Below are 144,179 nucleotides of genomic sequence, written 5' to 3'. Positions count from 1 at the left end.
AGTAGGAATCACGTGGGAATAACGTGTCAATCACGTGGGAATCATGCGGGAATCACATGTCACTCACGAGGGAATCACGTAGGAATCACGTGTCAATCACGTGGGCATCACATGGGTATCACACGGGAATCATTTGGGAATCACGTGTCAATCACGTTGGAATCACGTGGGAATCACTTTTGAATCACGTGGGAATCACGTGTCAATCACGAGGGAATCACTTGGGAATCACGTTGGAATCATGTGTCAATCACTTGGGAATAACGTGGGAATCACGTGGGAAGCACGTGGGAATCACGTGTCAATCTCTTGGGAATCATATGGGAATCACGTGATAATCACGTGGGAATCACGTGTCAATCACGTGGGAATTACGTGAGAATCACGTGGGAATCACGTGGGAATCACGTGTCAATCACGTGGGAATCACGTGGGAATCACGCGTCAATCACGTGGGAAACACGTGGGAATTACGTGTCAATCACGTGGGAATCACGTGGGAATTACGTCGGAATCTCGTGCCAATCACGTGGGAATCACGTGGGAATCACGTGTCAATCACGTGGGAGTCACGTGGGAATTACGTGTCAATCACGTGGGAATCACGTGGGAAGTACGTCGGAATCTCGTGCCAATCACGTGGGAATCACGTGGGAATCACGTGGGAGTCACGTGTAAATCACGTGTGAATCACGTGTCAATCACGTGTGAATCACGTGTCAATCACGTGGGAATCACGTGGGAATCACGTGTCAATCATGTTGGAATCACGTGGGAATCATATGGGAATCACGAGTCAATCATGTGGGAATCACATAGGAATCACATGTCAGTTACGTGGGAATCACGTTGTTGTCACGTGGGAATCACGTGGGAATCACGTGTCTATCACGTGGGAATCACGTGGGAGTCACGTGGTAATCACATGGGAATCCCGCGCCAATCACGTGGGAATCACGCTGGAATCACGTTTCAATCACGTGGGAATCATGTGGGAATCACGTGTCAATCACGTGGGCATCACGTGGACATCACGTGGGAATCATTTGGGAATCACGTGGGAATCATGTGGGAATCACGTGGGAATCACGTGCCAATCACGTGTGAATCACGTGGGAATGACATATCAATCACGTGGGAATCACGTGGGAATCACGAGTCAATCCCGTGGGAATCACGTGGGAATAAGGTGGGAATCACGTGTCAATCACGTGGGAATCACGTGGGAATCACGTGGGAATCACGTGGGAATCATGCGTAAATCACGTGGGAATCACATGGGAGTCACGTGGGAATAACGTGGGAATCACGTAATCACGTAGGAATCACGAGGGAATAACGTGTCAATCACGTGGGAATCATGTGGGAATCACGTGTCAATCACGTGGGCATCACATGGGTATCACAAGGGAATCATTTGGGAATCACGTGTCAATCATATTGGAATCACGTGGGAATCACTTTTGAATCACGTGGGAATCACGTTTCAATCACGTGGGAAACACGTTTCAATCCCGTGGGAATCAGGTGGGAATCATGATGGAATCACGTGGGAATCAAGTGGGAATCAGGTTCGAATCACGTGTCAATAACGTGGGAATCATGTGGGAATCACGTGTCAATCACGATGGAATTACGTGTGAATCACGTGTGAATCACGTGGGAATCACGTGGGAATCACGTGACAATCATTTGGGAATCCCCTGGGAATCACGTGTTAATCACGTGGGAATCACATGGGAATCACGTGGGAATCATATGGGAATCACGTGGTAATCACGTGGGAATCAGGTTCGAATCACGTGTCAATAACGTGGGAATCATGTGGGAATCACGTGTCAATCACGATGGAATTACGTGTGAATCACGTGTGTATCACGTGGGAATCACGTGGGAATCACGTGACAATCATTTGGGAATCCCCTGGGAATCACGTGTTAATCACGTGGGAATCACATGGGAATCACGTGGAAATGACGTGTCAATCACGTAGGAATCACGTGGGAATCACGTGTCAATCACGTGGGTATCACGTGTCAATCACGTGGGAATCACTTGGGAATCACGTTGGAATCATGTGTCAATCACTTGGGAATAACGTGGGAATCACGTGGGAAGCACGTGGGAATCACGTGTCAATCACTTGGGAATCACATGGGAATCACGTTATAATCACGTTGGAATCACGTTGGAATCACGTGGGAATCACGAGGGAATCATGCGTCAATCACGTGGGAATCACGTGGGAGTCACGTGGGAATCACGTGGGAATTAAGTGGGAATCACGTGGGAATCAAGTGGGAATCACATGTCAATGACGTGGGAGTCATGTGGGAATCACGTGTCAATCACGATGGAATCACGTGGGAATCAAGTGGTGATCATAAGTCTATCACTTGGGAATCACGTGTCAATCACGTGGGAATCACATGGGAATCATGCATCAATCACGTGTGAATCACATGGGAGTCACGTGGGAATAATGTGGGTGTCACGTGGTAATCACGTGGGAATCAAGTGGGAATCACGTGTCAATCACGTGGGAATCATGTGGGAATCACGTGTCAATCACGAGGAATTCACGTGGTAATCACATTGGAATCACGTGTCAATCACTAGGGAACCACTTGGGAATCACGTAGGAATCACGTATCATTCACGTGGGAATGACGTGGGAATCACGTGGGATTTACATGTCAATCACAATGGAATCACGTGGGAATCACGTGTCAATCACGTGGGAATCACGTGGGAATCACGTGGGAATCACGTGTGAACCACGAGGGAATCACGTGGGAATCACATGGGAATCATGCGTCAATCATGTGGGAATCACATTGCAGTCACTTGGCAATCTCGTGGAAATCAGGTGGTAATCACATGGGAATCACGTGGAAATCACGTGTCAATCACGGGGGAATCACGTGGGAATCACGTGAGAATCTCCTGTCATTCACGTGAGATTCACGTGTCAATCACGTTGGAATCACGTCGGAATCACGTGGGTATCATGGGTCAATCACGTGGAAACACGTGGGAATCACGTGGGAATCACGTGTCAATCACATGGGAATCACGTGGGAATCACGTGTTAAACACGTGGGAATCACATGGAAATCATGCGCCAATCACGTGGGAATCACGTGGGAGTCACGTGGGAATCACGTGTCAATCCCAGAGGAATCACGTGGGAATCACGTGGGAATCACGTGTCAATCACGTGGGAATCACGTGGGAATCATGCGCCAATCACGTGGGAATCACGTGGGAGTCACGTGGGAATCACGTGTCAATCACGTGGGAATCGCGTGGGAATCATGCGTCAATCACGTGGGAAGCACGTGGGAATTACGTGTCAATCACTTGGGAACCACGTGGGAATTACGTCGGAATCTCGTGCCAATCACGTGGGAATCACGTGGGAATCACGTGGCAATCACGTGGGAATCACGTGTCAATCACGTGGGAGTCACGTGGGAATTACGTGTCAATCACGTGGGAATCACATGGGAATTACGTCGGAATCTCGTGCCAATCATGTGGGAATCTCGTGCCAATCACGTGGGAATCACGTGGGAATCACTTGGGAATCACGTATCAATCACGTGGGAATATCGTTGGAATCACATTTAATCACGTGGAAATCACATGGGAATCTCGTGTCAATCAAGTTGGAATCACGTGGGAATGACGTGTCAAACACGTTGGCATCACGTGGGAATCATTTGGGAATCACGTGTCATTCACGTTGGAATCATATGGGAATCACGTGGGAATACCGTGGGAATCACGTGTCAATCCCATAGGAATCCCGTGGGAATCACGTGGGAATCACGTGTCAATCACGTAGGAATCACGTGTAAATCACGTGGGAATCATGTGGGAATCACATGTCAATCACGTGGGAATCATGTGGGAGTCACGTGTTAATCACGTGGGAATCACGTGACAATCATTTGGGAATCATGTGGGAATCACGTGTCAATCCCATAGGAATCACGTGGGAATCACGTGGGAATCACGTGTCAATCACGGGGCAATCACGTGGTAATCACGTGGGAATCAGGTTCGAATCACGTGTCAATAATGTGGGAATCATGTGGGAATCACGTGTCAATCACGATGGAATTACGTGTGAATCACGTGTGAATCACGTGGGAATCACGTGGGAATCACGTGACAATCATTTGGGAATCACCCAGTAATCACGTGTTAATCACATGGGAATCACATGGGAATCACGTGGGAATGACGTGTCAATCACGTAGGAATCACGTGGGAATCACGTGTCAATCACGTGGGAATCACGTGTCAATCACGTGGGAATCACTTGGGAATCACGTTGGAATCATGTGTCAATCACTTGGGAATAACGTGGGAATCACGTGGGAAGCACGTGGGAATCACGTGTCAATCACTTGGGAATCACATGGGAATCACGTGATAATCACGTGGGAATCACGTGTCAATCACTTGGGAATTACGTGAGAATCACGTTGGAATCACGTGTCAATAACGTGGGAATCATGTGGGAATCATGCGTCAATCACGTGGGAATCACGTGGGAATTACGTGTCAATCACGTGGGAATCACGTGGGAATCAGGTGGGAATCACGTGAGAATCACGTGGGAATCACGTGGGAATCACGTGGGAATCACGTGGGAATCACGTGGGAATCACGTGAGAATCACGTGGGAATCACGTGGGAATCACGTCGGAATCTCGTGCCAATCACGTGGGAATCTCATGCCAATCACGTGGGAATCACGTGGGAATCACGTGGGAATCTCGTGGGAATCACGAGGGATTTACGTGGGAATCACATGTCAATCAAGTTTGAATCACGTGGCAATCACGTGGGAAAGACATTTCAATCCCTTGGGACTCACGTGGGAATAAGGTGGGAATCACGTGTCAATCACGTGGGAATCACATGGGAATCACGTGGGATTCACGTGGGAATCACGTGTCAATCACGTGTCAGTCATGTGAGAGTCAAGTGGGAATCACGTGGACATCACGTGTCAATCAAGTGGGAATCACGTGGGAATCATGAGTCAATCCCGTGGGAGTCACGTGGGAATAAGGTGGGAATCACGTGTCAATCACGTGGGAATCACGTAGGAATCACTTGGGAATCACGTGGAAATCATGCATCAATCACGTGGGAATCACATGGGAGTCACGTGGGAATAATGTGGGAATCACGTGGTAATCAAGTAGGAATCACGTGGGAATAACGTGTCAATCACGTGGGAATCATGTTGGAATCACGTGTCAATCACGAGGGAATCACGTAGGAATCACGTGTCAATCACGTGGGCCTCACATGGCTTTCACACGGGAATCATTTCGAAATCACGTGTCAATCACGTTGGAATCACGTGGGAATCACTTTTGAATCACGTGGGAATCACGTGTCAATCACGAGGGAATCACTTGGGAATCACGTTGGAATCATGTGTCAATCACTTGGGAATAACGTGGGAATCACGTGGGAAGCACGTGGGAATCACGTGTCAATCTCTTGGGAATCACATAGGAATCACGTGATAATCACGTGGGAATCACGTGTCAATCACGTGGGAATTACGTGAGAATCACGTGGGAATCTCGTGGGAATCACGTGTCAATCACGTGGGAATCACGTGGGAATCATGCGTCAATCACGTGGGAAACACGTTGGTATTACGTGTCAATCACGTGGGAATCACGTGGGAATTACGTTGGAATCTCGTGCCAATCACTTGGGAATCACGTGGGAATCACGTGGGAATCACGTGTCAATCACGTGGGAGTCACGTGGGAATTACGTGTCAATCACGTGGGAATCACGTGGGAATTACCTCGGAATCTTGTGCCAATCATGTGGGAATCTCGTGCCAATCACGGGGGAATCACGTGGGAATCACGTGGGAATCTCGTGGGAATCACGTGGGAATTACGTGGGAATCACTTGTCAATCACGTGGGAAACACATGTCAATCAAGTTTGAATCACGTGGCAATCACGTGGGAATGACATTTCAATCCCTTGGGAATCACGTGGGAATAAGGTGGGAATCACGTGTCAATCACGTGGGAATCACATGGGAATCACGTGGGATTCACGTGGGAATCATGTGTCAATCACGTGTCAATCATGTGAGAATCAAGTGGGAATCACGTGGATATCACGTGTCAATCACGTGGGAATCACGTGGCAATCACGTTGGAATCACGTGGGAATCATATGGGAATCAGGAGTCAATCACGTGGGAATCACGTGGGAATCACATGACAATTACGTGGGAATCAAGTTGGAGTCACGTGGGAATCATGTGTCAATCAGGTGGGAATCACGTGGGAATCAAGTGTCAATCCCGTGGGAATCACGTGGGAATCACTTGGGAATCACGTGGGAATCATGCGTCAATCACGTGGGAGTCACGTGGGAATCATGCGTCAATCACGTGGGAATCACATGGGAGTCACTTGGGAATAACGTGGGAATCACGTGGTAATCACGTAGGAATCACGTGGGAATAACGTGCCAATCACAAGGGAATCACGTAGGAATCACGTGTCAGTCAGGTGGGCATCACATGGGTATCACACGGGAATCATTTGGGAATCACTTGTAAATCACGTTGGAATCACGTCGGAATCACTTTTGAATCACGTGGGAATCACGTGTAAATCACGTGTGAATCACGTGTCAATCACGTGGGAATCACGTGTCAATCACGTGGGAATCACGTTTGAATCACGTATCAATCATGTTGGAATCACGTGGGAATCATATGGGAATCACGAGTCAATCACGTGGGAATCACGTAGGAATCACATGTCAATTACTTGGGAATCACGTTGTTGTCAGGTGGGAATCACGTGGGAATCACGCGCCAATCACGTGGGAATCACGCTGGAATCACGTTTCAATCACGTGGGAATCATGTGGGAATCACGTGTCAATCACGTGGGCATCACGTGGACATCACGTGGGAATCATTTGGGAATCACGTGGGAATCATGTGGGAATCACGTGTCAATCACGGGGGAATCACGTGGGAATGACATATCAATCACGTGGGAATCACGTGGGAATCACGTGTCTATCACGTGGGAATCACGTGGGAGTCACGTGGGAATCACATGGGAATCACGCGCCAATCACGTGGGAATCACGCTGGAATCACGTTTCAATCACGTGGGAATCATGTGGGAATCACGTGTCTATCACGTGGGCATCACGTGGACATCACGTGGGAATCATTTGAGAATCACTTCTAAATCACGTTGGAATCACGTCGGAATCACTTTTGAATCACGTGGGAATCACGTGTCAATCACGTGTGAATCACGTGTCAATCACGTGGGAATCACGTGTCAATCATGTGGGAATCACGTGGGAATCACGTGGCTATCACGTGGGAATCACGTGGGAGTCACGTGGGAATCACATGGGAATCACGCGCCAATCACGTGGGAATCACGCTGGAATCATGTTTCAATCACGTGGGTATCATGTGGGAATCACGTGTCAATCACGTGGGCATCACGTGGACATCACGTGGGAATCATTTGGGAATCACGTGGGAATCATGTGGGAATCACGTGGGAATCACGTGTCAATCACGTGGGAATCACGTGGGAATGACATATCAATCACGTGGGAATCACGTGGGAATCACGAGTCAATCCCGTGGGAATCACGTGGGAATAAGGTGGGAATCACGTGTCAATCACGTGGGAATCACGTGGGAATCACGTGGGAATCATGCGTAAATCACGTGGGAATCACATGGGAGTCACGTGGGAATCACGTGGGAATCACGTCAAAATCACGTGTCAATCACGTGGGAATCACTTGAGAATCACGTGTCAATCAGTTGGGAATCTCGTGGAAGTCAGGTGGGAATCACTTGTCAATCACGTGGAAATCACGTGGGAATCACTTGGGAATCACTAGAGAATCACGTGGCAATCACGTGGGATTCACGAGAGAATCACGTGGGAATCACGTGTCAATCACGAGTGATTCACGTGGGAATCATGTGTCAATCACATGGGAATCACGTGGGAATCACTTTTGTATCACGTGTCAATCACGTGGGAATCAGGAGGGAATCACGTGTCAATCACTGGGAATCTCATGGGAATCACGTCAGAATCACGTGTCAATCACTTGGGAATCATGTGGGAATCAAGTGTCAATCACGTGAGAATCTCGTGGGAGTCAGGTGGGAATCACTTGTCAATCACGTGGGATTCACGTGGGAATCACATGGGAATCACGAGAGAATCATGTGGCAATCACGTGGGAATCACGAGAGAATCACATGGCAATCACGTGGGAATCACGTGGGAATCACATGGGAATCACGAGAGAATCACATGGGAATCACGTGGGAATCACATGTCAATCACGTGGGAATCATGTGGGAATCACGTGACAATCACGAGTGAATCACGTGGGAATCACGTTTTTATCACGTGTCAATCACTTGGGAATCACGTGGGAATCAAGTGTCAATAACGTGAGAATCTCGTGGGAGTCAGGTGGGAATCTCTTGTCAATCACGTGGGATTCACTTGGGAATCACATGGCAATCACGAGAGAATCACGTGGCAATCACGTGGGAATCACGAGAGAATCACGTGGCAATCACGTGGGAATCTCGTGGGAATCACATGGGAATCACGAGAGAATCACATGGGAATCACGTGGGAATCACATGTCAATCACGTGGGAATCATGTGGGAATCACGTGACAATCACGAGTGAATCACGTGGGAATCACGTGTCAATTACGTGGGAATCACGTGGGAATCACGTTTATATCACGTGTCAATCATGTGGGAATCACGAGGGAATCACGTGTCAATCACTGGGAATCACGTGGGAATCACGTGGAAATCAGGTGTCAATCACGTGGGAATCACGTGGGAATCACGTGTCAATCACGTGGGAATCACGTGTCAATCACGTGGAATCACATGGGAATCACGTGGGAATCACGTGTCAATCACGTGGGAATCACGTGGGAATCACGTGTCAATCACGTGGGAATCACGTGTCAATCACGAGGGAATCACGTGGGAATCACATGGGAATCATGTTCCAATCACGTGGGAATCACGTGGAAATCATTTGTCAATCACGTGGGAATCACGTGGGAATCACGTGGAAATCATGTGTCAATCACGTGGGAATCACCTGGGAATCACTTGTAAATCACGTGGTAATCACGTGGGAATCACATGTCTATCACGTAGGAATCGCGTGGGAATCACGTGGGAATCACGTGTCATTCACGTGTGAGTCATGTCTCAATCACGTGGGAATCAAGTGGGAATCACGTGGAAATCATTTGTCAATCACGTGGGAATCACGTGGGAATCACGTGGAAATCATGTGTCAATCACGTGAGAATCACGTGGGAATCACTTGTAAATCACGTGGTAATCACGTGTGTATCACGTGTCAATCACGTGGGAGTCACGGGGGAATCACGTGATAATCACGTGGGAATCACGTGTGAGTCATGTCTCAATCACGTGGGAATCAAGTGGGAATCACGTGTCAATCACGTGGGGATCACGTGGGAATCAGTTGGGAATCACCTGTCAAACACGTGGGAATCACGTGGGAATCACGTGTCAATCACGTGTCAATCACGTGGGAATCACGTGGGAATCACGTGTCAATCACGTGGGAATCACATGTCAATCACGTGGGAATCACGTGGGAATCACGTGGGAATCACTTGTCATTCACGTGGGAATCACGTGGGCATCACGTGGGGATCACTTGGAAATCACGAGGGATTCACGTGGGAATCAGGTGTCAATCACGTGGGAATCACGTGAGAATCATGTGGTAATCACGTTGGAATCACGTGGGGATCACGTGGGAATCAAGTGTCAATCACGTGGGAATCACGTGTCAATCACGTGGGAATCACGTGGGTATCACGTGTCAATCACGTTGGAGTCACGGGGGAATCACGTGATAATCACGTGGGAATCACGTGTCAATCACGTGTCAATCACGTGGGAATCACGTGGGAATCACGTGTCAATCACGTGGGAATCACGTGGGTATCACGTGTCAATCACGTTGGAGTCACGGGGGAATCAACTGATAATCACGTGGGAATCACGTGTCAATCACGTGTCAATCACGTGGGAATCACGTGGGAATCACGTGTCAATCACGTGGGAATCACGTGTCAATCACGTGGGAATCACGTGTCAATCACATGGGAATCACGTGGGAATCACATGGGAATCACGTGGGAGTCACGGGGGAATCACGTGATAATCACGTGGGAATCACTTGTCAATCACGTGGGAATTACGTGGGAATCACGTGTCAATCACGTGGGAATCACGTGGGAATCGGGTGGGAATCACCTCTCAATCACATGGGAATCACGTGTCAATCACGTGGGAATCACGTGGGAATCACGTGGGAATCACGTGTCATTCACGAGGGAATCACTTCGGCATCACGTGGGGATCACGTGGAAATCACGAGGGATTCACGTGGGAATCAGGTTTCAATCTCGTGGGAATCACGTGGGAATCACGTGAGAATCACGTGGTAATCATGTGTCAAACACGTGGGAATCACGTGGGAATCACGTCTCAATCACCTGGGAATCACGTGGGAATCACGTGGGAATCACGTGTCATTCACGTGGGAATCACGTGGGTATCACGTGTCAATCACGTGGGAATCACGGGGGAAGCACATGATAATTACGTGGGAATCACGAGTCAATCACGTGTCAATCACGTGGGAATCACGTGTCAATCACGTTGTAATCACTTGGGAATCACATGGTAATCACGTGTCAATCACGTGGGAATCACGTGGGAATCACGTGTCAATCACGTGGGAATCACTTGTCAATCACGTGGGAATCACATGGGAATCACGTGGGAATCATGTTTCAATCACGTGGGAATCACGTGGGATTCACGTGTCAATCACGAGGGAAACACGACGGAGTCACATGGGAATCACGTGGGATTCACGTGGGTATCACATGGGAATCACGTGTCAATCACGTGGGAATCACGTGGGAATCACATGGTAATCACGTGTCAGTCACGTGGGAATCACGTGGCAATCACGTGGGATTCACGAGGGAATCACTTGGGGATCACGTGTCAATCACGAGTGATTCACGTGGGAATCATGTGTCAATCACGTGGGAATCACGTGGGAATCACTTTTGTATCACGTGTCAATCACGTGGGAATCAGGATGGATTCACGTGTCAATCACTGGGAATCACGTGGGAATCACGTCAGAATCACGTGTCAATCACTTGGGAATCACGTGGGAATCAAGTGTCAATCACGTGAGAATCTCGTGGGAGTCAGGTGGGAATCACTTGTCAATCACGTGGGATTCACGTGGGAATCACATGGGAATCACGAGAGAATCACGTGGCAATCACGTGGGAATCACATGTCAAACACGTGGGAATCATGTGGGAATCACGTGACAATCACGAGTGAATCACGTGGGAATCACGTGTCAATCACGTGGGAATCGCTTGGGAATCACGTGGAAATCACCTGTCAATCACATGGGAATCACGTGGGAATCACATGGAATCACGTGTCAATCACGTGGGAATCACGTGTCATTCACGTGGTAATCACGTGGTAATCACGTGTCAATCACGTGGGAATCACGTGGGAATCACGTGTCAATCACGTGGGAATCACCTGTCAGTCTCGTGGGAATCACGTGGGAATCACGTGGGAATCACGTGTCAATCGCGTGGGAATCACGTGGGAATCAGTTGGGAATCACATGTCAATCACGTGGGAATCACGTGGGAATCACTTGAGAATCACATGGGAATCACGTGTCATTCACGAGGGAATCACATTGTAATCACGTGGGAATCACGTGGGAATCAGGTGTCATTCACGTGGGAATCACGTGGTAATCACTTGGGAATCACGTGGGAATCACGTGTCAGTCACGTGGGAATCACATGGTAATCACGTTTGAATCACGTGTCAATCACGTGGGAATCACTTGGGAATCACGTTTGTATCAAGCCTCCATCACGTGGGAATCTCTAGGGAATCACCTGTCAATCACGTGGGATTCACGTGGGTATCACATGGGAATCATGTGTCAATCACGTGGGAATCACGTGGGAATCACATGGTAATCACGTGTCAATCACGTGGGAATCATGTGGGAATCACGTGTCATTCACGTGGGAATCACGTGGGGATCACGTGTCAATCACGTGGGAATCACGGGGGAATCACGTGTCAATCACCTGGGAATCACGTGGGAATCACGTCAAAATCACGTGTCAATCACGTGGGAATCACGTGGGAATCACGTGTCAATCAGTTGGGAATCTCGTGGGAGTCAGGTGGGAATCACTTGTCAATCACGTGGGAATCACGTGGGAATCACTTGGGAATCACGAGAGAATCACGTGGCAATCACGTGGGATTCACGAGAGAATCACGTGGGAATCACGTGTCAATCACGAGTGATTCACGTGGGAATCATGTGTCAATCACTGGGAATCACGTGGGAATCACGTCAGAATCACGTGTCAATCACTTGGGAATCACGTGGGAATCAAGTGTCAATCACGTGAGAATCTCGTGGGAGTCAGGTGGGAATCACTTGTCAATCACGTGGGATTCACGTGGGAATCACATGGGAATCACGAGAGAATCACGTGGCAATCACGTGGGAATCACATGTCAAACACGTGGGAATCATGTGGGAATCACGTGACAATCACGAGTGAATCACGTGGGAATCACGTGTCAATTACGTGGGAATCACGCAGGAATCACGTTTTTATCACGTGTCAATCACTTGGGAATCACGTGGGAATCAAGTGTCAATCACGTGAGAATCTCGAGGGAGTCAGGTGGGAATCACTTGTCAATCACGTGGGATTCACGTGGGAATCACATGGGAATCACGAGAGAATCATGTGGCAATCACGAGGGAATCACGAGAGAATCACGTGGCAATCACGTGGGAATCACGAGGGAATCACATAGGAATCACGATAGAATCACATGGGAATCACGTGGGAATCACATGTCAATCACGTGGGAATCATGTGGGAATCACGTGACAATCACGAGTGAATCACGTGGGAATCACGTGTCAATTACGTGGGAATCACGTGGGAATCACGTTTTTATCACGTGGCAATCATGTGGGAATCACGAGGGAATCACGTGTCAATCACTGGGAATCACGTGGGAATCACGTGGAAATCAGGTGTCAATCACGTGGGAATCACGTGGGAATCACGTGTCAATCACGTGGTAATCACGTGGGAATCACGTGTCAATCACGTGGGAATCACGTGGGAATCACGTGGGAATCACGTGTCAATCACGTGGGAATCACGTGGGAATCACGTGTCAATCAAGTGGGAATCACGTGTCAATCACGTGGGAATCACGTGGGAATCACATGGGAATCACGTGGGAATCATGTTCCAATCACGTGGGAATCACGTGGGACTCACGTGTCAATCACCTGGGAATCACCTGGAATTCACCTGTAAATCACGGGGGAATCACGTGGGAGTCGGGTGAGAATCACGTGTCAATCACGTGGGAATCACGTGGGAATCACTTGTCATTCACGTGGGAATCACGTGGGAATCTCGTGTCAAACACGTGGGAATCACGTGGGAATCACGTGTCATTCACGTGGGAATCACGTGGGAATCTCGTGTCAATCACGTAGGAATCACGTGGGTATCACGTGTCAATCACGTGGGAGTCACGGGGGAATCACGTGATAGTCACGTGGGAATCACATGTCAGTCATGTCTCAATCAGGTGGGAATCAAGTGGGAGTCATGTGTCAATCACGTGGGAATCACGTGGGAATCAGTTGGGAATCACCTGTCAAACATGTGGGAATCGCGTGGGAATCACGTGTCAATCACGTGTCAATCACGTGGGAATCACGTGGGAATCACGTGTCAATCACGTGGGAATCACATGTCAATCACGTGGGAATCACGTGGGAATCACGTGGGAATCACTTGTCATTCACGTGGGAATCACGTGGGCATCACGTGGGGATCACGTGGAAATCACGAGGGATTCACGTGGCAATCAGGTGTCAATCACGTGGGAATCACGTGAGAATCATGTGGTAATCACGTTGGAATCACTTGGGGATCACGTGGGAATCACGTATCAATCACATGGGAATCACGTGGGAATCACTTGGGAATCACGTGTCATTCACGTGGGAATCACGTGGGTATCATGTGTCAATCACGTTGGAGTCACGGGGGAATCACGTGATAATCACGTGGGAATCACGTGTCAATCACGTGTCAATCATGTGGGAATCACGTGGGAATCACGTGTCAATCACGTGGGAATCATGTGGTAATCACGTGACAATCACGAGTGAATCACGTGGGAATCACGTGTCAATCACTTGGGAATCACGTGGGAATCTCGTTTTTATCACGTGTCAATCATGTGGGAATCACGAGGGAATCACGTGTCAATCACTGGGAATCACGTAGGATTCACGTGGAAATCAGGTGTCAATCACGTGGGAATCACGTGGGAATCACGTGTCAATCACGTGGGAATCACGTGTCAATCACGTGGGAATCACATGGGAATCACATGTCAATCACGTGGGAATCTCGTGGGAATCACGTGACAATCACGTGGGAAACACGACGGAGTCACATGGGAATCACGTGGGAATCACTTGGAAATCACGTGGGAATCACGTGGGAATCACATGGGAATCACGTGTCAATCACGTGGGAATTACGTGGGAATCACGTGTCATTCACGTGGGAATCACGTGGGAATCACGTGTCAATCACGTGGGAATCACGTGGGAATCACGTGTCAATCACGTAGGAATCACCTGTCAGTCTCGTAGGAATCACGTCAAAATCACGTGGAAATCATTTGTCAATCACGTGGGAATCATATGGGAATCACGTGGAAATCATGTGTCAATCACGTGGGAATCACGTGGGAATCACGTGTAAATCACGTGGGAGAGTCGGGGGAATCACGTGATAATCACGTGGGAATCACGTGTGAGTCATGTCTCAATCACGTGGGAATCACGTGGGAATCACGTGTCAATCACGTGGGGATCACGTGGGAATCAGTTGGGAATCACCTGACAAACACGTGGGAATCACGTGTCAATCACGTGTCAATCACGTGGGAATCACGTGGGAATCACGTGTCAATAACGTGGGAATCACATGTCAATCACGTGGGAATCACGTGGGAATCACGTGGGAATCACTTGTCATTCACGTGGGAATCACGTGGGCATCACGTGGGGATCACTTGGAAATCACGAGGGATTCACGTGGGAATCACGTGTCAATCACGTGTCAATCATGTGGGAATCACGTGGGGATCACGTGTCAATCACGTGGGAATCACGGGGGAATCACGTGTCATTCACGTGGGAATCACGTGGATATCACGTGTCAATCACGTTGGAGTCACGGGGGAATCACGTGATAATCACGTGGGAATCACGTGTCAATCACGTGTCAATCATGTGAAAATCACGTGGGAATCACGTGTCAATCACTTGGGAATCACGTGGGAATCACGTGTCAATCACGTGGGAATCACGTGTCAATCACGTGGGAATCACGTGGGAATCACATGGGTATCACGTGGGAGTCACGGGGGAATCACGTGATAATCACGTGGGAATCACATGTCAATCACGTGGGAATCAAGGGGGAATCACGTGTCAATCACGTGGGAATCACGTGGGAATCACGTGGGAATCACGTGTCATTCACGTGGGAATCACTTCAGCATCACGTGGGGATCACGTGGAAATCACGAGGGATTCACGTGGGAATCAGGTGTCAATCACGTGGGAATCACGTGAGAATCATGTGGTAATCACGTTGGAATCACGTGGGGATCACGTGGGAATCAAGTGTCAATCACGTGGGAATCACGTGGGCATCACATGGGAATCACGTGTCATTCACGTGGGAATCACGTGGATATCACGTGTCAATCACGTTGGAGTCACGGGGGAATCACGTGATAATCACGTGGGAATCACGTGTCAATCACGTGTCAATCATGTGGGAATCACGTGGGAATCACGTGTCAATCACGTGGGAATCACGTGTCAATCACGTGGGAATCACGTGTCAATCACGTGGGAATCACGTGGGAATCACATGGGTATCACGTGGGAGTCACGGGGGAATCACGTGATAATCACGTGGGAATCACGTGTCAATCACGTGGGAATCACGGGGGAATCACGTGTCAATCACGTGGGAATCACGTGGGAATCACGTGGGAATCACGTGTCATTCACGTGGGAATCACTTCGGCATCACGTGGGGATCACGTGGAAATCACGAGGAATTCACGTGGGAATCAGGTTTCAATCACGTGGGAATCACGTGGGAATCACGTGGGAATAACGTGTCATTCACGTGGCAATCACGTGGGTATCACGTGTCAATCACGTGGGAGTCACGGGGGAATCACGTGATAATCACGTGGGAATCACGAGTCAATCACGTGTCAATCACGTGGGAATCACGTGTCAATCACGTTGGAATCACTTGGGAATCACATGGTAATCACGTGTCAATCACGTGGGAATCACGTGGGAATCATGTGTCAATCACGTGGGATTCACGTGTCAAAAACGTGGGAATCACGTGGGAATCACATGGGAATCACGTGGGAATCATGTTTCAATCACGTGGGAATCACGTGGGACTCACGTGTCAATCACCTGGGAATCACCTTGGATTCACGTGTAAATGACGAGGGAATCACGTGTGAATCACGTGTCAATCACGTGGGAAACACGACAGAGTCACATGGGAATCACGTGGGAATCACTTGGAAATCACGTGGGAATCATGTGTCAATCACGTGTGAATTACATGGGAATCACGTGTCAATCACGTGGGAATCGCTTGGGAATCACGTGGAAATCACCTGTCAATCACGTGGGAATCACGTGGGAATCACATGGAATCACGTGTCAATCACGTGGGAATCACGTGTCATTCACGTGGTAATCACGTGGTAATCACGTGTCAATCAGGTCGGAATCATGTGGGAATCACGTGTCAATCACGTGGGAATCACCTGTCAGTCTCTTGGGAATCACGTGGGAATCATGTGGGAATCACGTGTCAATCGCATGGGAATCACGTGGGAATCAGTTGGGAATCACATGTCAATCACGTGGGAATCACATGGTAATCACGTTTGAATCACGTGTCAATCACGTGGGAATCACTTGGGAATCACGTGGGTATCACGTGTCATTCACGAGGGAATCACATTGGAATCACGTGGGAATCACGTGGGAATCAGGTGTCATTCACGTGGGAATCACGTGGTAATCACTTGGGAATCACGTGGGAATCACTTGTCAGTCACGTGGGAATCACATGGTAATCACGTTTGAATCACGTGTCAATCACGTGGGAATCACTTGGGAATCACGTTTGTATCAAGTCTCCATCACGTGGGAATCTCTTGGGAATCACCTGTCAATCACGTGGGATTCACGTGGGTATCACATGGGAATCACGTGTCAATCACGTGGGAATCACGTGGGAATCACGTGGGAATCACATGGTAATCACGTGTCAATCACGTGGGAATCATGTGGGAATCACGTGGGAATCACATGGTAATCACGTGTCAATCACGTGGGAATCATGTGGGAATCACGTGTCATTCACGTGGGAATCACGTGGGGATCACGTGTCAATCACGTGGGAATCACGGGGGAATCACGTGTCAATCACGTGGGAATCACGTGGGAATCACATGGTAATCACGTGTCAATCACGTGGGAATCATATGGGAATCACGTGTCATTCACGTGGGAATCACGTGGGGATCACGTGTCAATCACGTGGGAATCACGTGGGAATCACGTGTCATTCACGTGGGAATCACGTGGGAATCACGTGTCAATCACGTGGGAATCACGTGATAATCACGTGGGAATCACGTGTCAATCACGTGTCAATCACGTGGGAATCACGGGGGAATCACGTGTCAATCACGTGGGAATCACGTGGGAATCACGTGGGAATCACGTGTCATTCACGTGGGAATCACTTCGGCATCACGTGGGGATCACGTGGAAATCACGAGGAATTCACGTGGGAATCAGGTTTCAATCTCGTGGGAATCACGTGGGAATCACGTGAGAATCACGTGGTAATCACGTGTCAATCACGTGGGAATCACGTGGGAATCACGTCTCAATCACGTGGGAATCACGTGGGAATCACGTGGGAATCACGTGTCATTCACGTGGCAATCACGTGGGTATCACGTGTCAATCACGTGGGAGTCACGGGGGAATCACGTGATAATCACGTGGGAATCACGAGTCAATCACGTGTCAATCACGTGGGAATCACGTGTCAATCACGTTGGAATCACTTGGGAATCACATGGTAATCACGTGTCAATCACGTGGGAATCACGTGGGAATCGTGTCAATCACGTGGGAATCACGTGTCAAAAACGTGAGAATCACGTGGGAATCACATGGGAATCACGTGGGAATCATGTTTCAATCACGTGGGAATCACGTGGGACTCACGTGTCAATCACCTGGGAATCACCTTGGATTCACGTGTAAATGACGAGGGTATCACGTGTGAATCACGTGTCAATCACGTGGGAAATACGACAGAGTCACATGGGAATCACGTGGGAATCACTTGGAAATCACGTGGGAATCATGTGTCAATCACGTGTGAATTAAATGGGAATCACGTGTCAATCACGTGGGAATCGCTTGGGAATCACGTGGAAATCACCTGTCAATCACGTGGGAATCACGTGGGAATCACATGGAATCACGTGTCAATCACGTGGGAATCACGTGTCATTCACGTGGTAATCACGTGGTAATCACGTGTCAATCACGTCGGAATCACGTGGGAATCACGTGTCAATCACGTGGGAATCACCTGTCAGTCTCTTGGGAATCACGTGGGAATCACGTGGGAATCACGTGTCAATCGCGTGGGAATCACGTGGGAATCAGTTGGGAATCACATGTCAATCACGTGGGAATCACATGGTAATCACGTTTGAATCACGTGTCAATCACGTGGGAATCACTTGGGAATCACGTGGGTATCACGTGTCACTCACGAGGGAATCACATTGGAATCACGTGGGAATCACGTGGGAATCAGGTGTCATTCACGTGGGAATCACGTGGTAATCACTTGGGAATCACGTGGGAACCACTTGTCAGTCACGTGGGAATCACATGGTAATCACGTTTGAATCACGTGTCAATCACGTGGGAATCACTTGGGAATCACGTTTGTATCAAGTCTCCATCACGTGGGAATCTCTTGGGAATCACCTGTCAATCACGTGGGAATCACGTGGGAATCACATGGGTATCACGTGGGAGTCACGGGGGAATCACGTGATAATCACGTGGGAATCACGTGTCAATCACGTGGGAATCACGGGGGAATCACGTGTCAATCACGTGGGAATCACGTGGGAATCACGAGGAATTCACGTGGGAATCAGGTTTCAATCACGTGGGAATCACGTGGGAATGACGTCTCAATCACGTGGGAATCACGTGGGAATCACGTGGGAATCACGTGTCATTCACGTGGCAATCACGTGGGTATCACGTGTCAATCACGTGGGAGTCACGGGGGAATCACGTGATAATCACGTGGGAATCACGAGTCAATCACGTGTCAATCACGTGGGAATCACGTGTCAATCACGTTGGAATCACTTGGGAATCACATGGTAATCACGTGTCAATCACGTGGGAATCACGTGGGAATCATGTGTCAATCACGTGGGATTCACGTGTCAAAAACGTGGGAATCACGTGGGAATCACATGGGAATCACGTGGGAATCATGTTTCAATCACGTGGGAATCACGTGGGACTCATGTGTCAATCACCTGGGAATCACCTTGGATTCACGTGTAAATGACGAGGGAATCACGTGTGAATCACGTGTCAATCACGTGGGAAACACGACAGAGTCACATGGGAATCACGTGGGAATCACTTGGAAATCACGTGGGAATCATGTGTCAATCACGTGTGAATTACATGGGAATCACGTGTCAATCACGTGGGAATCGCTTGGGAATCACGTGGAAATCACCTGTCAATCACGTGGGAATCACGTGGGAATCACATGGAATCACGTGTCAATCACGTGGGAATCACGTGTCATTCACGTGGTAATCACGTGGTAATCACGTGTCAATCAGGTCGGAATCACGTGGGAATCACGTGTCAATCACGTGGGAATCACCTGTCAGTCTCTTGGGAATCACGTGGGAATCATGTGGGAATCACGTGTCAATCGCGTGGGAATCACGTGGGAATCAGTTGGGAATCACATGTCAATCACGTGGGAATCACATGGTAATCACGTTTGAATCACGTGTCAATCACGTGGGAATCACTTGGGAATCACGTGGGTATCACGTGTCATTCACGAGGGAATCACATTGGAATCACGTGGGAATCACGTGGGAATCAGGTGTCATTCACGTGGGAATCACGTGGTAATCACTTGGGAATCACGTGGGAATCACTTGTCAGTCACGTGGGAATCACATGGTAATCACGTTTGAATCACGTGTCAATCACGTGGGAATCACTTGGGAATCACGTTTGTATCAAGTCTCCATCACGTGGGAATCTCTTGGGAATCACCTGTCAATCACGTGGGATTCACGTGGGTATCACATGGGAATCACGTGTCAATCACGTGGGAATCACGTGGGAATCACGTGGGAATCACATGGTAATCACGTGTCAATCACGTGGGAATCATGTGGGAATCACGTGGGAATCACATGGTAATCACGTGTCAATCACGTGGGAATCATGTGGGAATCACGTGTCATTCACGTGGGAATCACGTGGGGATCACGTGTCAATCACGTGGGAATCACGGGGGAATCACGTGTCAATCACGTGGGAATCACGTGGGAATCACATGGTAATCACGTGTCAATCACGTGGGAATCATGTGGGAATCACGTGTCATTCACGTGGGAATCACGTGGGGATCACGTGTCAATCACGTGGGAATCACGTGGGAGTCACGGGGGAATGACGTGGGAATCACGTGGGAATCACGTGGGAATCACATGGTAATCACGTGTCAATCACGTGGGAATCATGTGGGAATCACGTGTCATTCAGGTGGGAATCACGTGGGGATCACGTGTCAATCACGTGGGAATCACGGGGGAATCACGTGTCAATCACTTGGGAATCACGTGGGAATCAAGTGTCAATCACGTGAGAATCTCGTGGGAGTCAGGTGGGAATCACTTGCCATTCACGTGGGATTCACGTGGGAATCACATGGGAATCACGAGAGAATCACGTGGCAATCACGTGGGAATCACGAGACAATCACGTGGCAATCACGTGGGAATCACATGGGAATCACGAGAGAATCACATGGGAATCACGTGGAAATCACATGTCAATCACGTGAAAATCATGTGGGAATCACGTGAAAATCACGAGTGAATCACGTGGGAATCACGTGTCAATTACGTGGGAATCACGTGGGAATCACGTTTTTTTCACGTGTCAATCATGTGGGAATCACGAGGGAATCACGTGTCAATCACTGGGAATCACGTGGGAATCAAGTGTCAATCACGTGGGAATCACGTGTCAATCACGTGGGAATCACGTGGGAATCACATGGGAATCACGTGGGAATCATGTTTCAATCACGTGGGAATCACGTGGGACTCACGTGTCAATCACCTGGGAATCACCTTGGATTCACGTGTAAATCACGAGGGAATGACGTGTGAATCACGTGTCAATCACGTGGGAAACACGACGGAGTCACATGGTAATCACGTGGGATTCACTTGGAAATCACGTGGGAATCATGTGTCAATCACGTGTGAATTACATGGGAATCACGTGTCAATCACGTGGGAATCGCTTTGGAATCACTTGGAAATCACCTGTCAATCACGTGGGAATCACGTGGGAATCACATGGAATCACGTGTCAATCACGTGGGAATCACGTGTCATTCACGTGGTAATCACGTGGTAATCACATGTCAATCACGTGGGAATCACGTGGGAATCACGTGGGAATCACGTGTCATTCACGTGGGAATCACTTCGGCATCACGTGGGGATCAAGTGGAAATCACGAGGGATTCACGTGGGAATCAGGTTTCAATCTCGTGGGAATCACGTGGGAATCACGTGAGAATCACGTGGTAATCACGTGTCAATCACGTGGGAATCACGTGGGAATCACGTCTCAATCACGTGGGAATCACGTGGGAATCACGTGTCATTCACGTGGGAATCACGTGGGTATCACGTGTCAATCACGTGGGAGTCACGGGGGAATCACGTGATAATCACGTGGGAATCACGAGTCAATCACGTGTCAATCACGTGGGAATCACGTGTCAATCACGTTGGAATCACTTGGGAATCACATGGTAATCACGTGTCAATCACGTGGGAATCACGTGGGAATCACGTGTCAATCACGTGGGAATCACGTGGGAATCACTTGGAAATCACGTGGGAATCATGTGTCAATCACGTGTGAATTACATGGGAATCACGTGTCAATCACGTGGGAATCGCTTGGGAATCACCTGGAAATCACCTGTCAATCACGTGGGAATCACGTGGGAATCACATGGAATCACGTGTCAATCACGTGGGAATCACGTGTCATTCACGTGGTAATCACGTGGTAATCACGTGTCAATCACGTCGGAATCACGTGGGAATCACGTGTCAATCACGTGGGAATCACCTGTCAGTCTCTTGGGAATCACGTGGGAATCACGTGGGAATCACGTGGGAATCACGTGGGAATCATTTGGGAATCACATGTCAATCACGTGGGAATCACATGGTAATCACGTTTGAATCACGTGTCAATCACGTGGGAATCACTAGGGAATCACGTGGGTATCACGTGTCATTCACGAGGGAATCACATTGGAATCACGTGGGAATCACGTGGGAATCAGGTGTCATTCACGTGGGAATCACGTGGTAATCACTTGGGAATCACGTGGGAATCAATTGTCAGTCACGTGGGAATCACATGGTAATCACGTTTGAATCACGTGTCAATCACGTGGGAATCACTTGGGAATCACGTTTGTATCAAGTCTCCATCACGTGGGAATCTCTTGGGAATCACCTGTCAATCACGTGGGTATCACATGGGAATCACGTGTCAATCACGTGGGAATCACGTGGGAATCACGTGGGAATCACATGGTAATCACGTGTCAATCACGTGGGAATCATGTGGGAATCACGTGTCATTCACGTGGGAATCACGTGGGGATCACGTGTCAATCACGTGGGAATCACGGGGGAATCACGTGTCAATCACTTGGGAATCACATGGGAATCAAGTGTCAATCACGTGAGAATCTGTGGGAGTCAGGTGGGAATCACGTGTCAATCACGTGGGATTCACGTGGGAATCACATGGGAATCACGAGAGAATCACGTGGCAATCACGTGGGAATCACGAGACAATCACGTGGCAATCACGTGGGAGTCACGTGGGAATCACATGGGAATCACGAGAGAATCAAATGGGAATCACGTGGGAATCACATGTCAATCACGTGGGAATCATGTGGGAATCACGTGACAATCACGAGTGAATCACGTGGGAATCACGTGTCAATTACGTGGGAATCACGTGGGAATCACGTTTTTTTCACGTGTCAATCATGTGGGAATCACGAGGGAATCACGTGTCAATCACTGGGAATGACGTGGGAATCACGTGTCAATTACGTGGGAATCACGTGGGAATCACATGGGAATCACGTGGGAATCATGTTTCAATCACGTGGGAATCACGTGTCAATCACGTGGGAATCACGTGGGAATCACGTGTCAATCACGTGGGAATCACGTGGGAATCACGTGTCATTCACGTGGGAATCACTTCGGCATCACGTGGGGATCACGTGGAAATCACGAGGAATTCACGTGGGAATCAGGTTTCAATCTCGTGGGAATCACGTGGGAATCACGTGAGAATCACGTGGGAATCACGTGTCAATCACGTGGGAATCACCTGTCAGTCTCGTGTGAATCACGTGGGAATCACGTGGGAATCACGTGTCAATCGCGTGGGAATCACGTGGGAATCAGTTGGGAATCACATGTCAATCACGTGGGAATCACGTGGGAATCACTTGAGAATCACGTGGGAATCACGTGTCAATCATGTGGGAATCACTTGGGAATCACGTGGGTATCACGTGTCATTCACGAGGGAATCACATTGGAATCACGTGGGAATCACGTGGGTATCAGGTGTCATTCACGGGGGAATCACGTGGTAATCACTTGGGAATCACGTGGGAATCACGTGTCAGTCACATGGGAATCACATGTTAATCACGTTTGAATCACGTGTCAATCACGTGGGAATCACTTGGGAATCACGTTTGTATCAAGTCTCCATCACGTGGGAATCTCTTGGGAATCACCTGTCAATCACGTGGGATTCACGTGGGTATCACATGGGAATCACGTGTCAATCACGTGGGAATCACGTGAGAATCACGTGTCAATCACGTGGGAATCATGTGGGAATCACGAGTCATTCACGTGGGAATCACGTGGGGATCACGTGTCAATCACGTGGGAATCACGTGGGAATCACGTGTCAATCACGTGGGAATCACGTGGGAATCACGTGTCAATCAGTTGGGAATCTTGTGGGTGTCAGGTGGGAATCAATTGTCAATCACGTGGGAATCAGGTGGGAATCACTTGGGAATCACGAGAGAATCACGTGGCCATCACGTGGGGTTAACGAGAGAATCACGTGGGAATCACGTGTCAATCACGAGTGATTCACGTGGGAATCATGTGTCAATCACGTGGGAATCACGTGGGAATCACTTTTGTATCACGTGTCAATCACGTGGGAATCAGGAGGGAATCACGTGTCAATCACTGGGAATCACGTGGGAGTCACGTCAGAATCACGTGTCAATCACTTGGGAATCACGTGGGAGTCAAGTGTCAATCACGTGAGAATCTCGTGGGAGTCAGGTGGGAATCACTTGTCAATCACGTGGGATTCACGTGGGAATCACATGGGAATCACGAGAGAATCACGTGGCAATCACATGGGAATCACGAGAGAATCACGTGGCAATCACGTGGGAATCCCGTGGGAATCACATGGGAATCACGAGAGAATCACACGGGAATCACGTGGGAATCACATGTCAATCACGTGGAATCATGTGGGGATCACGTGACAATCACGGGTGAATCACGTGGGAATCACGTGTCAATTACGTGGGAATCACGTGGAAATCACCTTTTTTTTCACGTGTCAATCATGCGGGAATCACGAGGGAATCACGTGTCAATCACTGGGAATCACATGGGAATCACGTGGAAATCAGGTGTCAATCACGTGGGAATCACGTGGGAATCACGTGTCAATCACGTGGGAATCACGTGGGAATCACGTGTCAATCACGTGGGAATCACGTGGGAATCACGTGGGAATCACGTGTCAATCACGTGGGAATCACGTGGGAATCACGTGTCAATCACGTGGGAATCACGTGGGAATCACATGGGAATCACGTGGGAATCATGTTCCAATCACGTGGGAATCACGTGGGACTCACGTGTCAATCACCTGGGAATCACCTGGGATTCACTTGTAAATCACGGGGGAATCACGTGGGAGTCGGGTGAGAATCACGTGTCAATCATGTGGGAATCTCGTGGGAATCACGTGTCAATCACGTGGGAATCACGTGGGAATCACGTGGGAATCACGTGTCAATCACGTGGGAATCATGTGGGAATCACGTGTCAATCACGTAGGAATCACCTGTCAGTCTCGTGGCAATCACGTGGAAATCACGTGGAAATCATTTGTCAATCACGTGGGAATCACGTGGGAATCACGTGGAAATCATGTGTCAATCACGTGGGAATCACGTGGGAATCACGTGTCAATCACGTAGGAATCACGTGGGTATCACGTGTCAATCACATGGGAGTCAAGGGGGAATCACGTGAGAGTCACGTGGGAATCACGTGTCAGTCATGTCTCAATCAGGTGGGAATCGCGTGGGAATCACGTGTCAATCACGTGTCAATCACGTGGGAATCACGTGGGAATCACGTGTCAATCACGTGGGAATCACATGTCAATCACGTGGGAATCACGTGGGAATCACGTGGGAATCACTTGTCATTCACGTGGGAATCACGTGGGCATCACGTGGGGATCACGTGGAAATCACGAGGGATTCACGTGGGAATCAAGTGTCAATCACGTGGGAATCACGTGAGAATCATGTGGTAATCACGTTGGAATCACTTGGGGATCACGTGGGAATCACGTGTCAATCACGTGGGAATCACGTGGGAATCACATGGGAATCACGTGTCATTCACGTGGGAATCACGTGGGTATCACGTGTCAATCACGTTGGAGTCACGGGGGAATCACGTGATAATCACGTGGGAATCACGTGTCAATCTCGTGTCAATCATGTGGGAATCACGTGGGAATCACGTGTCAATCACGTGGGAATCACGTGGGAATCACGTGTCAATCACGTGGGAATCACGTGTCAATCACGTGGGAATCACGTGGGAATCACTTGGGAATCTCGTGGGAGTCACGGGGGAATCACGTGATAATCACGTGGGAATCACGTGTCAATCATTTGGGAATCACGTGGGAATCACGTGTCAATCACGTGGGAATCACGTGGGAATCACGTGGGAATCACATGTCATTCATGTGGGAATCATTTCGTCATCACGTGGGGATCACGTGGAAATCACGAGGGATTCACGTGGGAATCAGGTTTCAATCACGTGGGAATCATGTGGGAATCACATGTCAATCACGTATGAATCACGTGGGAATCACGTGGGAATCACCTGGGATTCACGTGTAAATCACGAGGGAATCACGTGTGAATCACGTGTCAATCACGTGGGAAACACGACAGAGTCACATGGGAATCACGTGGGAATCACTTGGAAATCACGTGGGAATCATGTGTCAATCACGTGTGAATTACATGGGAATCACGTGTCAATCACGTGGGAATCTCTTGGGAATCACGTGGAAATCACCTGTCAATCACGTGGGAATCACGTGGGAATCACGTGGAAATCACCTGTCAATCACATGGGAATCACATGGGAATCACGGGGAAATCAGGTGTCAATCACGTGGGTATCACGTGGGAATCACGTGGGAATCACGTGTAAATCACGTGAAAATCACGTGGGAATCACATGTCAATCACGTATGAATCACGTGGGAATCACGTGGGAATCACGTGTCATTCACGTGGGAATCACGTGGGTATCACGTGTCGATCACGTGGGAGTAACGGGGGAATCACGTGATAATCACGTGGGAATCACATGTCAATCACGTCTCAATCACGTGGGGATCAAGTGGGAATCACGTGTCAATCACGTGGGATTCACGTGGGAATCACGTGGGAATCACGGGGGAATCACGTGTCAATCACCTGGGAATCACCTGGGATTCACGTGTAAATCACGGGGGAATCACGTGGGAATCACATGTCAATCACGTGTCAATCACGTGGGAATCACGTGTAAATCACGGGGGAATCACGTGTCAATCACCTGGGAATCACCTGGGATTCACGTGTAAATCACGTGGGAATCACGTGGGAATCACGTGTCAATCACGTGGGAATCATGTGTCAATCACGTGGGAATCACGTGGGAATCACGTGTAAATCACGGGGGAATCACGTGTCAATCACCTGGGAATCACCTGGGATTCACGGGTCAATCACGTGGGAATCACGTTGGAATCACGTGTCAATCACGTGAGAAACACGACGGAGTCACGTGGGAATCACGTGGGAATCACTTGGAAATCACGTGGGAATCATGTGTCAATTACGTGGAAATCACGTGGGAATCACATGGGAATCACGTGTCAATCACTTGGGAATCACGTGGGAATCACGTGTCATTCACGAGGGAATAACGTGGAAATTACATGTCAATCACGTGGGAATCATGTGGGAATCACGTGAGAATCACGTGTCAATCACGTGGGAATCACCTGTCTGTCTCGTGGGAATCACGTGGGAATCACGTGGAAATCATTTGTCAACCACGTTGGAATCACATGGAAATCCCGTGTCAAACACTTGGGAATCACGTGGGAATCACGTGGAAATCAGGTGTCAATCACGTGGGAATCATGTGGGAATCACGAGGGAATCACGAGTCAATCATGTGTCAATCACGTAGGAATCACGTGGGTATCACGTGGGAATCACGTGGGAATCACGTTGGTATCACGTGGGAATCACCTGTCAATCTCGTTTGAATCATGTGGGAATCACGTGTAAATCACGTGTCAATCACGAGGGAATCACGAGGTAATTACGTGAGAATCACGTGTCAATCACGTGGGAATCACGTGGGAATCACGTGTCAATCGCGTGGGAATCACGTGGGAATCAGTTGGGAATCACATGTCAATCACGTGGGAATCACGTGGGAATCACGTGGGAATCAAGTGTCAATCACGTGGAAATCACGTGGGAATCACGTGGGAATCACGTGGGAATCACGTATCAATCACGTGGGAATCACGTGGGAATCACGTGTCAATCACGTGGGAATCACGTGTCAATCACGTGGGAATCACGTGGGAATCAAATGGGAATCCCGTGGGAATCATGTTTCAATCACGTGGGAATCACGTGGGACTCACCTGTCAATCACCTGGGAATCACCTGGGATTCACGTGTAAATCACGGGGGAATCACGTGGGAATCACGTGTCAATCACGTGGGAATCTCGTGGGAATCACGTGTCAATCACGTGGGAATCACGATGGAGTCACATGGGAATCACGTGGGAATCACTTGGAAATCACGTGGGAATCACGTGGGAATCACATGGGAATCACGTGTCAATCACGTGGGAATCACGTGTCATTCACGTGGGAATCACGTGGGAATCACGTGTCAATCACGTGGGAATCACGTGGGAATCACCTATCAATCACGTGAGAATCACGTGGGAATCACGTGTGAATCACGTTTCATTCACGTGGGAATCACGTGGGTATCACGTGTCAATCACGTGGGAGTCACGGGGGAATCACGTGATAATCACGTGGGAATCACGTGTCAGTCATGTCTCAATCACGTGAGAATCTCGTGGGAGTCAGGTGGGAATCACTTGTCAATCACGTGGGATTCACGTGGGAATCACATGGGAATCACGAGAGAATCACGTGGCAATCACGTGGGAATCACGAGACAATCACGTGACAATCACGTGGGAATCACGTGGGAATCACATGGGAATCACGAGAGAATCACATGGGAATCACGTAGGAATCACATGTCAATCACGTGGGAATCATGTGGGAATCACGTGACAATCACGAGTGAATCACGTGGGAATCACGTGTCAATTACGTGGGAATCACGTGGGAATCACGTTTTTTTCACGTGTCAATCATGTGGGAATCACGAGGGAATCACGTGTCAATCACTGGGAATCACGTGGGAATCACGTGTCAATCACGTGGGAATCACGTGTCAATCACGTGGGAATCATGTGGGAATCACATGGGAATCACGTGGGAATCATGTTTCAATCACGTGGGAATCACATGGGACTCACGTGTCAATCACCTGGGAATCACCTTGGATTCACGTGTAAATCACGAGGGAATGACGTGTGAATCACGTGTCAATCACGTGGGAAACACGACGGAGTCACATGGGAATCACGTGGGAATCACTTGGAAATCACGTGGGAATCATGTGTCAATCACGTGTGAATTACATGGGAATCACGTGTCAATCACGTGGGAATCGCTTGGGAATCACGTGGAAATCACCTGTCAATCACGTGGGAATCACGTGGGAATCACATGGAATCACGTGTCAATCATGTGGGAATCACGTGACATTCACGTGGTAATCACGTGGTAATCACGTGTCAATCACGTGGGAATCACGTGGGAATCACGTGTCAATCACGTGGGAATCACCTGTCAGTCTCATGGGAATCACGTGGGAAACACGTGGGAATCACGTGTCAATCGCGTGGGAATCACGTGGGAATCAGTTGGGAATCACATGTCAATCACGTGGGAATCACGTGGGAATCACTTGAGAATCACGTGGGAATCACGTGTCAATCATGTGGGAATCACTTGGGAATCACGTGGGTATCACTTGTCATTCACGAGGGAATCACATTGGAATCACGTGGGAATCACGTGGGAATCAGGTGTCATTCACGTGGGAATCACGTGGTAATCACTTGGGAATCACGTGGGAATCACGTGTCAGTCACGTGGGAATCACACGGTAATCACGTTTGAATCACGTGTCAATCACGTAGGAATCACGTGGGAATCACGTGGGAATCACGTGTCATTCACGTGGGAATCACGTAGGTATCACGTGTCAATCACGTGGGAGTCACAGGGGAAACACGTGATAATCACGTGGGAATCACGTGTCAATCACGTCTCAATCACGTGGGAATCACGTGGGAATCAGGTGGGAATCACCTGTCAATCACGTGGGAATCACGTGGGAATCACGTGTCAATCACGTGTCAATCACGTGGGAATCACGTGTCAATCACGTGGGAATCACGTTTCAGTCACGTGGGAATCACGTGGGAATCACTTGTCATTCACGTGGGAATCACGTGGGCATCACGTGGGGATCACGTGGAAATCACGAGGGATTCACGTGGGAATCAGGTGTCAATCACGTGGGAATCACGTGGGAATCACGTGAGAATCACGTGGAAATCACGTTGGAATCACGTGGGGATCACGTGGGAATCACGTGTCAATCACGTGGGAATCACGTGGGAATCACGTGGGAATCACGTGTCATTCACGTGGGATCACGTGGGTATCACGTGTCAATCACGTTGGAGTCATGTAGGAATCACGTGATAATCACGTGGGAATCACGTGTCAATCACGTGTCAATCACGTGGGAATCACGTGGGAATCACGTGTCAATCACGTGGGAATCTCTTGTGAATCACGTGGAAATCACCTGTCAATCACGTGGCAATCACGTGGGAATCACATAGGAATCACGGGTCAATCACGTGGGAATCACGTGGGAATCACGGGTCATTCACGTGGGAATCACGTGGGAATCACATGTCAATCACGTGGGAATCACGTGGGAATCACGTGTCTATCACGTGGGAATCAAGTGGGAATCACGTGAGAATCACGTGTCAATCACGTGGGAATCACCTGTCAGTCTAGTGGGAATCACGTGGGAATCACGTGAAAATCATTTGTCAATCACGTGGGAATCACGTGGGAATCACGTGGAAATCAGGTGTCAATCACGTGGGAATCACGTGGGAATCACGTGGGAATCAAGTGTCAATCACGTGGAAATCACGTGGGAATCACGTGTCAATCACGTAGGAATCACGTGGGAATCACGTGTCATTCACGTGGGAATCACTTGGGAATCACCTGGAAATCACGTGGGAATCAAGAGTCAATCACGTGGGAATCACGTGGGAGTCACGTGGGAATCACTTGTGAATCATGTGTCAATCATTGGGAATCACGTGGGAATCACTTGGGAAGCACGTGGGATTCACGTGAGAATCACGTGGGAATCATGTTTCAATCACGTGTCAATCACATAGGAATCACGTGGGTATCACGTGGGAATCACGTGTCAATCACGAGGGAATCACGTGCTATCACGTGGGAATCACGTGTCAATCACGTGGGAATCATGTGGGAATCACGTGTGAATCACTTGTCAATCACGAGGGAATCACGAGGAAATTACATGGGAATCCAGTGTCAATCACGTGGGAATCACGTGGGAATCACGTGTCAATCGCGTGGGAATCACGTTGGAATCAGTTGGGAATCACATGTCAATCACGTGGGAATCACGTGGGAATCACGTGGGAATCACTTGAGAATCACGTGGGAATCACGTGTCAATCATGTGGGAATCACTTGGGAATCACGTAGGTATCACGTATCATTCACGAGGAATCACGTTGGAATCACGTGGGAATCACGTGGGAATCAGGTGTCATTCACGTGGGAATCACGTGGGAATCACGTGGGAATCACGTGTCATTCCCGTGGGAATCACGTGGGAATCACGTGCGAATCACGTGTCAATCACGTGGGAATCACGTGGGAATCACATGGGAATCACGTGGGAATCATGTGTCAATCACGTGGCAATCACGTGGGACTCACGTGTCAATCACCTGGGAATCACCTGGGATTCACGTGTAAATCATGGGGGAGTCACGTGGGAATCGGGTGAGGATCACGTGTCAATCACATGGGAATCTCGTGGGAATCACGTGTCAATCACGTGGGAAACACGACGGAGTCACATGGGAAGCACGTGGGAATCACCTGGAAATCACGGGGGAATCATGTGTCAATCACGTGTGAATTACGTGGGAATCACGTGTCAATCACGTGGGAATCTCTTGGGAATCACGTGGAAATCACCTGTCAATCACGTGGGAATCACGTGGGAATCACATGGGAATCACGTGTCAATCACGTGGGAATCACGTGGGAATCACGTGTCATTCACGTGGGAATCACGTGGGAATCACGTGGGAATCACGTGTCAATCACGTGGGAATCACGTGGGAATCACGTGAGAATCACGTGTCAATCACGTGGGAATCACCTGTCAGTCTAGTGGGAATCAGGTGGAAATCATTTGTCAATCACGTGGGAATCACTTGGGAATCACGTGGGAATCAAGTGTCAATCACGTGGAAATCACGTGGGAAACACGTGGGAATCAAGTGTCAATCACGTGGAAATCACGTGGGAATCACGTGTCAATCACGTAGGAATCACGTGGGAATCACGTGTCATTCACGTGGGAATCACTTGGGAATCACGTGTCAATCATTGGGAATCACGTGGGAATCACATGGGAAGCACGTGGGATTCACGTGAGAATCAGGTGGGAATCATGTTTCAATCATGTGTCAATCACATAGGAATCACGTGGGAATCACGTGGGAATCACGCGTAATTCACGTGGGAATCATGTGGGAATCAGGTGGAATCACGTGTCAATCACGTGGGAATCACGTGGGAATCAAGTGTCAATCTTGAGGGAATCACGTGGGAATCACGTGTCAATTACGTGGGAATCACGTGGGAATCACGTATCAATCACGTGGGAATCACGTGGGAATCACGTGGGAATCACATGGGAATCACATGGGAATCACGTGGGAATCATGTTTCAATCACGTGGGAATCACGTGGGAGTCACGTGGGAATCACATCTCAATCACATGGAAATCACGTGTCAATCACCTGGAAATCACCTGAGATTCACGTGTAAATCACGGGGGAATCACGTGGGAATCGGGTGAGAATCACGGGTCAATCACGTGGGAATCCCGTGGGAATCAAGTGTCAATCACGTGTCAATCACATGGGAATCACTTGGGAATCACCTGGAAATCACGTGGGAATCACGAGTCATTCACGTGGGAATCACGTGGGAATCACGTGTCAATCACGTAGGAATAACGTGGGAATCACGTGTCATTCACATGCGAATCACTTGGGAATCACCTGGAAATCACGTGGGAATCACGTGTCATTCACGTGGGAATCACGTGGGAATCACTGTCAATCACGTAGTAATCACGTGGGAATCACGTATCATTCACGTGGGAATCACTTGGGAATCACCTGGAAATCACGTGGGAATCACGAGTCAATCACGTGGGAATCACCTGGGAGTCACGTGGGAAGCACGTGTGAATCATGTGTCAATCATTGGGAATCACGTAGGAATCACGTGGGAAGCACGTGGGATTCACGTGAGAATCACGTGGGAATCACGTTTCAATCACGTGTCAATCACATAGGAATCACGTGGGTATCACGTGGGAATCACGTGTCAATCACGTGGGAATCACGTTGCTATCATGTGGGAATCACGTGTCAATCACGTGGGAAACATGTGGGAATCACGTGTGAATCACGTGTCAATCACGAAGGAATCACGAGGTAATTACGTGGGAATCACATGTCAATCATGTGGAAATCACGTGGTAATCACGTGGGAATCACTTGAGAATCACGTGGGAATCACGTGTCAATCACGTGGGAATCACTTGGGAATCACGTGGGTATCACGTGTCATTCACGAGGGAATCACGTTGGAATCACGTGGGAATCACGTGGGAATCAGGTGTCATTCACGTGGAAATCACGTGGTAATCACTTGGGAATCACGTGGGAATCACGTGTCAGTCACGTGGGAATCACGTGGGAATCACGTTTGAATCACATCTCAATCATGTGGGAATCACATGGGAATCACATTTGTATCAAGTCTCAATCACGTGGGAATCTCTTGGGAATCACCTGTCAATCCCGTGGGACTCACGTGGGTATCACATGGGAATCACGTGTCAATCTCGTGCTAATCACGTGGGAATCACTTGATAATCACGTGGGAATCACGTGTCAATCACTTGTCAATCACGTGGGAATCACATGGGTATCACGTGGGAATCACGTGTCAATCACGTGGAAATCACGTGGGAATCACGTGTCAATCATGTGGGAATCACATGGGCATCACGTGCGAATCACGTGTCAATCACTTGTCAATCACGTGGGAATAACGTGGTAATCACGAGGGAACAACCTGTCAATCACGAGAAAATCACATGGAAATCACGTGTCAATCACTTAGGAGTCACGTGGGAATCACGTGTCAATCACGTGGAAGTCACGTGGGAATCACGTGTCAATCATGTGGGAATCACTTGAGAATCACGTGAGAATCACGTGTCACTCACTTGTCAATCACGTGGGAATCACGTGGGAATCACGTGTCATTCACGAGGGAATCACGTGAGAATCATGTGGGAATCACGTGTCAATCACGTGGGAATCACTTGTCAGTCTCGTGGGAATCATGTGGAAATCATGTGTCAATCACGTGGTAATCACGTGGTAATCACGTGTCAATCACTTGGGAATCACGTGTCAATCATGTGGGAATCACGTGGGAATCACGTGGGAACCACGTGTCATTCACGTGGGAATCACGTGGGCATCACGTGAGAATCACGTGGTAATCAAGTGGGAATCACGTGGGAATCACGTGGGAATCACGTGTCAATCACCTGGGAATCACGAGGAAATCACGTGGGAATCACAATTCATTCACGTGGGAATCACGTGGTTATCACGTGTCAATCACGTGGCAGTCACGGGGGAATCACGTGATAATCACGTGGGAATCACGTGTCAATCACGTGTCAATCACGTGGGAATCATGTGGGAATCACGCGTACATCACGTGGGAATCACGTGGGAATCAGGTGGGAATCACGTGTCAATCACGTGGGAATCACGAGGGAATCAAGTGTCAATCTCGAGGGAATCACGTGGGAATCACGTGTCAATTACCTGGGAATCACGTGGGAATCACGTGTCAATCACGTGGGAATCACGTGGGAATCACATGGGAATCACGTGGGAATCATGTTTCAATCACGTGGAAATCACGTGGGAGTCACGTGGGAATCACATATCAATCACATGGGAATCACGTGTCAATCACCTGGAAATCACCTGAGATTCACGTGTAAATCACGGGGGAATCACGTGGGAATCGGGTGAGAATCACGAGTCAATCACGTGGGAATCACGTGGGAATCACGTGTCAATCACGTGGGAATCATCTGTCAGTCTCGTGGGAATCATGTGGGAATCACGTGGAAATCATTTTTCAATCACGTGGGAATCACGTGGGAATCACGTGGAAATCAGGTGTCAATCACGTGGGAATCACGTGGGAATCACGTGGGAATCACGTGTAAATCACGTGGGAATCACGTGTCAATCACGTAGGAATCACGTGGGAATCACGTGGGAATCACGTGTCATTCACGTGGGAATCACGTAGGTATCACGTGTCAATCACGTGGGAGTCACGGGGGAATCACGTGATAATCACGTGGGAATCACGTGTCAATCACGTCTCAATCACATGGGAATCAAGTGGGAATCACGTGTCAATCACGTGGGAATCACGTGGGAATCAGGTGGGAATCACCTGTCAATCACGTGGGAATCACGTGGGAATCACGTGTCAATCACATGTCAATCACGTGGGAATCACGTGTCAATCACGTGGGAATCACGTGTCAATCACGTGGGAATCACGTGGGAATCACTTGTCATTCACGTGGGAATCACGTGGGCATCACGTGGGGATCACGTGGAAATCACGAGGGATTCACGTGGGAATCAGGTGTCAATCACGTGGGAATCACGTGGGAATCACGTGAGAATCACGTGGAATTACGTTGTAATCACGTGCGGATCACGTGGGAATCACGTGTCAATCACGTGGGAATCACGTGGGAATCACGTGGGAATCACGTGTCATTCACGTGGGAATCACGTGGGTATCACGTGTCAATCACGTGGAAATCACGTGGTAATCACTTGGGAATCACGTGTCATTCACGAGGGAATCACGTTGGAATCACGTGGGAATCACGTGGGAATCAGGTGTCATTCACGTGGAAATCACGTGATAATCACTTGGGAATCACGTGGGAATCACGTGGGAAGCACGTGGGATTCACGTGAGAATCACGTGGGAATCACGTTTCAATCACGTGTCAATCACATAGGAATCACGTGGGTATCACGTGGGAATCACGTGTCAATCACGTGGGAAACATGTGGGAATCACGTGTGAATCACGTGTCAATCACGAAGGAATCACGAGGTAATTACGTGGGAATCACATGTCAATCACGTGGAAATCACGTGGGAATCACGTGGGAATCACTTGAGAATCACGTGGGAATCACGTGTCAATCCCGTGGGAATCACTTGGGAATCACGTGGGTATCACGTGTCATTCACGAGGGAATCACGTTGGAATCACGTGGGAATCACGTGGGAATCAGGTGTCATTCACGTGGAAATCACGTGGTAATCACTTGGGAATCACGTGGGAATCACGTGTCAGTCACGTGGGAATCACGTGGGAATCACGTTTGAATCACATCTCAATCATGTGGGAATCACATGGGAATCACATTTGTATCAAGTCTCAATCACGTTGGAATCTCTTGGGAATCACCTGTCAATCCCGTGGGACTCACATGGGTATCACATGGGAATCACGTGTCAATCACGTGGGAATCACGTGGGAATCACTTGATAATCACGTGGGAATCACGTGTCAATCACTTGTCAATCACGTGGGAATCACATGGGTATCACGTGGGAATCACGTGTCAATCACGTGGAAATCACGTGGGAATCACGTGTCAATCATGTGGGAATCACATGGGAATCACGTGCGAATCACGTGTCAATCACTTGTCAATCACGTGGGAATAACGTGGTAATCACGAGGGAACAACCTGTCAATCACGAGGAAATCACATGGAAATCACGTGTCAATCACTTGGGAGTCACGTGGGAATCACGTGTCAATCACGTGGAAATCACGTGGGAATCACGTGTCAATCATGTGGGAATCACTTGAGAATCACGTGAGAATCACGTGTCACTCACTTGTCAATCACGTGGGAATCACGTGTCATTCACGAGGGAATCACGTGAGAATCATGTGGGAATCACGTGTCAATCACGTGGGAATCACGTGGGAGTCACGTGGGAATCACATCTCAATCACATGGAAATCACGTGTCAATCACCTGGAAATCACCTGAGATTCACGTGTAAATCACGGGGGAATCACGTGGGAATCGGGTGAGAATCACGGGTCAATCACGTGGGAATCCCGTGGGAATCAAGTGTCAATCACGTGTCAATCACATGGGAATCACTTGGGAATCACCTGGAAATCACGTGGGAATCACGAGTCATTCACGTGGGAATCACGTGGGAATCACGTGTCAATCACGTAGGAATAACGTGGGAATCACGTGTCATTCACGTGCGAATCACTTGGGAATCACCTGGAAATCACGTGGGAATCACGTGTCATTCACGTGGGAATCACGTGGGAATCACTGTCAATCACGTAGTAATCACGTGGGAATCACGTATCATTCACGTGGGAATCACTTGGGAATCACCTGGAAATCACGTGGGAATCACGAGTCAATCACGTGGGAATCACGTGGGAGTCACGTGGGAATCACATCTCAATCACATGGAAATCACGTGTCAATCACCTGGAAATCACCTGAGATTCACGTGTAAATCACGGGGGAATCACGTGGGAATCGGGTGAGAATCACGGGTCAATCACGTGGGAATCCCGTGGGAATCAAGTGTCAATCACGTGTCAATCACATGGGAATCACTTGGGAATCACCTGGAAATCACGTGGGAATCACGAGTCATTCACGTGGGAATCACGTGGGAATCACGTGTCAATCACGTAGGAATAACTTGGGAATCACGTGTCATTCACGTGCGAATCACTTGGGAATCACCTGGAAATCACGTGGGAATCACGTGTCATTCACGTGGGAATCACGTGGGAATCACTGTCAATCACGTAGTAATCACGTGGGAATCACGTATCATTCACGTGGGAATCACTTAGGAATCACCTGGAAATCACGTGGGAATCACGAGTCAATCACGTGGGAATCACCTGGGAGTCACGTGGGAAGCACGTGTGAATCATGTGTCAATCATTGGGAATCACGTGGTAATCACCTGGGAGTCACGTGGGAATCACGTATGAATCATGTGTCAATCATTGGGAATCACGTGGGAATCACGTGGGAAGCACGTGGGATTCACGTGAGAATCACGTGGGAATCACGTTTCAATCACGTGTCAATCACATAGGAATCACGTGGGTATCACGTGGGAATCACGTGTCAATCACGTGGGAATCACGTTGCTATCATGTGGGAATCACGTGTCAATCACGTGGGAAACATGTGGGAATCACGTGTGAATCACGTGTCAATCACGAAGGAATCACGAGGTAATTACGTGGGAATCACATGTCAATCATGTGGAAATCACGTGGGAATCACGTGGGAATCACTTGAGAATCACGTGGGAATCACGTGTCAATCACGTGGGAATCACTTGGGAATCACGTGGGTATCACGTGTCATTCACGAGGGAATCACGTTGGAATCACGTGGGAATCACGTGGGAATCAGGTGTCATTCACGTGGAAATCACGTGGTAATCACTTGGGAATCACGTGGGAATCACGTGTCAGTCACGTGGGAATCACGTGGGAATCACGTTTGAATCACATCTCAATCATGTGGGAATCACATGGGAATCACATTTGTATCAAGTCTCAATCACGTGGGAATCTCTTGGGAATCACCTGTCAATCCCGTGGGACTCACGTGGGTATCACATGGGAATCACGTTTCAATCTCGTGCTAATCACGTGGGAATCACTTGATAATCACGTGGGAATCACGTGTCAATCACTTGTCAATCACGTGGGAATCACATGGGTATCACGTGGGAATCACGTGTCAATCACGTGGAAATCACGTGGGAATCACGTGTCAATCATGTGGGAATCACATGGGAATCACGTGCGAATCACGTGTCAATCACTTGTCAATCACGTGGGAATAACGTGGTAATCACGAGGGAACAACCTGTCAATCACGAGAAAATCACATGGAAATCACGTGTCAATCACTTGGGAGTCACGTGGGAATCACGTGTCAATCACGTGGAAGTCACGTGGGAATCACGTGTCAATCATGTGGGAATCACTTGAGAATCACGTGAGAATCACGTGTCACTCACTTGTCAATCACGTGGGAATCACGTGGGAATCACGTGTCATTCACGAGGGAATCACGTGAGAATCACGTGAGAATCACGTGTCACTCACTTGTCAATCACGTGGGAATCACGTGGGAATCACGTGTCATTCACGAGGGAATCACGTGAGAATCATGTGGGAATCACGTGTCAATCACGTGGGAATCACTTGTCAGTCTCGTGGGAATCATGTGGAAATCATGTGTCAATCACGTGGTAATCACGTGGTAATCACGTGTCAATCACTTGGGAATCACGTGTCAATCATGTGGGAATCACGTGGGAATCACGTGGGAACCACGTGTCATTCACGTGGGAATCACGTGGGCATCACGTGAGAATCACGTGGTAATCAAGTGGGAATCACGTGGGAATCACGTGGGAATCACGTGTCAATCACCTGGGAATCACGTGGAAATCACGTGGGAATCACAATTCATTCACGTGGGAATCACGTGGTTATCACGTGTCAATCACGTGGCAGCCACGGGGGAATCACGTGATAATCACGTGGGAATCACGTGTCAATCACGTGTCAATCACGTGGGAATCATGTGGGAATCACGCGTACATCACGTGGGAATCACGTGGGAATCATGTGGGAATCACGTGTCAATCACGTGGGAATCACGAGGGAATCAAGTGTCAATCTCGAGGGAATCACGTGGGAATCACGTGTCAATTACCTGGGAATCACGTGGGAATCACGTGTCAATCACGTGGGAATCACGTGGGAATCACATGGGAATCACGTGGGAATCATGTTTCAATCACGTGGGAATCACGTGGGAGTCACGTGTGAATCACATATCAATCACATGGGAATCACGTGTCAATCACCTGGAAATCACCTGAGATTCACGTGTAAATCACGGGGGAATCACGTGGGAATCGGGTGAGAATCACGAGTCAATCACGTGGGAATCACGTGGGAATCACGTGTCAATCAAGTGGGAAACACGACGGAGTCACGTGGGAATCTCTTGGAAATCACGTGGAAATCATGTGTCAATCACGTGGGAATTAAGTGGGAATCACGTGGGAATCATGTGTCAATCACGTGGGAATCTCTTGGGAATCACTTGGGAATCACCTGTCAATCACTTGGGAATCTCGTGGGAATCACATGGGAATCACGTGTCAGTCACGTGGGAATCACGTGGGAATCACGTAGGAATCACGTGGGAATCACTTGGAAATCACGTGGGAATCATGTGTCAATCAGGTGGGAATCTCGTGGGAGTCAGGTGGGAATCACTTGGAAATCACGTGGGAATCATGTGTCAATCAGGTGGGAATCACGTGGGAATCACGTGTCAATCACGTGGGAATCACACGGGAATCACCTGTCAATCAGGTGGGAATCTCATGGGAGTCAGGTGGGAATCACTTGTCAGTCACGTGGGAATCACGTGGCAATCACATGGGAATAACGAGAGAATCACGTGGCAATCACGTGGGATTCACGAGAGAATCACGTGGGAATCACGTGGGAATCACGTGTCAATCACGAGTGATTCACGTGGGAATCATGTGTCAATCACGTGGGCATCACATGGGAATCACTTTTGTATCACGTGTCAATCACGTGGGAATCACGAGGGAATCACGTGTCAATCACTGGGAATCACGTGGGAATCACGTCAGAATCACGTGTCAATCACTTGGGAATCACGTGGGAATCAAGTGTCAATCACGTGAGAATCTCGTGGGAATCAGGTGGGAATCACTTGTCAATCACGTGGGATTCACGTGGGAATCACATGGGAATCACGAGAGAATCACATGGCAATCACGTGGGAATCACGAGAGAATCACGTGGCAGTCACGTGGGAATCACGTGGGAATCACATGGGAATCACGAGAGAATCACATGGGAATCACGTGGGAATCACATGTCAATCACGTGGGAATCATGTGGGAATCACGTGGCAATCACGAGTGAATCACGTGGGAATGACGGGTCAATCACGTGGGAATCACGTGGGAATCACATTTTTATCACGTGTCAATCATGTGGGAATCACGAGGGAATCACGTGATAATCAGTGGGAATCACGTGGGAATCACGTGGAAATCAGGTGTCAATCACGTGGGAATCACGTGTGAATCACGTGTAAATCACATGTCAATCACGTGGGAATCACGTGGGAATCACGTGTCAATCACGTGGGAATCACGTGTCAATCACGTGGGAATCACGTGGGAATCACATGGGAATCACGTGGGAATCATATTTCAATCACGTGGGAATCACGTGGACTCACGTGTCAATCACCTGGGAATCACCAGGGATTCACGTGTAAATCACGGGGGAGTAACGTGGGAATCGGGTGAGAATCACGTGTCAATCACGTGGGAATCTCGTGGGAATCACGTGTCAATCACGTGGGAAACACGACGGAGTCACATGGGAATCACGTGGGAATCACTTGGAAATCACGTGGGAATCATGTGTCAATCACGTGTGAATTACGTGGGAATCACGTGTCAATCACGTGGGAATCTTTTGGGAATCACGTGGAAATCACCTGTCAATCACGTGGGAATCACGTGGGAATCACATGGGAATCACGTGTCAATCACGTGGGAATCACGTGGGAATCACGTGTCATTCACGTGGGAATCACGTGGGAATCACGTGTCAATCACGTGGGAATCACGTGGGAATCACGTGTCAATCACGTGGGAATCATCTGTCAGTCTCGTGGGAATCACGTGGGAATCACGTGGAAATCATTTTTCAATCACGTGGGAATCACGTGGGAATCACGTGGAAATCAGGTGTCAATCACGTGGGAATCACGTGGGAATCACGTGGGAATAACGTGTAAATCACGTGGAAATCCCGTGGGAATCACGTGTCAATCACGTAGGAATCACGTGGGAATCACGTGGGAATCACGTGTCATTCACGTGGGAATCACGTAGGTATCACATGTCAATCACGTGGGAGTCACGGGGGAATCACGTGATAATCACGTGGGAATCACCTGTCAATCACGTCTCAATCACATGGGAATCAAGTGGGAATCACGTGTCAATCACGTGGGAATCACGTGGGAATCAGGTGGGAATCACGTGTCAATCACGTGGGAATCATCTGTCAGTCTCGTGGGAATCACGTGGGAATCACGTGGAAATCATTTTTCAATCACGTGGGAATCACGTGGGAATCACGTGGAAATCAGGTGTCAATCACGTGGGAATCACGTGGGAATCACGTGGGAATCACGTGTAAATCACGTGGGAATCACGTGTCAATCACGTAGGAATCACGTGGGAATCACGTGGGAATCACGTGTCATTCACGTGGGAATCACGTAGGTATCACGTATCAATCACGTGGGAGTCACGGGGGAATCACGTGATAATCACGTGGGAATCACGTGTCAATCACGTCTCAATCACATGGGAATCAAGTGGGAATCACGTGTCAATCACGTGGGAATCACGTGGGAATCAGGTGGGAATCACCTGTCAATCACGTGGGAATCACGTGGGAATCACGTGTCAATCACATGTCAATCACGTGGGAATCACGTGTCAATCACGTGGGAATCACGTGTCAATCACGTGGGAATCACGTGGGAATCACTTGTCATTCACGTGGGAATCACGTGGGCATCACGTGGGGATCACGTGGAAATCACGAGGGATTCACGTGGGAATCAGGTGTCAATCACGTGGGAATCACGTGGGAATCACGTGAGAATCACGTGGAATTATGTTGTAATCACGTGCGGATCACGTGGGAATCACGTGTCAATCACGTGGGAATCACGTGGGAATCACGTGGGAATCACGTGTCATTCACGTGGGAATCACGTGGGTATCACGTGTTAATCACGTGGAAATCACGTGGTAATCACTTGGGAATCACGTGTCATTCACGAGGGAATCACGTTGGAATCACGTGGGAATCACGTGGGAATCAGGTGTCATTCACGTGGAAATCACGTGATAATCACTTGGGAATCACGTGGGAATCACGTGGGAAGCACGTGGGATTCACGTGAGAATCACGTGGGAATCACGTTTCAATCACGTGTCAATCACATAGGAATCACGTGGGTATCACGTGGGAATCACGTGTCAATCACGTGGGAAACATGTGGGAATCACGTGTGAATCACGTGTCAATCACGAAGGAATCACGAGGTAATTACGTGGGAATCACATGTCAATCACGTGGAAATCACGTGGGAATCACGTGGGAATCACTTGAGAATCACGTGGGAATCACGTGTCAATCCCGTGGGAATCACTTGGGAATCACGTGGGTATCACGTGTCATTCACGAGGGAATCACGTTGGAATCACGTGGGAATCACGTGGGAATCAGGTGTCATTCACGTGGAAATCACGTGGTAATCACTTGGGAATCACGTGGGAATCACGTGTCAGTCACGTGGGAATCACGTGGGAATCACGTTTGAATCACATCTCAATCATGTGGGAATCACATGGGAATCACATTTGTATCAAGTCTCAATCACGTTGGAATCTCTTGGGAATCACCTGTCAATCCCGTGGGACTCACATGGGTATCACATGGGAATCACGTGTCAATCACGTGGGAATCACGTGGGAATCACTTGATAATCACGTGGGAATCACGTGTCAATCACTTGTCAATCACGTGGGAATCACATGGGTATCACGTGGGAATCACGTGTCAATCACGTGGAAATCACGTGGGAATCACGTGTCAATCATGTGGGAATCACATGGGAATCACGTGCGAATCACGTGTCAATCACTTGTCAATCACGTGGGAATAACGTGGTAATCACGAGGGAACAACCTGTCAATCACGAGGAAATCACATGGAAATCACGTGTCAATCACTTGGGAGTCACGTGGGAATCACGTGTCAATCACGTGGAAATCACGTGGGAATCACGTGTCAATCATGTGGGAATCACTTGAGAATCACGTGAGAATCACGTGTCACTCACTTGTCAATCACGTGGGAATCACGTGTCATTCACGAGGGAATCACGTGAGAATCATGTGGGAATCACGTGTCAATCACGTGGGAATCACGTGGGAGTCACGTGGGAATCACATCTCAATCACATGGAAATCACGTGTCAATCACCTGGAAATCACCTGAGATTCACGTGTAAATCACGGGGGAATCACGTGGGAATCGGGTGAGAATCACGGGTCAATCACGTGGGAATCCCGTGGGAATCAAGTGTCAATCACGTGTCAATCACATGGGAATCACTTGGGAATCACCTGGAAATCACGTGGGAATCACGAGTCATTCACGTGGGAATCACGTGGGAATCACGTGTCAATCACGTAGGAATAACGTGGGAATCACGTGTCATTCACGTGCGAATCACTTGGGAATCACCTGGAAATCACGTGGGAATCACGTGTCATTCACGTGGGAATCACGTGGGAATCACTGTCAATCACGTAGTAATCACGTGGGAATCACGTATCATTCACGTGGGAATCACTTGGGAATCACCTGGAAATCACGTGGGAATCACGAGTCAATCACGTGGGAATCACGTGGGAGTCACGTGGGAATCACATCTCAATCACATGGAAATCACGTGTCAATCACCTGGAAATCACCTGAGATTCACGTGTAAATCACGGGGGAATCACGTGGGAATCGGGTGAGAATCACGGGTCAATCACGTGGGAATCCCGTGGGAATCAAGTGTCAATCACGTGTCAATCACATGGGAATCACTTGGGAATCACCTGGAAATCACGTGGGAATCACGAGTCATTCACGTGGGAATCACGTGGGAATCACGTGTCAATCACGTAGGAATAACTTGGGAATCACGTGTCATTCACGTGCGAATCACTTGGGAATCACCTGGAAATCACGTGGGAATCACGTGTCATTCACGTGGGAATCACGTGGGAATCACTGTCAATCACGTAGTAATCACGTGGGAATCACGTATCATTCACGTGGGAATCACTTAGGAATCACCTGGAAATCACGTGGGAATCACGAGTCAATCACGTGGGAATCACCTGGGAGTCACGTGGGAAGCACGTGTGAATCATGTGTCAATCATTGGGAATCACGTGGTAATCACCTGGGAGTCACGTGGGAATCACGTATGAATCATGTGTCAATCATTGGGAATCACGTGGGAATCACGTGGGAAGCACGTGGGATTCACGTGAGAATCACGTGGGAATCACGTTTCAATCACGTGTCAATCACATAGGAATCACGTGGGTATCACGTGGGAATCACGTGTCAATCACGTGGGAATCACGTTGCTATCATGTGGGAATCACGTGTCAATCACATAGGAATCACGTGGGTATCACGTGGGAATCACGTGTCAATCACGTGGGAATCACGTTGCTATCATGTGGGAATCACGTGTCAATCACGTGGGAAACATGTGGGAATCACGTGTGAATCACGTGTCAATCACGAAGGAATCACGAGGTAATTACGTGGGAATCACATGTCAATCACGTGGAAATCACGTGGGAATCACGTGGGAATCACTTGAGAATCACGTGGGAATCACGTGTCAATCACGTGGGAATCACTTGGGAATCACGTGGGTATCACGTGTCATTCACGAGGGAATCACGTTGGAATCACGTGGGAATCACGTGGGAATCAGGTGTCATTCACGTGGAAATCACGTGGTAATCACTTGGGAATCACGTGGGAATCACGTGTCAGTCACGTGGGAATCACGTGGGAATCACGTTTGAATCACATCTCAATCATGTGGGAATCACATGGGAATCACATTTGTATCAAGTCTCAATCACGTGGGAATCTCTTGGGAATCACCTGTCAATCCCGTGGGACTCACGTGGGTATCACATGGGAATCACGTGTCAATCTCGTGCTAATCACGTGGGAATCACTTGATAATCACGTGGGAATCACGTGTCAATCACTTGTCAATCACGTGGGAATCACATGGGTATCACGTGGGAATCACGTGTCAATCACGTGGAAATCACGTGGGAATCACGTGTCAATCATGTGGGAATCACATGGGAATCACGTGCGAATCACGTGTCAATCACTTGTCAATCACGTGGGAATAACGTGGTAATCACGAGGGAACAACCTGTCAATCACGAGAAAATCACATGGAAATCACGTGTCAATCACTTGGGAGTCACGTGGGAATCACGTGTCAATCACGTGGAAGTCACGTGGGAATCACGTGTCAATCATGTGGGAATCACTTGAGAATCACGTGAGAATCACGTGTCACTCACTTGTCAATCACGTGGGAATCACGTGGGAATCACGTGTCATTCACGAGGGAATCACGTGAGAATCATGTGGGAATCACGTGTCAATCACGTGGGAATCACTTGTCAGTCTCGTGGGAATCATGTGGAAATCATGTGTCAATCACGTGGTAATCACGTGGTAATCACGTGTCAATCACTTGGGAATCACGTGTCAATCATGTGGGAATCACGTGGGAATCACGTGGGAACCACGTGTCATTCACGTGGGAATCACGTGGGCATCACGTGAGAATCACGTGGTAATCAAGTGGGAATCACGTGGGAATCACGTGGGAATCACGTGTCAATCACCTGGGAATCACGTGGAAATCACGTGGGAATCACAATTCATTCACGTGGGAATCACGTGGTTATCACGTGTCAATCACGTGGCAGTCACGGGGGAATCACGTGATAATCACGTGGGAATCACGTGTCAATCACGTGTCAATCACGTGGGAATCATGTGGGAATCATGCGTACATCACGTGGGAATCACGTGGGAATCAGGTGGGAATCACGTGTCAATCACGTGGGAATCACGAGGGAATCAAGTGTCAAATTCGAGGGAATCACGTGGGAATCACGTGTCACTTACCTGGGAATCACGTGGGAATCACGTATCAATCACGTGGGAATCACGTGTCAATCACGTGGGAATCACGTGGGAATCACATGGGAATCACGTGGGAATCATGTTTCAATCACGTGGGAATCACGTGGGAGTCACGTGGGAATCACATATCAATCACATGGGAATCACGTGTCAATCACCTGGAAATCACCTGAGATTCACGTGTAAATCACGGGGGAATCACGTGGGAATCGGGTGAGAATCACGAGTCAATCACGTGGGAATCACGTGGGAATCACGTGTCAATCACGTGGGAAACACGACGGAGTCACGTGGGAATCTCTTGGAAATCACGTGGAAATCATGTGTCAATCACGTGGGAATTAAGTGGGAATCACGTGGGAATCATGTGTCAATCACGTGGGAATCTCTTGGGAATCACTTGGGAATCACCTGTCAATCACTTGGGAATCTCGTGGGAATCACATGGGAATCACGTGTCAGTCACGTGGGAATCACGTGGGAATCACGTAGGAATCACGTGGGAATCACTTGGAAATCACGTGGGAATCATGTGTCAATCAGGTGGGAATCTCGTGGGAGTCAGGTGGGAATCACTTGGAAATCACGTGGGAATCATGTGTCAATCAGGTGGGAATCACGTGGGAATCACTTGGAAATCACGTGGGAATCATGTGTCAATCAGGTGGGAATCACGTGGGAATCACGTGTCAATCACGTGGGAATCACACGGAAATCACCTGTCAATCAGGTGGGAATCTCATGGGAGTCAGGTGGGAATCACTTGTCAGTCACGTGGGAATCACGTGGCAATCACATGGGAATAACGAGAGAATCACGTGGCAATCACGTGGGATTCACGAGAGAATCACGTGGGAATCACGTGGGAATCACGTGTCAATCACGAGTGATTCACGTGGGAATCATGTGTCAATCACGTGGGCATCACATGGGAATCACTTTTGTATCACGTGTCAATCACGTGGGAATCACGAGGGAATCACGTGTCAATCACTGGGAATCACGTGGGAATCACGTCAGAATCACGTGTCAATCACTTGGGAATCACGTGGGAATCAAGTGTCAATCACGTGAGAATCTCGTGGGAATCAGGTGGGAATCACTTGTCAATCACGTGGGATTCACGTGGGAATCACATGGGAATCACGAGAGAATCACATGGCAATCACGTGGGAATCACGAGAGAATCACGTGGCAGTCACGTGGGAATCACGTGGGAATCACATGGGAATCACGAGAGAATCACATGGGAATCACGTGGGAATCACATGTCAATCACGTGGGAATCATGTGGGAATCACGTGGCAATCACGAGTGAATCACGTGGGAATCACGGGTCAATCACGTGGGAATCACGTGGGAATCACATTTTTATCACGTGTCAATCATGTGGGAATCACGAGGGAATCACGTGATAATCAGTGGGAATCACGTGGGAATCACGTGGAAATCAGGTGTCAATCACGTGGGAATCACGTGTGAATCACGTGTAAATCACATGTCAATCACGTGGGAATCACGTGGGAATCACGTGTCAATCACGTGGGAATCACGTGTCAATCATGTGGGAATCACGTGGGAATCACATGGGAATCACGTGGGAATCATGTTTCAATCACGTGGGAATCACGTGGACTCACGTGTCAATCACCTGGGAATCACCAGGGATTCACGTGTAAATCACGGGGGAGTAACGTGGGAATCGGGTGAGAATCACGTGTCAATCACGTGGGAATCTCGTGGGAATCACGTGTCAATCACGTGGGAAACACGACGGAGTCACAAGGGAATCACGTGGGAATCACTTGGAAATCACGTGGGAATCATGTGTCAATCACGTGTGAATTACGTGGGAATCACGTGTCAATCACGTGGGAATCTTTTGGGAATCACGTGGAAATCACCTGTCAATCACGTGGGAATCACGTGGGAATCACATGGGAATCACGTGTCAATCACGTGGGAATCACGTGGGAATCACGTGTCATTCACGTGGGAATCACGTGGGAATCACGTGTCAATCACGTGGGAATCACGTGGGAATCACGTGTCAATCACGTGGGAATCATCTGTCAGTCTCGTGGGAATCACGTGGGAATAACGTGGAAATCATTTTTCAATCACGTGGGAATCACGTGGGAATCACGTGGAAATCAGGTGTCAATCACGTGGGAATCACGTGGGAATCACGTGGGAATAACGTGTAAATCACGTGGAAATCCCGTGGGAATCACGTGTCAATCACGTAGGAATCACGTGGGAATCACGTGGGAATCCCGTGTCATTCACGTGGGAATCACGTAGGTATCACATGTCAATCACGTGGGAGTCACGGGGGAATCACGTGATAATCACGTGGGAATCACCTGTCAATCACGTCTCAATCACATGGGAATCAAGTGGGAATCACGTGTCAATCACGTGGGAATCACGTGGGAATCAGGTGGGAATCACGTGTCAATCACGTGGGAATCATCTGTCAGTTTCGTGGGAATCACGTGGGAATCACGTGGAAATCATTTTTCAATCACGTGGGAATCACGTGGGAATCACGTGGAAATCAGGTGTCAATCACGTGGGAATCACGTGGGAATCACGTGGGAATCACGTGTAAATCACGTGGAAATCACGTGGGAATCACGTGTCAATCACGTAGGAATCACGTGGGAATCACGTGGGAATCACGTGTCATTCACGTGGGAATCACGTAGGTATCACGTGTCAATCACGTGGGAGTCACGGGGGAATCACGTGATAATCACGTGGGAATCACGTGTCAATCACGTCTCAATCACATGGGAATCAAGTGGGAATCACGTGTCAATCACGTGGGAATCACGTGGGAATCAGGTGGGAATCACCTGTCAATCACGTGGGAATCACGTGGGAATCACGTGTCAATCACATGTCAATCACGTGGGAATCACGTGTCAATCACGTGGGAATCACGTGTCAATCACGTGGGAATCACGTGGGAATCACTTGTCATTCACGTGGGAATCACGTGGGCATCACGTGGGGATCACGTGGAAATCACGAGGGATTCACGTGGGAATCAGGTGTCAATCACGTGGGAATCACGTGGGAATCACGTGAGAATCACGTGGAATTACGTTGTAATCACGTGCGGATCACGTGGTAATCACGTGTCAATCACGTGGGAATCACGTGGGAATCACGTGGGAATCACGTGTCATTCACGTGGGAATCACGTGGGTATCACGTGTCAATCATGTGGAAATCACGTGGTAATCACTTGGGAATCACGTGTCATTCACGAGGGAATCACGTTGGAATCACGTGGGAATCACGTGGGAATCAGGTGTCATTCACGTGGAAATCACGTGATAATCACTTGGGAATCACGTGGGAATCACGTGGGAAGCACGTGGGATTCACGTGAGAATCACGTGGGAATCACGTTTCAATCACGTGTCAATCACATAGGAATCACGTGGGTATCACGTGGGAATCACGTGTCAATCACGTGGGAAACATGTGGGAATCACGTGTGAATCACGTGTCAATCACGAAGGAATCACGAGGTAATTACGTGGGAATCACATGTCAATCACGTGGAAATCACGTGGGAATCACGTGGGAATCACTTGAGAATCACGTGGGAATCACGTGTCAATCCCGTGGGAATCACTTGGGAATCACGTGGGTATCACGTGTCATTCACGAGGGAATCACGTTGGAATCACGTGGGAATCACGTGGGAATCAGGTGTCATTCACGTGGAAATCACGTGGTAATCACTTGGGAATCACGTGGGAATCACGTGTCAGTCACGTGGGAATCACGTGGGAATCACGTTTGAATCACATCTCAATCATGTGGGAATCACATGGGAATCACATTTGTATCAAGTCTCAATCACGTGGGAATCTCTTGGGAATCACCTGTCAATCCCGTGGGACTCACAAGGGTATCACATGGGAATCACGTGTCAATCACGTGGGAATCACGTGGGAATCACTTGATAATCACGTGGGAATCACGTGTCAATCACTTGTCAATCACGTGGGAATCACATGGGTATCACGTGGGAATCACGTGTCAATCACGTGGGAATCACGTGTCAATCATGTGGTTATCACATGGGAATCACGTGCGAATCACGTGTCAATCACTTGTCAATCACGTGGGAATAACGTGGTAATCACGAGGGAACAACCTGTCAATCACGAGGAAATCACATGGAAATCACGTGTCAATCACTTGGGAGTCACGTGGGAATCACGTGTCAATCACGTGGAAATCACGTGGGAATCACGTGTCAATCATGTGGAAATCACTTGAGAATCACGTGAGAATCACGTGTCACTCACTTGTCAATCACGTGGGAATCACGTGTCATTCACGAGGGAATCACGTGAGAATCATGTGGGAATCACGTGTCAATCACGTGGGAATCACTTGTCAGTCTCGTGGGAATCATGTGGAAATCATGTGTCAATCACGTGGTAATCACGTGGGAATCACGTGTCAATCACGTGGGAATCACGTGTCAATCATGTGGGAATCACGTGGGAATCACGTGGGAATCACGTGTCATTCACGTGGGAATCACGTGGGCATCACGTGAGAATCACGTGGTAATCAAGTGGGAATCACGTGGGAATCACGTGGGAATCACGTGTCAATCACCTGGGAATCACGTGGAAATCACGTGGGAATCACAAGTCATTCACGTGGGAATCACGTGGTTATCACGTGTAAATCACGTGGGAGTCACGGGGGAATCACGTGATAATCACGTGGGAATCACGTGTCAATCACGTGTCAATCACGTGGGAATCATGTGGGAATCACGCGTACATCACGTGGGAATCACGTGGGAACCAGGTGGGAATCACGTGTCAATCACGTGGGAATCACGAGGGAATCAAGTGTCAATCTCGAGGGAATCACGTGGGAATCACATGTCAATTACCTGGGAATCACGTGGGAATCACGTATCAATCACGTGGGAATCACGTGTCAATCACGTGGGAATCACGATGGAGTCACATGGGAATCACGTGGGAATCACTTGGAAATCACGTGGGAATCACGTGGGAATCACATGGGAATCACGTGTCAATCACGTGGGAATCACGTGTCATTCACGTGGGAATCACGTGGGAATCACGTGTCAATCACGTGGGAATCACGTGGGAATCACGTGTCAATCACGTGGGAATCACCTGTCAATCACGTGGGAATCACGTGGGAATCACGTGTGAATCACGTTTCATTCACGTGGGAATCACGTGGGTATCACGTGTCAATCACGTGGAAGTCACGGGGGAATCACGTGATAATCACGTGGGAATCACGGTCAGTCATGTCTCAATCACGTGAGAATCTCGTGGGAGTCAGGTGGGAATCACTTGTCAATCACGTGGGATTCACGTGGGAATCACATGGGAATCACGAGAGAATCACGTGGCAATCACGTGGGAATCACGAGACAATCACGTGACAATCACGTGGGAATCACGTGGGAATCACATGGGAATCACGAGAGAATCACATGGGAATCACGTAGGAATCACATGTCAATCACGTGGGAATCATGTGGGAATCACGTGACAATCACGAGTGAATCACGTGGGAATCACTTGTCAATTACTTGGGAATCACGTGGGAATCACGTTTTTTTCACGTGTCAATCATGTGGGAATCACGAGGGAATCACGTGTCAATCACTGGGAATCACGTGGGAATCACGTGTCAATCACGTGGGAATCACGTGTCAATCACGTGGGAATCATGTGGGAATCACATGGGAATCACGTGGGAATCATGTTTCAATCACGTGGGAATCACATGGGACTCACGTGTCAATCACCTGGGAATCACCTTGGATTCACGTGTAAATCACGAGGGAATGACGTGTGAATCACGTGTCAATCACGTGGGAAACACGACGGAGTCACATGGGAATCACGTGGGAATCACTTGGAAATCACGTGGGAATCATGTGTCAATCACGTGTGAATTACATGGGAATCACGTGTCAATCACGTGGGAATCGCTTGGGAATCACGTGGAAATCACCTGTCAATCACGTGGGAATCACGTGGGAATCACATGGAATCACGTGTCAATCACGTGGGAATCACGTGTCATTCACGTGGTAATCACGTGGTAATCACGTGTCAATCACGTGGGAATCACGTGGGAATCACGTGTCAATCACGTGGGAATCACCTGTCAGTCTCATGGGAATCACGTGGGAATCACGTGGGAATCACGTGTCAATCGCGTGGGAATCACGTGGGAATCAGTTGGGAATCACATGTCAATCACGTGGGAATCACGTGGGAATCACTTGAGAATCACGTGGGAATCACGTGTCAATCATGTGGGAATCACTTGGGAATCACGTGGGAATCACGTGTCAGTCAAGTGGGAATCACACGGTAATCACGTTTGAATCACGTGTCAATCACGTAGGAATCACGTGGGAATAACGTGGGAATCACGTGTCATTCACGTGGGAATCACGTAGGTATCACGTGTCAATCACGTGGGAGTCACAGGGGAAACACGTGATAATCACGTGGGAATCACGTGTCAATCACGTCTCAATCACGTGGGAATCACGTAGGAATCAGGTGGGAATCACCTGTCAATCACGTGGGAATCACGTGGGAATCACGTGTCAATCACGTGTCAATCACGTGGGAATCACGTGTCAATCACGTGGGAATCACGTTTCAATCACGTGGGAATCACGTGGGAATCACTTGTCATTCACGTGGGAATCACGTGGGCATCACGTGGGGATCACGTGGAAATCACGAGGGATTCACGTGGGAATCAGGTGTCAATCACGTGGGAATCACGTGGGAATCACGTGAGAATCACGTGGAAATCACGTTGGAATCACGTGGGGATCACGTGGGAATCACGTGTCAATCACGTGGGAATCACGTGGGAATCACGTGGGAATCACGTGTCATTCACGTGGGATCACGTGTGTATCACGTGTCAATCACGTTGGAGTCATGTAGGAATCACGTGATAATCACGTGGGAATCACGAGTCAATCACGTGTCAATCACGTGGGAATCACGTGGGAATCACGTGTCAATCACGTGGGAATCTCTTGTGAATCACGTGGAAATCACCTGTCAATCACGTGGCAATCACGTGGGAATCACATGGGAATCACGGGTCAATCACGTGGGAATCACGTGGGAATCACGGGTCATTCACGTGGGAATCACGTGGGAATCACGTGTCAATCACGTGGGAATCACGTGGGAATCACGTGTCTATCACGTGGGAATCAAGTGGGAATCACGTGAGAATCACGTGTCAATCACGTGGGAATCACCTGTCAGTCTAGTGGGAATCACGTGGGAATCACGTGAAAATCATTTGTCAATCACGTGGGAATCACGTGGGAATCACGTGGAAATCAGGTGTCAATCACGTGGGAATCACGTGGGAATCACGTGGGAATCAAGTGTCAATCACGTGGAAATCACGTGGGAATCACGTGTCAATCACGTAGGAATCACGTGGGAATCACGTGTCATTCACGTGGGAATCACTTGGGAATCACCTGGAAATCACGTGGGAATCAAGAGTCAATCACGTGGGAATCACGTGGGAGTCACGTGTCAATCACCTGGGAATCACGTGGAAATCACGTGGGAATCACAATTCATTCACGTGGGAATCACGTGGTTATCACGTGTCAATCACCTGGGAATCACGTGGAAATCACGTGGGAATCACAATTCATTCACGTGGGAATCACGTGGTTATCACGTGTCAATCACGTGGCAGTCACGGGGGAATCACGTGATAATCACGTGGGAATCACGTGTCAATCACGTGTCAATCACGTGGGAATCATGTGGGAATCATGCGTACATCACGTGGGAATCACGTGGGAATCAGGTGGGAATCACGTGTCAATCACGTGGGAATCACGAGGGAATCAAGTGTCAATCTCGAGGGAATCACGTGGGAATCACGTGTCAATTACCTGGGAATCACGTGGGAATCACGTATCAATCACGTGGGAATCACGTGTCAATCACGTGGGAATCACGTGGGAATCAAATGGGAATCACGTGGGAATCATGTTTCAATCACGTGGGAATCACGTGGGAGTCACGTGGGAATCACATATCAATCACATGGGAATCACGTGTCAATCACCTGGAAATCACCTGAGATTCACGTGTAAATCACGGGGGAATCACGTGGGAATCGGGTGAGAATCACGAGTCAATCACGTGGGAATCACGTGGGAATCACGTGTCAATCACGTGGGAAACACGACGGAGTCACGTGGGAATCTCTTGGAAATCACGTGGAAATCATGTGTCAATCACGTGGGAATTAAGTGGGAATCACGTGGGAATCATGTGTCAATCACGTGGGAATCTCTTGGGAATCACTTGGGAATCACCTGTCAATCACTTGGGAATCTCGTGGGAATCACATGGGAATCACGTGTCAGTCACGTGGGAATCACGTGGGAATCACGTAGGAATCACGTGGGAATCACTTGGAAATCACGTGGGAATCATGTGTCAATCAGGTGGGAATCTCGTGGGAGTCAGGTGGGAATCACTTGGAAATCACGTGGGAATCATGTGTCAATCAGGTGGGAATCACGTGGGAATCACTTGGAAATCACGTGGGAATCATGTGTCAATCAGGTGGGAATCACGTGGGAATCACGTGTCAATCACGTGGGAATCACACGGGAATCACCTGTCAATCAGGTGGGAATCTCATGGGAGTCAGGTGGGAATCACTTGTCAGTCACGTGGGAATCACGTGGCAATCACATGGGAATAACGAGAGAATCACGTGGCAATCACGTGGGATTCACGAGAGAATCACGTGGGAATCACGTGGGAATCACGTGTCAATCACGAGTGATTCACGTGGGAATCATGTGTCAATCACGTGGGCATCACATGGGAATCACTTTTGTATCACGTGTCAATCACGTGGGAATCACGAAGGAATCACGTGTCAATCACTGGGAATCACGTGGGAATCACGTCAGAATCACGTGTCAATCACTTGGGAATCACGTGGGAATCAAGTGTCAATCACGTGAGAATCTCGTGGGAATCAGGTGGGAATCACTTGTCAATCACGTGGGATTCACGTGGGAATCACATGGGAATCACGAGAGAATCACATGGCAATCACGTGGGAATCACGAGAGAATCACGTGGCAGTCACGTGGGAATCACGTGGGAATCACATGGGAATCACGAGAGAATCACATGGGAATCACGTGGGAATCACATGTCAATCACGTGGGAATCATGTGGGAATCACGTGGCAATCACGAGTGAATCACGTGGGAATCACGGGTCAATCACGTGGGAATCACGTGGGAATCACATTTTTATCACGTGTCAATCATGTGGGAATCACGAGGGAATCACGTGATAATCAGTGGGAATCACGTGGGAATCACGTGGAAATCAGGTGTCAATCACGTGGGAATCACGTGTGAATCACGTGTAAATCACATGTCAATCACGTGGGAATCACGTGGGAATCACGTGTCAATCACGTGGGAATCACGTGTCAATCATGTGGGAATCACGTGGGAATCACATGGGAATCACGTGGGAATCATGTTTCAATCACGTGGGAATCACGTGGACTCACGTGTCAATCACCTGGGAATCACCAGGGATTCACGTGTCAATCACGGGGGAGTAACGTGGGAATCGGGTGAGAATCACGTGTCAATCACGTGGGAATCTCGTGGGAATCACGTGTCAATCACGTGGGAAACACGACGGAGTCACATGGGAATCACGTGGGAATCACTTGGAAATCACGTGGGAATCATGTGTCAATCACGTGTGAATTACGTGGGAATCACGTGTCAATCACGTGGGAATCTTTTGGGAATCACGTGGAAATCATCTGTCAATCACGTGGGAATCACGTGGGAATCACATGGGAATCACGTGTCAATCACGTGGGAATCACGTGGGAATCACGTGTCATTCACGTGGGAATCACGTGGGAATCACGTGTCAATCACGTGGGAATCACGTGGGAATCACGTGTCAATCACGTGGGAATCATCTGTCAGTCTCGTGGGAATCACGTGGGAATCACGTGGAAATCATTTTTCAATCACGTGGGAATCACGTGGGAATCACGTGGAAATCAGGTGTCAATCACGTGGGAATCACGTGGGAATCACGTGGGAATAACGTGTAAATCACGTGGAAATCCCGTGGGAATCACGTGTCAATCACGTAGGAATCACGTGGGAATCACGTGGGAATCCCGTGTCATTCACGTGGGAATCACGTAGGTATCACATGTCAATCACGTGGGAGTCACGGGGGAATCACGTGATAATCACGTGGGAATCACCTGTCAATCACGTCTCAATCACATGGGAATCAAGTGGGAATCACGTGTCAATCACGTGGGAATCACGTGGGAATCAGGTGGGAATCACGTGTCAATCACGTGGGAATCATCTGTCAGTTTCGTGGGAATCACGTGGGAATCACGTGGAAATCATTTTTCAATCACGTGGGAATCACGTGGGAATCACGTGGAAATCAGGTGTCAATCACGTGGGAATCACGTGGGAATCACGTGGGAATCACGTGTAAATCACGTGGAAATCACGTGGGAATCACGTGTCAATCACGTAGGAATCACGTGGGAATCACGTGGGAATCACGTGTCATTCACGTGGGAATCACGTAGGTATCACGTGTCAATCACGTGGGAGTCACGGGGGAATCACGTGATAATCACGTGGGAATCACGTGTCAATCACGTCTCAATCACATGGGAATCAAGTGGGAATCACGTGTCAATCACGTGGGAATCACGTGGGAATCAGGTGGGAATCACCTGTCAATCACGTGGGAATCACGTGGGAATCACGTGTCAATCACATGTCAATCACGTGGGAATCACGTGTCAATCACGTGGGAATCACGTGTCAATCACGTGGGAATCACGTGGGAATCACTTGTCATTCACGTGGGAATCACGTGGGCATCACGTGGGGATCACGTGGAAATCACGAGGGATTCACGTGGGAATCAGGTGTCAATCACGTGGGAATCACGTGGGAATCACGTGAGAATCACGTGGAATTACGTTGTAATCACGTGCGGATCACGTGGTAATCACGTGTCAATCACGTGGGAATCACGTGGGAATCACGTGGGAATCACGTGTCATTCACGTGGGAATCACGTGGGTATCACGTGTCAATCATGTGGAAATCACGTGGTAATCACTTGGGAATCACGTGTCATTCACGAGGGAATCACGTTGGAATCACGTGGGAATCACGTGGGAATCAGGTGTCATTCACGTGGAAATCACGTGATAATCACTTGGGAATCACGTGGGAATCACGTGGGAAGCACGTGGGATTCACGTGAGAATCACGTGGGAATCACGTTTCAATCACGTGTCAATCACATAGGAATCACGTGGGTATCACGTGGGAATCACGTGTCAATCACGTGGGAAACATGTGGGAATCACGTGTGAATCACGTGTCAATCACGAAGGAATCACGAGGTAATTACGTGGGAATCACATGTCAATCACGTGGAAATCACGTGGGAATCACGTGGGAATCACTTGAGAATCACGTGGGAATCACGTGTCAATCCCGTGGGAATCACTTGGGAATCACGTGGGTATCACGTGTCATTCACGAGGGAATCACGTTGGAATCACGTGGGAATCACGTGGGAATCAGGTGTCATTCACGTGGAAATCACGTGGTAATCACTTGGGAATCACGTGGGAATCACGTGTCAGTCACGTGGGAATCACGTGGGAATCACGTTTGAATCACATCTCAATCATGTGGGAATCACATGGGAATCACATTTGTATCAAGTCTCAATCACGTGGGAATCTCTTGGGAATCACCTGTCAATCCCGTGGGACTCACAAGGGTATCACATGGGAATCACGTGTCAATCACGTGGGAATCACGTGGGAATCACTTGATAATCACGTGGGAATCACGTGTCAATCACTTGTCAATCACGTGGGAATCACATGGGTATCACGTGGGAATCACGTGTCAATCACGTGGGAATCACGTGTCAATCATGTGGGAATCACATGGGAATCACGTGCGAATCACGTGTCAATCACTTGTCAATCACGTGGGAATAACGTGGTAATCACGAGGGAACAACCTGTCAATCACGAGGAAATCACATGGAAATCACGTGTCAATCACTTGGGAGTCACGTGGGAATCACGTGTCAATCACGTGGAAATCACGTGGGAATCACGTGTCAATCATGTGGAAATCACTTGAGAATCACGTGAGAATCACGTGTCACTCACTTGTCAATCACGTGGGAATCACGTGTCATTCACGAGGGAATCACGTGAGAATCATGTGGGAATCACGTGTCAATCACGTGGGAATCACTTGTCAGTCTCGTGGGAATCATGTGGAAATCATGTGTCAATCACGTGGTAATCACGTGGGAATCACGTGTCAATCACGTGGGAATCACGTGTCAATCATGTGGGAATCACGTGGGAATCACGTGGGAATCACGTGTCATTCACGTGGGAATCACGTGGGCATCACGTGAGAATCACGTGGTAATCAAGTGGGAATCACGTGGGAATCACGTGGGAATCACGTGTCAATCACCTGGGAATCACGTGGAAATCACGTGGGAATCACAAGTCATTCACGTGGGAATCACGTGGTTATCACGTGTAAATCACGTGGGAGTCACGGGGGAATCACGTGATAATCACGTGGGAATCACGTGTCAATCACGTGTCAATCACGTGGGAATCATGTGGGAATCACGCGTACATCACGTGGGAATCACGTGGGAATCAGGTGGGAATCACGTGTCAATCACGTGGGAATCACGAGGGAATCAAGTGTCAATCTCGAGGGAATCACGTGGGAATCACATGTCAATTACCTGGGAATCACGTGGGAATCACGTATCAATCACGTGGGAATCACGTGTCAATCACGTGGGAATCACGATGGAGTCACATGGGAATCACGTGGGAATCACTTGGAAATCACGTGGGAATCACGTGGGAATCACATGGGAATCACGTGTCAATCACGTGGGAATCACGTGTCATTCACGTGGGAATCACGTGGGAATCACGTGTCAATCACGTGGGAATCACGTGGGAATCACGTGTCAATCACGTGGGAATCACCTGTCAATCACGTGGGAATCACGTGGGAATCACGTGTGAATCACGTTTCATTCACGTGGGAATCACGTGGGTATCACGTGTCAATCACGTGGAAGTCACGGTGGAATCACGTGATAATCACGTGGGAATCACGGTCAGTCATGTCTCAATCACGTGAGAATCTCGTGGGAGTCAGGTGGGAATCACTTGTCAATCACGTGGGATTCACGTGGGAATCACATGGGAATCACGAGAGAATCACGTGGCAATCACGTGGGAATCACGAGACAATCACGTGACAATCACGTGGGAATCACGTGGGAATCACATGGGAATCACGAGAGAATCACATGGGAATCACGTAGGAATCACATGTCAATCACGTGGGAATCATGTGGGAATCACGTGACAATCACGAGTGAATCACGTGGGAATCACTTGTCAATTACTTGGGAATCACGTGGGAATCACGTTTTTTTCACGTGTCAATCATGTGGGAATCACGAGGGAATCACGTGTCAATCACTGGGAATCACGTGGGAATCACGTGTCAATCACGTGGGAATCACGTGTCAATCACGTGGGAATCATGTGGGAATCACATGGGAATCACGTGGGAATCATGTTTCAATCACGTGGGAATCACATGGGACTCACGTGTCAATCACCTGGGAATCACCTTGGATTCACGTGTAAATCACGAGGGAATGACGTGTGAATCACGTGTCAATCACGTGGGAAACACGACGGAGTCACATGGGAATCACGTGGGAATCACTTGGAAATCACGTGGGAATCATGTGTCAATCACGTGTGAATTACATGGGAATCACGTGTCAATCACGTGGGAATCGCTTGGGAATCACGTGGAAATCACCTGTCAATCACGTGGGAATCACGTGGGAATCACATGGAATCACGTGTCAATCACGTGGGAATCACGTGTCATTCACGTGGTAATCACGTGGTAATCACGTGTCAATCACGTGGGAATCACGTGGGAATCACGTGTCAATCACGTGGGAATCACCTGTCAGTCTCATGGGAATCACGTGGGAATCACGTGGGAATCACGTGTCAATCGCGTGGGAATCACGTGGGAATCAGTTGGGAATCACATGTCAATCACGTGGGAATCACGTGGGAATCACTTGAGAATCACGTGGGAATCACGTGTCAATCATGTGGGAATCACTTGGGAATCACGTGGGAATCACGTGTCAGTCACGTGGGAATCACACGGTAATCACGTTTGAATCACGTGTCAATCACGTAGGAATCACGTGGGAATAACGTGGGAATCACGTGTCATTCACGTGGGAATCACGTAGGTATCACGTGTCAATCACGTGGGAGTCACAGGGGAAACACGTGATAATCACGTGGGAATCACGTGTCAATCACGTCTCAATCACGTGGGAATCACGTGGGAATCAGGTGGGAATCACCTGTCAATCACGTGGGAATCACGTGGGAATCACGTGTCAATCACGTGTCAATCACGTGGGAATCACGTGTCAATCACGTGGGAATCACGTTTCAATCACGTGGGAATCACGTGGGAATCACTTGTCATTCACGTGGGAATCACGTGGGCATCACGTGGGGATCACGTGGAAATCACGAGGGATTCACGTGGGAATCAGGTGTCAATCACGTGGGAATCACGTGGGAATCACGTGAGAATCACGTGGAAATCACGTTGGAATCACGTGGGGATCACGTGGGAATCACGTGTCAATCACGTGGGAATCACGTGGGAATCACGTGGGAATCACGTGTCATTCACGTGGGATCACGTGTGTATCACGTGTCAATCACGTTGGAGTCATGTAGGAATCACGTGATAATCACGTGGGAATCACGAGTCAATCACGTGTCAATCACGTGGGAATCACGTGGGAATCACGTGTCAATCACGTGGGAATCTCTTGTGAATCACGTGGAAATCACCTGTCAATCACGTGGCAATCACGTGGGAATCACATGGGAATCACGGGTCAATCACGTGGGAATCACGTGGGAATCACGGGTCATTCACGTGGGAATCACGTGGGAATCACGTGTCAATCACGTGGGAATCACGTGGGAATCACGTGTCTATCACGTGGGAATCAAGTGGGAATCACGTGAGAATCACGTGTCAATCACGTGGGAATCACCTGTCAGTCTAGTGGGAATCACGTGGGAATCACGTGAAAATCATTTGTCAATCACGTGGGAATCACGTGGGAATCACGTGGAAATCAGGTGTCAATCACGTGGGAATCACGTGGGAATCACGTGGGAATCAAGTGTCAATCACGTGGAAATCACGTGGGAATCACGTGTCAATCACGTAGGAATCACGTGGGAATCACGTGTCATTCACGTGGGAATCACTTGGGAATCACCTGGAAATCACGTGGGAATCAAGAGTCAATCACGTGGGAATCACGTGGGAGTCACGTGGGAATCACTTGTGAATCATGTGTCAATCATTGGGAATCACGTGGGAATCACTTGGGAAGCACGTGGGATTCACGTGAGAATCACGTGGGAATCATGTTTCAATCACGTGTCAATCACATAGGAATCACGTGGGTATCACGTGGGAATCACGTGTCAATCACGAGGGAATCACGTGCTATCACGTGGGAATCACGTGTCAATCACGTGGGAATCATGTGGGAATCACGTGTGAATCACTTGTCAATCACGAGGGAATCACGAGGAAATTACATGGGAATCCAGTGTCAATCACGTGGGAATCACGTGGGAATCACGTGTCAATCGCGTGGGAATCACGTTGGAATCAGTTGGGAATCACATGTCAATCACGTGGGAATCACGTGGGAATCACGTGGGAATCACTTGAGAATCACGTGGGAATCACGTGTCAATCATGTGGGAATCACTTGGGAATCACGTAGGTATCACGTATCATTCACGAGGAATCACGTTGGAATCACGTGGGAATCACGTGGGAATCAGGTGTCATTCACGTGGGAATCACGTGGGAATCACGTGGAAATCACGTGGGAATCACGTGGGAATCAAGTGTCAATCACGTGGAAATCACGTGGGAATCACGTGTCAATCACGTAGGAATCACGTGGGAATCACGTGTCATTCACGTGGGAATCACTTGGGAATCACGTGTCAATCATTGGGAATCACGTGGGAATCACATGGGAAGCACGTGGGATTCACGTGAGAATCAGGTGGGAATCATGTTTCAATCATGTGTCAATCACATAGGAATCACGTGGGAATCACGTGGGAATCACGCGTAATTCACGTGGGAATCATGTGGGAATCAGGTGGAATCACGTGTCAATCACGTGGGAATCACGTGGGAATCAAGTGTCAATCTTGAGGGAATCACGTGGGAATCACGTGTCAATTACGTGGGAATCACGTGGGAATCACGTATCAATCACGTGGGAATCACGTGGGAATCACGTGGGAATCACATGGGAATCACATGGGAATCATGTTTCTATCACGTGGGAATCACGTGGGAGTCACGTGGGAATCACATCTCAATCACATGGAAATCACGTGTCAATCACCTGGAAATCACCTGAGATTCACGTGTAAATCACGGGGGAATCACGTGGGAATCGGGTGAGAATCACGGGTCAATCACGTGGGAATCCCGTGGGAATCAAGTGTCAATCACGTGTCAATCACATGGGAATCACTTGGGAATCACCTGGAAATCACGTGGGAATCACGAGTCATTCACGTGGGAATCACGTGGGAATCACGTGTCAATCACGTAGGAATAACGTGGGAATCACGTGTCATTCACGTGCGAATCACTTGGGAATCACCTGGAAATCACGTGGGAATCACGTGTCATTCACGTGGGAATCACGTGGGAATCACGGTCAATCACGTAGTAATCACGTGGGAATCACGTATCATTCACGTGGGAATCACTTGGGAATCACCTGGAAATCACGTGGGAATCACGAGTCAATCACGTGGGAATCACCTGGGAGTCACGTGGGAAGCACTTGTGAATCATGTGTCAATCATTGGGAATCACGTGGTAATCACCTGGGAGTCACGTGGGAATCACGTATGAATCATGTGTCAATCATTGGGAATCACGTGGGAATCACGTGGGAAGCACGTGGGATTCACGTGAGAATCACGTGGGAATCACGTTTCAATCACGTGTCAATCACATAGGAATCACGTGTGTATCACGTGGGAATCACGTGTCAATCACGTGGGAATCACGTTGCTATCATGTGGGAATCACGTGTCAATCACGTGGGAAACATGTGGGAATCACGTGTGAATCACGTGTCAATCACGAAGGAATCACGAGGTAATTACGTGGGAATCACATGTCAATCACGTGGAAATCACGTGGGAATCACGTGGGAATCACTTGAAAATCACGTGGGAATCACGTGTCAATCACGTGGGAATCACTTGGGAATCACGTGGGTATCACGTGTCATTCACGAGGGAATCACGTTGGAATCACGTGGGAATCACGTGGGAATCAGGTGTCATTCACGTGGAAATCACGTGGTAATCACTTGGGAATCACGTGGGAATCACGTGTCAGTCACGTGGGAATCACGTGGGAATCACGTTTGAATCACATCTCAATCATGTGGGAATCACATGGGAATCACATTTGTATCAAGTCTCAATCACGTGGGAATCTCTTGGGAATCACCTGTCAATCCCGTGGGACTCACGTGGGTATCATATGGGAATCACGTGTCAATCTCGTGCTAATCACGTGGGAATCACTTGATAATCACGTGGGAATCACGTGTCAATCACTTGTCAATCACGTGGGAATCACATGGGTATCACGTGGGAATCACGTGTCAATCACGTGGAAATCACGTGGGAATCACGTGTCAATCATGTGGGAATCACATGGGAATCACGTGCGAATCACGTGTCAATCACTTGTCAATCACGTGGGAATAAAGTGGTAATCACGAGGGAACAACCTGTCAATCACGAGAAAATCACATGGAAATCACGTGTCAATCACTTGGGAGTCACGTGGGAATCACGTGTCAATCACGTGGAAGTCACGTGGGAATCACGTGTCAATCATTTGGGAATCACTTGAGAATCACGTGAGAATCACGTGTCACTCACTTGTCAATCACGTGGGAATCACGTGGGAATCACGTGTCATTCACGAGGGAATCACGTGAGAATCATGTGGGAATCACGTGTCAATCACGTGGGAATCACTTGTCAGTCTCGTGGGAATCATGTGGAAATCATGTATCAATCACGTGGTAATCACGTGGTAATCACGTGTCAATCACTTGGGAATCACGTGTCAATCATGTGGGAATCACGTGGGAATCACGTGGGAACCACGTGTCATTCACGTGGGAATCACGTGGGCATCACGTGAGAATCACGTGGTAATCAAGTGGGAATCACGTGGGAATCACGTGGGAATCACGTGTCAATCACCTGGGAATCACGTGGAAATCACGTGGGAATCACAAGTCATTCACGTGGGAATCACGTGGTTATCACGTGTCAATCACGTGGGAGTCACGGGGGAATCACGTGATAATCACGTGGGAATCACGTGTCAATCACTTGTCAATCACGTGGGAATCATGTGGGAATCACGCGTATATCACGTGGGAATCACGTGGGAATCAGGTGGGAATCACGTGTCAATCACGTGGGAATCACGAGGGAATCAAGTGTCAATCTCGAGGGAATCACGTGGGAATCACGTGTCAATTACCTGGGAATCACGTGGGAATCACGTATCAATCACGTGGGAATCACGTGTCAATCACGTGGGAATCACGTGGGAATCACATGGGAATCACGTGGGAATCATGTTTCAATCACGTGGGAATCACGTGGGAGTCACGTGGGAATCACATATCAATCACATGGGAATCACGTGTCAATCACCTGGAAATCACCTGACATTCACGTGTAAATCACGGGGGAATCACGTGGGAATCGGGTGAGAATCACGAGTCAATCACGTGGGAATCACGTGGGAATCACGTGTCAATCACGTGGGAAACACGACGGAGTCACGTGGGAATCTCTTGGAAATCACGTGGGAATCATGTGTCAATCACGTGGGAATTAAGTGGGAATCACGTGGGAATCATGTGTCAATCACGTGGGAATCTCTTGGGAATCACTTGGGAATCACCTGTCAATCACTTGGGAATCTCGTGGGAATCACATGGGAATCACGTGTCAGTCACGTGGGAATCACGTGGGAATCACGTGGGAATCACGTGGGAATCACTTGGAAATCACTTGGGAATCATGTGTCAATCAGGTGGGAATCTCGTGGGAGTCAGGTGGGAATCACTTGGAAATCACGTGGGAATCATGTGTCAATCAGGTGGGAATCACGTGGGAATCACTTGGAAATCACGTGGGAATCATGTGTCAATCAGGTGGGAATCACGTGGGAATCACGTGTCAATCACGTGGGAATCACACGGGAATCACCTGTCAATCAGGTGGGAATCTCATGGGAGTCAGGTGGGAATCACTTGTCAGTCACGTGGGAATCACGTGGCAATCACATGGGAATAACGAGAGAATCACGTGGCAATCACGTGGGATTCACGAGAGAATCACGTGGGAATCACGTGGGAATCACGTGTCAATCACGAGTGATTCACGTGGGAATCATGTGTCAATCACGTGGGCATCACATGGGAATCACTTTTGTATCACGTGTCAATCACGTGGATATCACGCGGGAATCACGTGTCAATCACTGGGAATCACGTGGGAATCACGTCAGAATCACGTGTCAATCACTTGGGAATCACGTGGGAATCAAGTGTCAATCACGTGAGAATCTCGTGGGAATCAGGTGGGAATCACTTGTCAATCACGTGGGATTCACGTGGGAATCAGATGGGAATCACGAGAGAATCACATGGCAATCACGTGGGAATCACGAGAGAATCACGTGGCAGTCACGTGGGAATCACGTGGGAATCACATGGGAATCATGAGAAAATCACATGGGAATCACGTGGGAATCACATGTCAATCACGTGGGAATCATGTGGGAATCACGTGGCAATCACGAGTGAATCACGTGGGAATCACGGGTCAATCACGTGGGAATCACGTGGGAATCACATTTTTATCACGTGTCAATCATGTGGGAATCACGAGGGAATCACGTGATAATCACTGGGAATCACGTGGGAATCACGTGGAAATCAGGTGTCAATCACGTGGGAATCACGTGTGAATCACGTGTAAATCACATGTCAATCACGTGGGAATCACGTGGGAATCACATGTCAATCACGTGGGAATCACGTGTCAATCACGTGGGAATCACGTGGGAATCACATGGGAATCACGTGGGAATCATGTTTCAATCACGTGGGAATCACGTGGACTCACGTGTCAATCACCTGGGAATCACCAGTGATTCACGTGTAAATCACGGGGGAGTAACGTGGGATTCGGGTGAGAATCACGTGTCAATCACGTGGGAATCTCGTGGGAATCACGTGTCAATCACGTGGGAAACACGACGGAGTCACATGGGAATCACGTGGGAATCACTTGGAAATCACGTGGGAATCATGTGTCAATCACGTGTGAATTACGTGGGAATCACGTGTCAATCACGTGGGAATCTTTTGGGAATCACGTGGAAATCACCTGTCAATCACGTGGGAATCACGTGGGAATCACATGGGAATCACGTGTCAATCACGTGGGAATCACGTGGGAATCACGTGTCATTCACGTGGGAATCACGTGGGAATCACGAGTCAATCACGTGGGAATCACGTGGGAATCACGTGTCAATCACGTGGGAATCATCTGTCAGTCTCGTGGGAATCACGTGGGAATCACGTGGAAATCATTTTTCAATCACGTGGGAATCACGTGGGAATCACGTGGAAATCAGGTGTCAATCACGTGGGAATCACGTGGGAATCACGTGGGAATCACGTGTAAATCACGTGGAAATCCCGTGGGAATCACGTGTCAATCACATAGGAATCACGTGGGAATCACGTGGGAATCACGTGTCATTCACGTGGGAATCACGTAGGTATCACGTGTCAATCACGTGGGAGTCACGGGGGAATCACGTGATAATCACGTGGGAATCACGTGTCAATCACGTCTCAATCACATGGGAATCAAGTGGGAATCACGTGTCAATCACGTGGGAATCACATGGGAATCAGGTGGGAATCACGTGTCAATCACGTGGGAATCATCTGTCAGTCTCGTGGGAATCACGTGGGAATCACGTGGAAATCATTTTTCAATCACGTGTGAATCACGTGGGAATCACGTGGAAATCAGGTGTCAATCACGTGGGAATCACGTGGGAATCACGTGGGAATCACGTGTAAATCACGTGGAAATCACGTGGGAATCACGTGTCAATCACGTAGGAATCACGTGGGAATCACGTGGGAATCACGTGTCATTCACGTGGGAATCACGTAGGTATCACGTGTCAATCACGTGGGAGTCACGGGGGAATCACGTGATAATCACGTGGGAATCACGTGTCAATCACGTCTCAATCACATGGGAATCAAGTGGGAATCACGTGTCAATCACGTGGGAATCACGTGGGAATCAGGTGGGAATCACCTGTCAATCACGTGGGAATCACGTGGGAATCACGTGTCAATCACATGTCAATCACGTGGGAATCACGTGTCAATCACGTGGGAATCACGTGTCAATCACGTGGGAATCACGTGGGAATCACTTGTCATTCACGTGGGAATCACGTGGGCATCACGTGGGGATCACGTGGAAATCACGAGGGATTCACGTGGGAATCAGGTGTCAATCACGTGGGAATCACGTGGGAATCACGTGAGAATCACGTGGAATTACGTTGTAATCACGTGCGGATCACGTGGGAATCACGTGTCAATCACGTGGGAATCACGTGGGAATCACGTGGGAATCATGTGTCATTCACGTGGGAATCACGTGGGTATCACGTGTCAATCACGTGGAAATCACGTGGTAATCACTTGGGAATCACGTGTCATTCACGAGGGAATCACGTTGGAATCACGTGGGAATCACGTGGGAATCAGGTGTCATTCACGTGGAAATCACGTGATAATCACTTGGGAATCACGTGGGAATCACGTGGGAAGCACGTGGGATTCACGTGAGAATCACATGGGAATCACGTTTCAATCACGTGTCAATCACATAGGAATCACGTGGGTATCACGTGGGAATCACGTGTCAATCACGTGGGAAACATGTGGGAATCACGTGTGAATCACGTGTCAATCACGAAGGAATCACGAGGTAATTACGTGGGAATCACATGTCAATCACGTGGAAATCACGTGGGAATCACGTGGGAATCACTTGAGAATCACGTGGGAATCACGTGTCAATCCCGTGGGAATCACTTGGGAATCACGTGGGTATCACGTGTCATTCACGAGGGAATCACGTTGGAATCACGTGGGAATCACGTGGGAATCAGGTGTCATTCACGTGGAAATCACGTGGTAATCACTTGGGAATCACGTGGGAATCACGTGTCAGTCACGTGGGAATCACGTGGGAATCACGTTTGAATCACATCTCAATCATGTGGGAATCACATGGGAATCACATTTGTATCAAGTCTCAATCACGTGGGAATCTCTTGGGAATCACCTGTCAATCCCGTGGGACTCACATGGGTATCACATGGGAATCACGTGTCAATCACGTTGGAATCACATGGGAATCACTTGATAATCACGTGGGAATCACGTGTCAATCACTTGTCAATCACGTGTGAATCACATGGGTATCACGTGGGAATCACGTGTCAATCACGTGGAAATCACGTGGGAATCACGTGTCAATCATGTGGGAATCACATGGGAATCACGTGCGAATCACGTGTCAATCACTTGTCAATCACGTGGGAATAACGTGGTAATCACGAGGGAACAACCTGTCAATCACGAGGAAATCACATGGAAATCACGTGTCAATCACTTGGGAGTCACGTGGGAATCACGTGTCAATCACGTGGAAATCACGTGGGAATCACGTGTCAATCATGTGGGAATCACTTGAGAATCACGTGAGAATCACGTGTCACTCACTTGTCAATCACGTGGGAATCACGTGTCATTCACGAGGGAATCACGTGAGAATCATGTGGGAACCACGTGTCAATCACGTGGGAATCACTTGTCAGTCTCGTGGGAATCATGTGGAAATCATGTGTCAATCACGTGGTAATCACGTGGGAATCACGTGTCAATCACGTGGGAATCACGTGTCAATCATGTGGGAATCACGTGGGAATCACGTGGGAATCACGTGTCATTCACGTGGGAATCACGTGGGCATCAGGTGAGAATCACGTGGTAATCAAGTGGGAATCACGTGGGAATCACGTGGGAATCACGTGTCAATCACCTGGGAATCACGTGGAAATCACTTGGGAATCACAAGTCATTCACGTGGGAATCACGTGGTTATCACGTGTAAATCACGTGGGAGTCACGGGGGAATCACGTGATAATCACGTGGGAATCACGTGTCAATCACGTGTCAATCACGTGGGAATCATGTGGGAATCACGCGTACATCACGTGGGAATCACGTGGGAATCAGGTGGGAATCACGTGTCAATCACGTGGGAATCACGAGGGAATCAAGTGTCAATCTCGAGGGAATCACGTGGGAATCACATGTCAATTACCTGGGAATCACGTGGGAATCACGTATCAATCACGTGGGAATCACGTGTCAATCACGTGGAAATCACGTGGGAATCACATGGGAATCACGTGGGAATCATGTTTGAATCACGTGGGAATCACGTGGGAGTCACGTGGGAATCACATATCAATCACATGGGAATCACGTGTCAATCACCTGGAAATCACCTGAGATTCACGTGTAAATCACGGGGGAATCACGTGGGAATCGGGTGAGAATCACGAGTCAATCACGTGGGAATCACGTGGGAATCACGTGTCAATCACGTGGGAATTAAGTGTGAATCACGTGGGAATCATGTGTCAATCACGTGGGAATTAAGTGTGAATCACGTGGGAATCATGTGTCAATCACGTGGGAATCTCTTGGGAATCACCTGTCAATCACTTGGGAATCTCGTGGGAATCACATGGGATTCACGTGTCAATCACGTGGGAATCACGTGGGAATCACGTGGGAATCACGTGGGAATCACTTGGAAATCACGTGGGAATCATTTGTCAATCAGGTGGGAATCTCGTGGGAGTCAGGTGGGAATCACTTGGAAATCACGTGGGAATCATGTGTCAATCAGGTGGGAATCACGTGGGAATCACGTGGGAATCACTTGGAAATCACGTGGGAATCATGTGTCAATCAGGTGGGAATCACGTGGGAATCACGTGTCAATCACGTGGGAATCACACGGGAATCACGTGTCAATCAGGTGGGAATCTCATGGGAGTCAGGTGGGAATCACTTGTCAGTCACGTGGGAATCACGTGGCAATCACATGGGAATAACGAGAGAATCACGTGGCAATCACGTGGGATTCACGAGAGAATCACGTGGGAATCACGTGGGAATCACGTGTCAATCACGAGTGATTCACGTGGGAATCATGTGTCAATCACGTGGGCATCACATGGGGATCACTTTTGTATCACGTGTCAATCACGTGGGAATCACGAGGGAATCACGTGTCAATCACTGGGAATCACGTGGGAATCACGTCAGAATCACGTGTCAATCACTTGGGAATCACGTGGGAATCAAGTGTCAATCACGTGAGAATCTCGTGGGAATCAGGTGGGAATCACTTGTCAATCACGTGGGATTCACGTGGGAATCAGATGGGAATCACGAGAGAATCACATGGCAATCACGTGGGAATCACGAGAGAATCACGTGGCAGTCACGTGGGAATCACGTGGGAATCACATGGGAATCACGAGAGAATCACATGGGAATCACGTGGGAATCACATGTCAATCACGTGGGAATCATGTGGGAATCACGTGGCAATCACGAGTGAATCACGGGGGAATCACGTGTCAATTACGTGGGAATCACGTGGGAATCACATTTTTATCACGTGTCAATCATGTGGGAATCACGTGGGAATCACGTGGAAATCAGGTGTCAATCACGTGGGAATCACGTGTGAATCACGTGTCAATCACATGTCAATCACGTGGGAATCACGAGGGAATCACGTGTCAATCACGTGGGAATCACGTGGGAATCACGTGGGAATCACGTGTCAATCACGTGGGAATCACGTGGGAATCACATGGGAATCACGTGGGAATCATGTTTCAATCACGTGGGAATCACGTGGACTCACGTGTCAATCACCTGGGAATCACCAGGGATTCACGTGTAAATCACGGGGGAGTCACGTGGGAATCGGGTGAGAATCACGTGTCAATCACGTGGGAATCTCGTGGGAATCACGTGTCTATCACGTGGGAAACACGACGGAGTCACATGGGAATCACGTGGGAATCATGTGTCAATCACGTGTGAATTACGTGGGAATCACGTGTCAATCACGTGGGAATCTTTTGGGAATCACGTGGGAATCACGTATCAATCACGTGGGAATCACGTGGGAATCACGTGGGAATCACATGGGAATCACATGGGAATCATGTTTCTATCACGTGGGAATCACGTGGGAGTCACGTGGGAATCACATCTCAATCACATGGAAATCACGTGTCAATCACCTGGAAATCACCTGAGATTCACGTGTAAATCACGGGGGAATCACGTGGGAATCGGGTGAGAATCACGGGTCAATCACGTGGGAATCCCGTGGGAATCAAGTGTCAATCACGTGTCAATCACATGGGAATCACTTGGGAATCACCTGGAAATCACGTGGGAATCACGAGTCATTCACGTGGGAATCACGTGGGAATCACGTGTCAATCACGTAGGAATAACGTGGGAATCACGTGTCATTCACGTGCGAATCACTTGGGAATCACCTGGAAATCACGTGGGAATCACGTGTCATTCACGTGGGAATCACGTGGGAATCACGGTCAATCACGTAGTAATCACGTGGGAATCACGTATCATTCACGTGGGAATCACTTGGGAATCACCTGGAAATCACGTGGGAATCACGAGTCAATCACGTGGGAATCACCTGGGAGTCACGTGGGAAGCACTTGTGAATCATGTGTCAATCATTGGGAATCACGTGGTAATCACCTGGGAGTCACGTGGGAATCACGTATGAATCATGTGTCAATCATTGGGAATCACGTGGGAATCACGTGGGAAGCACGTGGGATTCACGTGAGAATCACGTGGGAATCACGTTTCAATCACGTGTCAATCACATAGGAATCACGTGTGTATCACGTGGGAATCACGTGTCAATCACGTGGGAATCACGTTGCTATCATGTGGGAATCACGTGTCAATCACGTGGGAAACATGTGGGAATCACGTGTGAATCACGTGTCAATCACGAAGGAATCACGAGGTAATTACGTGGGAATCACATGTCAATCACGTGGAAATCACGTGGGAATCACGTGGGAATCACTTGAAAATCACGTGGGAATCACGTGTCAATCACGTGGGAATCACTTGGGAATCACGTGGGTATCACGTGTCATTCACGAGGGAATCACGTTGGAATCACGTGGGAATCACGTGGGAATCAGGTGTCATTCACGTGGAAATCACGTGGTAATCACTTGGGAATCACGTGGGAATCACGTGTCAGTCACGTGGGAATCACGTGGGAATCACGTTTGAATCACATCTCAATCATGTGGGAATCACATGGGAATCACATTTGTATCAAGTCTCAATCACGTGGGAATCTCTTGGGAATCACCTGTCAATCCCGTGGGACTCACGTGGGTATCATATGGGAATCACGTGTCAATCTCGTGCTAATCACGTGGGAATCACTTGATAATCACGTGGGAATCACGTGTCAATCACTTGTCAATCACGTGGGAATCACATGGGTATCACGTGGGAATCACGTGTCAATCACGTGGAAATCACGTGGGAATCACGTGTCAATCATGTGGGAATCACATGGGAATCACGTGCGAATCACGTGTCAATCACTTGTCAATCACGTGGGAATAAAGTGGTAATCACGAGGGAACAACCTGTCAATCACGAGAAAATCACATGGAAATCACGTGTCAATCACTTGGGAGTCACGTGGGAATCACGTGTCAATCACGTGGAAGTCACGTGGGAATCACGTGTCAATCATGTGGGAATCACTTGAGAATCACGTGAGAATCACGTGTCACTCACTTGTCAATCACGTGGGAATCACGTGGGAATCACGTGTCATTCACGAGGGAATCACGTGAGAATCATGTGGGAATCACGTGTCAATCACGTGGGAATCACTTGTCAGTCTCGTGGGAATCATGTGGAAATCATGTATCAATCACGTGGTAATCACGTGGTAATCACGTGTCAATCACTTGGGAATCACGTGTCAATCATGTGGGAATCACGTGGGAATCACGTGGGAACCACGTGTCATTCACGTGGGAATCACGTGGGCATCACGTGAGAATCACGTGGTAATCAAGTGGGAATCACGTGGGAATCACGTGGGAATCACGTGTCAATCACCTGGGAATCACGTGGAAATCACGTGGGAATCACAAGTCATTCACGTGGGAATCACGTGGTTATCACGTGTCAATCACGTGGGAGTCACGGGGGAATCACGTGATAATCACGTGGGAATCACGTGTCAATCACTTGTCAATCACGTGGGAATCATGTGGGAATCACGCGTATATCACGTGGGAATCACGTGGGAATCAGGTGGGAATCACGTGTCAATCACGTGGGAATCACGAGGGAATCAAGTGTCAATCTCGAGGGAATCACGTGGGAATCACGTGTCAATTACCTGGGAATCACGTGGGAATCACGTATCAATCACGTGGGAATCACGTGTCAATCACGTGGGAATCACGTGGGAATCACATGGGAATCACGTGGGAATCATGTTTCAATCACGTGGGAATCACGTGGGAGTCACGTGGGAATCACATATCAATCACATGGGAATCACGTGTCAATCACCTGGAAATCACCTGACATTCACGTGTAAATCACGGGGGAATCACGTGGGAATCGGGTGAGAATCACGAGTCAATCACGTGGGAATCACGTGGGAATCACGTGTCAATCACGTGGGAAACACGACGGAGTCACGTGGGAATCTCTTGGAAATCACGTGGGAATCATGTGTCAATCACGTGGGAATTAAGTGGGAATCACGTGGGAATCATGTGTCAATCACGTGGGAATCTCTTGGGAATCACTTGGGAATCACCTGTCAATCACTTGGGAATCTCGTGGGAATCACATGGGAATCACGTGTCAGTCACGTGGGAATCACGTGGGAATCACGTGGGAATCACGTGGGAATCACTTGGAAATCACTTGGGAATCATGTGTCAATCAGGTGGGAATCTCGTGGGAGTCAGGTGGGAATCACTTGGAAATCACGTGGGAATCATGTGTCAATCAGGTGGGAATCACGTGGGAATCACTTGGAAATCACGTGGGAATCATGTGTCAATCAGGTGGGAATCACGTGGGAATCACGTGTCAATCACGTGGGAATCACACGGGAATCACCTGTCAATCAGGTGGGAATCTCATGGGAGTCAGGTGGGAATCACTTGTCAGTCACGTGGGAATCACGTGGCAATCACATGGGAATAACGAGAGAATCACGTGGCAATCACGTGGGATTCACGAGAGAATCACGTGGGAATCACGTGGGAATCACGTGTCAATCACGAGTGATTCACGTGGGAATCATGTGTCAATCACGTGGGCATCACATGGGAATCACTTTTGTATCACGTGTCAATCACGTGGAAATCACGCGGGAATCACGTGTCAATCACTGGGAATCACGTGGGAATCACGTCAGAATCACGTGTCAATCACTTGGGAATCACGTGGGAATCAAGTGTCAATCACGTGAGAATCTCGTGGGAATCAGGTGGGAATCACTTGTCAATCACGTGGGATTCACGTGGGAATCAGATGGGAATCACGAGAGAATCACATGGCAATCACGTGGGAATCACGAGAGAATCACGTGGCAGTCACGTGGGAATCACGTGGGAATCACATGGGAATCATGAGAAAATCACATGGGAATCACGTGGGAATCACATGTCAATCACGTGGGAATCATGTGGGAATCACGTGGCAATCACGAGTGAATCACGTGGGAATCACGGGTCAATCACGTGGGAATCACGTGGGAATCACATTTTTATCACGTGTCAATCATGTGGGAATCACGAGGGAATCACGTGATAATCACTGGGAATCACGTGGGAATCACGTGGAAATCAGGTGTCAATCACGTGGGAATCACGTGTGAATCACGTGTAAATCACATGTCAATCACGTGGGAATCACGTGGGAATCACATGTCAATCACGTGGGAATCACGTGTCAATCACGTGGGAATCACGTGGGAATCACATGGGAATCACGTGGGAATCATGTTTCAATCACGTGGGAATCACGTGGACTCACGTGTCAATCACCTGGGAATCACCAGGGATTCACGTGTAAATCACGGGGGAGTAACGTGGGATTCGGGTGAGAATCACGTGTCAATCACGTGGGAATCTCGTGGGAATCACGTGTCAATCACGTGGGAAACACGACGGAGTCACATGGGAATCACGTGGGAATCACTTGGAAATCACGTGGGAATCATGTGTCAATCACGTGTGAATTACGTGGGAATCACGTGTCAATCACGTGGGAATCTTTTGGGAATCACGTGGAAATCACCTGTCAATCACGTGGGAATCACGTGGGAATCACATGGGAATCACGTGTCAATCACGTGGGAATCACGTGGGAATCACGTGTCATTCACGTGGGAATCACGTGGGAATCACGAGTCAATCACGTGGGAATCACGTGGGAATCACGTGTCAATCACGTGGGAATCATCTGTCAGTCTCGTGGGAATCACGTGGGAATCACGTGGAAATCATTTTTCAATCACGTGGGAATCACGTGGGAATCACGTGGAAATCAGGTGTCAATCACGTGGGAATCACGTGGGAATCACGTGGGAATCACGTGTAAATCACGTGGAAATCCCGTGGGAATCACGTGTCAATCACATAGGAATCACGTGGGAATCACGTGGGAATCACGTGTCATTCACGTGGGAATCACGTAGGTATCACGTGTCAATCACGTGGGAGTCACGGGGGAATCACGTGATAATCACGTGGGAATCACGTGTCAATCACGTCTCAATCACATGGGAATCAAGTGGGAATCACGTGTCAATCACGTGGGAATCACATGGGAATCAGGTGGGAATCACGTGTCAATCACGTGGGAATCATCTGTCAGTCTCGTGGGAATCACGTGGGAATCACGTGGAAATCATTTTTCAATCACGTGTGAATCACGTGGGAATCACGTGGAAATCAGGTGTCAATCACGTGGGAATCACGTGGGAATCACGTGGGAATCACGTGTAAATCACGTGGAAATCACGTGGGAATCACGTGTCAATCACGTAGGAATCACGTGGGAATCACGTGGGAATCACGTGTCATTCACGTGGGAATCACGTAGGTATCACGTGTCAATCACGTGGGAGTCACGGGGGAATCACGTGATAATCACGTGGGAATCACGTGTCAATCACGTCTCAATCACATGGGAATCAAGTGGGAATCACGTGTCAATCACGTGGGAATCACGTGGGAATCAGGTGGGAATCACCTGTCAATCACGTGGGAATCACGTGGGAATCACGTGTCAATCACATGTCAATCACGTGGGAATCACGTGTCAATCACGTGGGAATCACGTGTCAATCACGTGGGAATCACGTGGGAATCACTTGTCATTCACGTGGGAATCACGTGGGCATCACGTGGGGATCACGTGGAAATCACGAGGGATTCACGTGGGAATCAGGTGTCAATCACGTGGGAATCACGTGGGAATCACGTGAGAATCACGTGGAATTACGTTGTAATCACGTGCGGATCACGTGGGAATCACGTGTCAATCACGTGGGAATCACGTGGGAATCACGTGGGAATCATGTGTCATTCACGTGGGAATCACGTGGGTATCACGTGTCAATCACGTGGAAATCACGTGGTAATCACTTGGGAATCACGTGTCATTCACGAGGGAATCACGTTGGAATCACGTGGGAATCACGTGGGAATCAGGTGTCATTCACGTGGAAATCACGTGATAATCACTTGGGAATCACGTGGGAATCACGTGGGAAGCACGTGGGATTCACGTGAGAATCACATGGGAATCACGTTTCAATCACGTGTCAATCACATAGGAATCACGTGGGTATCACGTGGGAATCACGTGTCAATCACGTGGGAAACATGTGGGAATCACGTGTGAATCACGTGTCAATCACGAAGGAATCACGAGGTAATTACGTGGGAATCACATGTCAATCACGTGGAAATCACGTGGGAATCACGTGGGAATCACTTGAGAATCACGTGGGAATCACGTGTCAATCCCGTGGGAATCACTTGGGAATCACGTGGGTATCACGTGTCATTCACGAGGGAATCACGTTGGAATCACGTGGGAATCACGTGGGAATCAGGTGTCATTCACGTGGAAATCACGTGGTAATCACTTGGGAATCACGTGGGAATCACGTGTCAGTCACGTGGGAATCACGTGGGAATCACGTTTGAATCACATCTCAATCATGTGGGAATCACATGGGAATCACATTTGTATCAAGTCTCAATCACGTGGGAATCTCTTGGGAATCACCTGTCAATCCCGTGGGACTCACATGGGTATCACATGGGAATCACGTGTCAATCACGTTGGAATCACATGGGAATCACTTGATAATCACGTGGGAATCACGTGTCAATCACTTGTCAATCACGTGTGAATCACATGGGTATCACGTGGGAATCACGTGTCAATCACGTGGAAATCACGTGGGAATCACGTGTCAATCATGTGGGAATCACATGGGAATCACGTGCGAATCACGTGTCAATCACTTGTCAATCACGTGGGAATAACGTGGTAATCACGAGGGAACAACCTGTCAATCACGAGGAAATCACATGGAAATCACGTGTCAATCACTTGGGAGTCACGTGGGAATCACGTGTCAATCACGTGGAAATCACGTGGGAATCACGTGTCAATCATGTGGGAATCACTTGAGAATCACGTGAGAATCACGTGTCACTCACTTGTCAATCACGTGGGAATCACGTGTCATTCACGAGGGAATCACGTGAGAATCATGTGGGAACCACGTGTCAATCACGTGGGAATCACTTGTCAGTCTCGTGGGAATCATGTGGAAATCATGTGTCAATCACGTGGTAATCACGTGGGAATCACGTGTCAATCACGTGGGAATCACGTGTCAATCATGTGGGAATCACGTGGGAATCACGTGGGAATCACGTGTCATTCACGTGGGAATCACGTGGGCATCAGGTGAGAATCACGTGGTAATCAAGTGGGAATCACGTGGGAATCACGTGGGAATCACGTGTCAATCACCTGGGAATCACGTGGAAATCACTTGGGAATCACAAGTCATTCACGTGGGAATCACGTGGTTATCACGTGTAAATCACGTGGGAGTCACGGGGGAATCACGTGATAATCACGTGGGAATCACGTGTCAATCACGTGTCAATCACGTGGGAATCATGTGGGAATCACGCGTACATCACGTGGGAATCACGTGGGAATCAGGTGGGAATCACGTGTCAATCACGTGGGAATCACGAGGGAATCAAGTGTCAATCTCGAGGGAATCACGTGGGAATCACATGTCAATTACCTGGGAATCACGTGGGAATCACGTATCAATCACGTGGGAATCACGTGTCAATCACGTGGAAATCACGTGGGAATCACATGGGAATCACGTGGGAATCATGTTTGAATCACGTGGGAATCACGTGGGAGTCACGTGGGAATCACATATCAATCACATGGGAATCACGTGTCAATCACCTGGAAATCACCTGAGATTCACGTGTAAATCACGGGGGAATCACGTGGGAATCGGGTGAGAATCACGAGTCAATCACGTGGGAATCACGTGGGAATCACGTGTCAATCACGTGGGAATTAAGTGTGAATCACGTGGGAATCATGTGTCAATCACGTGGGAATTAAGTGTGAATCACGTGGGAATCATGTGTCAATCACGTGGGAATCTCTTGGGAATCACCTGTCAATCACGTGGGAATCACGTGGGAATCACGTGGGAATCACTTGGAAATCACGTGGGAATCATTTGTCAATCAGGTGGGAATCTCGTGGGAGTCAGGTGGGAATCACTTGGAAATCACGTGGGAATCATGTGTCAATCAGGTGGGAATCACGTGGGAATCACGTGGGAATCACTTGGAAATCACGTGGGAATCATGTGTCAATCAGGTGGGAATCACGTGGGAATCACGTGTCAATCACGTGGGAATCACACGGGAATCACGTGTCAATCAGGTGGGAATCTCATGGGAGTCAGGTGGGAATCACTTGTCAGTCACGTGGGAATCACGTGGCAATCACATGGGAATAACGAGAGAATCACGTGGCAATCACGTGGGATTCACGAGAGAATCACGTGGGAATCACGTGGGAATCACGTGTCAATCACGAGTGATTCACGTGGGAATCATGTGTCAATCACGTGGGCATCACATGGGGATCACTTTTGTATCACGTGTCAATCACGTGGGAATCACGAGGGAATCACGTGTCAATCACTGGGAATCACGTGGGAATCACGTCAGAATCACGTGTCAATCACTTGGGAATCACGTGGGAATCAAGTGTCAATCACGTGAGAATCTCGTGGGAATCAGGTGGGAATCACTTGTCAATCACGTGGGATTCACGTGGGAATCAGATGGGAATCACGAGAGAATCACATGGCAATCACGTGGGAATCACGAGAGAATCACGTGGCAGTCACGTGGGAATCACGTGGGAATCACATGGGAATCACGAGAGAATCACATGGGAATCACGTGGGAATCACATGTCAATCACGTGGGAATCATGTGGGAATCACGTGGCAATCACGAGTGAATCACGGGGGAATCACGTGTCAATTACGTGGGAATCACGTGGGAATCACATTTTTATCACGTGTCAATCATGTGGGAATCACGTGGGAATCACGTGGAAATCAGGTGTCAATCACGTGGGAATCACGTGTGAATCACGTGTCAATCACATGTCAATCACGTGGGAATCACGAGGGAATCACGTGTCAATCACGTGGGAATCACGTGGGAATCACGTGGGAATCACGTGTCAATCACGTGGGAATCACGTGGGAATCACATGGGAATCACGTGGGAATCATGTTTCAATCACGTGGGAATCACGTGGACTCACGTGTCAATCACCTGGGAATCACCAGGGATTCACGTGTAAATCACGGGGGAGTCACGTGGGAATCGGGTGAGAATCACGTGTCAATCACGTGGGAATCTCGTGGGAATCACGTGTCTATCACGTGGGAAACACGACGGAGTCACATGGGAATCACGTGGGAATCATGTGTCAATCACGTGTGAATTACGTGGGAATCACGTGTCAATCACGTGGGAATCTTTTGGGAATCACGTGGAAATCACCTGTCAATCACGTGGGAATCACGTGGGAATCACATGGGAATCACGTGTCAATCACGTGGGAATCACGTGGGAATCACGTGTCATTCACGTGGGAATCAAGTGTAAATCACGTGGGAATCACGTGGGAATCACGTGTCAAGCACGTGGGAATCATCTGTCAGTCTCGTGGGAATCACGTGGGAATCACGTGGAAATCATTTGTCAATCACGTGGGAATCACGTGGAAATCAGGTGTCAATCACGTTGGAATCACGTGGGAATCACGTGTCAATCATGTGGAAATCACATGGGAATCACATGGGAATCACGTGTCAATCACTTGTCAATCACGTGGGAATCACATGGGTATCACGTGGGAATCACGTGTCAATCACGTGGAAATCACGTGGGAATCACGTGTCTATCATGTGGAAATCACATGGGAGTCACGTGGGAATAAAGTGTCAATCACGTGGAAATCACGTGGGAATCACGTGTCAATCATGTGGGAATCACTTGAGAATCACGTGGGAATCACGTGTCACTCACTTGTCAATCACGTGGGAATCACGTGGGAATCACGTGTCATTCACGAGGGAATCACGTGAGAATCATGTGGGAATCACGTGTCAATCACGTGGGAATCACTTGTCAGTCTCGTGGGAATCACGTGGAAATCATGTATCAATCACGTGGTAATCACGTGGGAATCACGTGTCAATCACGTGGGAATCACATGTCAATCATGTGGGAATCACGTGGGAATCACGTGTCATTCACGTGGGAATCACGTGGGCATCACGTGAGAATCACGTGGTAATCAAGTGGGAATCACGTGGGAATCACGTGGGAATCACGTGTCAATCACGTGGGAATCACGTGGAAATCACGTGGGAATCACAAGTCATTCACGTGGGAATCACGTGGTTATCACGTATCAATCACGTGGGAGTCACGGGGAATCACGTGATAATCACGTGGGAATCACGTGTCAATCACGTGGGAATCACATGGGAATCACGTGTCTATCACGTGGGAATAAAGTGGGAATCACGTGAGAATCACGTGTCAATCACGTGGGAATCACCTGTCAGTCTAGTGGGAATCACGTGGGAATCACGAGAAAATCATTTGTCAATCACGTGGGAATCACGTGGGAATCACGTGGAAATCAGGTGTCAATCACGTGGGAATCACGTGGGAATCACGTGGGAATCACTTGATAATCACGTGGGAATCACGTGTCAATCACTTGTCAATCACGTGGGAATCACATGGGTATCACGTGGGAATCACGTGTCAATCACGTGGAAATCACGTGGGAATCACGTGTCAATCACTTGTCAATCACGTGGGAATCACATGGGTATCACGTGGGAATCATGTGGGAATCACGTGGAAATCAGGTGTCAATCACGTGGGAATCACGTGGGAATCACGTGGGAATCAAGTGTCAATCACGTGGAAATCACGTGGGAATCACATGTCTATCACCTAGGAAACACGTGGGAATCACGTGTCATTCACGTGGGAATCACTTGGGAATCACCTGGAAATCACGGGGGAATCAAGAGTCAATCACGTGGGAATCACGTGGGAGTCACGTGGGAATCACTTGTGAATCACGTGTCAATCATTGGGAATCACGTGGGAATCACTTGGGAAGCACGTGGGATTCACGTGAGAATTACGTGGGAATCATGTTTCAGTCACGTGTCAATCACATAGGAATCACGTGGGTTTCACGTCGGAATCACATGTCAATCACGAGGGAATCACGTTGCTATCACGTGGGAATCACGTGTCAATCACGTGGGAATCATTTGGGAATCACGTGTGAATCACGTGTCAATCAGGAGGGAATCACGAGGTAATTACATGGGAATCAAGTGTCAATCACTTGGGAATCACGTGGGAATCACGTGTCAATCGCGTGGGAATCACGTGGGAATCAGTTGGGAATCACATGTCAATCACGTGGGAATCACGTGGGAATCACGTGGGAATCACTTGAGAATCACGTGGGAATCACGTGTCAATCATGTGGGAATCACTTGGGAATCACATGGGTATCACGTGTCATTCACGAGGAATCACGTTGGAATCACGTGCGAATCACGTGGGAATCAGGTGTCATTCACGTGGGAATTACGTGGGAATCACGTGGGAATCATGTGTCAATCACGTGGGAATCTCTTGTGAATCACGTGGAAATCACCTGTCAATCACGTGGGAATCACGTGGGAATCACATGGGAATCACGGGTCAATCACGTGGGAATCACGTGGGAATCACTTGTCATTCACGTGGGAATCACGTGGGAATCACGTGTCAATCACGTGGGAATCATGTGGGAATCACGTGAGAATCACGTGTCAATCACGTGGGAATCACCTGTCAGTCTAGTGGGAATCACGTTGGAATTACGTGGAAATCATTTGTCAATCACGTGGGAATCACGTGGAAATCACGTGGAAATCAGGTGTCAATCACGTGGGAATCACGTGGGAATCACGTGGGAATCAAGTGTCAATCACGTGGAAATCACGTGGGAATCACGTGTCAATCACATAGGAATCACGTGGGAATCACGTGTCATTCACGTGGGAATCACTTGGGAATCACGTGTCAATCGTTGGGAATCACGTGGGAATCACATGGGAAGCACGTGGGATTCACGTGAGAATCAGGTGGGAATCATGTTTCAATCATGTGTCAATCACAAAAGAATCACGTGGGAATCACGTGGGAATCACGCGTAATTCACGTGGGAATCATGTGGGAATCAGGTGTAATCACGTGTCAATAACGTGGGAATCACGTGGGAATCAAGTGTCAATCTTGAGGGAATCACGTGGGAATCACGTGTCAATTATGTGGGAATCACGTGGGAATCACGTATCAATCACGTGGGAATCACGTGGGAATCACGTGGGAATCACATGGGAATCACGTGGGAATCATGTTTCAATCACATGGGAATCACGTGGGAGTCACCTGGGAATCACATCTCAATCACATGGAAATCACGTGTCAATCACCTGGAAATCACCTGAGATTCACGTGTAAATCACGGGGGAATCACGTGGGAATCGGGTGAGAATCACGGGTCAATCACGTGGGAATCCCGTGGGAATCACGTGTCAATCACGTGGGAAACACGACGGAGTCACGTGGGAATCTCTTGGAAATCACGTGGGAATCATGTGGGAATCACGTGTGAATCACGTGTCAATCACGTGGGAATCACTTGGGAATCACCTGGAAATCACGTGGGAATCACGAGTCATTCACGTGGGAATCACGTGGGAATCACGTGTCAATCACGTAGGAATAACGTGGGAATCACGTGTCATTCACGTGGGAATCACTTGGGAATCACCTGGAAATCACGTGGGAATCACGAGTCAATCACGTGGGAATCACCTGGGAGTCACTTGGGAAGCACGTGTGAATCATATGTCAATCATTGGGAATCACGTGGTAATCACCTGGGAGTCACGTGGGAATCACGTGTGAATCATGTGTCAATCATTGGGAATCACGTGGGAATCACGTGGGAAGCACGTGGGATTCACGTGAGAATCACGTGGGAATCACGTTTCAATCACGTGTCAATCACATAGGAATCAAGTGGGTATCACGTGGGAATCACGTGTCAATCAAGTGGGAATCACGTTGCTATCATGTTGGAATCATGTGTCAATCACGTGGGAAACATGTGGGAATCACCTGTGAATCACGTGTCAATCACGAAGGAATCACGAGGTAATTACGTGGGAATCACATGTCAATCACGTGGAAATCACGTGGGAATCACGTGGGAATCACTTAAGAATCACGTGGGAATCACGTGTCAATCACGTGGGAATCACTTGGGAATCACGTGGGTATCACGTGTCATTCACGAGGGAATCACGTTGGAATCACGTGGGAATCACGTGGGAATCAGGTGTCATTCACGTGGAAATCACGTGGTAATCACTTGGGAATCACGTGGGAATCAAGTGGGAATCACGTGGGAATCACGTGTCATTCACGTGGGAATCACGGGGGAATCACGTGTCAATCATGTGGGAATCACGTGGGAATCACGTGGGAATCACGTGTCATTCACGTGGGAATCACGTGGGCATCACGTGAGAATCACGTGGTAATCAAGTGGGAATCACGTGGGAATCACGTGGGAATCACGTGTCAATCACCTGGGAATCACGTGGAAATCACGTGGGAATCACAAGTCATTCACGTGGGAATCACGTGTCAATCACGTGGGAGTCACGGGGGAATCACGTGATAATCACGTGGGAATCACGTGTCAATCACGTGTCAATCACGTGGGAATCATGTGGGAATCACTCGTACATCACGTGGGAATCACGTGGGAATCAGGTGGGAATCACGTGTCAATCACGTGGGAATCACGAGGGAATCAAGTGTCAATCTCGAGGGAATCACGTGGGAATCACGTGTCAATTACCTGGGAATCACGTGGGAATCACGTATCAATCACGTGGGAATCACGTGTCAATCACGTGGGAATCACGTGGGAATCACATGGGAATCACGTGGGAATCATGTTTCAATCACGTGGGAATCACGTGGGAGTCACGTGGGAATCACATATCAATCACATCGGAATCACGTGTCAATCACCTGGAAATCACCTGAGATTCACGTGTAAATCACGGGGGAATCACGTGGGAATCGGGTGAGAATCACGAGTCAATCACGTGGGAATCACGTGGGAATCACGTGTCAATCACGTGGGAAACACGACGGAGTCACGTGGGAATCTCTTGGAAATCACGTGGGAATCATGTGTCAATCACGTGGGAATTAAGTGGGAATCACGTGGGAATCATGTGTCAATCACGTGGGAATCTCTTGGGAATCACTTGGGAATCACCTGTCAATCACTTGGGAATCTCGTGGGAATCACATGGGAATCACGTGTCAATCACGTGGGAATCACGTGGGAATCACGTGGGAATCACTTGGAAATCACGTGGGAATCATGTGTCAATCAGGTGGGAATCTCGTGGGAGTCAGGTGAGAATCACTTGGAAATCACGTGGGAATCATGTGTCAATCTGGTGGGAATCACGTGGGAATCTCGTGGGAATCACTTGGAAATCACGTGGGAATCATGTGTCAATCAGGTGGGAATCAGGTGGGAATCACGTGGGAATCACGTGTCAATCACGTGGGAATCACATGGGAATCACGTGTCAATCAGGTGGGAATCTCGTGGGAGTCAGGTGGGAATCACTTGTCAGTCACGTGGGAATCACGTGGCAATCACATGGGAATAACGAGAGAATCACGTGGCAATCACGTGGGATTCACGAGAGAATCACGTGGGAATCACGTGGGAATCACGTGTCAATCACGAGTGCTTCACGTGGGAATCATGTGTCAATCAAGTGGGCATCACATGGGAATCACTTTTGTATCACGTGTCAATCACGTGGGAATCATGAGGGAATCACGTGTCAATCACTGGGAATCACGTGGGAATCACGTCAGAATCACGTGTCAATCACTTGGGAATCACGTGGGAATCAAGTGTCAATCACGTGAGAATCTCGTGGGAATCATGTGTGAATCACTTGTCAATCACGTGGGATTCACGTGGGAGTCACATGGGAATCACGAGAGAATCACATGGCAATCACGTGGGAATCACGAGAGAATCACGTGGCAGTCACATGGGAATCACGTGGGAATCACATGGGAATCACGAGAGAATCACATGGGAATCACGTGGGAATCACATGTCAATCACGTGGGAATCATGTGGGAATCACGTGGCAATCACGAGTGAATCACGTGGGAATCAGGTGTCAATCACGTGGGAATCACGTGGGAATCACATTTTTATCACGTGTCAATCATGTGGGAATCACGAGGGAATCACGTGATAATCACTGGGAATCACGTGGGAATCACGTGGAAATCAGGTGTCAATCACGTGGGAATCACGTGTGAATCACGTGTCAATCACATGTCAATCACGTGGGTATCACGTGGGAATCACGTGTCAATCACGTGGAATCACGTGGGAATCACGTGGGAATCACGTGTCAATCACGTGGGAATCACGTGTCAATCACGTGGGAATCACGTGGGAATCACTTGATAATCACGTGGGAATCACGTGTCAATCACTTGTCAATCACGTGGGAATCACATGGGTATCACGTGGGAATCACGTGTCAATCACGTGGAAATCACGTGGGAATCACGTGTCAATCATGTGGAAATCACATGGGAATCACGTGGGAATCAAGTGTCAATCACTTGTCAATCACTTGGGAATAACGTGGTAATCACGAGGGAATCACCTGTCAATCACGAGGAAATCACATGGAAATCATGTGTCAATCACTTGGGAGTCACGTGGGAATTACGTGTCAATCACGTGGGAATCACGTGTCAATCATGTGGGAATCACTTGAGAATCACGTGGGAATCACGTGTCACTCACTTGTCAATCACGTGGGAATCACGTGGGAATCACGTGTCATTCACGAGGGAATCATGTGAGAATCATGTGGGAATCACTTGTCAATCACGTGGGAATCACTTGTCAGTCTCGTGGGAATCAGGTTGAAATCATGTATCAATCACGTGGTAATCACGTGGGAATCACGTGTCAATCACGTGGGAATCACATGTCAATCATGTGGGAATCACGTGGGAATCACGTGGGAATCACGTGTCATTCACGTGGGAATCACGTGGGCATCACGTGAGAATCACGTGTTAATCAAGTGGGAATCACGTGGGAATCACGTGGGAATCACGTGTCAATCACGTGGGAATCACGTGGAAATCACGTGGGAATCACAAGTCATTCACGTGGGAATCACGTGGTTATCACGTATCAATCACGTGGGAGTCACGGGGGAATCACGTGATAATCACGTGGGAATCACGTGTCAATCACGTGTCAATCACGTGGGAATCACGCGTAAATCACGTGGGAATCACGTGGGAATCCGCTGGGAATCACGTGTCAATCACGTGGGAATCACGTGGGAATCAAGTGTCAATCTCGAGGGAATCGCGTGGGAATCACGTGTCAATTACGTGGGAATCACGTGGGAATCACGTATCAATCACGTGGGAATCACGTGTCAATCACGTGGGAATCACGCGGGAATCACATGGGAATCACGTGGGAATCATGTTTCAATCACGTGGGAATCACGTGGGAGTCACGTGGGAATCACATCTCAATCACATGGGAATCACGTGTCAATCACCTGGAAATCACCTGAGATTCACGTGTAAATCACGGGGGAATCACGTGGGAATCGGGTGAGAATCACGGGTCAATCACGTGGGAATCACGTGTCAATCACGTGGAATCACATGGGAATCACGTGGGAATCACGTGTCAATCACGTGGGAATCACGTGGGAATCACGTGTCAATCACGTGGGAATCACGTGTCAATCACGAGGGAATCACGTGGGAATCACATGGGAATCACGTGGGAATCATGTTCCAATCACGTGGGAATCACGTGGAAATCATTTGTCAATCACGTGGGAATCACGTGGGAATCACGTGGAAATCATGTGTCAATCACGTGGGAATCACGTGGGAATCACTTTTAAATCACGTGGTAATCACGTGGGAATCACATGTCAATCACGTAGGAATCACGTGGGAATCACGTGGGAATCACGTGTCATTCACGTGGGAATCACGTGTGTATCACGTGTCAATCACGTGGGAGTCACGGGGGAATCACGTGATAATCACGTGGGAATCACGTGTGAGTCATGTCTCAATCACGTGGGAATCATGTGGGAATCACGTGTCAATCACGTGGGGATCACGTGGGAATCAGTTGGGAATCATCTGTCAAACACGTGGGAATCACGTGGGAATCACGTGTCAATCACGTGTCAATCACGTGGGAATCACGTGGGAATCACGTGTCAATCACGTGGGAATCACGTGGGTATCATGTGTCAATCACGTTGGAGTCACGGGGGAATCAAGTGATAATGACGTGGGAATCACGTGTCAATCACGTGTCAATCACGTGGGAATCACGTGGGAATCACGTGTCAATCACGTGGGAATCACGTGTCAATCACGTGGGAATCACGTGTGAATCACGTGTCAATCACATGTCAATCACGTGGGAATCACGTGGGAATCACGTGTCAATCACGTGGAATCACGTGGGAATCACGTGGGAATCACGTGTCAATCACGTGGGAATCACGTGTCAATCACGTGGGAATCACGTGGGAATCACATGGGAATCACGTGGGAATCATGTTTCAATCACGTGGGAATCACGTGGACTCACGTGTCAATCACCTGGGAATCACCTGGGATTCACGTGTAAATCACGGGGGAGTCACGTGGGAATCGGGTGAGAATCACGTGTCAACCCGTGGGAATCTCGTGGGAATCACGTGTCAATCACGTGGGAAACACGACGGAGTCACATGGGAATCACATGGGAATCACTTGGAAATCACGTGGGAATCATGTGTCAATCACGTGTGAATTACGTGGGAATCACGTGTCAATCACGTGGGAATCTTTTGGGAATCACGTGGAAATCACCTGTCAATCACGTGGGAATCACATGGGAATCACGTGTCAATCACGTGGGAATCACGTGGGAATCACGTGTCATTCACGTGGGAATCACGTGGGAATCACGTGTCAATCACGTGGAAATCACGTGGGAATCTCGTGTCAATCACGTGGGAATCATCTGTCAGTCTCGGAATCACGTGGGAATCATGTGGAAATCATTTGTCAATCACGTGGGAATCACGTGGGAATCACGTGGAAATCAGGTGTCAATCACGTGGGAATCACGTGGGAATCACGTTGGAATCACGTGTAAATCACGTGGAAATCACGTGGGAATCACGTGTCAATCACATTGGAATCACGTGGGAATCACGTGGGAATCACGTGTCATTCACGTGGGAATCACGTAGGTATCATGTGTCAATCACGTGGGAGTCACGGGGGAATCACGTGATAATCACGTGGGAATCATGTGTCAATCACGTCTCAATCACGTGGGAATCAAGTGGGAATCACGTGTCAATCACGTGGGAATCACGTGGGAATCAGGTGGGAATCACCTGACAATCACGTGGGAATCACGTGGGAATCACGTGTCAATCACGTGTCAATCACGTGGGAATCACGTGTCAATCACGTGGGAATCACGTGGGAATCACTTGTCATTCACGTGGGAATCACGTGGGCATCACGTGGGGAACAGGTGGAAATCACGAGGGATTCACGTGGGAATCAGGTGTCAATCACGTGGGAATCACGTGGGAATCACGTGAGAATCACGTGGAATTACGTTGGAATCACGTGGGGATCACGTGGGAATCACGTGTCAATCACGTGGGAATCACGTGGGAATCACGTGGGAATCACGTGTCATTCACATGGGAATCACGTGGGTATCACGTGTCAATCACGTGGAAATCACGTGGTAATCACTTGGGAATCACGTGTCATTCACGAGGGAATCACGTTGGCATCACGTGGGAATCACGTGGGAATCAGGTGTCATTCACGTGGAAATCATGTGGTAATAACTTGGGAATCACGTGGGAATCACGTCTCAATCACGTGGGAATCACATGGGAATCACGTTTGTATCAAGTCTCAATCACGTGGGAATCTCTTGGGAATCACCTGTCAATCCCGTGGGATTCACGTGGGTATCACATGGGAATCACGTGTCAATCACGTGGGAATCACGTGGGAATCACTTGATAATCACGTGGGAATCACGTGTCAATCACTTGTCAATCACGTGGGAATCACATGGGTATCACGTGGGAATCACGTGTCAATCACGTGGAAATCACGTGGGAATCACGTGTCAATCATGTGGAAATCACATGGGAATCACGTGGGAATCACGTGTCAATCACTTGTCAATCACTTGGGAATAACGTGGTAATCACGAGGGAATCACCTGTCAATCACGAGGAAATCACATGGAAATCATGTGTCAATCACTTGGGAGTCACGTGGGAATCACGTGTCAATCACGTGGGAATCACGTGTCAATCATGTGGGAATCACTTGAGAATCACGTGGGAATCACGTGTCACTCACTTGTCAATCACGTGGGAATCACGTGGGAATCACGTGTCATTCACGAGGGAATCATGTGAGAATCATGTGGGAATCACTTGTCAATCACGTGGGAATCACTTGTCAGTCTCGTGGGAATCAGGTGGAAATCATGTATCAATCACGTGGTAATCACGTGGGAATCACGTGTCAATCACGTGGGAATCACATGTCAATCATGTGGGAATCACGTGGGAATCACGTGGGAATCACGTGTCATTCACGTGGGAATCACGTGGGCATCACGTGAGAATCACGTGTTAATCAAGTGGGAATCACGTGGGAATCACGTGGGAATCACGTGTCAATCACGTGGGAATCACGTGGAAATCACGTGGGAATCACAAGTCATTCACGTGGGAATCACGTGGTTATCACGTATCAATCACGTGGGAGTCACGGGGGAATCACGTGATAATCACGTGGGAATCACGTGTCAATCACGTGTCAATCACGTGGGAATCACGCGTAAATCACGTGGGAATCCGCTGGGAATCACGTGTCAATCACGTGGGAATCACGTGGGAATCAAGTGTCAATCTCGAGGGTATCGCGTGGGAATCACGTGTCAATTACGTGGGAATCACGTGGGAATCACGTATCAATCACGTGGGAATCACGTGTCAATCACGTGGGAATCACGCGGGAATCACATGGGAATCACGTGGGAATCATGTTTCAATCACGTGGGAATCACGTGGGAGTCACGTGGGAATCACATCTCAATCACATGGGAATCACGTGTCAATCACCTGGAAATCACCTGAGATTCACGTGTAAATCACGGGGAAACACGTGGGAATCGGGTGAGAATCACGGGTCAATCACGTGGGAATCACGTGTCAATCACGTGGAATCACATGGGAATCACGTGGGAATCACGTGTCAATCACGTGGGAATCACGTGTCAATCACGTGGAATCACATGGGAATCACGTGGGAATCACGTGTCAATCACGTGGGAATCACGTGGGAATCACGTGTCAATCACGTGGGAATCACGTGTCAATCACGAGGGAATCACGTGGGAATCACATGGGAATCACATGGGAATCATGTTCCAATCACGTGGGAATCACGTGGAAATCATTTGTCAATCACGTAGGAATCACGTGGGAATCACGTGGAAATCATGTGTCAATCACGTGGGAATCACGTGGGAATCACTTTTAAATCACGTGGTAATCACGTGGGAATCACATGTCAATCACGTAGGAATCACGTGGGAATCACGTGGGAATCACGTGTCATTCACGTGGGAATCACGTGTGTATCACGTGTCAATCACGTGGGAGTCACGGGGGAATCACGTGATAATCACGTGGGAATCACGTGTGAGTCATGTCTCAATCACGTGGGAATCAAGTGGGAATCACGTGTCAATCACGTGGGGATCACGTGGGAATCAGTTGGGAATCATCTGTCAAACACGTGGGAATCACGTGGGAATCACGTGTCAATCACGTGTCAATCACGTGGGAATCTCGTGGGAATCACGTGTCAATCACGTGGGAATCACGTGGGTATCATGTGTCAATCACGTTGGAGTCACGGGGGAATCAAGTGATAATAACGTGGGAATCACGTGTCAATCACGTGTCAATCACGTGGAATCACATGGGAATCACGTGGGAATCACGTGTCAATCACGTGGGAATCACGTGGGAATCACGTGTCAATCACGTGGGAATCACGTGTCAATCACGAGGGAATCACGTGGGAATCACATGGGAATCACGTGGGAATCATGTTCCAATCACGTGGGAATCACGTGGAAATCATTTGTCAATCACGTGGGAATCACGTGGGAATCACGTGGAAATCATGTGTCAATCACGTGGGAATCACGTGGGAATCACTTTTAAATCACGTGGTAATCACGTGGGAATCACATGTCAATCACGTAGGAATCACGTGGGAATCACGTGGGAATCACGTGTCATTCACGTGGGAATCACGTGTGTATCACGTGTCAATCACGTGGGAGTCACGGGGGAATCACGTGATAATCACGTGGGAATCACGTGTGAGTCATGTCTCAATCACGTGGGAATCATGTGGGAATCACGTGTCAATCACGTGGGGATCACGTGGGAATCAGTTGGGAATCATCTGTCAAACACGTGGGAATCACGTGGGAATCACGTGTCAATCACGTGTCAATCACGTGGGAATCACGTGGGAATCACGTGTCAATCACGTGGGAATCACGTGGGTATCATGTGTCAATCACGTTGGAGTCACGGGGGAATCAAGTGATAATGACGTGGGAATCACGTGTCAATCACGTGTCAATCACGTGGGAATCACGTGGGAATCACGTGTCAATCACGTGGGAATCACGTGTCAATCACGTGGGAATCACGTGTGAATCACGTGTCAATCACATGTCAATCACGTGGGAATCACATGGGAATCACGTGTCAATCACGTGGAATCACGTGGGAATCACGTGGGAATCACGTGTCAATCACGTGGGAATCACGTGTCAATCACGTGGGAATCACGTGGGAATCACATGGGAATCACGTGGGAATCATGTTTCAATCACGTGGGAATCACGTGGACTCACGTGTCAATCACCTGGGAATCACCTGGGATTCACGTGTAAATCACGGGGGAGTCACGTGGGAATCGGGTGAGAATCACGTGTCAACCCGTGGGAATCTCGTGGGAATCACGTGTCAATCACGTGGGAAACACGACGGAGTCACATGGGAATCACATGGGAATCACTTGGAAATCACGTGGGAATCATGTGTCAATCACGTGTGAATTACGTGGGAATCACGTGTCAATCACGTGGGAATCTTTTGGGAATCACGTGGAAATCACCTGTCAATCACGTGGGAATCACATGGGAATCACGTGTCAATCACGTGGGAATCACGTGGGAATCACGTGTCATTCACGTGGGAATCACGTGGGAATCACGTGTCAATCACGTGGAAATCACGTGGGAATCTCGTGTCAATCACGTGGGAATCATCTGTCAGTCTCGGAATCACGTGGGAATCATGTGGAAATCATTTGTCAATCACGTGGGAATCACGTGGGAATCACGTGGAAATCAGGTGTCAATCACGTGGGAATCACGTGGGAATCACGTTGGAATCACGTGTAAATCACGTGGAAATCACGTGGGAATCACGTGTCAATCACATTGGAATCACGTGGGAATCACGTGGGAATCACGTGTCATTCACGTGGGAATTACGTAGGTATCATGTGTCAATCACGTGGGAGTCACGGGGGAATCACGTGATAATCACGTGGGAATCATGTGTCAATCACGTCTCAATCACGTGGGAATCAAGTGGGAATCACGTGTCAATCACGTGGGAATCACGTGGGAATCAGGTGGGAATCACCTGACAATCACGTGGGAATCACGTGGGAATCACGTGTCAATCACGTGTCAATCACGTGGGAATCACGTGTCAATCACGTGGGAATCACGTGGGAATCACTTGTCATTCACGTGGGAATCACGTGGGCATCACGTGGGGATCACGTGGAAATCACGAGGGATTCACGTGGGAATCAGGTGTCAATCACGTGGGAATCACGTGGGAATCACGTGAGAATCACGTGGAATTACTTTGGAATCACGTGGGGATCACGTGGGAATCACGTGTCAATCACGTGGGAATCACGTGGGAATCACGTGGGAATCACGTGTCATTCACATGGGAATCACGTGGGTATCACGTGGAAATCACGTGGTAATCATTTGGGAATCACGTGTCATTCACGAGGGAATCACGTTGGCATCACGTGGGAATCACGTGGGAATCAGGTGTCATTCACGTGGAAATCATGTGGTAATAACTTGGGAATCACGTGGGAATCACGTCTCAATCACGTGGGAATCACATGGGAATCACGTTTGTATCAAGTCTCAATCACGTGGGAATCTCTTGGGAATCACCTGTCAATCCCGTGGGATTCACGTGGGTATCACATGGGAATCACGTGTCAATCACGTGGGAATCACGTGGGAATCACTTGATAATCACGTGGGAATCACGTGTCAATCACTTGTCAATCACGTGGGAATCACATGGGTATCACGTGGGAATCACGTGTCAATCACGTGGAAATCACGTGGGAATCACGTGTCAATCATGTGGAAATCACATGGGAATCACGTGGGAATCACGTGTCAATCACTTGTCAATCACTTGGGAATAACGTGGTAATCACGAGGGAATCACCTGTCAATCACGAGGAAATCACATGGAAATCATGTGTCAATCACTTGGGAGTCACGTGGGAATCACGTGTCAATCACGTGGGAATCACGTGTCAATCATGTGGGAATCACTTGAGAATCACGTGGGAATCACGTGTCACTCACTTGTCAATCACGTGGGAATCACGTGGGAATCACGTGTCATTCACGAGGGAATCATGTGAGAATCATGTGGGAATCACTTGTCAATCACGTGGGAATCACTTGTCAGTCTCGTGGGAATCAGGTGGAAATCATGTATCAATCACGTGGTAATCACGTGGGAATCACGTGTCAATCACGTGGGAATCACATGTCAATCATGTGGGAATCACGTGGGAATCACGTGGGAATCACGTGTCATTCACGTGGGAATCACGTGGGCATCACGTGAGAATAACGTGTTAATCAAGTGGGAATCACGTGGGAATCACGTGGGAATCACGTGTCAATCACGTGGGAATCACGTGGAAATCACGTGGGAATCACAAGTCATTCACGTGGGAATCACGTGGTTATCACGTATCAATCACGTGGGAGTCACGGGGGAATCACGTGATAATCACGTGGGAATCACGTGTCAATCACGTGTCAATCACGTGGGAATCACGCGTAAATCACGTGGGAATCCGCTGGGAATCACGTGTCAATCACGTGGGAATCACGTGGGAATCAAGTGTCAATCTCGAGGGTATCGCGTGGGAATCACGTGTCAATTACGTGGGAATCACGTGGGAATCACGTATCAATCACGTGGGAATCACGTGTCAATCACGTGGGAATCACGCGGGAATCACATGGGAATCACGTGGGAATCATGTTTCAATCACGTGGGAATCACGTGGGAGTCACGTGGGAATCACATCTCAATCACATGGGAATCACGTGTCAATCACCTGGAAATCACCTGAGATTCACGTGTAAATCACGGGGAAACACGTGGGAATCGGGTGAGAATCACGGGTCAATCACGTGGGAATCACGTGTCAATCACGTGGAATCACATGGGAATCACGTGGGAATCACGTGTCAATCACGTGGGAATCACGTGTCAATCACGTGGAATCACATGGGAATCACGTGGGAATCACGTGTCAATCACGTGGGAATCACGTGGGAATCACGTGTCAATCACGTGGGAATCACGTGTCAATCACGAGGGAATCACGTGGGAATCACATGGGAATCACATGGGAATCATGTTCCAATCACGTGGGAATCACGTGGAAATCATTTGTCAATCACGTAGGAATCACGTGGGAATCACGTGGAAATCATGTGTCAATCACGTGGGAATCACGTGGGAATCACTTTTAAATCACGTGGTAATCACGTGGGAATCACATGTCAATCACGTAGGAATCACGTGGGAATCACGTGGGAATCACGTGTCATTCACGTGGGAATCACGTGTGTATCACGTGTCAATCACGTGGGAGTCACGGGGGAATCACGTGATAATCACGTGGGAATCACGTGTGAGTCATGTCTCAATCACGTGGGAATCAAGTGGGAATCACGTGTCAATCACGTGGGGATCACGTGGGAATCAGTTGGGAATCATCTGTCAAACACGTGGGAATCACGTGGGAATCACGTGTCAATCACGTGTCAATCACGTGGGAATCACGTGGGAATCACGTGTCAATCACGTGGGAATCACGTGGGTATCATGTGTCAATCACGTTGGAGTCACGGGGGAATCAAGTGATAATAACGTGGGAATCACGTGACAATCACGTGTCAATCACGTGGGAATCACGTGGGAATCACGTGTCAATCACGTGGGAATCACGTGTCAATCACGTGGGAATCACGTGTGAATCACGTGTCAATCACATGTCAATCACGTGGGAATCACGTGTCAATCACGTGGAATCACGTGGGAATCACGTGGGAATCACGTGTCAATCACGTGGGAATCACGTGTCAATCACGTGGGAATCACGTGGGAATCACATGGGAATCACGTGGGAATCATGTTTCAATCACGTGGGAATCACGTGGACTCACGTGTCAATCACCTGGGAATCACCTGGGATTCACGTGTAAATCACGGGGGAGTCACGTGGGAATCGGGTGAGAATCACGTGTCAACCCGTGGGAATCTCGTGGGAATCACGTGTCAATCACGTGGGAAACACGACGGAGTCACATGGGAATCACATGGGAATCACTTGGAAATCACGTGGGAATCATGTGTCAATCACGTGTGAATTACGTGGGAATCACGTGTCAATCACGTGGGAATCTTTTGGGAATCACGTGGAAATCACCTGTCAATCGTGTGGGAATCACATGGGAATCACGTGTCAATCACGTGGGAATCACGTGGGAATCACGTGTCATTCACGTGGGAATCACGTGGGAATCACGTGTCAATCACGTGGAAATCACGTGGGAATCTCGTGTCAATCACGTGGGAATCATCTGTCAGTCTCGGAATCACGTGGGAATCATGTGGAAATCATTTGTCAATCACGTGGGAATCACGTGGGAATCACGTGGAAATCAGGTGTCAATCACGTGGGAATCACGTGGGAATCACGTTGGAATCACGTGTAAATCACGTGGAAATCACGTGGGAATCACGTGTCAATCACATTGGAATCACGTGGGAATCACGTGGGAATCACGTGTCATTCACGTGGGAATCACGTAGGTATCATGTGTCAATCACGTGGGAGTCACGGGGGAATCACGTGATAATCACGTGGGAATCATGTGTCAATCACGTCTCAATCACGTGGGAATCAAGTGGGAATCACGTGTCAATCACGTGGGAATCACGTGGGAATCAGGTGGGAATCACCTGACAATCACGTGGGAATCACGTGGGAATCACGTGTCAATCACGTGTCAATCACGTGGGAATCACGTGTCAATCACGTGGGAATCACGTGGGAATCACTTGTCATTCACGTTTGAATCACGTGGGCATCACGTGGGGATCACGTGGAAATCACGAGGGATTCACGTGGGAATCAGGTGTCAATCACGTGGGAATCACGTGGGAATCACGTGAGAATCACGTGGAATTACGTTGGAATCACGTGGGGATCACGTGGGAATCACGTGTCAATCACGTGGGAATCACGTGGGAATCACGTGGGAATCACGTGTCATTCACATGGGAATCACGTGGGTATCACGTGTCAATCACGTGGAAATCACGTGGTAATCACTTGGGAATCACGTGTCATTCACGAGGGAATCACGTTGGCATCACGTGGGAATCACGTGGGAATCAGGTGTCATTCACGTGGAAATCATGTGGTAATAACTTGGGAATCACGTGGGAATCACGTCTCAATCACGTGGGAATCACATGGGAATCACGTTTGTATCAAGTCTCAATCACGTGGGAATCTCTTGGGAATCACCTGTCAATCCCGTGGGATTCACGTGGGTATCACATGGGAATCACGTGTCAATCACGTGGGAATCACGTGGGAATCACTTGATAATCACGTGGGAATCACGTGTCAATCACTTGTCAATCACGTGGGAATCACATGGGTATCACGTGGGAATCACGTGTCAATCACGTGGAAATCACGTGGGAATCACGTGTCAATCATGTGGAAATCACATGGGAATCACGTGGGAATCACGTGTCAATCACTTGTCAATCACTTGGGAATAACGTGGTAATCACGAGGGATTCACCTGTCAATCACGAGGAAATCACATGGAAATCATGTGTCAATCACTTGGGAGTCACGTGGGAATCACGTGTCAATCACGTGGGAATCACGTGTCAATCATGTGGGAATCACTTGAGAATCACGTGGGAATCATTTGGGAATCACGTGTCAATCACGAGGGAATCACGTAGGAATCACGTGTCAATCACGTGGGCATCACATTGGTATCACACGGGAATCATTTGGGAATCACGTGTCAATCACGTTGGAATCACGTGGGAATCACTTTTGAATCACGTGGGAATCACGTGTCAATCACGAGGGAATCACTTGGGAATCACGTTGGAATCATGTGTCAATCACTTGGGAATAACGTGGGAATCACGTTGGAAGCACGTGGGAATCACGTATCAATCTCTTGGGAATCACATGGGAATCACGTGATTATCACGTGGGAATCACGTGTCAATCACGTGGGAATTACGTGAGAATCACGTGGGATTCACGTGGGAATCACGTGTCAATCACGTGGGAATCACGTGGAAATCATTCGTCAATCACGTGGGAAACACGTGGGAATTACGTGTCAATCACGTGGGAATCACGTGGGAATTACGTGGGAATCACGTGGGAATCACGTGTCAATCACGTGGGAGTCACGTGGGAATTACGTGTCAATCACGTGGGAATCACGTGGGAATTATGTCGGAATCTCGTGCCAATCATGTGGGAATCTCGTGCCAATCACGTGGGAATCACGTGGGAATCTCGTGGGAATCACGTGGGAATTACGTGGGAATCACGTGTCAGTCACGTGGGAAACACATGTCAATCAAGTTTGAATCACGTACCAATCATGTGGGAATAACATTTCAATCCCTTGGGAATCACGTGGGAATAAGGTGGGAATCACGTGTCAATCACGTGGGAATCACATGGGAATCACGTGGGATTCACGTGGGAATCACGTGTCAATCACGTGTCAATCATGTGAGAATCAAGTGGGAATCACGTGGAAATCACGTGTCAATCACGTGGGAATCACGTGGGAATCACGTGTCAATCACGTTGGAATCACGTGGGAATCATATGGGAATCACGAGTCAATCACGTGGGAATCACGTGGGAATCACATGACAATTACGTGGGAATCACGTTGGAGTCACGTGGGAATCATGTGTCAATCACGTGGGAATCACGTGGGAATCACGTGTCAATCCCGTGGGAATCACGTGGGAATCACTTGGGAATCACGTGGGAATCACGAGTCAATCACGTGGGAGTCACGGGGGAATCATGCGTCAATCACGTGGGAATCACATGGGAGTCACTTGGGAATAACGTGGGAATCACGTGGTAATCACGTAGGAGTCACATGGGAATAACGTGTCAATCACGAGGGAATCACGTAGGAATCACGTGTCAGTCAGGTGGGCATCACATGTGTATCACACGGGAATCATTTGGGAATCACTTGTAAATCACGTTGGAATCACGTCGGAATCACTTTTGAATCACGTGGGAATCACGTGTAAATCACGTGTGAATCACGTGTCAATCACGTGGGAATCACGTGTCAATCACGTGGGAATCTCATGGGAATCACGTGTCAATCATGTTGGAATCACGTGGGAATCATATGGGAATCACGAGTTAATCACGTGGGAATCACGTCGGAATCACATGTCAATTACGTGGGAATCACGTTGTTGTCACGTGGGAATCACGTGGGAATCACGTGTCTATCACGTGGGAATCACGTGGGAGTCACGTGGGAATCACATGGGAATCACGTGGGAATGACGTGTCAATCACGTGGGAATCACATGGGAATCACGTGGGAATCATGTGGGAATCACGTGGGAATCACGTGTCAATCACGTGTCAGTCATGTGAGAATCAAGTGGGAATCACGTGGACATCACGTGTCAATCACGTGGGAATCACGTGGGAATCATGAGTCAATCCCGTGGGAATCACGTGGGAATAAGTTGGGAATCACGTGTCAATCCCGTGGGAATCACGTGGGAATCTCGTGGGAATCACATGTCAGTCACGATGGAATCACGTGGGAATCAGGTTGGAATCACGTGTGAATATTGTGGGAATCATGTGGGAATCACGTGTCAATCACTATGGAATTACGTGTGAATCACGTGGGAACAAGGTGACAATCATTTGGGAATCACCTGGGAATCACGTGTTAATCACGTGGGAATCACATGGGAATCACGTGGGAATGACGTGTCAATCACGTGGGAATCACGTGGGAATCACGTGTCAATCACGTGGGAATGATGTGTCAATCACGTGGGAATCACGTGGGAATCACGTGTCAAACACGTGGGAATCACGTGTCAATCACGTGGGAATCACATGGGAATCACGTGTCAATCACGTTGGAATCACGTGGGAATCACATGGGAATCACATGTCAATCACGTGGGAATCACGTGTCATTCACGTGGGAATCATGTGGGAATCACGTGTCAGTCACGTGGGAATCACTTGGGAATCACGTGGGTATCACGTGTCATTCACGAGGGAATCACGTTGGAATCACGTGGGAATCACGTGGGAATCAGGTGTCATTCACGTGGGAATCACGTGGTAATCACTTGGGAATCACGTGGGAATCACGTGTCAGTCACGTGGGAATCACATGGGAATCACGTGTGAATCACGTGCAATCACGTGGGAATCACTTGGGAATCACGTTTGTATCAAGTTTCAATCACGTGGGAATCTCTTGGGAATCACGTGTCAATCACTTGGGATTCATGTGGGTATCACATGGGAATCACGTGTCAATCACGTGGGAATCACGTGTCATTCCCGTGGGAATCACGTGCGAATCACATGGTAATCACGTGTCAATCACGTGGGAATCACGTGGGAATCACGTGTCATTCTCGTGGGAATCACTTGGGGATCACGTGTCAATCACGTGGGAATCACGGGGGAATCACGTGTCAATCACCTGGGAATCACGTGGGAATCACGTCAGAATCACGTGTAAATCACGTGGGAATCACATGGGAATCACGTGTCAATCAGGTGGGAATCTCGTGGGAGTCAGGTGGGAATCACTTGTCAGTCACGTGGTAATCACGTGGGAATCACATGGGAATCACGAGAGAATCACGTGGCAATCACGTGGGATTCACGAGAGAATCACGTGGGAATCACGTGGGGATCACGTGGGAATCACGAGGGATTCACGTGGGAATCACGTGTCAATTACGTGGGAATCACGTGGGAATCACATGGGAATCACGTGGGAATCACATGGGAATCACGAGAGAATCACGTGGCAATCACGTGGGATTCACGATAGAATCACGTGGGAATCACGTGTCAATCACGAGTGATTCACGTGGGAATCATGTGTCAATCACGTGGGCATCACATGGGAACCACTTTTGTATCACGTGTCAATCACGTGGGAATCACGAGGGAATCACGTGTCAATCACTGGGGATCACGTGGGAATCACGGCAGAATCACGTGTCAATCACTTCGGAATCACGTGGGAATCAAGTGTCAATCACGTGAGAATCTCGTGGGAGTCAGGTGGGAATCAATTGTCAATCACGTGGGATTCACGTGGGAATCACATGGGAATCACGAGAGAATCACGTGGCAATCACTTGGGAATCCCGAGAGAATCACGTGGCAATCACGTTGGAATCATGTGGGAATCACATGGGAATCACGAGAGAATCACATGGGAATCACGTGGGAATCACATGTCAATCAAGTGGGAATCATGTGGGAATCACGTGGCAATCACGAGTGAATCACGTGGGAATCACGTGTCAATCACGGGGGAATCACGTGGGAATCACATTTTTATCACGTGTCAATCATGTGGGAATCACGAGGGAATCACGTGTCAATCACTGGGAATCACGTGGGAATCACGTGGAAATCAGGTGTCAATCACGTGGGAATCACGTGTGAATCACGTGTCAATCACATGTCAATCACGTGGGAATCACGAGGGAATCACGTGTCAATCACGTGGGAATCTCTTGGGAATCACCTGTCAATCCCGTGGGATTCACGTGGGTATCACATGGGAATCACGTGTCAATCACGTGGGAATCACGTGGGAATCACTTGATAATCACGTGGGAATCACGTGTCAATCACTTGTCAATCACGTGGGAATCACATGGGTATCACGTGGGAATCACGTGTCAATCAAGTGGAAATCACGTGGGAATCACGTGTCAATCATGTGGGAATCACATGGGAATCACGTGGGAATCACGTATCAATCACTTGTCAATCACGTGGGAATAACGTGGGAATCACGAGAGAATCACCTGTCAATCACGAGGAAATCACATGGAAATCATGTGTCAATCACTTGGGAGTCACGTGGAAATCACGTATCAATCACGTGGAAATCACGTGGGAATCACGTGTCAATCATGTGGGAATCACTTGAGAATCACGTGGGAATCACGTGTCACTCACTTGTCAATCACGTGGGAATCACGTGGGAATCACGTGTCATTCACGAGGGAATCACGTGAGAATCATGTGGGAATCACGTGTCAATCACGTGGGAATCACTTGTCAGTCTCGTGGGAATCACGTGGAAATCAGGTGTCAATCACGTGGGAGTCATGTGGGAGTCACGTGTCAATCACGATGGAATCACAGGGGAATCACGTGTCAATCACGTGGGAATCATGTGGGAATCACGTGTCAATCAGGTGAGCCTCATGTGGGCATCACGTGGGAATCATTTGGGACTCACGTGCGTATCACGGGGGAAAAACGTGGGAATCACATGTCAATCACGTGGGAATCACGTGGCAATCACGTGGTAATGACATGTCAATCCCGTGGGAATCACGTGGGAATAAGGTGGGAATCACGTGTCAATCACGTGGGAATCACATGGGAATCACGTGGGATTCTCGTGGGAATCACGTGTCAATCTCGTGTCAATCATGTGAGAATCAAGTGGAATCACGTGGAAATCACGTTTCAATCACGTGGGAATCACGTGGGAATCACGTGTCAATCACATTTTAATCACGTTGGAGTCACGTGGGAATCACGTGGGAATCACGTGTCAGTCATGTGGGAATCACGTGTCAATCCCGTTGGAATCTCGTGTCAATCCCGTGGGAATCACGTGGGAATCACGTGGGAATTACGTGGGAATCACGTGTCAATCACGTGGGAATCACATGTCAATCACGTGGGAATCACGTGGTAATCACGTGGGAATGACATTTCAATCCCTTGGGAATCACGTGGGAATAAGGTGGGAATCACTTGTCAATCACGTGGGAATCACGTGGGAATCACATGTCAATCACGTGGGAATCACGTGTCAATCCTGTGGTAATCACGTGGGAATCACGTGGGAATCACGTGGGAATCACGTGGGAATCACGTGTCAATCACGTGGGAATCACATGGCAATCACGTGGGAATCACGTGGCAATCACGTGGGAATGACATTTCAATCCCTTGGGAATCACGTGGGAATAAGGTGGGAATCACGTGCCAATCACGTGGGAATCACATGGGAATCACGTGGGATTCACGTGGGAATCACGTGTTAATCACGTGGGAATCACATGTCAATCACGTGAGAATCACGTGGCAATCACGTGGGAATGACATTTCAATCCCTTGGGAATCACGTGGGAATAAGGTGGGAATCACGTGTCAATCACGTGGGAATTACATGGGAATCACGTGGGAATCACGTGGAAATCACGTGTCAATCACGTGGGAATCACGTGTCAATCACGGTGGAATCACGTGGGCATCATATGGGAATCACGAGTCAATCACGTGGGAATCACGTGGGAATCACATGACAATTACGTGGGAATCACGTTGGAGTCACATGGGAATCACGTGTCAATCACTTGGGAATCACATGGGAATCACGTGTCAATCCCGTGGGAATCACGTGGGAATCACGTGGGAATCATGCGTCAATCACGTGGGAATCACGTGGGAATCATGCATCAATCACGTGTGAATCACATGGGAGTCACGTGGGAATAACGTGGGAATCACGTGGAAATCACGTGGGAATCAAGTGGGAATCACGTGTCAATCACGTGGGAATCATGTGGGAATCATGTGTCAATCACGTGGGAATCACGTGGGAATCATGCATCAATCACGTGTGAATCACATGGGAGTCACGTGGGAATAACGTGGGAATCACGTGGAAATCACGTGGGAATCAAGTGGGAATCACGTGTCAATCACGTGGGAATCATGTGGGAATCATGCGTCAATCACGTGGGAATCACGTGGGAATCATGCATCAATCACGTGTGAATCACATGGGAGTCACGTGGGAATAACGTGGGAATCACGTGGAAATCACGTGGGAATCACGTGAGAAATACGTGGGAATCACGTGTGAATCACGTGGGAATCACGTGGGAAGCACGTAGGAATCACGTATCATTCACGTGGGAATCACGTGGGAATCACCTATCAATCACGTGGGAATCACGTGGGAATCACGTGGGAATCACCTGTCAATGACGTGGGAATCACGTGGGAAGCACGTGGGAATCATGTGTCAATCACGTGGAAATCACGTGGGAATCACGTGAGAAATACGTGGGAATCACGTGTCAATCACGTGGGAATCACGCGGGAATCACGTGGGAATCACGTGTCAACCACGTGGGAATCACGTGGGAATCACGTGGGAATCATGCATCAATCATGTGGGAATCACGTTGCAGTCACGTTGAAATCTCGTGGAAATCAGGTGGTAATCACATGGGAATCACGTGAGAATCACGTGTCAATCACGGGGGAATCACGTGGGAATCACGTGAGAATCTCGTGTCATTCACGTGACATTCACGTGTCAATCACATTGGAATCACGTGGGAATCACGTGGGTATCATGGGTCAATCACGTGGAAACACGTGGGAATCACGTGGGAATCACGTGACAATCACATGGGAATCACGTGGGAATCACGGGTTAATCACGTTGGAATCACTTGGGAATCACGTATCAATCACGTGAGAATCACGTGGGAATCACATTTAATCACGTGGAAATCACATGGGAATCTCGTGTCAATCACGTGGGCATCACGTGGGAATCATTTGGGAATCACGTGTCAATCACGTTGGAATCATATGGGACTGACGTGGGAATCACGTGGGAATCACGTGTCAATCACGTGGGAATCACGTGGGAATCACGTGGGAATCACGTGTCAATCCATAGAAATCACGTGGGAATAACGTGGGAATCACGTGTCAATCACGTAGGAATCACGTGTAAATCACGTGGGAATCACGTGGGAATCACGTGTCAATCACATGGGAATCATGTGGGAATCACGTGGGAATCACATGTCAGTCACGATGGAATCACGTGGGAATCAGGTTGGAATCACGTGTCAATAATGTGGGAATCATGTGGGAATCACATGTCAATCACGATGGAAATACGTGTGAATCACGTGGGAACAACGTGACAATCATTTGGGAATCACCTGGGAATCACGTGTTAATCACGTGGGAATCACATGGGAATCACGTGGGAATGACCTGTCAATCACGTGGGAATCACGTGGGAATCACGTGTGAATCACGTGGGAATCACGTGTCAATCATGTGGGAATCACTTGGGAATCACGTTGGAATCATGTGTCAATCACTTGGGAATCATGTGGGAATCAGGTGGGAAGCACGTGGGAATCACGTGTCAATCACTTGGGAATCACATGGGAATCACGTGATAATCATGTGGGAATCACGTGTCAATCACGTGGGAATCACGTGGGAATCACGTGATAATCACGTGGAAATCATGCGTCAATCACGTGGGAATCACGTGGGAGTCACGTGGCAATCACGTGGGTATCAAGTGGGAATCACGTGGGTATCATGTGTCAATCACGTGGGTGTCATGTGGGAGTCACGTGTCAATCACGATGGAATCACGTGGGAATCAAGTGGTGATCATGCGTCAATCACGTGGGAGTCACGTGGGAATCACATGGTAATCACGTGGTAATCATGTGGGAATCACGTTGGAATCACGTGTCAATTTCGTTGGAATCATGTGGGAATCACGTGTCAATCACGATGAAATTACGTGTGAATCACGTGGGAATCACGTGTCAATCACGTGGGAATCATGTGGGAATCACGTGTCAATCACGTGAGCATCATGTGGGCATCACGTGGGAATCATTTGGGACTCACGTGGGAATCACGGGGGAATCACGTGGGAATCACATGTCAATCACGTGGGAATCACGTGGCAATCACGTGGGAATGACATGTCAATCCCGTGGGAATCACGTGGGAATAAGTTGGGAATCACGTGTCAATCACGTGGGAATCACATGGGAATCACGTGGGATTCTCGTGGGAATCACGTGTCAATCTCGTGTCAATCATGTGAGAATCAAGTGGGAATCACGTGGGAATCATGCGTCAATCACCTGGGATTCACATGGGAGTCACGTGGCAATCCCGTGGGAATCAGGTGGGAATCACGATGGAATCACGTGGGAATCAAGTGGTAATCATGCGTCAATCACGTTGGAATCACGTGGGAGTCACGTGGGAATCACATGGGAATCTCGTGGTAATCACGTGGGAATCACGTTGGAATCACGTGTCAATAACGTGGGAATCATGTGGGAATCACGTGTCAATCACGATGGAATTACGTGTGAATCACGTGTGAATCACGTGGGAATCACGTGACAATCATTTGGGAATCACCTGGGAATCACGTGTTAATCACGTGGGAATCACATGGGAATCACGTTGGAATCATGTGTCAATCACTTGGGAATAACGTGGGAATCACGTGATAATCACGTGGGAATCACGTGTCAATCACGTGGGAATTACGTGAGAATCACGTGGGAATCACATGGGAATCACGTGGTAATCACGTGGGAATCATGCGACAATCACGTGGGAATCATGTGGGAGTCACGTGGGAATAACGTGGGAATCAAGTCGGAATCACGTGGGTATATCGTGTCAATCACGTGGGAGTCATGTGGGAGTCACGTGTCAATCACGATGGAATCACGTGGTAATCAAGTGGTCATCATGCATTTATCACGTGGGAATCACGTGTCAATCACGAGGGAATCACGTGGGAATCACGTGTTAATCACGTGGGAATCACTTGGGAATCACGTATCAATCACGTGGGAATATCGTGGGAATCACATTTAATCACGTGGAAATCACATGGGAATCTCATGTCAATCAAGTTGGAATCACGTGGGAATGACGTGTCATTCACGTTGGTATCACGTGGTAATCATTTGGGAATCACGTGTCATTCACGTTGGAATCATATGGGAATCACGTGGGAATCACGTGGGAATCACGTGTCAATCACGTGGGAATCACGTGGGAATAACGTGGGAATCACGTGTCAATCCTATAGGAATCACGTGGGAATCACGTGGGAATCACGTGTCAATCACGTAGGAATCAGGTGTCAATCACGTGGGAATCACGTGGGAATCACGTGGGAATCACGTGGGAATCACGTGACAATCATTTGTGAATCACCTGGGAATCACGTGTTAATCACGAGGGAATCACGTGGGAATCACGTATGAATCACGTGGGAATCACGTGGGAATCACGTGTCAATCACGTGGGAATCACGAGGAATCACGTGGGAATCACGTGTCAATCTCGTAGGAATCACGTGTAAATCACGTGGGAATCACGTGGGAATAACGTGTCAATCACGTGGGAATCACGTGGGAATCATGTGCCAATCACTTGGGAATCACGTGGGAGTCACGTGAATCACGTGGGAATCACGTGGGAATCACGTGGGGATCACGTGACATTCACGTGGGAGTCATGTGGGAATCACGTGTCAATCATGATGGAATCACGTGGGAATCAAGTGGTAATCATACGTCAACCACGTGGGAATCACATGGGAATCACGTGCTAATCACGTGGAAATCACGCTGGAATCACGTGTCAATATCGTGGGAATCATGTGGGAATCGAGTGTCAATCACGATGGAATTACGTGTGAATCACGTGGGAATCACGTGTCAATCATGTAGGAATCACGTGGGAATCACGTGGGATTCACGTGGGAATCACGTGTCAATCACATGTCAATCATGTGAGAATCAAGTGGGAATCACATGGAAATCACGTGTCAATCACGTGGGAATCAAATGGGCATCATGTGTCAATCACGTTGGAATCACGTGGTAATCATATGGGAATCACGTGTCAATCACGTGGGAATCACGTGGGAATCACATGTCAATTACGTGGGAATCACGTTAGAGTCACGGGGGAATCACGTGTAAGTCACGTGTCAATCACGTGGGAATCACGTGGGAATCACGTGTCAATCACGTGGGAATCACGTGTCAATCATGTGGGAATCACTTGGGTATAATGTGGGAAACGGGTGTCAATCACGTGGGAATCACGTGGGAATCTCGTGGGAATCACGTGTCAATCACGATGGAATTACGTGGGAATCAAGTGGTAATCATGAGTCAATCACGTGGGAATCACATGGGAATCACGTGGGAATGACGTGTCAATCACGTGGGAACCACGTGGGAATCACGTGTCAATCACGTGGGAATCACGTTTCAATCACGTGAGAATCACGTGTCAATCATGTGGGAATCACTTGGGAATCACGTTGGAATCATGTGTCAATCACTTGGGAATCACGTGGGAATCACGTGGGAAGCACGTGGGAATCACGTGTCACTCACTTGGGAATCACATGGGAATCACGTGATAATCACGTGGGACTCACGTGTCAATCACGTGGGAATCACGTGAGAATCACGTGGGAATCACGTGGGAATCACGTGTCAATCACTTGGGAATCACGTGGGAATCACGTGGAAATCATGCGTCAATCACGTGGGAAACACGTGGGAGTCACGTGGGAATCACGTGGGAATCAAGTGGGAATAACGTGGGTATCACGTGTCAATCACGTGGGAGTCATGTGGGAGTCACGTGTCAATCATGATGGAATCACGTGGGAATCAAGTGGTGATCATGCGTCAATCACGTGGGAATCACGTGGGAGTCACGTGGGAATCACATGGAAATCACGTGGTAATCATGTGGGAATCACGTTGGAATCACGTGTCAATATCGTGTGAATCATGTGGGAATCACTTGTCAATCACGATGGAATTACGTTTGAATCACGTGGGAATCACGTGTCAATCACGTGGGAATCATGTGTGAATCACGTGTCAATCACGTGAGCATCATGTGGGCATCACGTGGGAATCATTTGGGAATCAAGTGGGAATCACGGGGGAATCACGTGGGAATCACATGTCAATCACGTGGGAATCACGTGGCAATCACGTGGGAATGACATGTCAATCCCGTGGGAATCACGTGGGAATAAGGTGGGAATCACGTGTCACTCACGTGGGAATCACATATCAATCACGTGGGAATCACGTGGCAATCACGTGGGAATGACATGTCAATCCCGTGGGAATCACGTGGGAATAAGGTGGGAATCACGTGTCACTCACGTGGGAATCAGATGGGAATCATGTGGGATTCTCGTGGGAATCACGTGTAAATCACGTGTCAATCATGTGAGAATCAAGTGGGAATCACGTGGAAATCACATGTCAATTATGTGGGAATCACGTGTCAATCACGTGGGAATCACTTGGGAATCACGTTGGAATCATGTGTAAATCACTTGGGAATAACGTGGGAATCACGTGATAATCACGTGGGAATCACGTGTCAATCACGTGGGAATTACGTGAGAATCACGTGGGAATCACGTGGGAATCACGTTTCAATCACGTGGGAATCACGTGGGAATCATGCGTCAATCACGTGGGAATCATGTGGGAGTCACGTGGGAATCACGTGGGAATCAAGTGGGAATCACGTGGGTATCACGTGTCAATCACGAGGGAGTCATGTGGGAGTCACGTGTCAATCACGATGGAATCACGTGGTGATCAAGTGGTGATCATGCGTCTATCACGTGGGAATCACGTGTCAATCACGAGGGAATCACGTGGGAATCACGTGTTAATCACGTGGGAATCACTTGGGAATCACGTATCAATCACGTGGGAATATCGTGGGAATCACATTTAATCACGTGGAAATCACATGGGAATCTCGTGTCAATCAAGTTGGGATCACGTGGGAATGACGTGTCAATCACGTTGGCATCACGAGTGAATCATTTGGGAATCACGTGTCATTCACGTTGGAATCATATGGGAATCACGTGGGAATCACTTTGGAATCACGTGTCAATCACGTGGGTATCACGTGGGAATAACGTGGGAATCACGTGTCAATCCCATAGGAATCCCGTGGGAATCACGTGGGAATCACGTGTCAATCACGTAGGAATCACGTGTAAATCACGTGGGAATCATGTGGGAGTCACATGTCAATCACGTGGGAATCATGTGGGAATCACGTGGGAATCACGTGGGAATCACGTGACAATCATTTGGAAATCACCTGGGAATCACGTGTTAATCACGTGGGAATCACGTGACAATCATTTGGGATTCACGTGGGAATCACGTGTCATTCCCATAGGAATCACGTGGGAATCACGTGGGAATCACGTGTCAATCACGGGGGAATCACGTGTAAATCACGTGGGAATCACGTGTCAATCACGGGGGAATCACGTGGTAATCACGTGGGAATCAGGTTCGAATCACGTGTCAATAATGTGGGAATCATGTGGGAATCACGTGTCAATCACGATGGAATTACGTGTGAATCACGTGTGAATCACGTGGGAATCACGTGGGAATCACGTGACAATCATTTCGGAATCACCCAGGAATCACGTGTTAATCACGCGGGAATCACATGGGAATCACGTGGGAATGACGTGTCAATCACGTAGGAATCACCTGGGAATCACGTGTCAATCACGTGGGAATCACGTGTCAATAACGTGGGAATCACTTGGGAATCACGTTGGAATCATGTGTCAATCACTTGGGAATAACGTGGGAATCACGTGGGAAGCACGTGGGAATCACGTGTCAATCACTTGGGAATCACATGGGAATCACGTGATAATCACGTGGGAATCACGTGTCAATCACTTGGGAATTACGTGAGAATCACGTTGGAATCACGTGTCCATCACGTGGGAATCATGTGGGAATCATGCGTCAATCACGTGGGAATCACGTGGGAATTACGTGTCAATCACGTGGGAATCACGTGGGAATCACGTGGGAATCACGTGAGAATCACGTGGGAATCACGTGGGAATCACGTGGGAATCACGTGGGAATCACGTGTCAATCACGTGGGAATCACGTGGGAATTACGTGTCAATCACGTGGGAATCACGTGGGAATTACGTTGGAATCTCGTGCCAATCACGTGGGAATCTCGTGCCAATCACGTGGGAATCACGTGGGAATCACGTGGGAATCTCGTGGGAATCATGATGGAATTACGTGGGAATCACGTGTCAATCACGTGGGAATCACATGTCAATCAAGTTTGAATCACGTGGCAATCACGTGGGAATGACATTTCAATCCCTTGGGAATCACGTGGGAATAAGGTGGGAATCACGTGTCAATCACGTGGGAATCACATGGGAATCACGTGGGATTCACGTGGGAATCACGTGTCTATCACGTGTCAGTCATGTGAGAATCAAGTGGGAATCACGTGGACATCACGTGTCAATTACGTGGGAATCACGTGGGAATCATGAGTCAATCCCGTGGGAATCACGTGGGAATAAGGTGGGAATCACGTGTCAATCACGTGGGAATCACGTAGGAATTACTTGGGAATCACGTGGGAATCATGCATCAATCACGTGGGAATCACATGGGAGTCATGTGGGAATAATGTGGGAATCACGTGGTAATCAAGTAGGAATCACGTGGGAATAACGTGTCAATCACGTGGGAATCATTTGGGAATCACGTGTCAATCACGAGGGAATCACGTAGGAATCACGTGTCAATCACGTGGGCATCACATTGGTATCACACGGGAATCATTTGGGAATCACGTGTCAATCACGTTGGAATCACGTGGGAATCACTTTTGAATCACGTGGGAATCACGTGTCAATCACGAGGGAATCACTTGGGAATCACGTTGGAATCATGTGTCAATCACTTGGGAATAACGTGGGAATCACGTTGGAAGCACGTGGGAATCACGTATCAATCTCTTGGGAATCACATGGGAATCACGTGACTATCACGTGGGAATCACGTGTCAATCACGTGGGAATTACGTGAGAATCACGTGGGATTCACGTGGGAATCACGTGTCAATCACGTGGGAATCACGTGGAAATCATTCGTCAATCACGTGGGAAACACGTGGGAATTACGTGTCAATCACGTGGGAATCACGTGGGAATTACGTCGGAATCTCATGCCAATCATGTGGGAATCACGTGGGAATCACGTGGGAATCACGTGGGAATCACGTGTCAATCACGTGGGAGTCACGTGGGAATTACGTGTCAATCACGTGGGAATCACGTGGGAATTATGTCGGAATCTCGTGCCAATCATGTGGGAATCTCGTGCCAATCACGTGGGAATCACGTGGGAATCTCGTGGGAATCACGTGGGAATTACGTGGGAATCACGTGTCAGTCACGTGGGAAACACATGTCAATCAAGTTTGAATCACGTACCAATCATGTGGGAATAACATTTCAATCCCTTGGGAATCACGTGGGAATAAGGTGGGAATCACGTGTCAATCATGTGGGAATCACATGGGAATCACGTGGGATTCACGTGGGAATCACGTGTCAATCACGTGTCAATCATGTGAGAATCAAGTGGGAATCACGTGGAAATCACGTGTCAATCACGTGGGAATCACGTGGGAATCACGTGTCAATCACGTTGGAATCACGTGGGAATCATATGGGAATCACGAGTCAATCACGTGGGAATCACGTGGAAATCACATGACAATTACGTGGGAATCACGTTGGAGTCACGTGGGAATCATGTGTCAATCACGTGGGAATCACGTGGGAATCACGTGTCAATCCCGTGGGAATCACGTGGGAATCACTTGGGAATCACGTGGGAATCATGAGTCAATCACGTGGGAGTCACGGGGGAATCATGCGTCAATCACGTGGGAATCACATGGGAGTCACTTGGGAATAACGTGGGAATCACGTGGTAATCACGTAGGAGTCACATGGGAATAACGTGTCAATCACGAGGGAATCACGTAGGAATCACGTGTCAGTCAGGTGGGCATCACATGTGTATCACACGGGAATCATTTGGGAATCACTTGTAAATCACGTTGGAATCACGTCGGAATCACTTTTGAATCACGTGGGAATCACGTGTAAATCACGTGTGAATCACGTGTCAATCACGTGGGAATAACGTGTCAATCACGTGGGAATCTCATGGGAATCACGTGTCAATCATGTTGGAATCACGTGGGAATCATATGGGAATCACGAGTCAATCACGTGGGAATCACGTCGGAATCACATGTCAATTACGTGGGAATCACGTTGTTGTCACGTGGGAATCACGTGGGAATCACGTGTCTATCACGTGGGAATCACGTGGGAGTCACGTGGGAATCACATGGGAATCACGCGCCAATCACGTGGGAATCACGCTGGAATCACGTTTCAATCACGTGGGAATCATGTGGGAATCACGTGTCAATCACGTGGGTATCACGTGGACAACACGTGGGAATCATTTGGGAATCACGTGGGAATCATGTGGGAATCACGTGGGAATCACGTGTCAATCACGTGTCAGTCATGTGAGACTCAAGTGGGAATCACGTGGATATCACGTGTCAATCACGTGGGAATCACGTGGCAATCATGAGTCAATCCCGTGGGAATCACGTGGGAATAAGTTGGGAATCACGTGTCAATCACGTGGGAATCACGTAGGAATCACTTGGAAATCACGTGGGAATCATGCATCAATCACGTGGGAATCACATGGGAGTCACGTGGGAATAATGTGGGAATCACGTGGTAATCAAGTAGGAATCACGTGGGAATAACGTGTCAATCACGTGGGAATCATGCGGGAATCACGTGTCAATCACGAGGGAATCACGTAGGAATCACGTGTCAATCACGTGGGCATCACATGGGTATCACACGGGAATCATTTGGGAATCACGTGTCAATCACGTTGGAATCACTTGGGAATCACGTTGGAATCATGTGTCAATCACTTGGGAATAACGTGGGAATCACGTGGGAAGCACGTGGGAATCACGTGTCAATCTCTTGGGAATCATATGGGAATCACGTGATAATCACGTGGGAATCACGTGTCAGTCACGTGGGAATTACGTGAGAATCACGTGGGAATCACGTGGGAATCACGTGTCAATTACGTGGGAATCACGTGGGAATCACGTGTCAATCACGTGGGAATCACGTGGGAATCACGTGTCAATCACGTGGGAGTCACGTGGGAATTACGTGTCAATCACGTGGGAATCACGTGGGAAGTACGTCGGAATCTCGTGCCAATCACGTGGGAATCACGTGGGAATCACGTGGGAATCACGTGTCAATCACGTGGGAATCACGTGTCAATCACGTGTGAATCACGTGTCAATCACGTGGGAATCACGTGGGAATCACGTGTCAATCATGTTGGAATCACGTGGGAATCATATGGGAATCACGAGTCAATCACGTGGGAATCACATAGGAATCACATGTCAGTTACGTGGGAATCACGTTGTTGTCACGTGGGAATCACGTGGGAATCACGTGTCTATCACGTGGGAATCACGTGGGAGTCACGTGGTAATCACATGGGAATCCCGCGCCAATCACGTGGGAATCACACTGGAATCACGTTTCAATCACGTGGGAATCATGTGGGAATCACGTGTCAATCACGTGGGCATCACGTGGACATCACGTGGGAATCATTTGGGAATCACGTGGGAATCATGTGGGAATCACGTGGGAATCACGTGTCAATCACGTGGGAATCACGTGGGAATGACATATCAATCACGTGGGAATCACGTGGGAATCACGAGTCAATCCCGTGGGAATCACGTGGGAATAAGGTGGGAATCACGTGTCAATCACGTGGGAATCACGTGGGAATCACGTGGGAATCACGTGGGAATCATGCGTAAATCACGTGGGAATCACATGGGAGTCACGTGGGAATAACGTGGGAATCACGTAATCACGTAGGAATCACGAGGGAATAACGTGTCAATCACGTGGGAATCATGTGGGAATCACGTGTCAATCACGTGGGCATCACATGGGTATCACAAGGGAATCATTTGGGAATCACGTGTCAATCACATTGGAATCACGTGGGAATCACTTTTGAATCACGTGGGAATCACGTTTCAATCACGTGGGAAACACGTTTCAATCCCGTGGGAATCAGGTGGGAATCATGATGGAATCACGTGGGAATCACGTGGGAATCAGGTTCGAATCACGTGTCAATAACGTGGGAATCATGTGGGAATCACGTGTCAATCACGATGGAATTACGTGTGAATCACGTGTGAATCACGTGTGAATCACGTGTGAATCACGTGACAATCATTTGGGAATCCCCTGGGAATCACGTGTTAATCACGTGGGAATCACATGGGAATCACGTGGAAATGACGTGTCAATCACTTAGGAATCACGTGGGAATCACGTGTCAATCACGTGGGAATCACTTGGGAATCACGTTGGAATCATGTGTCAATCACTTGGGAATAACGTGGGAATCACGTGGGAAGCACATGGGAATCACGTGTCAATCACTTGGGAATCACATGGGAATCACGTTATAATCACGTGGGAATCACGTGTCAATCACGTGGGAATCACGAGGGAATCATGCGTCAATCACGTGGGAATCACGTTGGAATTACGTCGGAATCTCGTGCCAATCATGTGGGAATCACGTGGGAATCACGTGGGAATCACGTGGGAATCACGTGTCAATTACGTGGGAGTCACGTGGGAATTACGTGTCAATCACGTGGGAATTACGTCGGAATCTCGTGCCAATCATGTGGGAATCTCGTGCCAATCATGTGGGAATCACGTGGGAATCACGTGGGAATCTCGGGGGAATCACGTGGGAATTACGTGGGAATCACGTGTCAGTCACGTGGGAAACACATGTCAATCAAGTTTGAATCACGTGGCAATCATGTGGGAATGACATTTCAATCCCTTGGGAATCACGTGGGAATAAGGTGGGAATCACGTGTCAATCACGTGGGAATCACATGGGAATCACGTGGGATTCACGTGGGAATCACGTGTCAATCACGTGTCAATCATGTGAGAATCAAGTGGGAATCACGTGGAAATCACGTGTCAATCACGTGGGAATCACGTGGGAATTACGTGTCAATCACGTTGGAATCACGTGGGAATCATATGGGAATCACGAGTCAATCACGTGGGAATCACGTGGGAATCACATGACAATTACGTGGGAATCACGTTGGAGTCACGTGGGAATCATGTGTCAATCACGTGGGAATCACGTGGGAATCACGTGTCAATCCCGTGGGAATCACGTGGGAATCACTTGGGAATCACGTGGGAATCATGAGTCAATCACGTGGGAGTCACGGGGGAATCATGCGTCAATCACGTGGGAATCACATGGGAGTCACTTGGGAATAACGTGGGAATCACGTGGTAATCACGTAGGAGTCACATGGGAATAACGTGTCAATCACGAGGGAATCACGTAGGAATCACGTGTCAGTCAGGTGGGCATCACATGTGTATCACACGGGAATCATTTGGGAATCACTTGTAAATCACGTTGGAATCACGTCGGAATCACTTTTGAATCACGTGGGAATGACGTGTAAATCACGTGTGAATCACGTGTCAATCACGTGGGAATCACGTGTCAATCACGTGGGAATCTCATGGGAATCACGTGTCAATCATGTTGGAATCACGTGGGAATCATATGGGAATCACGAGTCAATCACGAGGGAATCACGTCGGAATCACATGTCAATTACGTGGGAATCACGTTGTTGTCACGAGGGAATCACGTGGGAATCACGTGTCTATCACGTGGGAATCACGTGGGAGTCACGTGGGAATCACGTGGGAATCACGTGGGAATCACATGGGAATCACGCGCCAATCACGTGGGAATCACGCTGGAATCACGTTTCAATCACGTGGGAATCATGTGGGAATCACGTGTCAATCACGTGGGCATCACGTGGACAACACGTGGGAATCATTTGGGAATCACGTGGGAATCATGTGGGAATCACGTGGGAATCACGTGTCAATCACGTGTCAGTCATGTGAGAATCAAGTGGGAATCACGTGGACATCACGTGTCAATCACGTGGGAATAACGTGGGAATCATGAGTCAATCCCGTGGGAATCATGTGGGAATAAGTTGGGAATCACGTGTCAATCACGTGGGAATCACGTGTCAATCACGTGGGAATCACGTGGGAATCACGTGTCAATCATGTTGGAATCACGTGGGAATCATATGGGAATCACGAGTCAATCACGTGGGAATCACATAGGAATCACATGTCAGTTACGTGGGAATCACGTTGTTGTCACGTGGGAATCACGTGGGAATCACGTGTCTATCACGTGGGAATCACGTGGGAGTCACGTGGGAATCACATGGGAATCCCGCGCCAATCACGTGGGAATCACGCTGGAATCACGTTTCAATCACGTGGGAATCATGTGGGAATCACGTGTCAATCACGTGGGCATCACGTGGACATCACGTGGAAATCATTTGGGAATCACGTGGGAATCATGTGGGAATCACGTGGGAATCACGTGTCAATCACGTGGGAATCACGTGGGAATGACATATCAATCACGTGGGAATCACGTGGGAATCACGAGTCAATCCCGTGGGAATCACGTGGGAATAAGGTGGGAATCACGTGTCAATCACGTGGGAATCACGTGGGAATCACGTGGGAATCACGTGGGAATCATGCGTAAATCACGTGGAAATCACATGGGAGTCACGTGGGAATAACGTGGGAATCACGTGGCAATCACGTAGGTATCACGTGGGAATAACGTGTTAATCACGTGGGAATCACGTGTCAATCACGTGTCAGTCATGTGAGAATCAAGTGGGAATCACGTGGACATCACGTGTCAATCACGTGGGAATCACGTGGGAATCATGAGTCAATCCCGTGGGAATCACGTGGGAATAAGTTGGGAATCACGTGTCAATCACGTGGGAATCACGTAGGAATCAATTGGAAATCACGTGGGAATCATGCATCAATCACGTGGGAATCACATGGGAGTCACGTGGGAATAATGCGGGAATCACGTGGTAATCAAGTAGGAATCACGTCGGAATAACGTGTCAATCACGTGGGAATCATGCGGGAATCACATGTCAATCACGAGGGAATCACGTAGGAATCACGTGTCAATCACGTGGGCATCACATGGGTATCACACGGGAATCATTTGGGAATCACGTGTCAATCACGTTGGAATCACGTGGGAATCACTTTTGAATCACGTGGGAATCACGTGTCAATCACGAGGGAATCACTTGGGAATCACGTTGGAATCATGTGTCAATCACTTGGGAATAACGTGGGAATCACGTGGGAAGCACGTGTGAATCACGTGTCAATCTCTTGGGAATCATATGGGAATCACGTGATAATCACGTGGGAATCACGTGTCAATCACGTGGGAATTACGTGAGAATCACGTGGGAATCACGTGGGAATCACGTGTCAATCACGTGGGAATCACGTGGGAATCACGCGTCAATCACGTGGGAAACACGTGGGAATTACGTGTCAATCACGTGGGAATCATGTGGGAATTACGTCGGAATCTCGTGCCAATCACGTGGGAATCACGTGGGAATCACGTGTCAATCACTTGGGAGTCACGTGGGAATTACGTTTCAATTACGTTTGAATCACGTGGGAAGTACGTCGGAATCTCGTGCCAATCACGTGGGAATCACGTGGGAATCACGTGGGAATCACGTGTCAATCACGTGTGAATCACGTGTCAATCACGTGTGAATCACGTGTCAATCACGTGGGAATCACGTGGGAATCACGTGTCAATCATGTTGGAATCACGTGGGAATCATATGGGAATCACGAGTCAATCATGTGGGAATCACATAGGAATCACATGTCAGTTACGTGGGAATCACGTTGTTGTCACATGGGAATCACGTGGGAATCACGTGTCTATCACCTGGGAATCACGTGGGAGTCACGTGGTAATCACATGGGAATCCCGCGCCAATCACGTGGGAATCACGCTGGAATCACGTTTCAATCACGTGGGAATCATGTGGGAATCACGTGTCAATCACGTGGGCATCACGTGGACATCACGTGGGAATCATTTGTGAATCACGTGGGAATCATGTGGGAATCACGTGGGAATCACGTGTCAATCACGTGGGAATCACGTGGGAATGACATATCAATCACGTGGGAATCACGTGGGAATCACGAGTCAATCCCGTGGGAATCACGAGGGAATAAGGTGGGAATCACGTGTCAATCACGTGGGAATCACGTGGGAATCACGTGGGAATCACGTGGGAATCATGCGTAAATCACGTGGGAATCACATGGGAGTCACGTGGGAATAACGTGGGAATCACGTAATCACGTAGGAATCACGAGGGAATAACGTGTCAATCACGTGGGAATCATGTGGGAATCACGTGTCAATCACGTGGGCATCACATGGGTATCACAAGGGAATCATTTGGAATCACGTGTCAATCATATTGGAATCACGTGGGAATCACTTTTGAATCACGTGGGAATCACGTTTCAATCACGTGGGAAACACGTTTCAATCCCGTGGGAATCAGGTGGGAATCATGATGGAATCACGTGGGAATCAAGTGGGAATCAGGTTCGAATCACGTGTCAATAACGTGGGAATCATGTGGGAATCACGTGGGAATCACGTGACAATCATTTGGGAATCCCCTGGGAATCACGTGTTAATCACGTGGGAATCACATGGGAATCACGTGGGAATCATATGGGAATCACGTGGTAATCACGTGGGAATCAGGTTCGAATCACGTGTCAATAACGTGGGAATCATGTGGGAATCACGTGTCAATCACGATGGAATTACGTGTGAATCACGTGTGAATCACGTGGGAATACGTGGGAATCACGTGACAATCATTTGGGAATCCCCTGGGAATCACGTGTTAATCACGTGGGAATCACATGGGAATCACGTGGAAATGACGTGTCAATCACGTAGGAATCACGTGGGAATCACGTGTCAATCACGTGGGAATCACGTGTCAATCACGTGGGAATCACTTGGGAATCACGTTGGAATCATGTGTCAATCACTTGGGAATAACGTGGGAATCACGTGGGAAGCACGTGGGAATCACGTGTCAATCACTTGGGAATCACATGGGAATCACGTTATAATCACGTGGGAATCACGTGTCAATCACGTGGGAATCACGAGGTAATCATGCGTCAATCACGTGGGAATCACGTGGGAGTCACGTGGGAATCACGTGGGAATTAAGTGGGAATCACGTGGGAATCTCGTGGGAATCACGTGTCAGTCACGTGGGAAACACATGTCAATCAAGTTTGAATCACGTGGCAATCATGTGGGAATGACATTTCAATCCCTTGGGAATCACGTGGGAATAAGGTGGGAATCACGTGTCAATCACGTGGGAATCACATGGGAATCACGTGGGATTCACGTGGGAATCACGTGTCAATCACGTGTCAATCATGTGAGAATCAAGTGTGAATCACGTGGAAATCACGTGTCAATCACGTGGGAATCACGTGGGAATTACGTGTCAATCACGTTGGAATCACGTGGGAATCATATGGGAATCACGAGTCAATCACGTGGGAATCACGTGGGAATCACATGACAATTACGTGGGAATCACGTTGGAATCACGTGGGAATCACGTGTCAATCACGTGGGAATCACGTGGGAATCACGTGTCAATCCCGTGGGAATCACGTGGGAATCACTTGGGAATCACGTGGGAATCATGAGTCAATCACGTGGGAGTCATGGGGGAATCATGCGTCAATCACGTGGGAATCACATGGGAGTCACTTGGGAATAACGTGGGAATCACGTGGTAATCACGTAGGAGTCACATGGGAATAACGTGTCAATCACGAGGGAATCACGTAGGAATCACGTGTCAGTCAGGTGGGCATCACATGTGTATCACACGGGAATCATTTGGGAATCACTTGTAAATCACGTTGGAATCACGTCGGAATCACTTTTGAATCACGTGGGAATCACGTGTAAATCACGTGTGAATCACGTGTCAATCACGTGGGAATCACGTGTCAATCACGTGGGAATCTCATGGGAATCACGTGTCAATCATGTTGGAATCACGTGGGAATCATATGGGAATCACGAGTCAATCACGTGGGAATCACGTCGGAATCACATGTCAATTACGTGGGAATCACGTTGTTGTCACGTGGGAATCACGTGGGAATCACGTGTCTATCACGTGGGAATCACGTGGGAGTCACGTGGGAATCACATGGGAATCACGCGCCAATCACATGGGAATCACGCTGGAATCACGTTTCAATCACGTGGGAATCATGTGGGAATCTCGTGTCAATCACGTGGGCATCACGTGGACAACACGTGGGAATCATTTGGGAATCACGTGGGAATCATGTGGGAATCACGTGGGAATCACGTGTCAATCACGTGTCAGTCATGTGAGAATCAAGTGGGAATCACGTGGACATCACGTGTCAATCACGTGGGAATCACGTGGGAATCATGAGTCAATCCCGTGGGAATCACGTGGGAATAAGGTGGGAATCACGTGTCAATCACGTGGGAATCACATGGGAATCACGTGGGATTCACGTGGGAATCACGTGTCAATCACGTGTCAATCATGTGAGAATCAAGTGGGAATCACGTGGAAATCACGTGTCAATCACGTGGGAATCACGTGGGAATCACGTGTCAATCACGTTGGAATCACGTGGGAATCATATGGGAATCACGAGTCAATCACGTGGGAATCACGTGGGAATCACATGACAATTACGTGGGAATCACGTTGGAGTCACGTGGGAATCATGTGTCAATCACGTGGGAATCACGTGGGAATCACGTGTCAATCCCGTGGGAATCACGTGGGAATCACTTGGGAATCACGTGGGAATCATGAGTCAATCACGTGGGAGTCACGGGGAATCATGCGTCAATCACGTGGGAATCACATGGGAGTCACTTGGGAATAACATGGGAATCACGTGGTAATCACGTAGGAGTCACATGGGAATAACGTGTCAATCACGAGGGAATCACGTAGGAATCACGTGTCAGTCAGGTGGGCATCACATGTGTATCACACGGGAATCATTTGGGAATCACTTGTAAATCACGTTGGAATCACGTCGGAATCACTTTTGAATCACGTGGTAATCACGTGTAAATCACGTGTGAATCACGTGTCAATCACGTGGGAATCACGTGTCAATCACGTGGGAATCTCATGGGAATCATGTGTCAATCATGTTGGAATCACGTGGGAATCATATGGGAATCACGAGTCAATCACGTGGGAATCACGTCGGAATCACATGTCAATTACGTGGGAATCACGTTGTTGTCACGAGGGAATCACGTGGGAATCACGTGTCTATCACGTGGGAATCACGTGGGAGTCACGTGGGAATCACGTGGGAATCACGTGGGAATCACATGGGAATCACGCGCCAATCACGTGGGAATCACGCTGGAATCACGTTTCAATCACGTGGGAATCATGTGGGAATCACGTGTCAATCACGTGGGCATCACGTGGACAACACGTGGGAATCATTTGGGAATCACGTGGGAATCATGTGGGAATCACGTGGGAATCACGTGTCAATCACGTGTCAGTCATGTGAGAATCAAGTGGGAATCACGTGGACATCACGTGTCAATCACGTGGGAATCACGTGGGAATCATTAGTCAATCCCGTGGGAATCATGTGGGAATAAGTTGGGAATCACGTGTCAATCACGTGGGAATCACGTGTCAATCATGTGGGAATCACGTGTCAATCATGTTGGAATCACGTGGGAATCATATGGGAATCACGAGTCAATCACGTGGGAATCACATAGGAATCACATGTCAGTTACGTGGGAATCACGTTGTTGTCACGTGGGAATCACGTGGGAATCACGTGTCTATCACGTGGGAATCACGTGGGAGTCACGTGGGAATCACATGTGAATCCCGCGCCAATCACGTGGGAATCACGCTGGAATCACGTTTCAATCACGTGGGAATCATGTGGGAATCACGTGTCAATCACGTGGGCATCACGTGGACATCACGTGGGAATCATTTGGGAATCACGTGGGAATCATGTGGGAATCACGTGCGAATCACGTGTCAATCACGTGGGAATCACGTGGGAATGACATATCAATCACGTGGGAATCACGTGGGAATCACGAGTCAATCCCGTGGGAATCACGTGGGAATAAGGTGGGAATCACGTGTCAATCATGTGGGAATCACGTGGGAATCACGTTGGAATCACGTGGGAATCATGCGTAAATCACGTGGGAATCACATGGGAGTCACGTGGGAATAACGTGGGAATCACGTGGTAATCACGTAGGTATCACGTGGGAATAACGTGTTAATCACGTGGGAATCACGTGTCAATCACGTGTCAGTCATGTGAGAATCAAGTGGGAATCACGTGGACATCACGTGTCAATCACGTGGGAATCACGTGGGAATCATGAGTCAATCCCGTGGGAATCACGTGGGAATAAGTTGGGAATCACGTGTCAATCACGTGGGAATCACGTAGGAATCACTTGGAAATCACGTGGGAATCATGCATCAATCACGTGGGAATCACATGGGAGTCACGTGGGAATAATGCGGGAATCACGTGGTAATCAAGTAGGAATCACGTGGGAATAACGTGTCAATCACGTGGGAATCATGCGGGAATCACATGTCAATCACGAGGGAATCACGTAGGAATCACGTGTCAATCACGTGGGCGTCACATGGGTATCACACGGGAATCATTTGGGAATCACGTGTCAATCACGATGGAATCACGTGGGAATCACTTTTGAATCACGTGGGAATCACGTGTCAATCACGAGGGAATCACTTGGGAATCACGTTGGAATCATGTGTCAATCACTTGGGAATAACGTGGGAATCACGTGGGAAGCACGTGTGAATCACGTGTCAATCTCTTGGGAATCATATGGGAATCACGTGATAATCACGTGGGAATCACGTGTCAATCACGTGGGAATTACGTGAGAATCACGTGGGAATCACGTGGGAATCACGTGTCAATCACGTGGGAATCACGTGGGAATCACGCGTCAATCACGTGGGAAACACGTGGGAATTACGTGTCAATCACGTGGGAATCACGTGGGAATTACGTCGGAATCTCGTGCCAATCACGTGGGAATCACGTGGGAATCACGTGTCAATCACTTGGGAGTCACGTGGGAATTACGTGTCAATCACGTTTGAATCACGTGGGAAGTACGTCGGAATCTCGTGCCAATCACGTGGGAATCACGTGGGAATCACGTGGGAATCACGTGTCAATCACGTGTGAATCACGAGTCAATCACGTGTGAATCACGTGTCAATCACGTGGGAATCACGTGGACATCACGTGGGAATCATTTGGGAATCACGTGGGAATCATGTGGGAATCACGTGGGAATCACGTGTCAATCACGTGGGAATCACGTGGGAATGACATATCAATCACGTGGGAATCACGTGGGAATCACGAGTCAATCCCGTGGGAATCACGTGGGAATAAGGTGGGAATCACGTGTCAATCACGTGGGAATCACGTGGGAATCACGTGGGAATCACGTGGGAATCATGCGTAAATCACGTGGGAATCACATGGGAGTCACGTGGGAATAACGTGGGAATCACGTAATCACGTAGGAATCACGAGGGAATAACGTGTCAATCACGTGGGAATCATGTGGGAATCACGTGTCAATCACGTGGGCATCACATGGGTATCACAAGGGAATCATTTGGAATCACGTGTCAATCATATTGGAATCACGTGGGAATCACTTTTGAATCACGTGGGAATCACGTTTCAATCACGTGGGAAACACGTTTCAATCCCGTGGGAATCAGGTGGGAATCATGATGGAATCACGTGGGAATCAAGTGGGAATCAGGTTCGAATCACGTGTCAATAACGTGGGAATCATGTGGGAATCACGTGTCAATCACGATGGAATTACGTGTGAATCACGTGTGAATCACGTGGGAATCACGTGGGAATCACGTGACAATCATTTGGGAATCCCCTGGGAATCACGTGTTAATCACGTGGGAATCACATGGGAATCACGTGGGAATCATATGGGAATCACGTGGTAATCACGTGGGAATCAGGTTCGAATCACGTGTCAATCACGTGGGAATCATGTGGGAATCACGTGTCAATCACGTGGGCATCACGTGGACAACACGTGGGAATCATTTGGGAATCACGTGGGAATCATGTGGGAATCAAGTGGGAATCACGTGTCAATCACGTGTCAGTCATGTGAGAATCAAGTGGGAATCACGTGGACATCACGTGTCAATCACGTGGGAATCACGTGGGAATCATTAGTCAATCCCGTGGGAATCATGTGGGAATAAGTTGGGAATCACGTGTCAATCACGTGGGAATCACGTGTCAATCATGTGGGAATCACGTGGGAATCACGTGTCAATCATGTTGGAATCACGTGGGAATCATATGGGAATCACGAGTCAATCACGTGGGAATCACATAGGAATCACATGTCAGTTACGTGGGAATCACGTTGTTGTCACGTGGGAATCACGTGGGAATCACGTGTCTATCACGTGGGAATCACGTGGGAGTCACGTGGGAATCACATGTGAATCCCGCGCCAATCACGTGGGAATCACGCTGGAATCACGTTTCAATCACGTGGGAATCATGTGGGAATCACGTGTCAATCACGTGGGCATCACGTGGACATCACGTGGGAATCATTTGGGAATCACGTGGGAATCATGTGGGAATCACGTGTCAATCTCTTGGGAATCATATGGGAATCACGTGATAATCACGTGGGAATCACGTGTCAATCACGTGGGAATTACGTGAGAATCACGTGGGAATCACGTGGGAATCACGTGTCAATCACGTGGGAATCACGTGGGAATCACGCGTCAATCACGTGGGAAACACGTGGGAATAACGTGGGAATAACGTGGGAATCACGTGGGAATTACGTCGGAATCTCGTGCCAATCACGTGGGAATCACGTGGGAATCACGTGTCAATCACTTGGGAGTCACGTGGGAATTACGTGTCAATCACGTTTGAATCACGTGGGAAGTACGTCGGAATCTCGTGCCAATCACGTGGGAATCACGTGGGAATCACGTGGGAATCACGTGTCAATCACGTGTGAATCACGTGTCAATCACGTGTGAATCACGTGTCAATCACGTGGGAATCACGTGGGAATCACGTGTCAATCATGTTGGAATCACGTGGGAATCATATGGGAATCACGAGTCAATCATGTGGGAATCACATAGGAATCACATGTCAGTTACGTGGGAATCACGTTGTTGTCACGTGGGAATCACGTGGGAATCACGTGTCTATCACGTGGGAATCACGTGGGAGTCACGTGGGAATCACATGTGAATCCCGCGCCAATCACGTGGGAATCACGCTGGAATCACGTTTCAATCACGTGGGAATCATGTGGGAATCACGTGTCAATCACGTGGGCATCACGTGGACATCACGTGGGAATCATTTGTGAATCACGTGGGAATCATGTGGGAATCACGTGGGAATCACGTGTCAATCACGTGGGAATCACGTGGGAATGACATATCAATCACGTGGGAATCACGTGGGAATCACGAGTCAATCCCGTGGGAATCACGTGGGAATAAGGTGGGAATCACGTGTCAATCACGTGGGAATCACGTGGGAATCACGTGGGAATCACGTGGGAATCATGCGTAAATCACATGGGAATCACATGGGAGTCACGTGGGATTCTCGTGGGAATCACGTGTCAATCTCGTGTCAATCATGTGAGAATCAAGTGGGAATCACGTGGGAATCATGCGTCAATCACCTGGGATTCACATGGGAGTCACGTGGCAATCCCGTGGGAATCAGGTGGGAATCACGATGGAATCACGTGGGAATCAAGTGGTAATCATGCGTCAATCACGTTGGAATCACGTGGGAGTCACGTGGGAATCACATGGGAATCTCGTGGTAATCACGTGGGAATCACGTTGGAATCACGTGTCAATAACGTGGGAATCATGTGGGAATCACGTGTCAATCACGATGGAATTACGTGTGAATCACGTGTGAATCACGTGGGAATCACGTGACAATCATTTGGGAATCACCTGGGAATCACGTGTTAATCACGTGGGAATCACATGGGAATCACGTTGGAATCATGTGTCAATCACTTGGGAATAACGTGGGAATCACGTGATAATCACGTGGGAATCACGTGTCAATCACGTGGGAATTACGTGAGAATCACGTGGGAATCACATGGGAATCACGTGGTAATCACGTGGGAATCATGCGACAATCACGTGGGAATCATGTGGGAGTCACGTGGGAATAACGTGGGAATCAAGTCGGAATCACGTGGGTATATCGTGTCAATCACGTGGGAGTCATGTGGGAGTCACGTGTCAATCACGATGGAATCACGTGGTAATCAAGTGGTCATCATGCATTTATCACGTGGGAATCACGTGTCAATCACGAGGGAATCACGTGGGAATCACGTGTTAATCACGTGGGAATCACTTGGGAATCACGTATCAATCACGTGGGAATATCGTGGGAATCACATTTAATCACGTGGAAATCACATGGGAATCTCATGTCAATCAAGTTGGAATCACGTGGGAATGACGTGTCATTCACGTTGGTATCACGTGGTAATCATTTGGGAATCACGTGTCATTCACGTTGGAATCATATGGGAATCACGTGGGAATCACGTGGGAATCACGTGTCAATCACGTGGGAATCACGTGGGAATAACGTGGGAATCACGTGTCAATCCTATAGGAATCACGTGGGAATCACGTGGGAATCACGTGTCAATCACGTAGGAATCAGGTGTCAATCACGTGGGAATCACGTGGGAATCACGTGGGAATCACGTGGGAATCACGTGACAATCATTTGTGAATCACCTGGGAATCACGTGTTAATCACGAGGGAATCACGTGGGAATCACGTATGAATCACGTGGGAATCACGTGGGAATCACGTGTCAATCACGTGGGAATCACGAGGAATCACGTGGGAATCACGTGTCAATCTCGTAGGAATCACGTGTAAATCACGTGGGAATCACGTGGGAATAACGTGTCAATCACGTGGGAATCACGTGGGAATCATGTGCCAATCACTTGGGAATCACGTGGGAGTCACGTGAATCACGTGGGAATCACGTGGGAATCACGTGGGGATCACGTGACATTCACGTGGGAGTCATGTGGGAATCACGTGTCAATCATGATGGAATCACGTGGGAATCAAGTGGTAATCATACGTCAACCACGTGGGAATCACATGGGAATCACGTGCTAATCACGTGGAAATCACGCTGGAATCACGTGTCAATATCGTGGGAATCATGTGGGAATCGAGTGTCAATCACGATGGAATTACGTGTGAATCACGTGGGAATCACGTGTCAATCATGTAGGAATCACGTGGGAATCACGTGGGATTCACGTGGGAATCACGTGTCAATCACATGTCAATCATGTGAGAATCAAGTGGGAATCACATGGAAATCACGTGTCAATCACGTGGGAATCAAATGGGCATCATGTGTCAATCACGTTGGAATCACGTGGTAATCATATGGGAATCACGTGTCAATCACGTGGGAATCACGTGGGAATCACATGTCAATTACGTGGGAATCACGTTAGAGTCACGGGGGAATCACGTGTAAGTCACGTGTCAATCACGTGGGAATCACGTGGGAATCACGTGTCAATCACGTGGGAATCACGTGTCAATCATGTGGGAATCACTTGGGTATAATGTGGGAAACGGGTGTCAATCACGTGGGAATCACGTGGGAATCTCGTGGGAATCACGTGTCAATCACGATGGAATTACGTGGGAATCAAGTGGTAATCATGAGTCAATCACGTGGGAATCACATGGGAATCACGTGGGAATGACGTGTCAATCACGTGGGAACCACGTGGGAATCACGTGTCAATCACGTGGGAATCACGTTTCAATCACGTGAGAATCACGTGTCAATCATGTGGGAATCACTTGGGAATCACGTTGGAATCATGTGTCAATCACTTGGGAATCACGTGGGAATCACGTGGGAAGCACGTGGGAATCACGTGTCACTCACTTGGGAATCACATGGGAATCACGTGATAATCACGTGGGACTCACGTGTCAATCACGTGGGAATCACGTGAGAATCACGTGGGAATCACGTGGGAATCACGTGTCAATCACTTGGGAATCACGTGGGAATCACGTGGAAATCATGCGTCAATCACGTGGGAAACACGTGGGAGTCACGTGGGAATCACGTGGGAATCAAGTGGGAATAACGTGGGTATCACGTGTCAATCACGTGGGAGTCATGTGGGAGTCACGTGTCAATCATGATGGAATCACGTGGGAATCAAGTGGTGATCATGCGTCAATCACGTGGGAATCACGTGGGAGTCACGTGGGAATCACATGGAAATCACGTGGTAATCATGTGGGAATCACGTTGGAATCACGTGTCAATATCGTGTGAATCATGTGGGAATCACTTGTCAATCACGATGGAATTACGTTTGAATCACGTGGGAATCACGTGTCAATCACGTGGGAATCATGTGTGAATCACGTGTCAATCACGTGAGCATCATGTGGGCATCACGTGGGAATCATTTGGGAATCAAGTGGGAATCACGGGGGAATCACGTGGGAATCACATGTCAATCACGTGGGAATCACGTGGCAATCACGTGGGAATGACATGTCAATCCCGTGGGAATCACGTGGGAATAAGGTGGGAATCACGTGTCACTCACGTGGGAATCACATATCAATCACGTGGGAATCACGTGGCAATCACGTGGGAATGACATGTCAATCCCGTGGGAATCACGTGGGAATAAGGTGGGAATCACGTGTCACTCACGTGGGAATCAGATGGGAATCATGTGGGATTCTCGTGGGAATCACGTGTAAATCACGTGTCAATCATGTGAGAATCAAGTGGGAATCACGTGGAAATCACATGTCAATTATGTGGGAATCACGTGTCAATCACGTGGGAATCACTTGGGAATCACGTTGGAATCATGTGTAAATCACTTGGGAATAACGTGGGAATCACGTGATAATCACGTGGGAATCACGTGTCAATCACGTGGGAATTACGTGAGAATCACGTGGGAATCACGTGGGAATCACGTTTCAATCACGTGGGAATCACGTGGGAATCATGCGTCAATCACGTGGGAATCATGTGGGAGTCACGTGGGAATCACGTGGGAATCAAGTGGGAATCACGTGGGTATCACGTGTCAATCACGAGGGAGTCATGTGGGAGTCACGTGTCAATCACGATGGAATCACGTGGTGATCAAGTGGTGATCATGCGTCTATCACGTGGGAATCACGTGTCAATCACGAGGGAATCACGTGGGAATCACGTGTTAATCACGTGGGAATCACTTGGGAATCACGTATCAATCACGTGGGAATATCGTGGGAATCACATTTAATCACGTGGAAATCACATGGGAATCTCGTGTCAATCAAGTTGGGATCACGTGGGAATGACGTGTCAATCACGTTGGCATCACGAGTGAATCATTTGGGAATCACGTGTCATTCACGTTGGAATCATATGGGAATCACGTGGGAATCACTTTGGAATCACGTGTCAATCACGTGGGTATCACGTGGGAATAACGTGGGAATCACGTGTCAATCCCATAGGAATCCCGTGGGAATCACGTGGGAATCACGTGTCAATCACGTAGGAATCACGTGTAAATCACGTGGGAATCATGTGGGAGTCACATGTCAATCACGTGGGAATCATGTGGGAATCACGTGGGAATCACGTGGGAATCACGTGACAATCATTTGGAAATCACCTGGGAATCACGTGTTAATCACGTGGGAATCACGTGACAATCATTTGGGATTCACGTGGGAATCACGTGTCATTCCCATAGGAATCACGTGGGAATCACGTGGGAATCACGTGTCAATCACGGGGGAATCACGTGTAAATCACGTGGGAATCACGTGTCAATCACGGGGGAATCACGTGGTAATCACGTGGGAATCAGGTTCGAATCACGTGTCAATAATGTGGGAATCATGTGGGAATCACGTGTCAATCACGATGGAATTACGTGTGAATCACGTGTGAATCACGTGGGAATCACGTGGGAATCACGTGACAATCATTTCGGAATCACCCAGGAATCACGTGTTAATCACGCGGGAATCACATGGGAATCACGTGGGAATGACGTGTCAATCACGTAGGAATCACCTGGGAATCACGTGTCAATCACGTGGGAATCACGTGTCAATAACGTGGGAATCACTTGGGAATCACGTTGGAATCATGTGTCAATCACTTGGGAATAACGTGGGAATCACGTGGGAAGCACGTGGGAATCACGTGTCAATCACTTGGGAATCACATGGGAATCACGTGATAATCACGTGGGAATCACGTGTCAATCACTTGGGAATTACGTGAGAATCACGTTGGAATCACGTGTCCATCACGTGGGAATCATGTGGGAATCATGCGTCAATCACGTGGGAATCACGTGGGAATTACGTGTCAATCACGTGGGAATCACGTGGGAATCACGTGGGAATCACGTGAGAATCACGTGGGAATCACGTGGGAATCACGTGGGAATCACGTGGGAATCACGTGTCAATCACGTGGGAATCACGTGGGAATTACGTGTCAATCACGTGGGAATCACGTGGGAATTACGTTGGAATCTCGTGCCAATCACGTGGGAATCTCGTGCCAATCACGTGGGAATCACGTGGGAATCACGTGGGAATCTCGTGGGAATCATGATGGAATTACGTGGGAATCACGTGTCAATCACGTGGGAATCACATGTCAATCAAGTTTGAATCACGTGGCAATCACGTGGGAATGACATTTCAATCCCTTGGGAATCACGTGGGAATAAGGTGGGAATCACGTGTCAATCACGTGGGAATCACATGGGAATCACGTGGGATTCACGTGGGAATCACGTGTCTATCACGTGTCAGTCATGTGAGAATCAAGTGGGAATCACGTGGACATCACGTGTCAATCACGTGGGAATCACGTGGGAATCATGAGTCAATCCCGTGGGAATCACGTGGGAATAAGGTGGGAATCACGTGTCAATCACGTGGGAATCACGTAGGAATTACTTGGGAATCACGTGGGAATCATGCATCAATCACGTGGGAATCACATGGGAGTCATGTGGGAATAATGTGGGAATCACGTGGTAATCAAGTAGGAATCACGTGGGAATAACGTGTCAATCACGTGGGAATCATTTGGGAATCACGTGTCAATCACGAGGGAATCACGTAGGAATCACGTGTCAATCACGTGGGCATCACATTGGTATCACACGGGAATCATTTGGGAATCACGTGTCAATCACGTTGGAATCACGTGGGAATCACTTTTGAATCACGTGGGAATCACGTGTCAATCACGAGGGAATCACTTGGGAATCACGTTGGAATCATGTGTCAATCACTTGGGAATAACGTGGGAATCACGTTGGAAGCACGTGGGAATCACGTATCAATCTCTTGGGAATCACATGGGAATCACGTGACTATCACGTGGGAATCACGTGTCAATCACGTGGGAATTACGTGAGAATCACGTGGGATTCACGTGGGAATCACGTGTCAATCACGTGGGAATCACGTGGAAATCATTCGTCAATCACGTGGGAAACACGTGGGAATTACGTGTCAATCACGTGGGAATCACGTGGGAATTACGTCGGAATCTCATGCCAATCATGTGGGAATCACGTGGGAATCACGTGGGAATCACGTGGGAATCACGTGTCAATCACGTGGGAGTCACGTGGGAATTACGTGTCAATCACGTGGGAATCACGTGGGAATTATGTCGGAATCTCGTGCCAATCATGTGGGAATCTCGTGCCAATCACGTGGGAATCACGTGGGAATCTCGTGGGAATCACGTGGGAATTACGTGGGAATCACGTGTCAGTCACGTGGGAAACACATGTCAATCAAGTTTGAATCACGTACCAATCATGTGGGAATAACATTTCAATCCCTTGGGAATCACGTGGGAATAAGGTGGGAATCACGTGTCAATCATGTGGGAATCACATGGGAATCACGTGGGATTCACGTGGGAATCACGTGTCAATCACGTGTCAATCATGTGAGAATCAAGTGGGAATCACGTGGAAATCACGTGTCAATCACGTGGGAATCACGTGGGAATCACGTGTCAATCACGTTGGAATCACGTGGGAATCATATGGGAATCACGAGTCAATCACGTGGGAATCACGTGGAAATCACATGACAATTACGTGGGAATCACGTTGGAGTCACGTGGGAATCATGTGTCAATCACGTGGGAATCACGTGGGAATCACGTGTCAATCCCGTGGGAATCACGTGGGAATCACTTGGGAATCACGTGGGAATCATGAGTCAATCACGTGGGAGTCACGGGGGAATCATGCGTCAATCACGTGGGAATCACATGGGAGTCACTTGGGAATAACGTGGGAATCACGTGGTAATCACGTAGGAGTCACATGGGAATAACGTGTCAATCACGAGGGAATCACGTAGGAATCACGTGTCAGTCAGGTGGGCATCACATGTGTATCACACGGGAATCATTTGGGAATCACTTGTAAATCACGTTGGAATCACGTCGGAATCACTTTTGAATCACGTGGGAATCACGTGTAAATCACGTGTCAATCACGTGTCAATCACGTGGGAATAACGTGTCAATCACGTGGGAATCTCATGGGAATCACGTGTCAATCATGTTGGAATCACGTGGGAATCATATGGGAATCACGAGTCAATCACGTGGGAATCACGTCGGAATCACATGTCAATTACGTGGGAATCACGTTGTTGTCACGTGGGAATCACGTGGGAATCACGTGTCTATCACGTGGGAATCACGTGGGAGTCACGTGGGAATCACATGGGAATCACGCGCCAATCACGTGGGAATCACGCTGGAATCACGTTTCAATCACGTGGGAATCATGTGGGAATCACGTGTCAATCACGTGGGTATCACGTGGACAACACGTGGGAATCATTTGGGAATCACGTGGGAATCATGTGGGAATCACGTGGGAATCACGTGTCAATCACGTGTCAGTCATGTGAGACTCAAGTGGGAATCACGTGGATATCACGTGTCAATCACGTGGGAATCACGTGGCAATCATGAGTCAATCCCGTGGGAATCACGTGGGAATAAGTTGGGAATCACGTGTCAATCACGTGGGAATCACGTAGGAATCACTTGGAAATCACGTGGGAATCATGCATCAATCACGTGGGAATCACATGGGAGTCACGTGGGAATAATGTGGGAATCACGTGGTAATCAAGTAGGAATCACGTGGGAATAACGTGTCAATCACGTGGGAATCATGCGGGAATCACGTGTCAATCACGAGGGAATCACGTAGGAATCACGTGTCAATCACGTGGGCATCACATGGGTATCACACGGGAATCATTTGGGAATCACGTGTCAATCACGTTGGAATCACTTGGGAATCACGTTGGAATCATGTGTCAATCACTTGGGAATAACGTGGGAATCACGTGGGAAGCACGTGGGAATCACGTGTCAATCTCTTGGGAATCATATGGGAATCACGTGATAATCACGTGGGAATCACGTGTCAGTCACGTGGGAATTACGTGAGAATCACGTGGGAATCACGTGGGAATCACGTGTCAATTACGTGGGAATCACGTGGGAATCACGTGTCAATCACGTGGGAATCACGTGGGAATCACGTGTCAATCACGTGGGAGTCACGTGGGAATTACGTGTCAATCACGTGGGAATCACGTGGGAAGTACGTCGGAATCTCGTGCCAATCACGTGGGAATCACGTGGGAATCACGTGGGAATCACGTGTCAATCACGTGGGAATCACGTGTCAATCACGTGTGAATCACGTGTCAATCACGTGGGAATCACGTGGGAATCACGTGTCAATCATGTTGGAATCACGTGGGAATCATATGGGAATCACGAGTCAATCACGTGGGAATCACATAGGAATCACATGTCAGTTACGTGGGAATCACGTTGTTGTCACGTGGGAATCACGTGGGAATCACGTGTCTATCACGTGGGAATCACGTGGGAGTCACGTGGTAATCACATGGGAATCCCGCGCCAATCACGTGGGAATCACACTGGAATCACGTTTCAATCACGTGGGAATCATGTGGGAATCACGTGTCAATCACGTGGGCATCACGTGGACATCACGTGGGAATCATTTGGGAATCACGTGGGAATCATGTGGGAATCACGTGGGAATCACGTGTCAATCACGTGGGAATCACGTGGGAATGACATATCAATCACGTGGGAATCACGTGGGAATCACGAGTCAATCCCGTGGGAATCACGTGGGAATAAGGTGGGAATCACGTGTCAATCACGTGGGAATCACGTGGGAATCACGTGGGAATCACGTGGGAATCATGCGTAAATCACGTGGGAATCACATGGGAGTCACGTGGGAATAACGTGGGAATCACGTAATCACGTAGGAATCACGAGGGAATAACGTGTCAATCACGTGGGAATCATGTGGGAATCACGTGTCAATCACGTGGGCATCACATGGGTATCACAAGGGAATCATTTGGGAATCACGTGTCAATCACATTGGAATCACGTGGGAATCACTTTTGAATCACGTGGGAATCACGTTTCAATCACGTGGGAAACACGTTTCAATCCCGTGGGAATCAGGTGGGAATCATGATGGAATCACGTGGGAATCACGTGGGAATCAGGTTCGAATCACGTGTCAATAACGTGGGAATCATGTGGGAATCACGTGTCAATCACGATGGAATTACGTGTGAATCACGTGTGAATCACGTGTGAATCACGTGTGAATCACGTGACAATCATTTGGGAATCCCCTGGGAATCACGTGTTAATCACGTGGGAATCACATGGGAATCACGTGGAAATGACGTGTCAATCACTTAGGAATCACGTGGGAATCACGTGTCAATCACGTGGGAATCACTTGGGAATCACGTTGGAATCATGTGTCAATCACTTGGGAATAACGTGGGAATCACGTGGGAAGCACATGGGAATCACGTGTCAATCACTTGGGAATCACATGGGAATCACGTTATAATCACGTGGGAATCACGTGTCAATCACGTGGGAATCACGAGGGAATCATGCGTCAATCACGTGGGAATCACGTTGGAATTACGTCGGAATCTCGTGCCAATCATGTGGGAATCACGTGGGAATCACGTGGGAATCACGTGGGAATCACGTGTCAATTACGTGGGAGTCACGTGGGAATTACGTGTCAATCACGTGGGAATTACGTCGGAATCTCGTGCCAATCATGTGGGAATCTCGTGCCAATCATGTGGGAATCACGTGGGAATCACGTGGGAATCTCGGGGGAATCACGTGGGAATTACGTGGGAATCACGTGTCAGTCACGTGGGAAACACATGTCAATCAAGTTTGAATCACGTGGCAATCATGTGGGAATGACATTTCAATCCCTTGGGAATCACGTGGGAATAAGGTGGGAATCACGTGTCAATCACGTGGGAATCACATGGGAATCACGTGGGATTCACGTGGGAATCACGTGTCAATCACGTGTCAATCATGTGAGAATCAAGTGGGAATCACGTGGAAATCACGTGTCAATCACGTGGGAATCACGTGGGAATTACGTGTCAATCACGTTGGAATCACGTGGGAATCATATGGGAATCACGAGTCAATCACGTGGGAATCACGTGGGAATCACATGACAATTACGTGGGAATCACGTTGGAGTCACGTGGGAATCATGTGTCAATCACGTGGGAATCACGTGGGAATCACGTGTCAATCCCGTGGGAATCACGTGGGAATCACTTGGGAATCACGTGGGAATCATGAGTCAATCACGTGGGAGTCACGGGGGAATCATGCGTCAATCACGTGGGAATCACATGGGAGTCACTTGGGAATAACGTGGGAATCACGTGGTAATCACGTAGGAGTCACATGGGAATAACGTGTCAATCACGAGGGAATCACGTAGGAATCACGTGTCAGTCAGGTGGGCATCACATGTGTATCACACGGGAATCATTTGGGAATCACTTGTAAATCACGTTGGAATCACGTCGGAATCACTTTTGAATCACGTGGGAATGACGTGTAAATCACGTGTGAATCACGTGTCAATCACGTGGGAATCACGTGTCAATCACGTGGGAATCTCATGGGAATCACGTGTCAATCATGTTGGAATCACGTGGGAATCATATGGGAATCACGAGTCAATCACGAGGGAATCACGTCGGAATCACATGTCAATTACGTGGGAATCACGTTGTTGTCACGAGGGAATCACGTGGGAATCACGTGTCTATCACGTGGGAATCACGTGGGAGTCACGTGGGAATCACGTGGGAATCACGTGGGAATCACATGGGAATCACGCGCCAATCACGTGGGAATCACGCTGGAATCACGTTTCAATCACGTGGGAATCATGTGGGAATCACGTGTCAATCACGTGGGCATCACGTGGACAACACGTGGGAATCATTTGGGAATCACGTGGGAATCATGTGGGAATCACGTGGGAATCACGTGTCAATCACGTGTCAGTCATGTGAGAATCAAGTGGGAATCACGTGGACATCACGTGTCAATCACGTGGGAATAACGTGGGAATCATGAGTCAATCCCGTGGGAATCATGTGGGAATAAGTTGGGAATCACGTGTCAATCACGTGGGAATCACGTGTCAATCACGTGGGAATCACGTGGGAATCACGTGTCAATCATGTTGGAATCACGTGGGAATCATATGGGAATCACGAGTCAATCACGTGGGAATCACATAGGAATCACATGTCAGTTACGTGGGAATCACGTTGTTGTCACGTGGGAATCACGTGGGAATCACGTGTCTATCACGTGGGAATCACGTGGGAGTCACGTGGGAATCACATGGGAATCCCGCGCCAATCACGTGGGAATCACGCTGGAATCACGTTTCAATCACGTGGGAATCATGTGGGAATCACGTGTCAATCACGTGGGCATCACGTGGACATCACGTGGAAATCATTTGGGAATCACGTGGGAATCATGTGGGAATCACGTGGGAATCACGTGTCAATCACGTGGGAATCACGTGGGAATGACATATCAATCACGTGGGAATCACGTGGGAATCACGAGTCAATCCCGTGGGAATCACGTGGGAATAAGGTGGGAATCACGTGTCAATCACGTGGGAATCACGTGGGAATCACGTGGGAATCACGTGGGAATCATGCGTAAATCACGTGGAAATCACATGGGAGTCACGTGGGAATAACGTGGGAATCACGTGGCAATCACGTAGGTATCACGTGGGAATAACGTGTTAATCACGTGGGAATCACGTGTCAATCACGTGTCAGTCATGTGAGAATCAAGTGGGAATCACGTGGACATCACGTGTCAATCACGTGGGAATCACGTGGGAATCATGAGTCAATCCCGTGGGAATCACGTGGGAATAAGTTGGGAATCACGTGTCAATCACGTGGGAATCACGTAGGAATCAATTGGAAATCACGTGGGAATCATGCATCAATCACGTGGGAATCACATGGGAGTCACGTGGGAATAATGCGGGAATCACGTGGTAATCAAGTAGGAATCACGTCGGAATAACGTGTCAATCACGTGGGAATCATGCGGGAATCACATGTCAATCACGAGGGAATCACGTAGGAATCACGTGTCAATCACGTGGGCATCACATGGGTATCACACGGGAATCATTTGGGAATCACGTGTCAATCACGTTGGAATCACGTGGGAATCACTTTTGAATCACGTGGGAATCACGTGTCAATCACGAGGGAATCACTTGGGAATCACGTTGGAATCATGTGTCAATCACTTGGGAATAACGTGGGAATCACGTGGGAAGCACGTGTGAATCACGTGTCAATCTCTTGGGAATCATATGGGAATCACGTGATAATCACGTGGGAATCACGTGTCAATCACGTGGGAATTACGTGAGAATCACGTGGGAATCACGTGGGAATCACGTGTCAATCACGTGGGAATCACGTGGGAATCACGCGTCAATCACGTGGGAAACACGTGGGAATTACGTGTCAATCACGTGGGAATCACGTGGGAATTACGTCGGAATCTCGTGCCAATCACGTGGGAATCACGTGGGAATCACGTGTCAATCACTTGGGAGTCACGTGGGAATTACGTTTCAATTACGTTTGAATCACGTGGGAAGTACGTCGGAATCTCGTGCCAATCACGTGGGAATCACGTGGGAATCACGTGGGAATCACGTGTCAATCACGTGTGAATCACGTGTCAATCACGTGTGAATCACGTGTCAATCACGTGGGAATCACGTGGGAATCACGTGTCAATCATGTTGGAATCACGTGGGAATCATATGGGAATCACGAGTCAATCATGTGGGAATCACATAGGAATCACATGTCAGTTACGTGGGAATCACGTTGTTGTCACATGGGAATCACGTGGGAATCACGTGTCTATCACCTGGGAATCACGTGGGAGTCACGTGGTAATCACATGGGAATCCCGCGCCAATCACGTGGGAATCACGCTGGAATCACGTTTCAATCACGTGGGAATCATGTGGGAATCACGTGTCAATCACGTGGGCATCACGTGGACATCACGTGGGAATCATTTGTGAATCACGTGGGAATCATGTGGGAATCACGTGGGAATCACGTGTCAATCACGTGGGAATCACGTGGGAATGACATATCAATCACGTGGGAATCACGTGGGAATCACGAGTCAATCCCGTGGGAATCACGAGGGAATAAGGTGGGAATCACGTGTCAATCACGTGGGAATCACGTGGGAATCACGTGGGAATCACGTGGGAATCATGCGTAAATCACGTGGGAATCACATGGGAGTCACGTGGGAATAACGTGGGAATCACGTAATCACGTAGGAATCACGAGGGAATAACGTGTCAATCACGTGGGAATCATGTGGGAATCACGTGTCAATCACGTGGGCATCACATGGGTATCACAAGGGAATCATTTGGAATCACGTGTCAATCATATTGGAATCACGTGGGAATCACTTTTGAATCACGTGGGAATCACGTTTCAATCACGTGGGAAACACGTTTCAATCCCGTGGGAATCAGGTGGGAATCATGATGGAATCACGTGGGAATCAAGTGGGAATCAGGTTCGAATCACGTGTCAATAACGTGGGAATCATGTGGGAATCACGTGGGAATCACGTGACAATCATTTGGGAATCCCCTGGGAATCACGTGTTAATCACGTGGGAATCACATGGGAATCACGTGGGAATCATATGGGAATCACGTGGTAATCACGTGGGAATCAGGTTCGAATCACGTGTCAATAACGTGGGAATCATGTGGGAATCACGTGTCAATCACGATGGAATTACGTGTGAATCACGTGTGAATCACGTGGGAATACGTGGGAATCACGTGACAATCATTTGGGAATCCCCTGGGAATCACGTGTTAATCACGTGGGAATCACATGGGAATCACGTGGAAATGACGTGTCAATCACGTAGGAATCACGTGGGAATCACGTGTCAATCACGTGGGAATCACGTGTCAATCACGTGGGAATCACTTGGGAATCACGTTGGAATCATGTGTCAATCACTTGGGAATAACGTGGGAATCACGTGGGAAGCACGTGGGAATCACGTGTCAATCACTTGGGAATCACATGGGAATCACGTTATAATCACGTGGGAATCACGTGTCAATCACGTGGGAATCACGAGGTAATCATGCGTCAATCACGTGGGAATCACGTGGGAGTCACGTGGGAATCACGTGGGAATTAAGTGGGAATCACGTGGGAATCTCGTGGGAATCACGTGTCAGTCACGTGGGAAACACATGTCAATCAAGTTTGAATCACGTGGCAATCAT

The sequence above is a fragment of the Muntiacus reevesi genome, unplaced genomic scaffold (genome assembly GCF_963930625.1).
Source record: "Muntiacus reevesi unplaced genomic scaffold, mMunRee1.1 SCAFFOLD_47, whole genome shotgun sequence".
In the NCBI taxonomy this organism is placed as follows: domain Eukaryota; kingdom Metazoa; phylum Chordata; class Mammalia; order Artiodactyla; family Cervidae; genus Muntiacus; species Muntiacus reevesi.
Note: the sequence above shows the minus strand (reverse complement) of the source record.